Raw genomic sequence first — 140,392 nt, 5'->3', positions numbered from 1 at the left:
TTTTTCTTATTTCGTCTTCTCTGTACCTTATCGTACCTTCACGTCCAACTACCTAAGAGGGGCTCCAGAGTCGAGAGCTCCGGATTGTTTCCTGGAAATGTCTAAAACTGAAGCACAAACAAGCACAGAAAAACAAAAAGCATGGTTGCATTTCTATCATATCATCATCCTCGCTCAAGGCAGTCCTTTATTAGCTCTGTATAGAACAATAATTTCGACACTCAGTCTTGTGCTTCTCTGTGGAAATTGTGCATGGCCACTGTTTTGTTTTGGTCACATTTAAATATGGTATTTGGAATGGCTTTTTTTCGTCTAATGATGTTTCCAGCACAATTAGAAGTGTACTTTTTATCTGTTCTGCATTACAAAGATGATTTTTCTTCTTCAGGAAGGGGAAATCTTTAAAAAATAATATTGTATACCTTATAGATTCTCAGGTTTATGGAGATAATATATTGCAAAAGTTTTAAAGCTTCCTTGCCATCATCTAGCTCACTGCCTGTACTGATGAATACACATGTATCATCACATTCTTCTATGAAAATAGCACCTGAAGCACTAAACATTTACTGCATAGGCTGCACATTTTCACTTAACACAATAACTCAACGTGAGTTTGTATTTATGTCAGCGACATTTCAAGTTCACATGTATTTTTTTGTATCTTGTGCCAAATTTGAGTGCCATTTTCTATTTTTATTTCATCGTGGTCATATTTTTCATTCAAATCACCACTGAAGGTTTGCAATACAAAAATGTTATTTTCTACCTGAAAATTGTACAATCAATGAAAAATAGCTGTTTCTCGTATCTGGTACAGTATTTTACCAGAAGTGTTTAGCATTATATGGGTGTTACTACAGTATATATGTGTTTTTGTTACACACATTTCCATATCTGTATAGTCTAGATAAATACTCAATACTGAATTTGTTCAGGGGTATGTGCAATTACAGATCCATAGAGGCATTATTCAATAGAATGACAATATCAGAGATGCTTATTAAACAATGTTGAACAGTTGTGGTTGTTTGTGTAGTGATTGTTTATTAGCTGAGGGGTCGTGCTGGTTCATGCACAGAGCCGTGCCTACACACATCAAGAGTGAAGGTCAAACTGACCACACACTCACATCACATCATACGTTTCCTCGGGCCAATGTTCTAACAGTTTGGGTACAGCTGCTGTGGACGGGGACGTGGTGAGCTTGTCCCCCTCTGTGATTGGCTGCTGGTGTAATGATGTAAAACTGGCCCATATTCATCCTTCCAAAGTCATCAGGGAGATAGTTGGAGGTTTTGTTCCAAGTTTTTGTGTTATTTATTTGAGGAGAAAATCAGGCTTATTTTTCAGATGGAATCACAGATTTTTCGTTATCAACTAATTGTTTGGTGTATAAAATGTCATAAAATAGAGAAGTGTTCACCCCAGATTGTCAAAATCTAAGGTCATAACTTTAAATATCTTGTTTTTTAGTCCAGAACCCAAAATTCAGTTTCATATGAGATAAAACAGAGAAAATCATCAAATATCCATATTTGACAGGCTGAAAACACTACTTTCTGACATTTCTACACACACAAAATATTATTTATAGATTAATGGCTTATCAAAAAAGATATATATATATATATATATATATATATTTCAAAATGCCTGCAATTCTTACCATTGGAAAAATGGTGGCTCCACATCCTACACATATTGGAATATTTACATTTTTACAACCTCTACTTAGAACATCTCTTGTCCTCTCCTCTCTGCTCTGTGTAAACAGTCTGCAGTTTTCATGTGACTGTTTTATTTATTTCTTTTATACATTTTTTCACCAAAAAAACTTTAATGATTAATGGCATATCAAAATAGTTGGCGAATATTTTTTCTGACTATCGACTAGCCAAATAATTGTTGGCAGCCAGTAAAGCAGGAGATGCAGCTGAGAAAGTGACTCCAGGCAAACACATGACTCATTAGTTGCATATTTAGTCTCCAATACACATAAATACATGGTTGTGTGGTCTTTGGGTGTTGGCAGAAACATATGTAGTCAGCAAATATATTTATCACATTCACAAGAACAGCCTGAAAGCATGTACATTTTTTTATGATGAGTCTTCTTTTAATACCATCAGTGCAGTACAATAATACTTGTTTTGCCTAAATGTTGTGCTGCATTTTCAGTCCCAGCGCTGCTTTGCCATGGAACTCCCCCGTCCAAACCTGTCCCTGTGTGTTAGTGAACGTCCCGTCTCCCTCCAACCTACAGCACACCAGTGAGCACATAAAAATCTTCCATTTGATATAATTATATGGCCAAAAAGAAAAACAAAATAATAAAACAAGTCTTGGGTCTGAACATTTCCCTCCAAAAGAACTGATTCATATTAAATAATGTGTTTTATCCAATTTTGAAACTGCTCAGTGTAGAACTGGAGCCTTGCTCTTCCAACTTTATTGCCCTTTACCTGTTCTTGTGAAAGTGACCTGTGTAAGTAGAGCCATCGGGGAAGGTATATGTTCCCGTGCCGTGGTACATGTTGTCTTTGAATTCTCCTTCATAGAGCGATCCAGAGGGATGCTGCAGAGTCCCTCTGCCCTGCATCTGAGAGAGAATTAGCAAGCATGAATGACTAACAACAGACAGTGGTGGAGGGAGGAAATATTCAGATCCTTTACTTAATTAAAATGACTAACATCACACTGTAAAATACAGAGATAAATGTCCTGCATTAAAACTGTTACTGAAGTAAAAGTTTGTATGTTTAATAGAGAAAATGTAATTTAAACATTAAAAGCAAAATTACTCAATGCAGAATGCCCGAAAAATTAGATATTTCGCTCTGAAATGTATACTCAAGGAAAGTACAAGTACCTCAAATCGTACAGTGCTTGACTAAATGTACATATATACTTTTTTTTAGTATTTTAGTACACACACAGTGAATACATACTTTGTCTTCTAGCCACTGTCCAGTGTATATGATGCCCCCTGCTGAGGTGTGTTTACCAGTCCCGCTTCTCATTATCACCCCTGATTCAGACTTGCTGCACTCCCCCTCTGTGGGGAAGGGAAAAGACACTGGCATTAAAAGGAAATTACATTTAAAAATTACTTAAACAATTTATTTATTCACAATTTATTTTCTGTACTGCACTCAGATTGTTATAAATATTCCAAATATATTATTAGATTATTCATATTGATGCATTTACTTAAGCAGTGTTTTAATGTAGTCAAGAGAGGGCTAATTTTAACTACTTAATATAGATTTAGATTTAGATTTGACTTTATTAATCCCACAGCGGGGAAATTTCTTTGTTACAGCCGCAAAAATTCACACAATGTTTAAGATAAGATAAAAAAACAATCTAAGAAAAGACATTTAACAAAATACAAAATATACAATTATAATATATACAACTTAGTGCAAATTAAGTGGAGAATGTGCAGAGTGCACATTATATGCAAAAATGTTCAGATTGTACTGTTATGAGGTTTAATAAAATAAAATAAAAAAGTATATTCACTTTAAATTGATCATGTTTTGTGTTAAATCTCGACCTGTAAAGTAACTAAAGCTGGCAGCTAAATGTAGTGGAGTAAAAAGTTCAATATGTGCCTCAAAATGGAGTAGAAGTATAAAGTACACATTACTGAAAATTGTACAGTACTTGAGTAAATGTACTTAGTTACATTCCACCACTGACAACATAGCTGCTTTTTTTTTTTTTTTTAAAGCTATTCCTATGTTTTGTATGTAAAACTCTTAATTTCTAAGCTGTCAGATAAATGTTATGAAGTAAAAAGTCCAAAACTTTCCTCTGTCCATCTTTCCTCTCATGTGGTGGAGTAGAAGTAGAAAGCGGCATAAGATCGAATTACTCAAGTGAAGTAAAAAGTACTTCAAAACTGTACTTAGGTAGGCCCACTTGAGTAAATGTACTTGATTCATTCCTCTGCTAATCACTCACCATATCTGTCCCCATTGGGGAAGATGTAGGACACACTGACAGTTCCTTCCCCTGTAAACAAATAAAACACACATGTATTTCTCAAACACCTTATCTATCTGAAAATGTTAAGGGCGTAAAACTCGAATATTTACCTTGAGTTTTTAAATCCTCACTTTCCTTGTTGTCTGAAAGTGGACATGATTGCACAATTAGATGGCAGATAGGAAATACAGAAGCGTTTGTGTGCGTGTGGTGTGTGTGTGTGTGTGTGTGTATGTGTGTGTGTGTGTGTGTGTGTGTGTGTGTGTGTGTGTGTGTGTGTGTGTGTGCTGGGTGTTAGAAACACAATCACACTCCACCAGACATCCTGACAGCTTCACCAGCCGGCAGATGGTTGTCAGAACCGACAGGAAACGCTGATACCGGCCAATTATGGGATGTGAAAAGTCAAGCGACTCTATTAAAAACGTTGTTAAAACGACACAAACAAACTTGTTGCTATAGTTGTTCAGTAAATCGCGCTAAAAATAAACACTCCTCCTGGCTACTCTAAAGAAAAAAGGCAGTCAGCTCTCTCGACGCAAACTGCAGTTGCCATGGTTACAAGATTTGGTCGAGCTCTAACGTTATCTTAAAAAAAAGTGTTTTTGAAAGTGTAAATGTATTTTAGCTCAACATATGTCGCTTTTACTTTAGTACTAACCACCTACATATATTATATAACATAATACATTTATTTAATATTATCTATTTCCTTCCCCGGACACCGGAAAAGAAACTTTGAACTCTTGAGTTTCTACCAATGAAAGAGATGCAGGCTGCCGGTGGTCGGAACAGCTGTGTCAGGTTGGTCCATAGTTGTTATGAAAGTTAAGTTTTTTTTAAAGTACTTTCCCACTTTTGGCTCGGTTTCATATATTCATGGCACTCTTACGCATTTAAACCTTAACTTGTGAGGAGGTTTCTCTCTGCTAACGTCACGCTAACGCTTGTTGAATCAGAAGTAAGTGAGCTTGCTAGCCGTTAGCTTGTTAGCTAGCTGGAGCTTAATACACTTTACTGACTGACTTACACTCGAATACCAGTTTAGAGCTGTTCTTTGTAACTTGCTAACAAAACACGATGTCAGCCAGCCAGGCGTGGAGTTAAGTGGTCATCGCTCTGGCTGGGTTGTTAGTCTGCATGCTCCGTTTGATTGCATAATTGTAGCCAGCAGCGCTGTGTGTCAGCCACCATCTCATTGCTCACACTTGAACTGAAGTGCCACAATGAGCCACCCCACAGCTATGTGCGACTCTGTGCACTGCAGTGGATGTACAGTAGCTGCCTGCTCAACCAGCAGCTCACTCTCTGGTGTATCCAGGATCATCGTGTTTACTCCCAGAGCTGAGCAGATTTATTCAAACTAAGCGTTTTGTGTTTCTCTTCACAGATTGGTTGCGGCTATGAGAGGATACTAACTGAAGGTGAGTATACTGCGAGATAACAGCTGTGTATTTTAAGGAATCCACGATGTGCTGGAGGTGATACTTTGAAGCTAGAATATGTTTTATGTGATTAAACGGGTCATGTATGTATCAACACAGAAATGAGTGCAAGGAGAAGAGGTGGGAAGCCCAACAGAGGAGGGGGGAAGTTTAACAAGCCAAGAGGAAGAGGAGGTGGAGGTGGTGGCGGAGGTGGAGGTGGAGGTAGGAAAGGCGGAGCTGGTCTCTGGGATGATGGAGATGATTTCAGCCTTGACTTTGAACCCTCTCGTCCCAGCAGGTATGTATTTAGTAAAAAAAATATTGTGCTGATGATTTCCCTTTTTTCATCTCATCTCTCCTCTTCACCTCTCTCTCTCTTTGTGTTTACCTGGCTCCCTGCAGACCTGGCAAAGGACGAGGAGGTGGCAGTAGCCGTGGCGGTGGCAGTAGCCGTGGCAGTAGCCGTGGCGGTGGCAGTAGCCGTGGTGGCGGCAGTAGTCGTGGTAGTGGCAGGGATGGAGGTAGAGGAAGGGGAGCCAGAGATTATGACAGGGATGGCAGAGGCGGGGGGAGAAGCAGCGTCAAGGATCTCCCAAGGTCCCTGGCGAGGACACGGCCGAGCCCAAAGACAGGTGACAGCATCAGGCCGGAAATGAGCACCATGCCCTTGCAGAAGATCTTCATGACTAATGAAAACCAAGAACAACTCAAGGAGCTGCTGCGGAATTTGCAGGCCCAGGACTTTGATGAGGCATATGAGTAAGTACATTTTATATATGTCAAATATTCTGCATCTGTGAAAAGAAACTAATTGGAAAATGTATGTTTTGATTAAGTGGTGTTGTTCCTCTGCATGACTATATGAACTCATATAACCCTTTCTGCCTCAGTGAATCTGGTTCAGATTATTCAGAGGGAGAAGAAAATGAGGAGGAGTTTGATGAGCTGGACCACCGTGAAGAAGGCCAGTTTTGGGCCACTAATGACGAACCCGTTGAGAGAGCAGAGAGTCCAGCATATGAGACAGAGTCTGATGATGAACGACCCACCCCTGAACCTGTCATCTCCTTATTTGCCATAGGGAAACTCTGCAGGTGATGCTCAAATTAGTTTTTTTGGAGTTAAGTTACCCTGCTTGTGTTTTTGTTGCTGAGCTGGCAGGAACCTAAAAAATGAAGATCTGGGAATATTTATCTTCTTACCCTGTGTTTTCTCATCTTTCCTTTGTGTAGGTATGGGTTTGACAGGGAGCGCAGCAAGCAGGCTTTGGAGGCTGGTGGAGGGGAATTCGGGGCCACTTTGGAACAGCTACTCAGTCAGGTCTTCAATGAGCGTTACGGACAGAAAGCTCTTTCCTCTGATGGCCTTGAAGGGGTACCTATGGATGAGTGTTTGAGCCAGAGGCAGGAAGAAGCTCTGGCTCTAACTGCCATTTATGGGGATCGCTTCAGTGAGCGTATTGCAAATACAGTCTGGACAGTAACCCTAGACCTCTTGTTCCTCGCAGACACAGCTGCCAACAATGGAAGGCAAGCTGGGAGTCGAGGTGGTAGAGGAACTGTTAACGCCCGTGATGTCTGCCGATTCTTCCTGAAAGGGCAGGGCTGCCGGTTTGGGGACAAATGCAAGTTTAAGCACCAACTCCCCACTGATAAAGGGAAATCTGGGGCTGGTTCCCCAGATCCATATGGTCCTAGCCAGCCTGGCTTCAGCAGTTTTTCTCCTCCTGAATATGAACTAGTGATCCGTTTCCCAAAAGGAAATCGTTACCCATTTCAGGCACCAATAGTCGCCTTCAGCACCACCGACGAGTCTTTCGGGGCTGCAGGGAGGCTCAGCATCACTGAAAGATTGTTTGGAGAAGCGTTGGCTGCAGCAAAGAGCAACGAGCCTGTTGTTTACACTCTAATCAGCTTATGTGAGGATGAAACTACTGTGAAGGAATTGCTGGCTGTCAGTCATCACAAATACAGCACGCCACCGCCTGTTGTGGTTCCTCCACCCTCTCTTTCTGTGGCAAAGAGTAAAAGTGTAAAGAGCAATGCTTCTGAGGAAAGCAGGAGTAGTAGTAATTATACCAACAGCAGAAGGCCTCCTCCACCTACCAACCAGAGACCCATAGATCGTAAGTCAGCAAGATTATTTATATTTATTTGTGTTTATATTTTTCACCAAGTAAAACGTGAATATGAGTTGAAATTCCTCCTCTGTCTTTTAAGTCAAAGAAACGGGAGAAGAGGAGCTGGATGACAGGGATGAAGACGATGAGGATGAAACTGTTCCAGTTGAGAGTGAAAGTTATGTCAATCTGAGGAAGAAGATGGTGAACAAGCACAACCTGAAGATCGACAACTTACTGAAAGAAAATGGCAAGCTTTGCAGGGACTTTAAAAAGAAACAGGTAAAAGAAGACATCTTTACATTTTATCTTACTTCACATCCTCTCCAACATGATGTATGTATTTTAATGCACTGTTCTTCTTCTTTTATCCTTCTGTTCACCCAGTCATCTGGGCGTTTCAGGTCCATGTTGGAGCAGAGGAGGAAACTGCCGGCTTGGCATGAAAAAGAAAACATCCTGGACCTGTTAGACCAGTGTCAGGTGCTGGTTGTCAGTGGGATGACCGGGTGAGTCACACAGAGATGCTTAAAGTGTTTGCAGTCACAAAGAAAATTAATGTGTTTTGGTTATAGATGGATGACAAGGATGTGTGAAAAATCTGAAGTGGCTTTGTATCTTCACTAAGACCGATATAATACTGATTTTATGGTGGCCCATATGTTGAATATTTGAGCTGGAATAAAACTGGGCCTTTTCTATGTGTCTTGTGCATTGACATGGCGATGCAAAGGTAATTAAAAGGCTGAAATAACTAGGGAGGTGGGAATTTAACATTTTTCTGCTTTGTTATGTATTACATTTCCCACCAATTCTACAAATGAACACTGAGAAAATATAAAATAAAGTGTATCTTCGATATGAGTCAATTCCCGACCATTTAAATTAAGATTTATTATGTTCTAACAAACATATCATATTGGTGCACATTGGAAAAGATGTGCCAATTTGCTGATGGAATTGGCTGAATGATAAATCAGTTCAGCTCTATTAAAATCCCAATTAAGCAGCTGGAAGGTTGTAAATAAAGCAAGTCAGTAGTAGACGGAAACGTATGCATACCTCACTGTAAAAAAAATATGATTCTGATTAATATTAATTTTCTCTTACTTCTGCACAGGTGTGGTAAGACGACTCAGATCCCTCAGTTCATTCTTGACGCCTCGTTAGGTGGTCCTGCAGAGCAGGTGGCCAACATCATCTGTACTCAGCCACGCCGCATCTCTGCCATCTCGGTGGCCCAGAGAGTAGCGCAGGAGCGTGCAGAGTCACTCGGCAACTCAGTGGGCTACCAGATCCGCCTGGAGAGTGTTCGGGTGCGGCCACATTTCACATCTACATGCCTAAAGGACTTAGTATAGGAGTATGTTGCATATGATTCAAAGTATGTGCAGCCAGATACTATATTACAAAATATGTTCTACTTCTTTCTTCTTTCAGACATCTGCCACCAGACTGCTGTACTGCACCACAGGTGTGTTACTGAGGAGACTGGAGGGCGAGGCAGACCTCAAAGGCATCACACACGTCATTGTGGATGAGGTGCACGAGCGAACGGAGGAGAGGTGAGATGATGCAGATCACGCGCAGCGAATAGGGCTGTACCCAATAGTTTGAAACTTTAGAGCTTAATTCATTACACTGATCAACTTTCAAATGCTGTGCTGTTTAGATGTCTGTTCATTTTATTTAAACCTAGTAGTCCTGTACAGTTGCTGATTAGATTAGGCTCCACTAATATTATTAGTATTATATTACTTTTTTAGATTGTTTGTTTGTTTGAGGATTTTCTTTTAAGAGTGTTGACCTCATAAAGTATGAAGATAGACATTCAAAGCTTGACATGATATACAAATGGCATTCAGTACAGTCCTAATACAGAACATGGTTCACTCATCGAGTTGTCAATTAATGGAGTCAATTAGTCAATTTTCAGTGTATTCATTAATCTCAGGGGTTATCTTCTCCAACAGGCAACATGTATTTACAGTCTTATTCTACGTAGTTTGTTCTCTGTAACTGTTCATCTCTATTTCCTCTTCTCTTCGTCAGTGACTTCCTGCTGTTGGTGTTAAAAGACCTGATTATGCAGAGGCCAGACCTGAAGATCATTCTAATGAGTGCCACACTGAATGCCAACCTCTTCTCTGACTATTTTTACAACTGTCCTACTGTCCACATACCAGGTAACTAGCCACTTGTGATAGCTGTTAAGATATGATATGCATTTATATAATATCCATATCTCCTACCTCACCCAATGAATTTCTCTAATTTCAGGTCGTACTTTTCCTGTCGACCAGTTTTTTCTTGAAGATGCCATCACTAAAACACGGTAAGTAAATCGTCCTTCACCACAAAGAAAATGTAATCAAACTAGTGATAAATATTTCAATAGTTGTCTTAAAAATGATGTGAGGATGTAGTTAACTTTTTTTAATTTATATTCTAAGTTTTGTCATGGAGGATGGCAGCCCTTACATGCGCTCAGGGAAACAGAATTCATCTTCCTCAAGTGGACGTGGAAGCAAAGGAGAGCAAAGGGACATGGTGGACGACCTGGGTGATGACATGTGGAACTTCATGTCTCTCTGTAAGAAGGACTTTGTCAAAGACTCCATTCCAGACCAGCAGCTCAGCCTGCAGGATCTCACAGTCAGATACAAAGGTGAGTTAAGAACAAGTATCAGAAACCGGACTGAACCATCTTATACGAATAAACTGTTAATGCAGGAATGCTACATTTTGTTACGGTGCTGATGCAGATGTTAAGAAACCTGTGCTGAAGACTATTGCTGCAATGGACCTGGACAAGATTAACATGGACCTGGTGGAGAGCCTGCTGGAGTGGATTGTAGATGGAAAACATAACTACCCTCCAGGTAAAAATTCACCTGTGTATACTGTAGTTGTAGACTCTGTGGAGGTTTCAGTGTGGACCTTCATTATGTTGTGTTTCTGTATCCAGGTGCAGTGCTTGTGTTTTTGCCAGGCCTGGCTGAGATCAAGATGCTCTACGAACAGCTCAAGTCCAACAGAATGTTCAATAACAGGGGTGCAAGCAGGTCAGTGTATAAACTTGTGTGTGTGCTTGTACCAAGCATATATTTTCTTTTCTTTCTTTATTCTTTGTGGAGCAAACATGAAATTCATGTCCTTAGCTGACAACAGGATTTTCACAAATGCACTCTCGTGTGCATGCTGTGCAGTGCTGTGTTTTCTCCAAATACTTGTCTACTGGGGCTTGAAATCAAGTAAAATCCTCATTATTTTTGTTTAATGTGCAGACCCCTTAAAAGCAGCAGTTCACAGTCATCTATAGATAGATACTTGAACAGAATTATCCAAATGTTGAGTTTTTTTAGAGTGTAATTATGGAACACAAAAATTAAACAAGTTAGTTGATAAACACTAGTTAAAGGCTACTTATTAATGTGGATGAATTTACCAACTACAATTATGTTCTTCACCATGGGTCATGGTCGGGTCAGGACTGTTGCTGCGCCTGCTATGGTCCTGCTACAGACTCTACCAGCAGCACATCTACCTTTATTAGCCACAGACTTGACTGTAGGGTTAGTGCTGTTACTGTCATGTTCTTCTCTGTCTCTCTCAGCCTCTCAACCCTCCCCTCCATCCTCCCACCCTCTCCCCTCTCACACCATCTACTCCCTGAGGTTTTTTTTTTTGGAGTTTTTCCTTGGAGGCTGTGATGGTGAAAGGATAGGGTGTCGTACCCTGTACAGAGTGTAAAGCACTCTGAAATTTGTGATTCTGGGCTGAATAAATAAAATTTTATTGAATCTAATTCTCTTGTAAGGTGTGAAGTGTACCCTCTCCACTCAACCCTGTCCAATGAAGAGCAACAGGCAGTTTTCAGCCGCCCCCCAGAGGGGGTCACAAAGATCATCATCTCCACCAACATCGCAGAGACCTCGGTTACCATTGATGACGTTGTTTATGTCATCGACTCTGGCAAGATGAAGGAGAAAAGGTGAGCTCATGTTGGATTACAGTGAACAGATGTTACGTTGATCCTTTGGATGAACTGTATGTAAATGTGTGTTTTAGAGAACAAGGGTAATGGATTTTAACACATTTTTGTTGCTCAACACAATCAAACATACAGTAGTTTTATAATCATATATATTTGATTTGACTTGGAAAGCAGAACTTATTTAAAATCTCCATTTCTAATTTATTCTTGGTTCTATTTGCAGGTACGATGCAACTAAAAGCATGGAGAGCCTGGAGGACTCGTGGGTTTCTCGGGCCAACGCTCTGCAGAGGAGGGGTCGAGCAGGTCGCGTGGCCTCGGGGGTCTGCTTCCACCTCTTCACCAGCCACTGCTTCCAACACCAGCTGGCTGAGCAACAGCTGCCTGAGATCCAGAGAGTTCCTCTAGAGCAGCTCTGCCTCCGGTAGATCCATCTGTTTGTTCTTTGCACATTGCCAACATGCCACTGCCTCTGTAAATGCAAATTATCGAGGTTTATGTATGACATGGCTATTGGGATTTATGAGGGAGGGACTGGTTTACTTGTAGCTCCATGTCAGATTTAAGTATATGCAAAACAATATTTCCCCATAATCCGCGTATCTTCCGTTCAATCCATATCCATTTGGAAATCAAAACATGAAAAATGAAAAATGTTCATGTTTTTATTTATTTCTTTTTTTTTTTCAAGTAAAAAAATTGATTGTTTTATTCAAAATATGCCTGTAAAATATGAAATCATTGTGATTTCTCATTTTTATTTCCCATGTCTCCTAACATAAGAAGATGGGAAATGAGAAAAATAAAAAATGAAAAAAAATGTGCATTTTGTCACATGTCTTCCAACCTTAAGTTTACCCTCCTTTAGCTTTTAAAAAAGCGTGTATGTGTCCATTTTTGAAATGTAATCAAATGTGTCTGTGCTGCTGCATGTAGCATGGATCTAATGAAAGAGGTTGAGGTCGCGGGAACCTCGGGGTCATAGAAACCTGACCACATGACCACTAAATTGCAAAATGTAAATTTTCAAAATTAACATTCTGGCCCTTATTCTCATACTTCATATCCCGGTCGTGCACTGTGTTTAAAAAAAGAGAAAAGTGGGACTTTTGTATAATGTAAATGAAAGGTAGATTATTGATAAAACAGGTCACTGTTGATTTCCAAACGGATTTTGATTGAACGGAAGATACACGGATTGCCTTTGCTCATATTTACCATTTCCCCCTCTTGCCAACAGAATCAAAATCCTGGATGTGTTTGCTGAGCGGACGCTGGAGTCTGTGTTCTCTCGGCTCATCGAGCCCCCGGCTATGGGAAGCTTAGACGCAGCCAAGCAGCGCCTGCAGGACCTTGGAGCTCTAACTGCAGATGAGAAGCTGACCCCGCTGGGCTACCACCTGGCCTGCCTGCCCGTCGACGTGCGCATCGGGAAACTCATGCTGTTCGGTGCCATCTTTCGCTGCCTCGACCCAGCACTCACCATCGCTGCCAGTCTGGCCTTCAAATCACCATTTGTAAGACACCGCTAGCCACTGTTGAGAGACCATATGTGTCACTCCTAGGCTTGACAATGCTGATTTAGTATCTGTTACCAGCTATGTGATCTTTGTGTTTATTTTTTAGCAGAGAAAAACCCACATATTCATTATAATTCATCAAAAAATGTATTGTGTATTATTATTATTATGTATAAAATGTATTATTATAGAAATACTCTGCCTGTTTTCCAGGTGTCTCCATGGGATCACCGGGAAGAAGCGAATGAGAAGAAACTGGCCTTTGCCGTGGCCAGTAGTGATCATCTAGCGCTGCTGCAGGCATACAAGGTACTGACTTATCTTTATGGAAAATTATACAAAAATGGTATTTATATGTAGAAATATTGACATTTGGAAAAGATCCAGGGAAAGATGTGATGGATTTTCCTCCTTTTGCAGGGATGGTGCTCTGCTGCAAGGAATGGCAACCAGGCTGGCTACCTTTACTGCCGGGAGAACTTTCTGTCTGGACGGGGCTTACAGGTGAGCTGTCTGCAGCAGGATTATTACTGTAAACTGAAATTAAAACAAAAATATGCAGTGAAAAATATTGTTATGAACTGAAACTTAATAAAAATGAAGTCCTAAATTGAATGATATTGCCCGGTTAAAAAAAACTGTGCCAAAATTGCTTCACAATGAATCCCTGTTGTGTTTCATATATAGTCTTCTTGAATTAAATAACGAGCATGGTTTTGTTAACCAGCTATGGTCAGGATGAGGATGACAAGTCTTCTCCTGAGTGGTAGTGAAAGAATGCTCAAGTTGTTTCACACAATATTTAATTGTGGATTTAAACATTAAAGCAACTCCTATACAGTTCTCAAATATGTTTGACTTTGTTTGTAGATGTAGCTTCATATTTCTGAGACATAAAACCTAGTCCTAATAGATAGAAACAAACTGAAAAACTACTGTAAAACTACATCAAAATATGGAAACTGACAAACTGACACTCAACTTAACTCGCTAACGCTAACTAAAAATAATCTAAAATGAAAGTCAAAACTGAAATAAAATAAAACGGTTAATATTCAAAACTATTTCAACTTTGTTCTTCAGTGCCTCATTCATTCTCTTCTATAATGATGTAACAAAAAAGCCATAAAAAAATGTTTTCCCTGTGCAGGAAATCGCCAGTTTGAAGAGGCAGTTTGCTGAGCTGCTGTCTGACATTGGCTTCATCAAGGAGGGGCTGAGGGCCAGGATGATAGAGCGCATGTGCTCTAAAGGCACCGATGGTGTTCTGGAGGCAACTGGCCCAGAGGTAAAACACACACACACACACACACACACACACAGGCACACAGACATACACAGAGACGCACACACACACACTCACAGAGTCATGCTGGAAGTGTTTTTATTTGTTGTTCCAATTCACATTAATGTCTCCGTTGTACAATATATCTGTCTTGTACTTCTATCTGGCTAATTTTATAAAGAGTTTATTTCAATTTCAAAAAGCTGCACATGTCACTTGGAATCTTGAAACAGAATGAGGCCACAGACCTATTTCAGATGTTTTTTTTAACTTCACAATCTATCCCTAGTCTTTAAGACAATCTTCTAATAATGATAAATTTCATACCTTTCCAGGCTAACTTGAACTCAGAAAACATCCGGCTGATGTCCGCCATGCTTTGTGCTGCTCTCTATCCCAATGTGGTCCAGGTGTGTATTCATTCTCTGTCATCAGATAGTAAAGTAGTCAGTATTTAATGTATAAAACTGTCTCATGCCTGCTATCTCTATTTGGCTTCACGCTCCTGTGTCTGATCCTTTGTTCCAGGTACGAGCTCCTCAGGGGAATTACAAGATGACCAGCAAAGGAGCGATGAAGATGCAGCCCAAAGCCAACGAGCTGCGCTTCATGACCAAGAATGATGGCTGTGTCCATGTGCACCCGTCTTCAGTTAACTACACGGTACGTTAAAATATGCTCTTGTATTTAACGGCCAGTTAGAGTGACAGGCCTCATGAGTTTCTTCTTTGTGCTCCAGGTCCGCCACTACAACAGCCCTTACCTGGTTTACCACGAGAAGGTGAAGACGAGCCGCGTCTTCATCAGGGACTGCAGCATGGTGTCTGTTTACCCGCTGGTGCTGTTTGGAGGCGGACAGGTCAACGTGGAGCTGCACAAGGGAGAGTTTATCATCTCCCTCGACGACGGATGGATCCGATTTGCTGCCGCTTCTCACCAGGTCAGGGAGAAGAGACAACCTAATCACATGAACAAAGATATTCCAAAGTGTCTTTGCAAATGTTTTTTCCAGTTTTAAGTTTAGTAACCGTGTTTTTTTCACGAGAATAAGTCTGGCTCAGACCTCAGCAAGGGATGATGCTGTGAAAAGTTTACAAGCCGTTTGAAATGCTGCAAAGATTTAACAGGCTTTTACAAGGGCTCCAGAGAAAACAGTGCACTATAATCACATATATTGCCACATAAAATCATTGCAATAAGCATAAGCATTTTTTTGCAAACCTGTCTGTATTGATAGTAATGAACAAGCAGTAAAGGAGACACAAAATCCCATTCGCAAGTTGAATCATGATATGTGATTATTAATGAAAAAAATGAAAAATCACTCCCATGAGCCATAAAATAACTCTTATAACAACGACAAATGCACAAAATAACAGCAAATTAGGTGCTTTGGTTTAGCTGGGATGGTGTGTTTTGGCTGAACAGTAGGGACGACAGGCTACTGAAGAAAGAAAAAAAAAAAAGTGACATGCATTGAAAAGTCGAAACTTTGGGAGAAAAGCAACCCCCACCACATCATCTGATTCAGTGTAGATGCAGCCTTGGGTGAACAAAAGTACACTAATGAAACTTGGCTCTATAAATATGTGTATGTCTGTGTGTGTTTGTGTGTTACCCAGGTGGCTGAGCTGGTGAAGGAGCTGCGCTGGGAGCTGGACCAGCTGCTGGAGGACAAAATCAGAAATCCGAGCATGGACCTGTGCAGCTGCCCCCGCGGCTCCCGCATCATCCACATGATAGTCCACCTCATCACTACGCAGTAGCTCTGCTACTTAAAACCCACTTCCAACCCTTTCTGTCACCCTCAGGGGCTTACATGCATGGAGCTCTGCAGTGAAGGTGTCTGTCTGCTCCTGCACCACTGCCACAAAGTGATTTTGACAACATGCTACTCCATTAGTTAGTGAAGGCGAGGTCAGCAACCCTGAGACTGGTTAAAATGTATATTGTATCTATCACAGAGCAGCAGGGCAGATACTGACACTTAATCACAAGTTTACATGAAAAAAAAGCTATTTATTGTGCTACTGCACTGGAGGCTTTTTATAGCAAAAACCAACCATGGCTCTATGCAGGTAATTAACAAACCTCCATCATTGTTATTGCTGGAATGAAGTGCTTCTCGCTATTTTCACAAGTCTTATTTTGACAATTCAACAATAGAGAAGGTCTTGTTTTTAGAGGCCATACTTCTACTGTATGCACAGTAAATTGGCACACGGTTGTTGAATTTGATATCGGATATAATTTGCAAACAGTGCATTTTTATTTTGGGTTGTGTGTCTCACTCACAACTGAGAAGTTTCTTGGGTCCATATTGGATTTCTTATATATTCACAGTGACTGCTTCTTTGTAATGGTTGTGAATAATTATTTGTATTGCATGATTGAGAGATCCAAGAGCTTCTGCATGATATTGGGCTGTTTTACATTCACTGAATGTATTTCAATGTTATTGATGTCAAAACTACACTTTCACAATGTGAATGCAAGGGCTCTTTAAATCAGGAGAATTTGGTCAGAATTGCCAAAGAATTTAAAAGCTTATTGTCTTAACAAGTGATGAATTCCACTGCACTAAAAATAAAAAATGAAACAAATATAGCAGGCTGTTGGCTTTATTTAAAAGTATAGATTAGATCCTTGACATTTAGCTCTTTCCTTTCCTCGCCTCTTGTTAAGCTTTGTGTTGTACTTGAAGGTGTGCCCCTTGTTGGATGCAACAAAAGAATTTACAGGCTTTTGTGAGAGGCCAACCCCTTCATTCATGAGCCCAATGTGTCTCTAAGACAACAGGACATAAACAAATAGGGTATCACTGTCCTGGTTGAAGCCATTCAGTTGCCACCTACAACAGTGCCAAGTCCAGAACTGGTAAGATATCTGTATATAGTTTTAATTTTTGTGAATATCAAGTGCTAAGACTGTTTTGAGAAAGCACTTTATGTACTATATAGCCATTAAATCATCTTGTTTAACTGAGAAAACAGATCTACTGTTAATTGTCGCATTCTCCGGTGTACGGATCTCATTTTACAGATGGGTAAATAATCTATAATCATACTGGAAATAACCTTGATATCTTTCATCATGGTAAGAATATATAACATTATAAACTATCAACACCATCCAAATTACTCAGTATTATCAAAGTAGAGGAACCATGCCTAAAGACTAAACCACTTGTATTTTTTTCAAAGCCCACTAAATCCAGGAAATCAAGATCCCGCAGTTCGAGGCCTGCCAAGAAGACTGGGAGTCCAAAAACACCCAAAAAGAGGTCCTCCAGTGCCAAATCCACTAAGGCAGAGGTGGACATCCTCAGCCCAGCAGCCATGGAGAATGTCTACTACATTGCCCATAATGCAATGGACTGTCTGGAATTCAGAGGCTTTGGCTGGCCAAATTCAAATAAGAAGAAGAAAAAGAAGAAGGGGACAAAACGGAAGAAGAAAAAGTAAATTATAATTTTGCCAAACTTAATAGATTCCTTCCACCTTTTAGTTAAAATGATAGTTACATTTAAATGCCTTGCTAATGGCGCCATCTGGTGGACTTATGTAGTGACAGCCCAAGAAAACCAAGTTTTAACTGTGATAAGTGCAATGCAGTGATCAAAGTTTTTTTTCCTACAAATTCAAGGAGTACATATTGTGCCAGTGTAACTTAAATTCATTAATGAGGCAAAGATATGTTTTAATTTTTAAACAGCAATTTTATTATAAGCTGACTGGACTGTCATAAAAACTTTGGCAGTTGTTATTGATATGCTGAAAGCTTGTGAAGGAATTCTTTAAACATTGTGGAATACAACAGAGGAAAGCAATTGCTCTATTAATATTAACTGCAGAGAACATCCTATACACCTTATGTAAAGCTGAAGAACATTGTGTAGGTTAAAACACCACAGTGCATCCTAGAAAAGGCCAGCCCACAGTGCCATAATACTGGACTTAAAGTGATCCCATTAGTCAGCTGTAATATTCTTTAAATCCAGTCTTTGCACAATTTATCTTATAAAAATAGGCTACAATGAGAACATGCCTATAAAACTAAAGGGGTAAACAAATGTGGTTCCAGGCACTGTTAATATTCTCGTATATATTTTACATAATCAATCCTTTTCTCAAAATGTACACATTGTAGCACAACCCTGCAAAATAAATAGTTTCTCTCCAGAGCACATCCGTTCTTGATTGTGACATGGTCCCGTTTTTTTTTTCACTCTGGGGGCTTCTTCTTGGCCTCCACGTCTTTCTTAAAGCCTTCAATTTTCTTGGCTATGTTGGGAACCTAGGAAGGAAAAAGCAGTACCATTAATACAACCTGATGCACGTGTAAAGTTGCCAGATTATTAGGTACAGGTTGCTTAAACTAATGCGGTCTAATACAGCAGTTCTGCAAAACCCCTATACCTACATGACTGTTATGGTAGCTTTTTGTTGCTATCATTTAAGAGAAGTGTTGATTTAACTTTAAAATGTAGTTCATTATACTAAGGTGTTTCACCACACTGAGGGTGGCCTTAATTGGCCTTAAGGTGGAATCAAAACCACTCTAAGAAACGTAAGCAAGTAAAACAACAATTACCCCCTTTATGAAGGTAGCATTTATTGCAGAACTGTTGTACTAGACTGAAATAGTTTGTACAAGGCGTACCAAATAAAATGGCAACACGTGCATCATTGGGGGCTTCCAAGCTCCTGACAAGCTGTTTATGATTAAGTTATAGTGAGGATATTATAACACTACCTTTACTGATGTTGGATGGAATTGCAAAATGCATACCCTTATAGTTATCTTATTGCAAAGTTAATGCTTGTTTGTGCTGATATTTTCTGTACTTTTTTGAAACATAATATGAAAAAAAATTCACACATTGATTGTGAAATGTCACAAAAAAATTTGGGCTGATTTTGTGTGTCACTTTTGTGATTATTCTCAATGAATTGTTACTATGATAATCCAGTTGACGGTGCTCTTGAATACCTGATTATTTATTTTTATTAATTTATTTTTTTTATTTTATTTTTTTTTTGGGGGGGGGGGGGAGGGTTATTTATTTAATACAAAGTATAATGACAGTACATATAAAGCATTACATGGTGGAGATGCTTATAATGATAACACATTTAATTATACTTATGTTCCTTTCATAATCCTATTTAACATGAGACTAATAAGTATGTAGAACATGTAAAACCAAAAGCCAAAAAACATTTTAAAAATACTTATTCTAGTTCTCTATATACAAAAATAAATGCATTCATATTTTCCTTAAGTTTTTACCTTCTCTACTAGAACCAAGTTATCTTCAAAACACTCAGTTTATTAGACAACAAAAATGCAATAAGCTTTTAAAAGTTATAAAAACTTGGCATGTTCCTTAATACTGCCATTTAGTGTTTTCCATTCTTTGTGTGTGCTGTTATTGTTTAACTAATTTCTTTACATTTTGCTTTTTAAAATTGTTATTATTTTATACATTATCCTTATTTTATTGATTTTCAAGTGCATGTCCGGACACCTTCGCTTTATCCGGCGGAGGGCGTGGTAGACATGGGTCAGTGGGACAAGCAGATAACTTCACTGACTCATTAAACTGTAAACATTTCTTAAAACAATCAGACTTACATCATAGTTTTGAGCCAAGTACATCCCAACAACATTCCCCAAGGTGAAGCCAGCCTGCAAGACACACAACAAAAGTCATTTAGGGTGTTATGGTTGAACTGATGACTTTCAGCCAAATGCATCTGTTTAAAACACACTCACACTTAAACCTTTTTATGTAGACTTTTATGAAGACTCCAGAGAAAACATTTTACTTCGTAATAAAATAACTAGATAAAGAGAGCAGCCACGTATTTTCTTTTTTGCATTTAACTGCTTTCCTACCTGTCATCAGTTAAACCAGTCACCAGTTAAACTTGTCACCAGTTAAACCAGTTACCAGTTAAACCAGTCACCAGTTAAACCAGTTACCAGTTAAACCAGTCACCAGTTAAACTTGTCACCAGTTAAACCAGTCACCAGTTAAACTTGTCACTAGTTAAACCGTAAGAACGGCCATATATTTCTGACTTAACTTACTGATTAAGTAACATCTGATGAGTCATATTAACGCAACTTTCAATGACCTTTAGGAGGGCGTATGATTAAATGCCAGCTGCATGGTGTCTAATTACGATTTTCAGCTTTATTTACAAACGTGAGAGATTTTCGAGAGTTTTGACAGCAAGTTATGCTAACACATTAGCTCAGCTAGTTTCACATCTCTCAACATCCAGATAAACGTAGACGTCATGCATAAAAACGTAAGTGTAACTCACCAGGAACTGCAGCATGGTGGTATAACAAAGGGTTAGCACCAGTAGACTGATTTACTGACTTTAATCGGGCAGTAAATTAAAGGTTACGGGGAGAAAATCTACCAATTTACGGCTAACGAAACTAGTGTCATCAACAATACGTATACGCATGCGTGAGATCGCGGTATACTATCGCGGTATTCTAGAGTACAGGGATTGTAGTCCTGTCGTGATCCTGGGCCTTTGCTGTTTCCCATTTGGGAACTACAAGTCCCACTTCCGCACAAACGCTATCGTCCATCCAGTGGGTGTTGGTGTTGTTGCAATGGTGGCGTCGGTGGGACATTGAATGACTTTGGCTCCATCACGAAATTAGCTCGGTTTATTAATTTTATTCGCAAACGGCGAGTATGGAGGCTCTGATCCCCGTCATAAACAAGCTCCAAGATGTTTTCAACACAGTGGGAGCGGATATCATACAGCTGCCGCAGATAGCAGTAGTGGGGACTCAGGTAAAATGCTCTGACTGTGTGTGCTTTTTGTGATACAGCGGCTGGCATGCTAGCTAGATAACCTTGCTGTACCTTGGTGCATGCACATTTAAAGATACAACTATTACAAGAAGCATGCAATATATAGAGCAATAGTATATACTGAAATGCCAAATGAATTGAGGCCTTTTGCACTGCATATTGAGCTGGACTGCTGCAGGTCGCATCTGCAAAGCATGCACTGACAGTGAAATCTATTTTGACCATCTTCATTCAGTGCTATTTTAAGACACTTATCCACACACTGTGAGCCAAAACCAGGTCATTGCTTGAGGAAAAGACAGGTGCAATTAGCTGTGTTGGCTGTAAGCACTTTCATGGATCTACTGTCGGATTCAACACACCAGGTCCAGGATAGTCCTGATATGGAACCATGCTGCACCAGGCGTATTGAATGAAACAGTAGATCCACGAAAAGGCCGGTGTGGCTGCATGATTTCCTTTTAAACAAGCAGTAGCACATCTGACTCTACTTATTCAATCACCTGAACTGTCTTCTCTCAGTTGATATGTTATATCAGGTGTGATCTTGCTTGGTTTCGAACAAAAACCTGCAGCCACATGGTCCTTTGTATGATAATAACCCGTGTCCCTACCTGTGTTTTGTGTTTCCAGAGCAGTGGTAAGAGCTCCGTGCTGGAGAGCTTGGTGGGCAGGGACCTGCTGCCCCGTGGGACTGGTATCGTAACCAGGCGACCTCTCATCCTGCAACTGGTCCATGTAGATCCTGGAGATGCAAGGAAGAATGATGACACTGGTAAGCACCAAAACCCCTCAAACCTCAGAAGTGTTTCACACCAAGGATCCCACAGATTACTCCACTGTTGTCTTTGGATTTATCTTCAATCATTTGTATGCTGTGTGTAAATTCTTCCATATGAATTAGGACTGAACAATTTGGGAAAAAAATAATTTAATTGTGATTATTTTTTCATTATGTTACGATTCGCAATATTGGAGGATATGATAATTTTTGCATCATAATTTTTTTTATTTCTTAGTGAGACATATAGTGTGTTTTTGATTTATTTATTTATTTATTTATTTATTTATTGCAAGGATCCGTATCAAATATTTTGTTGTCTTCAATCTGTATAATACGATTTTGCAGACCCAGAAATATCTGCAGCTTTTATCAAATATTGCACCTCCTACAAATTTTAACAACATCTAAGAAGAATCACCCTAATTTTCTATCCTTTAGATTAATAAACACACAAGTAGGGAACAGGCCCATTGTTTAATTGCATCCAGTGAAGAAAAAACCTTATATAATTAGCTAGATTTCAGTACATAAGCACCAGTTTTAAAGTTATGTCTGTGTCAATGTGTTTCTAATCATTTGCAGATGCCAGGGAGTGAAAAAGCACCAACAAAGGTGCATTGTACAGGTGTATTCACATTAAAAACCTGAATTAGTCTCTTAGTTCTGTTCCCTACTCCTCAAACCTCACCTATGTTTTATTCACCAGTAAACCAGCAGCTGTCATCAGGTGTCAATCCTTATGTTAGTTGTGCTTACTTAGCATTAGTAGTTGTCTTTGAGGTGGTGAAAGCTAACATCTGTGCTTCTTTTGAGAATGCTGAACTACAACTGTAAACTGTTTCATTACATGTTGCAGGCAGACAAGGTGAAGAGTGGGGCAAGTTTCTGCACACAAAAAATCAGGTATGCAATCTGTATTTTATGATACAAAATATTTAATTGATACTCTTGGCCCTTGTTTGTCTTAATGTTCTTTTTTTTTTTTTCTTTTGCAGATCTTCTCAGATTTCGAAGAAATCAGACAAGAAATTGAAAATGAAACGGAGAGAATATCTGGGAACAATAAGGTGAGGCATGCCTGGAGGAGGGAAAGGTTTACATCTATATCATAGACTGTTTATATAGAAATGGACGATGTGACAGCTCCCAAAAAGTGAAGCCAAAACATCTTGGCATAGTCCCTTGACTATGGTCAGTCATGGAAATAATTATTAGATGATTGCTTCTTAGTTTTCTTGTTCATTTTAATGCCTGGTACAATGGAATGTACATATGTTTAGACAAATATAATGATAACCTCAATAGCTTGATAATAACCAAAATCATTATCAAGAAAACCATGGAAAATGGCTACATATCAGCTCTTAAATTAAACTCTTATCAGCTATTTTTGTCGTCATCATTATATTTGTCATGTCAATTTTATTTATATAGCCCAAAATCACAAATCACAGATTTACCTCAAAGGGCTTTACAGACTGTACATAGTGCGACACCCTCTGTCCTTTGACCCTCACATCGGCCAGGGAAAAACAACTCAAAACACCCTTTTAATAGGGAATATAGAAGAAGAAACCTTAGGGAGAGACAGAGGAGGGATCCCCATTTGTCCAAACAAATGTACCTTCAGTTATACCAGGCATTAAAATGAACAAGAAATTGAAGAAAACAAGAGTGGTCTTAACATTTTTTCCATGGCTGTAGGTCATTAACCGAACCCTTTCATGTTCACTGATGGGACAGTTGCCAAACTAAGTACACAGCAATTACATTTTTCCCAAAAAGGATTTCCGTCATTGTAGATAGTTCTTGTCATGCTGATGTTCGTGCAAGTGTTAATTTTTCTCATAAGTTTGCTCTTAATTAGTTATTTGATCTTAGAAATAGAGGGTGTAGCAACATGATTGACCGCTTGTGACTAAGTCTGCTGGGCGTACGGGTGGGAACTCGATACTGCAGCTCCACTACCAGATGTGTAGACTCTGGCTACAAATGATGTCACCAGTGCAAGATGGCCGTGCCTGGGTCTGGGATATTTTGGCTTCAATTTCGTACAGTGGCAGGAAGTGAAAATGTGTCTTTTGTCTCTCTCTCTCTCTCTCTCTCCCTCCCCCTCCCTCTCTCTCTCTCTCTCTCTCTCTCTCTCTCTCTCTCTCTCTCTCTCTCTCTCTCTCTCTCTCTCTCTCTATCTCTATCTATGTATATGTACATATGTATATATATGTGTGTGTGTGTGTACCTGTTTTGTAATCCTTATAAAATGTATCTAGTATCAAAATGCAGTTGTGCTCTTGGATCGTTTCCCAGAAATACAAACAGCGACGCCTTATGTTGATTTTTCTCAGGAATGTCACTACAGAAACCTAGTCTGTAAATACATAAGCCATAGGCTCAATCAACTCTGTGCTACCTCATCTGCGATAGATTTAACCTGCATTTATATAAGGAAAATCTTTGAGATTACTGCTTTAAGTCAAAACTTGAAAAATAAATAAATGCATATAATTGTCAAGGACTTTATGCACAGCAAAACAATATTCAGTCTCAGTAGGAATAGTAAGATGTGTGCATTGGATAGACAGACAGATTTGGTTTGAATGATGGGGCTGTAGGTGAATCTAATTAGAAGATCTCAAATGACAAGAACTTATTCAGAGCTACATAATTAACCAACAGAACTTTAGGGGCAAGTCATTACTTACTCCTGTAAATGAGGCAAGGTGGGAACACGAGAAATGTATTCCTTCTCTCCACTTAGGAAACTGGGTACACATTCTGGGCTAGCTGCAGGCAAACCGAGGATTAGTGACTAACACATATTATGTACAGAGAATTAAAATAATCCAGACGCAGTGAGATGAAAGCATACATAACTCTTTCTTTTGCTAAATCTGGGAATGACTCTGGCTTGACTCTGGATATAGCCCTGAGCTCAGGAAACAGGGTTTCTCAGCACAGCTTCTACAGTATGTTTATCAAATTTGAGACCACAGTGGAAAATCACACCAACATTTTTTGGCATGTAGCTTCAGGCTACTGGGGCCCAAAGGGTTTGGGGATGTTTCTAGTAAGCTGAAAGGAGGGCAAATGTAAGAAAGACTTGCTGTAGCTTTGTAGAACTTTAGGTTATTTGCATTTCCACGGTTCTGTGAGTAGCACAAGTGTCTCAACTCCCTCTGCATGAACTAATCAGAATTGAGAATGACTCTCACCTTTTAAATGAAGCTTACAGTATACCAACAGTAATTCAGAAACCTCTTATTGCTTATAAGGCAGGGGCCGGTTGTAAAAAGCAAGTCTTATCCTTATGAATGACACTTAAGGTTTAGTTTCTCCTTAGCTGAGGAACTTGCTTGTGCACAGAATCTGTTAACAAGTTTCCAACAAAAACAGCATCAACAACAAGTACCAAGAAACATACTGTACATACAGCAAAGACACTATAAACAACAAAGTTATAGCAAACATCAAGTTTCTAGAGTGCAAAGAGGTAAAAAGTTTTCCTCAAATATAATGCCAATTCATATGAAGAACAAACGGGCTATAGAAGTGTCAATAACAGCACGATTAAAGTTGGATTATCATTATAATATTATAATCAGAACTGACAGCCAGTAGAAAGATTGTACTCTGCCAAACAGTGTTTGTTTTTTTTTTAACAATATTTTTAAAATGTTCTGTGAAGCAGTGCTGAGCTGTTAAATACACAGAACACGTCTATTCTTTTCTTGTCCCTCTGCAGGGGATCAGCGATGATCCCATTCATCTGAAGATATTTTCTCCTCACGTTGTCAACCTCACGCTGGTGGACCTGCCTGGAATCACTAAGGTAGCACATGCTCTACTTCCTGCTCCCTAAGACAAAGCTTTGATCATCAACATACCCCTGGGGAAGTTTATTATACAACACCTTAAAAAAAACATTTAAAACACATTAAAACCAAGATGTAGCAGATATGCCTGGTCACTGGTGTTAACTTCCCTGTGTGGTCGATGCTTTTGTTCATTTGTAGACTGCAGGGAGTTTGTAACTGGTTCTTCTGAACCACGTGCTGCCGAAGCCCAAGTGTATTCAGGCTTTGATTCCAGCCTCATTACTTCCTCCCCTCTGGTTGAACATGTGTTAATGTGAAAAATCCCCTCACTCTAGTTTCTAATGAATCAAATTGAGATGTACTGTGTCTGTTCTTTTAATTTGTGTTGTCCCCTCCAGGTGCCTGTGGGTGATCAGCCTAACGACATTGAGATTCAGATAAAGGATCTAATCCTGAAGCACATCTCCAACCCTAACTGCATCATCCTGGCTGTCACCGCGGCTAACACAGACATGGCCACCTCGGAGGCCCTCAAGTTGGCCCGGGAGGTCGACCCCGACGGTGAGAAAACCCTAAAAGAAGACATTACATTATCATAGTCTCATTTTTAAAAACTGTCTTGGTAACACTTTACAATGACCAACTAAATAATGTTTATAGATGGTTTATAAACCAATTATTAACCATTTACAAAGTGCTTTATGTATTTAATCGTTAAATGTTTTCAACCAATTTCTCAAAGGTATATGAATAATTTCAAAATTATTTACATACTTAATATGGTGTTAAAAATATTACAATGGGTGCAACTAAACCTATTTATAAACAATTAATTAGAATGTAATTGTTTGTTAATGGTAAAGTAACTATAAACTTACATTAATAGACATGTATATTATAAATGAATATACACCTATTTGCCATTTATACATGATTAAGTTAGTTAAACATTAATAAATTATGTATTTACCATTCTAAATGGTCTATAAACAGTTTATAAATGATGATTAAACATTAATAAACTGTTTACCATTTATAAATGATGGTTATTGTAAAGTATTACCACTGTCTTACCTAACGCAGCTTCAGGGCGGTCATTCAATGTGGCCTCGTTTTCACTGCAACATACAGTAGTGTTCAAAATAATAGCAGTCCAATGTGACTAACCAGATTAATCCAGGTTTTTAGTATATTTTTTATTGCTACATGGCAAAGGTACCAGTAGGTGCAGTAGATTCTCAGAAAACCAACAAGACCCAGCATTCGTGATATGCACTCTCTTAAGGCTGTGCAATTCGGCAATTAGTTGAAAGGGGTGTGTTAAAAAAAATAGCAGTGTGGCATTCAATCAGGTCATCAATTTTTTGAAAAAACAAACACATTTAAGAGCTGATATCTAGCCATTTTCCATGGTTTTCTTGTTAATGATTTTGGTTATTATCAAGAAAACCATGAAAAACGTCTAGATATCAGCTCTAAAATTAAACTCTTATCAGCTATTTTTGTTGTTATCATTAATTGTACCAGGCATTAAAATTAACACGAAAATGAAGAAAAAATGTGGTCTAATATTTTTTTCCATGATTGTATAAGACCTGTACCTCTGTGGAAACAGCACCATCAAAGCTAGAAGAAGGGAGAATAAAGTGCCTTTTATGCAGTAAAACACCGTTATAATGCCATAAATCATAAAAAAAAAGAAAAGAAAAAATACACAAGAAAAAAATTACACATTTCTTTCATGATTTATTTTACACATAATGGAAAAGGAGCGTAAAAAAATGGAAAAAAAAATGTTTGTTTATGTCAGTATTTCAATTCAAAAAGTGGAAATAACACATTATATAGATCATTACACACAGAATGAAACATTTCATGTCTTAATTTTTTCTTCTTCTAATCATAATGGTTATAGCTTACATTTAAGGAAGACCTAAAATTCAGTGTCTCAAAAAAAATGAATATTACAAAAGACCAATTTTAAAAAGTATGTTTAATATGGAAATGTTGGCCTCTGAAAAGTATGTCCATCTATATGACTCAATACTTGACTTGAACTACTGGAAATGGACTTTTCCATCATATTCTAATGTATTGAGATGCACCTGTACAATATTTTTCCAGATGCCCACAATTGTTCAGTGTTGGGGAAAAAACTGGCGCTCCACAATCTCAAAGCTCATGCATATGGATATTACTTTTTTACAAGCTCTACTTACAACCTCTCTTGTCCTGTCCTCTCCTCTCTGCTCTGTGTAAACCTGCAGTTCGGTTGAAGTTTTCCTGTATTTTTTTTGTTTGTCTCAGCTGAGTCATTCATGATTTCTCAGTTGTGCTGAGGAGTGCGGAATATAATGTTGTTGTGTTGCTGACCTGTAGAATAAAGGGATTTTGATGAAATATCACTATTTTAATCTTGTTAATTTTTTTCTGATGGAGGCATATGATTAGCATATGATTTGTTCAAGGACCGTTGAAAACATGAAAATAGACAATGATAACTTCTGTTTTTTCAGGTTCTTGCTATTATAAATGGTGTATATATTTTTTTTTTTAATGAAATATGCCTTTCAAACCTTCCTGTGGGTTAATGTAAATTAGTCTTTATTGGCTGACTTTTTAACATTGTGACTTAAACAGTACAATATTGATACGGTGTGTAGTGGTAGCTACTGTTGTGATAATGACACTTGCATGGATGTGACTGACCAGGCAGGAGGACTCTGGCCGTGGTGACCAAGCTGGACCTGATGGACGCCGGCACTGACGCTATGGACGTTCTGATGGGCCGAGTCATTCCTGTCAAACTGGGTCTCATCGGAGTCGTCAACAGGTCTGGAAAACTATATTTACTGTTCTGAATATAGTCATAAATAATCCATCAGTCATAATAGAGATGAGAGACTCAATAGAGATGAGTGTACTATAATGCATATTTAATGGTGTTATATCAATATTTATTGCTTGTGATTACAGTGACAAAGGAATACATTCTGGGATGTTTCAACATTATGAATTACTATTTAAAAACTGCCAGATTTAAATCCATCACCATTCAGTTCAGTTTAGTGAAAGTTAATAACTATTTTATGTACAAACACTGATATACAGTATAATAGGCAGCTCAAGATATGATATATTAATAGACTGTCTTCCATATATGCAGACATTTGTTTAATAGCCTTTATTGCCCAGGATTAATTGTTGGTGTTTTCTTGTATTTAAATATTTAGGAGCCAGCTGGACATCAACAATAAGAAGTCTGTGGCCGACGCCATCCGAGACGAACACGGTTTCCTGCAGAAGAAATATCCATCTCTCGCCACCAGAAACGGAACTAAATACCTGGCCAGAACCCTGAACAGGTAAACGCGTTTATAAATATCACCTTGACAAACTGTAAGAATAAGATGTGACTTGGATATATAGGTATGGATGTTTTACCAGGATCCATTAGAGGGATAGTTGAGATTTTTTTAAATTTAGATTATCCATAGTCAGTGTATTACCTACAGTAGATGGCGGTCTGCTGACAGTTTGAAGAAGCAGGCAGGACTACTGGCCCACAAGCTAATCGATGTACTGCTGAGCACCCTAAAAAAAAATCAATATCAGTTTAAGTTTAGTTATATTTACAATATTTTTACTGCTTTAACTTGCCGTCAGAAAGCCCTTGTGTTGTGATGTTCCATGCACTCTTCAGAGCCACCTAACTCCAGTAAAAAACATTAGTTTTACCTTGAAGAACACAGGAGTTGCTGGTCTATTGGTGCCTCAAATGGGTAGTCTGTTTGTGTTATTGTATGAATCAGAACAAAACCCTGAAAACAATATCACCACCAACAACACAAAAGACAGAGGCAACAGTAGACCAGAATCTCCTATGTTCTATGAGGAACAATTACTGTTTTAGTCAAAGGACTCTGGTGGCTTTGAAGAGAGTGTAATTGCATATAGCAGCTGTACATCCCCAGCAGGACAAAGCAGTGAAAATACTCTAAATATAGTATTTAAGTTTGTCTGGTGTTGACTGACCACTTTCTAATTTATGTGTTTATACATTTATATGCAGTGTAGGCAGTGTGGTTGGTTTTGTATTTATTCTCCCCCATCTGTACTCTTATTTCTATTATTTATTTTTATTTACTTATGTAGTATTTGTACTGTTTTTTTAATTTTTTTTTTTATTAAGTATTTATTTTCCTTCTTTCGTTTGTGATTTATATTTACTATTTGTGTTTTACATGGTTTGGGGCATATGTTCGGAGTCCCAGTAGTTATATGTATGTGTTATTATGTCTGAAAATAAATAAAGATAGTGTTGGAAAAAAATATAGTATTTAAGCTGGTCTTGGTTTTTATAAATGTACATTTTTATGTGGTATTGGTACTGATATTTATAACAGCCGTCAGAGAAATTGTCTTTTATTTAGACAATGGATGTTTAGCTTGACATTCATAGCTCAGAATATAATTAGACGTATCTGCATAAAAAGTGAACCCTCTGCCCTTTACTTCCTTTGTGGCAGGTTACTGATGCATCACATCCGAGACTGCCTCCCCGAGCTGAAGACACGGATCAACGTCCTGGCAGCCCAGTACCAGTCCCTGCTCAGCAGCTACGGCGAACCCGTGGAAGACCAAAGTGCCACCTTGCTCCAGCTGATCACCAAGTTTGCCACAGAATACTGCAACACCATCGAGGGCACGGCCAAATACATCGAGACGGCAGAGCTGTGAGTACAGGCGCCTCTCCTCCGCTCCGCCACAGGGTGACGCTGTTGATCCAGCGCAGTGAAAATGAGCAAAACAACTGCATTGGTTTCATCATTTAATATGATACAGCTTGTAAGTTGAGGCACGCACAGGCTCTGTGAAGGAAGAGCTGACAGGAGAGTAGGCCACGGGGTTCACATCACAGCTAATATCCCCCCACTGCTATTTTTCAGGTGCGGAGGAGCCAGAATTTGTTACATATTCCACGAGACTTTTGGCAGAACGTTGGAGTCTGTGGATCCTCTGGGAGGACTCAGCACCATAGACATCCTAACAGCCATAAGGAACGCAACAGTGAGTGTGTCTGCTGCATTGTCCCATAAATGTGACATCATTAGGAGGACTAAAGTTTCACCGTTAGTTCAGTGAGCTATCATAAAGCAACTGAAACACAACTTTTTTTTGGTCTATTCTGTCGCTTTTTGCCGCTCTGGGTAAAAAGTGCTAACCTGCAGCTTCCTCCTCCCGCTATGTCAGGGCCCGCGTCCGTCCCTGTTTGTGCCCGAGGTTTCCTTCGAGCTGTTGGTGAAGAAGCAGGTGAAACGCCTGGAGGAGCCCAGTTTGCGTTGCGTGGAACTGGTCCACGAGGAGATGCAGAGGATCATCCAGCACTGCAGCAACTACAGCACACAGGTAATCAGCTCCGCTCACATCTTCACAGCTATTGATCATTTCCCTCACACATGCACATTCATATTCATAATGTTTTCTCCCGTAGGAGCTGCAGAGATTTCCTAAGCTGCATGAGGCAATTGTGGAAGTCGTCACCTCCCTCCTGAGGAAGAGGCTGCCCATCACCAACGAGATGGTACCTTCACATTCACCTCTTTTTGCATGTTCGCTTTCATCACCTGCAGTCATTATCTTTAAGGTTACGCTGTTCTACGAGAAGCTGAATCAGAACATTTGCTCCATAACTGAAGTTGTCCTCTCTTCTTGTCACAGGTGCATAACTTGGTTGCAATAGAGCTGGCCTACATCAACACCAAACACCCAGACTTTGCAGATGCCTGTGGGGTCATGAATAACAATATAGAGGTCTGTATTCATAACAACACATCCATGCATAAATGTTTTCTGGCAGAATGAAGAGAGAAGAGGTGCAAAGCTGGCATTGCTCATTAGGCCTGAGATTACATGTCATTGTTTTAAGGTACACAAAAAGTATAAAATGCAATTTAATCAGGAAGTATGGAAGCAAACAGAAGCTGCAATATACTGAATCTAAAACACAATTGAATCTAGGAGATAAATTTGCTTCTAGCTGCTGTCATTTTGGCTCCACAACCTCTATGTTTGCTTGTGATGTCAGAGGTGAGAGCTGTGTGCAGCTAATCCCGCCCCAGACTCCGAATGTCAATAAAATTCTGCACAGAATGAAATTTGTTCTGAAAGTCACATGCCGCACTTTAAGATACAGCAGGTATAAAATGAAATTCTAGCAATTAAATATTTAATTCAAACAACTGAGTTTTTCTTAGATAAAGTTGCTTACTTTTGCGTTTTCAAAAAAACCTAATTTTAGGTTGCTCACTCTGTTTCCCATACAGGGTCATTCCCTGCAACAGGAGCGTATAGAGATTTGATTCCCAACAGCTCCATCTCTCAAAGGCACAATACTCCTCGTTTATTTGAAGCTTTAATCTATGCTGATGGCCTGTCTTGATGCATTGAGAGAGGCGTGACCAGCTGATCTGAAAGTACAATATTCAGATGTTGCACGGTCAAATTTATTCTTAAGATCCTCATCATCATCAACATGAGTTCAAGGTGCCACACAGATGTCATCTGTCTAAAGTCAGAACGACATTATTGTAGATGTAACAACTAGCTATAATATTCCTCGCTCTCAGGCTACTGGACCTCCATTTTCAAGTCCCTATTCAAGATAAATTTCAATAGATCCAAATCCTCTCACAGCCATTTTTTGGTATTCAGTGTGAGGACGTTCGTCTTCCTGGGGTGCAGTCAAATTCCATCACTTATGACACTATTTTATGCAGAAGACTCATTTTACTCAGTTGAAGGCAGTCTACCCCTCCCCCCTTTAAACAGTGGATCAGATACACGACAATTTTACAAGCTATAAAAGAAAAAAAACTTGCTCTATGAAGACCTCAGAATAATTTTAGTAACCTTTCATTGCAGCATTATTATAATTCCTACTGCATTTTCTGACCAGACCTGCTACCCCCCACATAGCAAGTAAGCACTAGGATTTTCCACGTGTCCATGCTTGCACAAGTTATTGGTAGCTGATTTGGGCTATCCTAACCTCAACCAATCAGGTTGCTAAACAGGGCCTATTATGCCAAGAAATGCAGTGGGATTCATAATTGAGCTTCAATACATGTCTACTTGTGAGCTGTGAGATTAACCTTAACCTTTGTGTATTCCTCACGTCAACTATGCACTGGTGGTCCTCAGGGGTCAAACAGGACCCCATGATATTCGACTGGAATTATTTTGTATATTTGACTAAAATTGACCAATAATAAAGAAAAAAAATTATATATCTCAATGTGTTGGTCTTGAGTTGCCTTAAAAGGTGAAAAAAGTTGTTAATAATTTTTTTTTCGACATGTCCTAAAACCAGGTTTGGGTCATGGGGTCCTTTTTGACCACAGGTGTGATTCTTTTTTTATTTTTGCTGTCATCTAAAAATGAACAATGCTTTCAAAACATAAGTTTGACCAACACTTAACATAACCTACTCTGTGCATTCCCATCAAAAAATGATTAATTCACTATTGAAAAAAATATTCAGGCTTTATTACTTTTTTTCTCGTGAAATGAGGCCTAGTTTTGTATATTTGACTAAAATTGACCAATAATAATGAAAAAAATATGAAAATTATTATTATTATTATTATTATTATTATGCTAATTATGACAACTTTCTCTCAAAAATCTAAGGTCAACTTTACTGTGACATCATAGCGATCTGTAAAATCCCTTTTCTGGCCTTTATACAAAGCCATACCTGAGGAACAGAAGGAAAGATGTTTATACCTTTTACAAAATCCCCTCAAAGTCTGAACTTCAGATATTATTAGGAGTCTTTACAGGTGTAGATATAAACAGCAACTTGACTGGTTGCCCGAGGCAACCGCAAAGCATTAAGTCTAGTTTATTAGTTTTCACATTTAAAAAAAGTCAAATATGAGCATCCAGGTTATAAAGACATTTTTCCTCTTGTCTTCAAAGTAGATTACACACTTCTTTCTAGCTGATAGGACAGAGGTCTGATCAGAAAATTAAATTTAAGCAACTTAATTTTACATTTCAAATCTTAGACTCTTGAATTTAACTTAAAACTAACTACTTAAAACTAAATGATCTACATTCTAACAGTTATTATTTCAGTGCTACAAATCATTTAGTACTGATTAAAGTTCACAATTAGATATTTAGTTTCTTACTATATTTACATTATTGCAGCTTTTCTTTGCTACCATGGGAAAGTTAGAAATTTATTTTCAGTTATTGCATTTTTGTTATTTAGGAAATCATTAATCTGTTATCAGATTCAGTTTAAAAATTGCAGGTTGGATTTATATGTATGTATTACACCTGCCAGTCAAACTTAAAAAAATTCTTTAAGAAGTAGGAGCTTTCAGTGAATTATCCGGCTTACTTTTCTAGTTTTTGTCCTTTTGATGAAACTATCATTTGTCTGTTTGTAGGAGCAAAGGAGAAACCGGATGAGAGAGCTGCCTGCTGCGGTGCCCAGGGACAAGGTAAAAGAAAACACCTTATTTTAATATATAAAAGCAGAAGCTCATGTTTTCTAATATTTGGTTGCAATGTGCAGTATAAAGGGGACTTGTTCGGTGTTAATCACTCATAGCACTGCAGGATGAGGATCTGTGAACCAAATGCTTCGGATAGTTTCCATCGAGGAATTTTATCCCACATCTCCTCTCAGAAAGTCCCCTCTCCTCCCCTCGAATGACTTTCGACTGCCAGCCTCTTTCCCTCCGTCTTTCCACATTTCTTCTCAGTGCTATTTTCTCTCTCTCTGTCTCTCCATTCCTGCTCTCATATTCCTACTAGTCTGTTGGCAAAGGCCCGGCTGGCCCAACTGGGGTTTCTGGCGAGCCTTCTGCGTCTGGAGCAGACATGGACGGTGCCAAGGTGGGCACGTACGCAGCTCGCTGGCTCTGTGGGGGCTGCTTTGGATGGATGGTTGGATGGTTGGATGGATGGATAGATGAGCATGGGCTGCTGGCATGCACTCTGATCTTTGTCTGCTGATGCCATGCTCTTGTTTGGCTCTAGCTCAGCCTGAGTGGATTTGCACTAACAACCGTTGTGTTTCCTGCAGAGTCTGTGTCCCCAAAGTTGGTCCACCTGTCTCACAAAAAGTGCCTTCCCTTCCTTCTGTTTCCTTTTACACCCTCTTCACACGTTGGTGTCCTCAACTGGTTTGTAGGAATGAAGTGATGGTGGAAGTTACACTGTGCATCATCTACATAAGCCTGTTTGTGTTCTCCTTAAATATACTATTACAGACCAGTGTTTTAGGGATGGCAATGTTGGTCAGTTTGTCGGTCCACCACTTCGGTCCAGACTGAAATATCTAATATCATTTCTAATGTATATGAAATTTCATCCGTCTCCTTAAAATTATGATCCTGTACAACGAAGCTGCATTCTTGATTTAATTTTGAGGAAATGTAGTTTCTCCTGGATTACCATTGTGCTTGATTAGAAACGTATTTGTCCGCGAGGGATGATTCATTCGATACAGTAAGTGTCGGCAGTAGGCCTTCAGTCGGAAAATATATTTTTAAGATATGAGGAAGTCGTGTATGTGCTCACAACCTGTCAATTATAAGTTAGCCACGCACTAAATCATGCCCTGCTTTATCAGAGATTTTACTCTAAATAAGACCATAATTTACTAAATGAGCAACATGCTGTATTGACGAAAACTTAAAACTAGCCACTGAGACTCGCGAGAATGTTTACTGAAGTAATAAATCATGGGAAGTAGTAGGAACATTTCCCTATCAACTTGGATACAATCTGACTTCTTTTTGCAACCCATGATGTCGCTCCCTGCTGGCCATTAAAATCATCTTAAATATGTCGGCAACCAAACTCCTGCCCTTTTAGTCTCTTTGCTAGCTATTGATAATGCAGTTTCTTTTTTATTGTGAATATAATTTTTGGAGACAGGGTTGGAAATTTTATACAGACAATGATGGTCCTCAAGTAGAACAAATCCTACCGTGAGGTTGGCATCGTGGGTTTGTGAAATGTTTTAATAATACCTGGATGGTTTACCATCATATTTGGTAGAACCATTCATGTTCCCCTCAGAGTGAAGTGAATGACTTTCAAAACCCAGAATGTTTTCATCTACTGCCATTATTAGGTGAACATTTTTGATTTGTCCAATTCTTTGGTTTATGACCAAATATCTGTAGAACTAACATTCCCACCAGCCTCAGCTGTACTTCGGTTTTAATGCTAATTAGCAAATGTTAGCTAGGTAACATGCTAAACTAAGATGGCTAACAGGGTAAACATTGCAACCTCCTTTACATATTTTAGCATAGTTATTGTGATAATGTAAGCATGCAGATGTTAGCATTTAGCTCAAAGCACCGGTGTGAAGATTGATGTCAAAGAGCAGCTAGCATGGCCGTAGACTTTTTTTTTTTCTTACTGCATTGCCTATCATGTTTTGTTTTGAATTGTTGCATTAGTAGCTCAGTTGACTTCTTTTCTCTGAGAGCATAGTAGAGACAATACTTCTCCAAAACAAATACATTGGATTGTGTCAGTAGCTGTAATATGCTTGCTTGAGAATAGTTAGCTTCAAGTCCCTATAATCTCTTTTTGTGTACATGCCTGTTTGACGTGTGTTTGAACAGTTTGAGGTTATTCTGCTTCATACCTTAACCATCCTTTCCCTGTCCAATGACTAGAAAGGGTTTCTGTTCTAATCATTTTGTGGCCTGGGTGGTGCGATGATTGTTTGTCTTCATACTTCTTGTGTTCCTGGCTCCTCAGGCCCCCGCTGCAGGGCCCCAGGGTGAGCAGGACGGCACGGGGAACTGGAGGGGGATGCTGAAGAAAGGAGAGGAAGCCCCCGGCTCTGGACCTGGAAGCCCCCTTAAAGGAGTGGTCAATCTGCTCGATGTGGTAACTAAACATAAGCCCATCAGCCCCATTATTAAGCTCACAGTATTTTGCAGTGAATGATATTTTGCAGTGAACACCGTCTCTTTTAACACCGTCTTCATCCAGCCTGTACCGGTGGCCAGGAAGCTGTCGTCACGTGAGCAGAGGGACTGTGAGGTCATCGAGCGCCTCATCAAGTCCTACTTCCTCATCGTTCGCAAGAATATCCAGGACAGGTAGGACAGCTCGCTCTTCTCTACTGGAAATAATTGAGTTTTTGTCAGTGTAGCCAAAGCCTGATGTACAGTCATGGAAAACAATTATTAGACCACCCTTGTTTTCTCCTTGATTGCTTGTTCATTTTAATGCCCGGTACAACTAAAGGTGCATTTGTTTGGACAAATATAACACATTTTCCATGGTTTTCTTGATAATGATTTTGGTTATTATCAAGAAAACCATGGAACATGTCTAGATATCAGCTCTTAATTTAAACTCTTACGAGCTATTTTTGTTGTTATCATTATATTAGTCCAAACAAATGTACCTTAAGTTGTACCAGTTGTACCATTAAAATGAACAAGTTGGAAAAGCAGTGTCTGATACCCAAAGCCAAAAACCTGGGTCCGTGCATCCCTACTTTAAACTAAATTAGTTGTTACAACCTTTATTTATTTTCTGAAGCAAAATTGTCAAAATATTCCCTAGTTCCATCTTCTCAAATGTGACTTTTTGAGTTCTGGCGCTTGTCGAGGGAACATTCGACTATTTTCTTTGACATTGACATTTTTCACAGAATAAAAGATTATTTCGTTCACAGGAATAAACAGTGAAAAAATTTATCAACAATGCAAAAAAAAGTAATTTCAGTTAGCAGCCCCTCTGTGTGATGGCAGTGGCTGGTTGTTTAGCTGGTGGACTGTTCTGTTTGTTTTCCAGTAGCGTTGCAACAGTGTAAGATTTTCACAGTATTTGGAATGACACACTTATCAGTTACAATGACCTTTTAAAGAAATGAAAACAAAAAGTTATATTTTTGGTTGAACAAATGCTTTATTGTAATTGAAACTTGAAACCATTTTTATATGGAAGTTTGAACTGATTGTAAAGATTAATGTCAGTAGGAAACATGAGGTTTGGGACTCGGAGCCACAGGCGGCAAAGGGAAGTCAAAGTATTCAAAGACAAACTGTTTGAATTTCATGAGATTTATTTTCAATAAGAAAAAATGTAAAGCAGCCTTTAAAGTGTCTTCACTCTCACTTGTAAACCACCAACAGTTACCAACCATGTCTGTGTCCTACCTGCTGTAATAAGATCAGCCATATTGTTGGAGTAAAGGGCCCCCTAGAGCTAAATAGGGATAAATTTAATGTATTTAACTCATGAATGATACATTGACAGGCATGTGGGCCACACTCGAGACCCTCTATCTGGGGGACATCACAACCACCAAGCCGCCTTGTTCTCACCCATCTGTTCGGTCTGTTTCCTCTCAGTGTGCCGAAGGCAGTGATGCACTTCCTGGTCAACCATGTGAAGGACAGCCTCCAGAGCGAGCTTGTTGGCCAGCTGTATAAATCTGGCCTCCTCAACGATCTGCTGACTGAGTCAGAGGATATGGCCCAGCGGCGCAAGGAGGCCGCCGACATGCTACAGGTAACAGACTCCCACCGTGTGGTGTCTGCTTCTCCCTGATGAATTGAGGCTCCTTTATCAGTCATTTCATTGTTTTTCCCATTTTGTTTTTTTCCACAGGCGTTGCAGAAAGCCAGCCAGGTGATCGCTGAGATCAGGGAAACGCATCTGTGGTGAAAAAAATCAATGAAAGGAGCCGAAGCTGATCTGTTATCTCCTCATCATGCCTGAAGGACCGACGCTCCATGCACTCATCATGTCTAAACATGACGTTTGGATTTGCAACCATGAAAATGCACTGTTCTGATCCCTGCTCTGTAGAAGTAGGTAAGAGAAATGTAAGTTAATTGTTTTGTGTTGTTTAGAGTTTATGAAAACGCACTGCTAATGTTCAAGATAAGATTTTAGAAGCGGCAGTTGCCTCCCACGGCTCCTGGAGGAATGGAGAGTGCAGCCAAAGGCAAAGTACTTTTCATGTTTGACAGACTGTGGTTAACCAGTATGGAAATGGACTTTTGTGTGAAGTGGAAATGAAAATTTTGATGCCATTTTGGCAGCTCCATAAAGCATTGTTCTAATGTTTGGGCTCTCGGTTATAAATGCTGAAAACTTTATTCATCTCATCTGTAACCGGGTCATTTAGGAGTAGCTGTCATGTGTCAGAAAACATGGAACCTCAGAAGTCATTGTGTAACAATACAGCAGGGATTGGTTCACTAAATTTAAATCCGAGGTGCTCCTGAATTGATCATGTTGGTCCTCTTACCTGTGTACATACTGTCACTTTTTTGCACTGTTGTCACAGCACTGTACTGTATAGAAAGTCCATTATCCTGACACTATAATGCCACCAGAATCTTTATTTATTAATGTGTAATTTAAATGTGTGAATTGTTTAATTTTGTTTACATATCGCTGCCTACATGTGAAATATATGGTGCACTGTGTTTCTTTGTGTATGGTTCCCTGAAGAAGAATAAATAGAGGTATTTTATTGCCAGTTGAATTATTTGGATTATTTTGTCTTTTTTTTTAAACTGACGAGTGTGGGGATTGGTTAAAACAGGAACACATCAGGTAGTTTCAGGCCACAAAAAGAGACACAAAAGTTTTATTGTTTAAGTGCACGTCGATGTAATCAATGCTGCTGCACATTTTCAGATGATTCCTTGGAGAACTCCTGCTGGTGTTTACGTCTATCTCACCCTGCCCTTGGCCTTGCCTCTTCCTTTGGCGCTATGAAAATTAAAAAAATAAATAAAATCAGTATTTATATTGTCTTGCTTAACAGCAGGTTTAAGGACTTTAGCTTCTTTGTAAAATAGATACATACATTACTAAAAGTATTCAGGAATATAGATATATTTTCCTATAAAATAGTTTATTTAGTAAACAAAAGAAGTCTTTGGTATTTACAAACTTGGGAGAGACTTTGATTTATGCCTCGTTTCCACATAGCTTCAGCACATACGTCGTTTTTTGGGGGGGTCTGGCATTTGCAGAGTACGTGGATAATTTTGAGCTTTAGCATTTTCATTCAATTCAGTTGCTTGCTATGTTGATAGTCAAATTCTGTAATTAAGTACACTCAATTTGAGAAATGCCATTTTGCTAAAATACATGGTTAGCATAGGCTACACCACCTAAATTGTTGAGTTCTTTCTTAAAATTAATTTTAACACATTTGTTTCGGGATGCTCCATGTGCAACTCGCATTACACTGGATGGCAAAGAGTTAATGAAGAGATGCATTTCCTTGTTCACTAGGGGGTGAACTTCGTATGCTATATGGAATTACAAAAAAAAAGTGGAAACGAGGCGTTAAATTGGGAACTTACTGGTCAGAGAAGTTAAGAAACTAGAAAATAGAAGAGATTAAACTGTAGAGGACAAACACCACAGCATCAAACTTGTAACAGAGCAGAGCAAACAATTTCACACAGCTGACAGATGATTGTGTCCACTCAGCAGTAGCCTTACCTTTGAACTTTGGATGTTTTGTGTGAAGGTAAAAAAAAAGTTTAACCTAGACATTGTTCTTGAATTCAACAGACATTTTACTTTCTGTATACATTTACATTTCCAAGTTTGCAACTGGTAAGTGAAAAATACACTAGTGAAAAATGAATTACTGCATGCATGCCATGCTACAGCTGACATTTATCTAAACATGTTTTTTTCCCTGTAATTTCTGTAATAGCCACCCTACTACATGTATAAACCTAATAAGACCATTTTGAGTGTATTGGGGCCTTTAAAATTTTTATGACTTTTTCGTCAAAAATTTCGACATGCTATAGTATGACTTTTTTTGCCAAAAAAACTGTTCATCTAAAAATATGGTGGGTTTTTTTGTTATTTCTCGAAAAGCAACCCTACCATATGTATCAACAGACTATAATGAGACCATTTTGAGAGTATCGGGGCATTTAAAAATTTTAAGACTTTTCCACCAAAAATTTCCATAGCATGACTTTTTTTGTCAAAATTTTGGTCATCTCAAAATATGGTGTTTTCCTGTTATTTCTGGAAAAGCTAGCCTACTACATGTATCAACTATAATAGACCATTTCAAGAGTATCGGGGGCATTTAATTTTTGTTTTACTTTTTCGCCCAAAATTTCGACATGCTATAGTATCATTTACATACTGTACTTACTATACAATGGCATTTCAGTCAGAGAACTCGCGTATATTTTTTTTGCAACAGCAGAACATATTAGATTTGGGGTCTAGGCTCCGACCTCATCACTCCTAAGGCAGTTACATGAGGTATTGAGGAGTGATGTAGTAAAATCCCCGGTCGGAGCCTACAGGTGGATGCTGGGTGGTGATGGGGCTGAGAAAGCAAGCGGCAATACAGATGCAGCAGCAGCAGCATTTGCAAGCAGAGGAGAGCTGAGGATTACTCTCATCTTAAATAGACCGCCAGATTGGATAGAGGGTGTGTTTTTGTGGAGGATGTATGAGGAGTGGGGCATGTCTTAATAAGATCAATGTTCTGTGAGTTTATTGCAAACGATGCATTGTGTCTCGGGGGATGAGGACCAGGAGGACTGTTATAATGTTCAGACTGATCCAGAGCCATTTGCAAGCCGAGCCAAGTTCTTCTGTCGAGTTGCCTGCCTAAACTAGTTCGCAGGCGTTGCTTTATTTGTCTCAAAAACATTTTTAATCAAAATTTTATGGGATACGATCTTATTACATTTTTTTCCGCAAACTATTACATTTTTTATGATCCATTTATGGTGTTTTATACGATGAAATGTTTGGTGACATTTTTATGGCATACCATTGATTGACATTTTTCTTGGAAACTAAGAATATCTTAATGACATTTTATTGCATACATACAAGGACTTCTTTGTGATATTTTAGATAGCTCTCTTATGGCAAAGATGTTAAGAAAGAGCCATCAATCTTGTTCCCAGCCACAGGAAGTTGAGAGACTGCATCACACTTTATATCAACTAGGATAATGTGAGACCAATACTGCCCTACAAAGCAAAAAGGCAGTAAAATGAGTTATCATTTTCATGCGCTTCTTCTTCATGTGCAGAAAATAAATAAATAAATGTAAAAAAAGTAAAAAAAAAAAAAAAAAAGTAAAGAAGTAAAAAAGACAGTGGTGGGAGAAGTGTTCAGATCCTTTACTTCAGTAAAAGTACTAATACCGCACTGTGAAATGACTCCACTCCGCTCATTTTAACCGCCTAATAAACTTTTAAGTGGTTTAATTTATAAAAATGGGTAATCATTTTAAATGTATCATGTTTTTCATTTTAAATCTTGACCTGAAAAGTAACTAAAGCTGTCAGCTAAATGTAGAGGAATAAAATGTACAATATATGTCTCAAAATGTAGTGGAGTAGAAGTATAAAGTTACATAAAATGTACATAAAAGTACCTCAAAATTTTACTTTAAGTCCAGTACTTGAGTAAATGTACAGAGTTACTTTCCACCATTGCTCCCTGCCTCTTCTAACTTATACATATCAGTTAAGAGTCCTCCTTCAGACACTGTATGAGGATTAAAGGGATAGTTTGTGCATTATTATACAAAACTCGGTACTATTATTGTCAATGCCCTCCTGAGGATAACCCTTTAAGGTTTTATTGATCGGCCCCTAGGTGGCACTGTGGTGGCAGTCTAATTTCATATTTGGTACCGTGGCCACACTATAACACTTAAGGCAATGAAATTCATAGGGGTGGTATAGACTGGCCCCTGTAACGCACAAACCCCGACGGCAACCTCTCATTGAAAAATAAAAACTCAGTCAACCAAATAGTAAAGTGGTCTAGCAGACTGATTGGTGAGCCACAGCTCAACGTGGAGACCTTGTACACAAAACAATTACAGCGCATTACTGGTTCAATTTTAAATGACAGTTCCCATCCATTGCACACAGAGTTTCAGCTCCTCCCCTCTGGGCGTAGGTTTACAATCCCTAGGTGTAGAACAAAAAGACACAAAAACAGTTTTGTCCCTGCTATGCTTTGCACAGGTGTTTATTTATTGTTGCTTTTATGTATGTTTTTACTATTTCTATATATGCATTTTAACCTTTATCTACGTTTTTACAGCCTAGACTTTCTTCTTTTTTGCTATTCGTATTTTAGTTCACATCAATATCTAAGTATAGTCTGGACCTCTAAGAACTTTTAATAATTTTTAATTTAATTTTTTAATTTTTTATTTAACTTGCCATTTCTTAACTCTCACTGTCTTAAGTTGAATGGTGTGTGATATGTGCCTCTTTTGTGTGTGTGTATGAGGACTCTATTTGTACCCAAAGGTAAATTTTGTTTGCAGTATGAAGTAAATAACATAGATAAAAAGATAAAAAAAACATGATAATGATAATGAATTTCATTGCCTTAAGTCTTATGGTCTGGGCACAGTGCCAAATATTAAATTAGACTGCCACCAGAGCGCCACCTAGGGGCCGATCAATAAAGCCTTCAAGGCTTATCCTCAGGAGGGCATTGACAATAAGTATACCAAGTTTGGTGTTAATCCGACCAACTGATTTGGAGATATAAAATACTTAAATTTAAAGAGCGCCACCTAGTGGTCATCGGCCAAAATTTTGCACAGAGCCTCAAGGGCTCATGGGGAAGTAGGATCTTGAGTTTCATGTCATTCGGACACACCAATGTGGAGATATGCAACACTTCGTGTTTTGTGTTTAAAATAGCGCCACCTGCAGGAAGTTGTTATTTAATAACTTGAGTATTCTTTGGGTTATCAAAATGATTTAATAACTTTTTGTTATGAGGGTCCATAGATGCTGTGTGCAAAGTTTGGTGCAAAAAGATGAAATTACCTCGGAGGAGTTCGAAAAAGTATGTTTACGACATTTTGCAAATTTGCAGGGAAAAAAACTCTAGGCGAAAACGGGCGTGGCCTATATCACGAGATTCAGCACAACTCAGTGAACGCGTGGATATAAGTTTTTTGAATGTGCGATAAAGTATGTGGGAGTTAATAGCCAAAATGCACTTTCCTTTATTATAGCGCCACCTAGTGGTGGAAATTCAGGATGACAATAGATTATAAAAATTTTCGCCAGGTGTGACTTATATTTAAAGTTTCATGAGTTTTGGGGTATGTTCAGGCATTGAAAAATGCGATCATTTGGGAAGAAGAAGAAAAAAAAAATCATTCGAAATACAATAGGGTTGTTGCCTGCTCGGGCCCTAAATATGAGGATTGATATGTACAAAGAATAAGCTAATATAAAGTAACAAAACAGCCACATGTCCAATAATCTACCTACAACTACTTAGGCTGGATTACAGGATAACTTTAAAGTCATTTTTCTCAGTTCTGCACTCTGCGTAGTTACTGCCTTTTTGCTTTGTAGGGCAGTATACCACCCCAAAACTCAGTAGCATTTATGAAAACAAAAGATACTTTCAGCAGCAATAACAGCTGAGAATATGCTTCAAGACTACTACTTACCTCTGCTGGTTCTGAACGCGGGTCTGAAGGAGATTGATCTGTGGGAGGACAAACATGGAGGACTGGCTAAACACAACAGATAGCAGACATAGACAGACACCAGCTGAGTCCAAGAGCGGACCATGTGGTCCTAAAGAAGAGCTCAGCAGGTCAGGATGTGTTTACCTGGCTCCCAACGGATTTCATCTTTAGATGGGGACTCACCTTGAGTCTTCCTGAATGTAAAACAGACTATAATACCTGCCTTTTGGGATTTCCCCTGCTGGATTAAACAACCACCTGGAAACTTCAGCACACTACTGGTTTCACCTTCTAGTTGTGACTCAGTCACTTGTTGTTGCTCCGCTGTCCGAGGCTCGGTTTGTGGCCCTTCAACACACGGACAGCAAAACTACACAACAACCAAGAGGCTCACACTCCTCATTAAAAGTTACTCACAACTTCTGCTGCTCATTGATTCGGGCCTGGAGTATATTGATCTGGAAGTCAAGCCACATTCATTTTAGATCGGCACCATCAGAACAGTCTTGCACTTAAAACACAGTACAAACCGGTTCTGCTATTGAGTTCCGAGGCTTTTTTCAGGCCTGTATACTGAAAAACATTTGCAATGTTTAACTTTTTTTTTTGAACAATTAGAAAATAAGATTCATACCACTTTCACATATCTGTGTGGAAAATAAATTACCGGTGTCCTTTAGTTGAGCTTTGTAAAGGCAACAGGGCGAAACAGCTAGATTAGCTTTGTACCAAAAGGTAACAAATCTGCCAACCAGCACCTCTAAAAGCTCACAAGTTAAGATGTTATAATTTATTGGACAGAGACAACCAGCTGTTTAACCCTTTATCAGGCAAAGAACTATATTTGGTAACTTGAGGTAATATTTCGAGAAAAAAGTTGCACATTTACTAGATTAAAGTGGCAAATCTACAAGAAAAAAAGATTTACGAGAATAAAGTGGGAAAAAAGCAACTTTTTTCTCCCAGATTGACCACTTTAACCCTTAATAGGGCACTCATTGAAATACTTGCAAATTCCAAATTTTAACCCTAGAGAATATTGGATGTATGTGTAAAAAAAAAAAAAACATACGAAAATAATATTTTGAGAAAAAAAGTTTATGAGATTAAAGTGGCAAATCCACAAGAAAAAAATGCGTAGATTTAATGAGATTTAAAGCGGTGAATCTGTGAGAAAAAAGTTGCTTTTTTCTCATAAATCTGCAACTTTTTTTCGGGCAGATTTGCCACTTTAAATCTCTTAAATCTGCAACTTTTTTTCTTGCAGATTTGCCACTTTAATGTAGTAAATTTGCAACTTTTTTCTCAAAATATTACCTGAAGTTACCAAATATATTTCTTTGCCTGATAAAGGGTTAACTGTTCCCATGCTTTGCATATCTCTAAAAGCTAATACTTTTACATTTCCCAAAATGTCAAAGTAATCCTTTAAAACATTTCTTCACTTTCCCAACCAGATTGATTTCACTTTTACAGACACTGTCATAATAGCAGACAAGTTCTTCCAACTGCAACTGGCACATGAACACCCCGAGGCAAAGTACTTACATCATATTTCTGTCTCTTCAGTTTCTCGCTGAGGTCAAACTTCTCAGCCTCCAGCGTCATCAGCCACTGCCACAGCTCATTGGCCTTCTCCCTTTTGAGCAAAAACCAGCAGTATATCAGAAAAAGAAAACTAAAAGGCCGTATCAAAACTGTACAACTCTGTGATAGAAAGAATGAGAAGTAGATGGGAGTTTATTCACAAACAAATCACCTGCATCAGACCGTGAATGTGGATATTAGCCTGTCTACACAACTGTGAACAATGTCTACTGGTAAAAAAAGCATAGTGTCCTCACTTCACTTTGTCCTCAGTGAGATGCTCGATGTTAAGAGGTTTCTTCCTGTCGGCCAAGATCTTCTTTTTCTTCTCTCTTTCCGTCTGCTTCTTCGCTCCCTTCCTTCCGTCCTGTTGGATGGGGAGAATTATATCCAAGTGAATACAAGAAAGAAATAATAAAAGAGGACAAAAGTCTGAATCCCTGATATTTTTTATTGATTCTCGCGCAAACAACAACAATCTGTGTCTTCTGTCATCTGTGTCTCGGTGATTGTTTCTCAGAATAGTTTTCCTGTGTGTCATGACTGACCCTCTGTTGGACGCCACCATACTGCTGAGTCATGTTTGTCAGAGCCTTCTTTTTCTTGGCATCTTCATCGTGCTTCTTACGTGCTTCCTCCTGCTCCTTCCTCTCCTTTTCTTCCTGTGGTACAAGACAGAACATGATGGTTACAGCAAAAAAAGAAACAACACCTGTCCACCTTTTACGTCCAGCTGCTGAACTGATATACTGATGCCAATGAAAATGAGAGTGATGTTAATGTGATGTTAAGTTGTGTGGTGGGAAACCAAAAGAATGAGCTAAAATATGCTATACAGAGCTGGAGGAAGCTGCTGAGCCGGGGGGTAATTACCTCGACCGAGGAGGCCATGTTTACTGCTCAGTTTGTTTGTTGATTTGTTTGTTTTTGTTAACATTGTGAGATAGGAAATTTGGTTTATATTAAGGTCCTTGTGATAACCATTAATTAACAAGTAAAAAGGCCCTTGTAAGTCCTTACAAGATGTTTATTAACATTATCGTGTGTTTATAAGCTTATATAAGTGTTAATAATGGCATTACAAACACCCATGACCCACCCATTATGTCTTTGCCATGCCTTTATTAATCTTATTTTGTTTGCTTATTGATATTAAAATATACTTTATTGCTCATCTATTATAAGTTAACTATAACTTAACTATGCTTTTTGCAACTACCGGATCTAAAGCGAGAACAATGCCTTATACTTGTTAATTAATGGTTATTAAGGACCTTATTATAAAGCGTTACCGAAATTTGTGCTGCGTTCAAGTGTGTCGGATTAATCGGAAAACAATAGTTGCTGACTGGAAGTTATTCCCCTTAACCTCTTGTAGACAATTGTCGCAAATTCGCCTCAAACCTCTTCTAAAGATAGAACAGCAATGATTGAACTGAAATTATTCAGTTTCAAAGCCCTGTTTTCAGCGATAGCAGCATCAATAAAATACAGTCATGGAAAAAATAATTAGACCATTGTTTTCTTCAATTTCTTGTTCATTTTAATGCCTGGTGTAACTAAAGGTTAATTTGTTTGGACAAATGTAATTATAACAAAAATAGCTGATAAGAGCTTAATTTAAGAGCTGGTATCCAGACGTTTTCCATGTTTTTTCTTGATAATAACCAAAAAAAATTCTTGATAATAACCAAAATCATATACACTATACTTCTACTCTATTCTACTCTGTTGATCTGCCCTGTACAACGACATCTATTGCACGTCTGTCCATCCTGGGAGATGGATCCCTCCTCTGTCGCTCTCCCTGAGGTTTCTTCTTCTTTTTCCCCTGCTAAAAGGGTTTTTTGAGGAGTTTTTCCCTAGCCGATGTGAGGGTCTAAGGACAGAGGGTGTCAAAGCTGTGATTTGTGATTTTGGGCTATATAAATAAAATTGACTTGACTTGACTTGACTTAAACTACACTCACTGTAAAGCGCCACGGGCCAGTATTTATATATATGTCAAAGCAGAAATGGATGGAGAAAGATAAAAGTAAAGAGTATTGGCTCTCTGTTGTGTGGAGTTTATATTTGTCAGAGAAGTTTCCCCAGTAGGATACACACACGCCGACAACCTAATTGTATTTAGGAAGCAAGGTGGAACTGCAGAGTGTCAGACACTCTTTATTTATTACATGTGAGGTCGTGTCCTGGAAAGGATGTAATGACAATTAGAGGGGACTCACAGCAACACGAGTCTGCCTCTCCTTCTCCTGCTCAGCACGGATCCTCTGCTGCTCAGCCCTCTCAGTACGCCGCTTCTCCTGCTCACACACAAACACAAACACACACGTACACACTGTAATTGTTTGCTGGGCGGTGCATCACTCCAGTGATCTGGCAAGCTTTCCTGGAAGACTTACGATCCTGTTAACGAGAGCGATGAGCTCCTCCTCGTCCTTCTTCCTCTGAATGAAGTGGGCCTCGATCAGAGACTGCATCTCGGACAGATCCTTCTCCTGACGCTTCCTGTGGATGTCCTGCAATTACACACACACATTGTTTGTGTTAAAATACTAATAATAATAATTGAGGACTTTCAGTGAGTCCTGACCCAGACATTTGGTCGTTATAATATCTCGATTCCAGACAAATTCAAACATTTTTAAGACATATTTCCAAATACACATACTGTTTTCAGACAAAAACACAAACACACCCACGGGTAAATTATTGCAACTAATTGTCTCTATATTTATGTTTTACTAAAGATGGAATCACTCACTTACATCAAAGTCGACTTTTTCTCCCTCTGCTATCTTTGGCACGGCTAGAGGTGGAGCAAATGCCCTGACACAACAAAACATATCTGGGTTAGAAGAAGAAGAAGAACTTTAAATCAACAGATTAATATTCACATGAAAAAATACTTACTTTGGTTTGGGTTTGGAGTCATCTATTATAATTTAAAAAAAAAAATAAAAAAAAGGAAAATCACAGTTACTATAACACTCATTTTTATTTTTTTGCGGCATTGTCTTTATTCTGTCTGGATTCTGTTCATACCACTGAGTCAATAATCCCTTACAAAGACTATTATGAACTGTCTCTATCAATTATATGCATGACGTCCAATTTAATAAAATGAGCAGCATGTGCATCAGAACGTGAAGCAGCATTCTGAAACTGGCTATACTCAATATGAAGTCTTCAAAGTCTCCCAGAAGCTTATTTAAAATATGACGTATCCTTTATTTTGCCAGCCGGCTGTGTGCTGATCTCCAGTGGACAAATACAGACACTGGACATTCACGTTAAACTAACAGTAAAGATATAAACAAAAGTCTCAGTACCTTCATCCACAGCTGGAACTTCTACAGCAAAGGACACAAGGTCATGTTAGTACATCATCAAATACATTTACTTTCTCTATTTTGATATGAAAAACTTTTTCTGCTTGTCAGAAGGAGAAATAGAAAGTCCAAACAGTGTCTGTATGCCTGTTTTGGTGGAAGTACTCTGGGGGTTTCAAGCCATAAAAGCTTACTTTACTTTCAGACAATGGAGGCATTTCTTTTTCTTTTTTGTATAAAAAAGTGTGTTATCAGAATAAATATTAAAGCCTGAGGAAAAATATTAAACTACATATGAATTCATTCGTAAAAGGGAATTGAAAAGATTACTATTTCACACAAATATCTATGTGCTGTAAAATATGATGGGATGCACAAATCAGAGTGATATATATGTATATTTAGTCACACCATGCGTGCAAGTTTCAACAGAGAGACGATGCTTTACCTTCCTCTGCTGCAGGCTCTTTGTGGAGGTAATGTGAAGCGGCGGTTGATCAGCGGCAGTGATCGAAATAAAAGCAAGAAATGGAAAATAGCTCATCAGTAAACGTTCCTGACATGACTTCAATAAGTTCATGTTACGCTGGAGAATGATTCAGCCAAAATAAACTTTCAGACGTTCAGGAATATAAGCATGAGACATATCAGAGATGTCATATTCCATCCATCCATCTATTATCCTTTACCGCTAATTCAAACTCGAGTCACTGTGGGCTGGAGCTGATTTTGGGCGAGAGGCAGGGTAGACCCTGGACAGGCCAGACTATCACAAAGCATAGAGACAGACAACCATTCACGCTCTCATTCACTCCTATGGGCAATTTAGAGTCACCAATTAAACCTAAGCTGCATGCTGCCACAGGCCAGTTCACAAACAAAATGGGGCTTTATTTACTCATGCTGGACCATCGAACAGTTAAAATTCTGGTCTTTTTAAGCTGGGTTGTATTAGGTACTTATCCCTAGTCAATGTAGTAGCTGCTGTAAATGGCAGATGTATGGCACAAAATGTATTGCTGTGGACGAGTCAGCAGCAAAATGTTTTAACCACTTAAAAAAAATCAACATCAGTTTAACCCTTAATAGGGCACTCATTGAAATACTTGCAAATTCCAAATTTCAACCCTAGAGAATATTGGAGGATATTACATACAGCCAGAATGTGTAAGAAAAGATACGAAAATAATATTTTGAGAAAAAAGTTCACGAGATTAAAGTGGCAAATCTATGAGAAACAAATGTGCAGATTTATGAGATTTCAAGTGGTGAATCTGGGGGAAAAAAGCAGCTTTTTTCCACTTTTTTCTTGTAAATCCGCGACTTTTTTCGCACAGATTTGCCACTTTAAATCTCTTAAATCTGCAACTTTTTTTCTTGTGGATTTGCCACTTTAATCTAGCAAATTTGCTACTTTTTTCTCGAAATATTACCTGAAGTTACCAAACATAGTTATTTGCCTGAAGTGTATTTATATTTTAAATAATGAACAAAAAACAAAGTAACCAATAGAGGCAGTGGTGGACCAGCAACTCCTGTTTTCTGCAAGGTTAAATTACTGTTTTTCTCAAAGGAGTCTGGTGGCTTTGAAGACAGCATCTCAATACATTAGAATATGATATAAGGTTAATTTCCAGTAGTTCAAGTCAAATAGCCCTATACCAAGTATTGAGTCATATAGATGGACATACATTTCCGTATTAAACGTACTTACATACTTAAATTGGTCTTTTGTAATATTACATTTTTTTGAGACTGAATTTTAGTTCTTCATTTAATGAAAGCCATAATCATTATAATTAGAAGAAATGAAATAAATTAAGACATGAAATGTTTCATTCTGTGTGTAGTGGATCTATATAATGTGTTATTTTCCACTTTTTGAACTGAATTACTGACATAAATAAACATTTCTATGATATTCTTTATCTTTATTGATTTATTGAGATGCACCTGTATATAATAGCTTCAGTTCCCCTGAAGCTATTATATACCTCCATCTACTACAGATCTATAATACACTGACTATTGATAAGTACTTCATGCAACCCCACTTAAAAAAACATATACTATCACTTTCATTTTAACCAGGAGAAAGATTCAGCCAAAATACACTAAAGTTAAAAAAATAAGCATATACTATAACAAAATAAAACTATGTTTTATTTACTTACAAAATATGTGTTGGAGCTGGAAAATGTAACACTTCATTAAAAGATTGATATTATATATGCCTATATTATATTAAAATACAACACAACAGTAGGAAAGAGTCATTACCTTCTGATGCAGGAGGTTCTGTGGTGTGAAATAATAAAAATAGGATTAGATGTGTCACATTGTCATGCAACATGTTTACACTTGCCTGGGGAAATGTTTTCCTTAGTAATAATAAAATATGCAAGCCATACAGTATATATGGCGTGATAAAAAATGAATGATGTTCTCACGGTTGAGAAAACTGTCACATTAAAAACCTCTAAAACGTTTATATTCTGTCATTAAATACATGAAAAGGGCTATAATCTCTCCACACAATCTATAGCCTGCTGTTTTACTTGCATGCAAACAGCAATTTTGTCTGAGTAAATGTCACAATTTTCAGAAAATTAAATTTGGAATAAAGTAATTAAATACTAAGTCAGCAGGCGGCTTCTTGTATGAATACTGAACATTACAAAAAGCTAATATTGATGAAGGTAAATGAATAGTTCAGAAGTAAATCAGGTTTAATTTCTACTGCAGGTGGAAAGAATAAGAGTTTTCACTCAGTCGCTGTGTTATTAATATAAAATGGGTACATATGTAATATTTATGATGGCAGAAGCAATGCTAAGAACAGTTCTACACATACAGCTATTATAATATCAAGTGAAACTATGAAAATATTATTATATTTTATAAAAACACAGATGGAATTATAATGGTGTACAATAATATTTAAAGAGGAGAATTACCTTCTACATCAGGTGCAGCTACTTCAACTTCAACTTCAACTTCTTTATAAAAAGAACATAACAAGAATTAATGAGCCATATTCTGTTATTGTTGGCAAAAAAATGAGAAAGAAGGAGATAGATAGACACACTGCACTACAATAACATGCCAGAAGTTTATAAGTAAAGAAAATATATTTGACACAAAGAAGTGATACAAACCTTCTTCTTTCAGCGTCTCCATGACTGAAAGAACAAAATATGGATTAGTGGATCAATGGGACTGTGGTAAATAGCTTGGGGCAGGGATTTAGTCAAACTGAGCACTGTGATATTGTCTCTTGGGACGCACTGAATCCAATGTGTGTGTCAGATATTCTGACCAAAGCTAAAATGATCTGGGATCAAAAACTGAGCCTGTGAGCTGATTGTTACATGTCAGAAATCAAAGCAAAAACTCAGCACATCACAGAACAACAGGAACAAACAGAGTGCCTGTTTGTCATTTAATTTTTTTTTTTATCAAATGCTGATCAGTGGTGGAAGTAAAGAACTACTCCTTGGCTTAAGTAAAAGTACCAATACATCAGAAAAGGAAAAGTCAAAATACTATTTAGTAAAAGTCCAGAAGTAGAAGAAGAATCCAACAGTCGATGGTTTTTCAAAAAGGTTTTTGGTGTTAATGTTAAATAGGGTTAACGCAATTAGTGGAGCGGCTAAGTGCTCATTTTTGGCAGAATTGTTCAGTTTATGATACAAGTGTGAAAATTGGCAAGTGACCCATGGAGAGTTCCGGCCATCTCGGCCATCTTGAAAAATGGACGCCATCTTACATTTCATATGTCTCATGGAGAGTGTTCATGCCAATTTTTTATATCACTTAGCCGCTCCACTAAATCCTAAGAGAGTTTCACATTTTGTACCATAAAATACATCAGTAAATACCCCACTTGTTAATTTTGAAGCTTTCACGTGTCGGTGGGGGCATTAATAAACTTCATTGTCAGCTTGGTGGGGGAGACACTGTTTCTTATTCCTGGCCACTTTATTTCTCCCATAAAAAGTCATAAAATTGTTATGTTATTTGTGAAGAATATTTACAGCAATTTAAAATTCAATGGAAAAATCCCATTGGGTTTTCAGCGTTTGAACCAGGATTGGCCCTGCAGCACTTATCAAAAAACAAAACTCAAAAATGTATAAAGTAAGTAAAATATAAATATCAAACAAACTAAAAGATCATCAAATTTACTTATGTACAGAATTTTAATAAGTTACTTCCCACCACTGATTTCTTAAAAAAATGTTTTAATCACAATGCTTTTTTGACAAATGACATACGATGGCGTATTAGGCTCAAGTATGAAAAAAATAAATGATAATGCGGACCGGGGGAGTTCTATTTTGAGAAAAAGTTGCAAATCTGCGGGAAAAAAAGTAGATTTATGAGAAAAAAAGTTGGAAAAATCGTGTTTTATATGAAAAAGCCGTAGACATCCCGCTGGTAGAAACTAATGAAATGTGGTGATGCTTTTTATATATTTATGCTACTTTTTTCTCATAGACTTGCCACTTTTAATCTTGTAAATCTTTGACTTTTTTTTGTAGATTTGCAACTTTAATCTCATAAATTTTTTTCCTCAAAATATTACCTCCCTGTATTTTATTTTATTTTTTAAATAATTGGCCCTAATACACCGTCGTAAATACTTGCATGCATTAAAATATAGAAAAAAAATTAAACACAATATGTACTGTATATATGTATATAAAATCATATATACATACATCAGAATGATTCCAATCTTGAATTGCCTACTAATACCACACACACACACACACACACACACACACACACACACACACACACACACACACACACACACACACACACACACACACACACACACACACGTCATAAACTCCTGTCTTGACTTAATGTATTATGTTCTGACACATCCACCATTGTTAAACTGCCTTTGCTTTGTGACACTTCAACAATAAATAGAAAAAGAGAGAACACACTCAGCCATCTTGTTATGGCTTTTATCAGTGACAGCAGCAGACACACCGGAAACATGACGATGCACACATGAAGCCATGCAGAAGCCTTTACCTTCCTCTGGCTGGGTTTCTTCCTCTGAGCAGACATAATAAGGTCAGCTACGTCTTGCAACAGAAGCTTGAAAGTGACATTTTTGCTTCCAAAAACACAGCAGATGCTCTCAAAGCTTTCCTTACCTTCCTCCCTGGAAAGAAAAGAAGTGAAAACGTGAACTTTTGGAGCAATCGGTCGAGATCAGCTCAGACTGTTGATTTTATTTGAGAAATGCTGCTAAAATACAATGAGGGTGCTCACAGCATCTCGTTGACTACTTCTTCTTCTTCTCCGGACATCTTGGATTCTAATTACCTGCATCAAAGAGGAAAGCAGACAATGCATCAAAACATCAACACACTTAAAAAAAATGAATTTCCTGTTTTAAGATAATGAAAGAGTTTTAACGCAGCTGTCAATCTGACACACCAAGCCACACAACTAACTCAACTCTCTTGGGCTCGATATAATTAGAGCTGGTTATATTTGTTCTTGTGTTTTAATGTTTTTCTTGCTGTGAGTTGTGTTGTTGTGTGTCTTCTTGATATTTCCCTCTTTGTCTTATCGACTGTAATGCTTTTACAAGCCCTTGAGATTGCTTTCCCTCGGACAGATGGTTTGTATCTCTTTTCTTTCTTCTCCTTTCAATGCTTTTATCATTTGTGCAAACAACTAAACCGAAACCTACTACAAAAGACAAAAAAAAATCTTGGCTACACGCTGAGAGATTGGAGCAATTGTAGAATTTGAAATGATTCCACCATGGGCACTGAAAGCAGAGGCGCAGGGCTTTAAACAGCTCCAGGCCTAATCCTCAGCCATTTCCTCTTGGCAATGATCAAGGCTGCAGGCAGCCCACTGGAGTCTGAACAGCACTGCAACTACCAGGACTGCACGAGTCCTTCAGAGACCGACTCACACATCTGAAGCAACGTATATCATATTGGCTCAGATATGTACACTTGTAAACAATTTTCCAGGTGCTCAAAAGACTTTGAAGTGGTACGCTGCAAGAAATGTCCATCGAAACAAGTGTGCTTTGTGCTTATTCTTTTAAAAGTGAAACAATTCTATCAGATTGCAGCTTCAAAAGCCCTCTAGGCACACATCGACTTAAAGGGCATTTTACACATGAGGATCAGTTTACTTGTGATGAGGACCCTGACTTAGCCAGTGAAAACTGTTGTATGATGTCCTCTCTGGCTCTGGGGGAGCTTTCTAAAGGGAGAAAAAACCCTGATGATGTCTAATGAAAGATTTTCACAGCAGACATTTTGTCTTGTCAAAGCAGGAAAAGAACAGGTGCATTAACAAAATGTCCCAGTCAGCGATTGAGAATGCACAAAGCCAGATCGCTGGAACTGGCTCACCTAGTGGAATGCAGCCATTGTTATTGCACCTGTGCTTTCCCTGTTCTGACCGTAGCCATGTTTCCGAAATAGCCGTGTTTCCATTAACCCTTTATCAGGCAAAGATTATATATATATTATATTTGGTAGCTTCAGGTAATATTTCGAGAAAAAAAGTTGCAAATTTACTAGATTAAAGTGGCAAATCTACAAGAAAAAAGTTGCAGATTTATGAGAAAATAGTAGGAAAAAAGCAACTTTTTTCTCCCAGACTTCATTCAATACTTGCAAATTCCAAATTTCAACCCTAGAGAATATTGGAGAATATTACATACAGCCAGAATGTGTAAAAAAAAAACATACGAAAATAATATTTTGAGAAAAAAGTTTTCGAGGTTAAAGTGGCAAATCTCCGAGAAAAAAATGCGTAGATTTATGAGATTTAAAGTGGTGAATCTGGGAGAAAAAAGTAGTTTTTTTTCCACTTTTTTCTCGTAAATCTGCTACTTTTTTTGCAAAGATTTGCCACTTTAAATCTCTTAAATCTGCGACTTTTTTCTTGTCAAAAGTGAATTTTGAAGCACAGGGATGAGGGTTTAGAACGAATAAACAAAGCTGCATAGACGTACTTTGGTCAGAAGATGGCAGTGAAGCAGTCAAGCCAACATCTTTGGAAGAAAAAGGGGAAAAAAAGTTTGAAAGGACTTGTGATATGGGCCTGTGGTTCTTGGCTACATCATTTTCCATCCAGAATTTGCTGTTTGTTCCATTTGGGCCACATTACTTCCAGCGGGAACCTTGCATTTCTTTGTTATGACTTACTTTTTCATATCTCATTATTCTGTAATGAATTGGTAATCTAAATGTATAAACTGATTTTCTTGATGTATTGCTGTAGGCTGATCCATCAGAAAACAGTAGAAGTAAAGACTGTGCGAGAGAGAAAAAACATCAACAAAAAATAGGTTGGTAATCGGACAACTTTGGTCACCCACGAGAGAAAATGGAGTCTGCGGGAATTTGATTCAGTTGGGCAACTTATAATTGTTCTTTCATGTCAGCTTGTCTTGACCAGCAAAGCGGAAACAGCTGATCAGTCATGTGAGTTAAATGTTCGATGTGTCATAACTCATTGAAAAAAAAAGCTTTTCCATCTCTCGCTTAGTGCATTAACTATTTTTCAAAAGACACCTCAAGTGAGCGTAAAAACTTTTATGTGCATTTTCTGAAGTTTTATCGTATTTTGGTGTTTCCATCAATCTTCAAAATGCACAAAATTTATAAAATTCATGTCTATGTTTTCATTAGTGTATAATCACCTGAAACTATTACTTTTTTGTTAGTTTAGAATGAGCCCTAATGCACCATGTTTTAGCCCAATTACTTATAAACACGTAAAACAATCATCAAAACACAACTCTTATTATTGTGAAACATTAAAATTATTACAAGAAGACTAAAGATGGAGCCATTCATAGCCATTGCCCAAGCAGTACCATGTTATGTGTTATGCATAAATGCAAAAAACTATTGGTTGTTATTGCAGGGACTTTTGCTTTCTAAGTTACCTTGAAGGCCACCGTAGGTTCTCTACGTGCTTGGAAAGGGAGGGGTGAGTGGTGGGGTTACAATCTGTAACTTCACCACTAAATGCCACTAAATCCCCACACACTGCTCCTTAAAAAGTAACACAACTTAAGTGCTTGGGGTCAAGGTCAAAGTTATGATTCAATTTTAAGTCCATTATATATAAATATATGTATATCAATTGCATGTCCTGGATCATGCTTTTTTCCATGGGCTATAAATCACCAGATCATAAAAAAAACTGTGTAGGTGGGCTGAGCAGTGGGGGGGAGAGTGAGGGTCTATTTTTAAGAATAATAAAGTGTGCTTTTGAACAGGTGTGGAGCTTCTCCTGCAGACAATGGGTTTGGCTCACTGTACTCACATTAAATCAACGAGCTGGGAGCATTCAGATGGCTATTTCTGTCGTGGTGGAGTCAGCTGCTGGTTGGGAACATTTTCATAACAATGGCTCTCACGAGTCTTAACATATTCCTCGTCATAAAAACTATTTTATTCCAGATTGCTGGTAATTATTTGATATACTTGTTGAATGAGTGATGTTGGGACAAAGAAAATTAGCTCCACATCCCAGTTCCACCCTCCTCCTCCTCCTCCTGGCTACGGTCCCGTTCTTTCTTTCCAATGCGTTTCAAAGGCCCAGCTGCACTTTCAATCTCTGCATGCCATATTTACACCTTCACTGTATATGGTTACTGTCCAGAGTCATGCTTCTGTTTAAATTCTGTTACATATGTGCTCAAATTCAAACATTGTGGTGCCTGGAGTCCCTGTGTGGTTGTTACATGTGTCATCGGATCGAGCGGCTGACGTCAAAAAGAGCAAGGAAACCGAAATGTGAAGAGGAGAAAGTGAAGAGAAACGAAAATAGAAGAATGCCATCTGGTTGAGAGAAGAAAAAAAACACTGACTGGAAACGGAGAAAGAATTCACAGTGTATGAGGGTTGTCATGGCTGGGGTATTAAACGTGTATTTGCTTTAATGCATGCGGTCAGTCCCCGTCTGGCTGGAACTGTGAAATAACACGCAGTCTGACAGCAGCAGGAATGTTGCGGGTACTGGTTTCAGCATTAGGGAGCATTAAGTCGAAGCCCAAAGCATGCTACCAACACAGCAGTCTCAGGGGCAAGCTTAGCACCTTCTCCAGCAGCATATGCACTGCTCAGATCAGAACACATCAAAGAAAAACCATCATAAAATCTTTAAGAGTCTACTTACACTACGTCTGAGCCAATTTAATTCAGCATTCGTGACTTTGTCGTAGCAACAGCTAGTTATTAGATCACACTGAGGAGGTATTTCAGTCAGCAGGGTTCACTTCAATTTTGGTCAAATTTATCAAATTTTCAGTTTCATTAAAACTGCAAAATGTGAATTGTACTTAACCGCCAATTCAAATGCAATGAAACACTTTTATTGACCTTTTTGTGCTCATGCATCCAGAGGTCATGCTCAGCTCTTACCTGCTGTATTTCCCAGAGGAAAAGATGGATAAGCAGCAAATTCAGGTTCTTTCACATCCAGACAGAGACAAGTCCAATCACATCCCACCCTCAACTAAAGAGCCCACTTAATACAGCCCTGTCCATCATGTGATCACATATCTGCTCTATGACTGGTGAGGGCTGTCAGTTCTATTGTTGGAGGCAGAAGATGAGTTACACCTGGTGGGGAATGCTGCCTTCAAGTGCTCCTCGTATCTGCTTCATTCATGGCCAGAAATTTGAAATACAACTTGTTCCACCAAAAATAATATTTGCCTGGAGATAAAACAGTTCGTTGTTTTTTATTGTTCTTGTTTCTTGTGAGAACTGGCACAGCACAGAGCAGCTTTTGGTTGAACTTAGAGTATGTACAGTAGAAAAGGTGTCTAACCCTCTCGCGTCCCTCTCTACCTTTAAAAAAACTCCTGAAGACCCAGCTCTTCAGAGAGCAGCTTCTTTCCTAGCACCACACGATAATTCTACTCCTTAAAGAATTGTCACTAGCACTTATTGATGCACTAATAGCTCTTTTTGCACTATACCTTGATTGTTTGCTTTTATTCTTCCTGTAAGTCGCTTTGGATAAAAGCGTCTGCTAAATGACTAAATGAACCCTAACCCAATGACTTCCTGACTATTAAAATCATACTTCAACCACATCTTGATTATGATTAAATCCTTCATTTAAGCTCATTATTACAATATTTTTGACAGCATTTGAAGGCAGCAGACTTGATCATTTCAAAGTCCTGAGTCTGTGCCTTTTTTAATCCATGCTCTGTTATGTGTTATTACCACTGCAATTGACTTATAGATGAATCCATAATAAGTACAGTTACTTATTATGGATTCATCAGTTGTTTTTTTCCCTAATAATTCAAAGATACGTGAAAAAGCAGTCTTACAATTAAAAGTCCTGTATTTAGATGTTTTCCTAAAGTACAAATACAAAAGAATCGGCAGAAAATGTACTTAAAGTACCAAAGTAAAAGTATCCATTATGCAAAATCGCTAATTTCTGATATCCATATTTATTATACTATTAAATATTCATGTGTACATCACTTTGATGTGAAAGCTGGTAAAGATCGAGCGAATTATAATTATTTTTACATCAGATGACGTAACCTGTTTTATTACACAGAACCCATATCTAATATATAACATAATCTATTTGCAAGTTTAGATCTTATTACTGAATATGACTAAAGTGACATGTACCTAAAGCTTTAAAATAAATGTAGTGGAGTAAAAAGTATAGTATTTGCCACTGAGATGTAGTGGAGTAGAAGTATAACATAAAATGGAAATACTCGAGTAAAGTACAAGTAGATCAAAACTGGACTTAAGTAAAGTTGAGTAGAGGGCGACTTACTTCTGTACCTCCATTCTCCAACCATAGCGAGACTGAAACTACTTACTTACTGTTTTGTTCCGTCATTTTGGGCACATATGAAATCAGTGACACAATTCTACAATTTGACATAAAAACCACTCCACGTTAAATCTACACCAACGGCTTGGTTAATGGCAACTTTTTTTCTTCAAAAGTCAGACTTACATTTGTGCAGAAGAAGATAATTCACTTCATCCATGGCGAGTGCAGTTAGAAAATGACCATAGCACGGCAAACAGCCAATCAGATTGCAGCACAGCAATAGTCAATTGCACATGGCGTCAAATTTGCGCTGTTAACTTTCATTAGCAAAGACTTTGCTAATGAAGTGTTCCACACTTGTAGCATTGGGTTCTCGAAACAACTACACTGCAAAAAAAGAAAAGTTGGGTGAACTCAAAATTTCAAGGCAACAAACTTCGCTAAAATTTTAAGTTGGACAATTAAACTAAATATGATAAGTTTTGTTTATGAGTTTGCTCAACTCTGAATTTCTCTGGCACAATTGTAACACATGAAATGTCAGCTAATGTGACCACAATTTTGAGTTAGCATTGATACGCTAATGGCTACTCTTGTAGCCGTAACAAGCAGCGCCGCTAGCATCAGTTAGCCGCTAGCTTTCGCTAATGACCGAATTTCACAACAAAGAAATAAGAGTTAGCAGAACTATTGTCCCTTGTTTTGAACCCCAACTTAAAGATATAAGTAACAACAACAACTCACAAACTTGTTTTTGAGCATACAACTGGCTTCCTTTGTTCTGCTAACTTACATTATTGCCGTAAATGTCAGTAATTTATATTTCCAAGTTTTACCAAATGAAATCACTGTTTTAGGCCAAAAAATACAAGTTGTCTTTTTTGCAGTGTAAGCACAATCAAACACACTTTTAAAACAATTCTACCAGCCACTGGCCATACATTATAGAATAATGGTCCACAACAGCAGCCCTAATCCATAAATTTATTTCTACATACTAAATACCACAAACATCACTCTTACTCCTGTTGCCAGCAGGTGGTGCTCTACCAGTCTGTTCAACTGACTAAGTACATTTACTCAACTAATGCCCTTGAGATACTGGAGTGTGACAATGATTTTGGTTATTATCAAGAAAACCATGGAAATTCTCTAGATATCAGCTCTTAAATTCTTCTTATCAGTTTTTTTTGTTATCATTATATTTGTCCAAACAAATGTACCTTTAGTTGTACCAGACATTAAAATGAACAAGAAATAAAAAAAGACAAGGGTGGTCTAATAACTTTTTCCATGACTGTATATAATAGTAAAACACTGACAGAAAACATTTTATATTTACTTGTTACATTTAATTCTAGTGGATTACTGTATTTTCACTGTAGTATTAGTACTTGTACTCAAATAAAGGCTCTGAAAACTTCTTCCACCACTGGTATTTTTAAGTTAAGCTAGCATGAGGAAATTTGGAAATGTGCACAGGGAAATTAAATGTTAAAATTACAACTAAACTACTGATGGATAAAAAGAAAAGAAAAATGATTTTTTTTCAAAACAAATGATCGGTGGTCAGGAAAAGAAAAGAGTATAAAAAGCCCCTTGTTTTAACACACTGTGCAACAATAAGTATATGATGTGGTCGACTAGAATGATGGAGTTATGGACAGAAACTTGACAATGTGGAATACCTCAATGTCTTTATTGTTGTTGTTGAGTGAAGCGTACAATGTTTAAAACATTCATCCAGTTGGAAACTGCCCACTATGACATTGGGAGTGTTTAAAGAGGCTACAGATAGTGTGTTTTGCATAGGCTTCGCGCTACACAAACAAGTGTCTGGTTAAACATGAAAGAACTTAAAAAACATAAAATGGACACAAGGTTGTAAAAAAAAAAAAAACAATACGGCATTATGAAACCACTGAATTTTAAAAAAACAACAACGTAAATGTCACATTAAATCACACTTAAAATGTTTTGGTCCAGCTCCCCTGCTCTTTTCAGGAGCCATGGAATGTGATTGTCAGATTTCTGAGCAGTAAGATGGATCAATTTAATGCCCTGGCAAACAGTTCATATTATCAAAGCTTGTGCCGTGCCAAAACTATGAAAGGGAATGTGCTACTTAAGACCATGTCATAAAGAAATAAACATGAAAATCACAATATCATACTGAGTTGCTTTGAGGCTATCATGTACTGTACCTCAGCTGTCATAAATGGTTTCATTGCAATCATAAGGCCAGAAGACTTACATAGTGGTAAATATCCTTGTATTGTACTATTATCTGCTATATGCGTAGGCACCCTGATTTTAATTTGTATGCCCTCAATTAGAAAATGATCGCTGAGCATAAGAGTGTGCATAGAGGCAATGAAGAAGTTAGTTGAAGTTAAGGTAGAATAAAAAAACAGGTTGGTTTCCAGATTTCCTACATTGTAAAACATACAGCGAAGGCACCATGTGCAGCTGCTTTTTTTTTTTTTTTTAAGAGGAATGTCTGAAGATTTTAAAGTGATCAAACAGGTACAAAAAGCTACAAAACAGCTAGAAATGGAAAAGGACAAAACACATTAAAACATAAATAAAATGACATAAAGGATAATAAAAGTCATAATGGCCTTCTGAATATTCAACACTCCTATCACCACCGTGATCACCTGTGGGTGAATAGTTTCTGGATACAAAACAAAACAAAAAAAGCAAAAATACCTTTTGTTATGAGTATAAAGATGTTATATAAGATACAGTATGATATTCAAAACATCACATGTGCTAACATATATTACTCAGACCATTGCTGCACTATTGGTAAGACATAATAAAAGTGAAATCAGCTAAATTCTAGAAGTGCTTATATTTCTATCCTGAACTGGTGAACGTTGAATAAAATAGCAATGTGTGAAGCTTTTGCTTTAAATATAAATAAAAAAAGAGATGGAAAATGTACTGTAAGAGGGAGAGAACTGATTTCACCCATCTCTCAGAATTTTTTCTACTCTGTCGGCATGGAGTACAACAGATAAATCTAAATTCAATTTGTTTTTGTTTTTTTCTTCCTGGCAGGATTGTAAAAAAAGTCATTATTAGTAATTACAGATGTCCAAATTTCACAGCATTTTGTTTCTTTTAGAAAGCAAAAATCAATGTGCAAAGGCACTATACGTGGCAACCGTACAAAAATATGATGCTGTTTGGGTACAGTGCTTGGACAGCGTCTCTCCTGTCCCTCCGTTTTCGTGGGGTCCCTCTCGTGAGTGTGATCATTATTTGGTTCTTAAGACAAAGTCAAAGGAAGAGTCTTGGATTGTCGTGGTCCCCAGCTTTAGTGGCTCCTTCAAGACATTAGTGGCCCATACCTGGTGAGAAACACAAAACGAGTCCATCAGAGGCTTTAACAGTCTGCAGACAGGTGAGGGTTAATAAGTCTGACCTTCTGACACACAGGGATCAACCAAGTAACAAACACCTCATGCAGTTAACTGCAGTCAATGTGCAGTTTACCCTTAGGACTCACAAGGGACATTTCTGGCTTTTTAATAAACTTTGTACACAAAATGGAGACAATAGGGCTGGGTGATATGGACCGAGAGTCATATCCTGATATAGTTAGGCTGAATATTGATATACAATTTATATCCTGATATTTTTATCGCAAAGTGAGAACAAATGTTCAGTCAAAGCCAAATATGACATGTCACAAGTAGTTTTATTGAAATAATTTATTGAAGTGAACATAAATACTGTATAACAGTAAATAAATAAAAATAAAAAGCTCCATAAAGTGCACATTTAAATAAAAAAAACGTCTTAAATAAAAATAGCCTATGAAAAAAAACAGGCCAATCTTTTTACTGGTTACTGATAGTTTTGTTTTCTAAACCCTATGCACCCATTTATGAAAAAATAAAATAAAAGAACATTCAATATTTTAAAATAAATCCAGTCGTTCCGCAAATAAAAAAGACAATTATTCCTGGCCTGGAGAAAAGAATAACAAACATTACAAAATAACCAAATATGGCAAACCCTAGTAAGGGCAGCATTTATATATAAAGACAGAAAAACATTTTGAACTATATGGATATATGCGATATGGTCTAATTTCATATCACATTTAAAAATATATCGATATCTTTTTTATATCGTCATATCACCCAGCCCTAGGAGACACCCAGACCCTTAAGGACAAAAATGTCCCCATTGAAAACCAACAGCCAGCACAGCATAAATTCATGCATTCTGTTACATCAGGCTTTCAGTCAAAGCCCTCAAAATTGTAGTTTTTACTATTTTAAACCAGACTGAGCCATTTTCTTACCACTCGGGGCATAGCTGCTGTATAATGGAGCGCTGCAGTGTTTGATGCTGTTCATCAAAATCAATGTATTACTTATCATGTTGTTAATCACTGACATATGCCAGACTGTGAAAACAAATTCCCCCTAGAGGTAATTATACAGGAAATAATTCAATTTATGTTGTTTTTCAGAAAAAGCATAATGTAAATAAACAGAGATTTAAAGCGTTAAAATGTATAAAAATAATAAATATTTGTTCGTTATGATCAAAATTGAAGTTGCTAAAAATTAACACAATGAAAGTGGAATGTAATATGAATATATAGTATTTTACAGCAGTTTTAGGAAGATTTTTATGGACATCAGAACAACTTTCCTTCAGCACTTCTCAAGTACTTTTACGTTTTAAACAAGGAATCAAAAATAGTTTTACTTATTTTGTTTTTGGGTCAAAATTCATAAAGTTGTTATTCCATTAACAAGACAACAACTTTGAGAGGGACATTTTAAGTGTATTTGCTTGATTGACAGATCTAATAGACGGTGTTGCTTGCCCCACTTTAGCTTCACCCAGACAGAACCCAAAATCATACTCGCAAATATCCATTTTGACACTTTACTTTAATTCATGCTAGCAGCCTGCAGACGTCCCTTTGTCTGTTGGTCATTCTCAAACTCCTTTTTAAAGGCACACTATGCAGAAACTGTTAACACAAGATTCAAACCTGGCCCCTCCTCCCTTGCTCAGCAAGACTGAAGACAAACCCTAGATTTACTCTTATGTTGGAAACAAGTTTTGTCTGCTTGCTATTTTGATTCATTAAATTTGTGGGTTTTTTTGGCACTGTGGCCACTATTTTCATAGTCTGGTGTCCTTAACACAGCAAAATGAAAAGAAAAAGTGTAAAAAACAGGCAGAGGGCAGAGTCTCTGCAGATACAGACACCGCCACACGCTCCTACTGGATCATAAGTGAAGATTAAGAGGGATTCTTTTGTATGAATTTAATTTTGAATCAAGAGGCCAAAAATCAAGGTCTTACTTAAAAGTTCTAATTTCAACAAAGCCAGGCACTCAACTCTCTAAAAGGGTGACCATTATTTTGGAAGTTCTCTATTAGAGCCAAGCATGTGGAGAGTGTGAGGCTGCTAACTCACATGTGGTCCAGTCTGGTGTCAAATGTCCGTACGGTCCTGCAGCCAGCTACAAAATCTATACAAAGCCTCTGTCATCCACTGAGTCACACTGTGATGGTGTGCTAATCTCCAACATGCCAGCTATTAATGTGACAAACCAGCCTGGCAGGAACACCGACTCTAACACTTCTAGCACGAGAGGCAGGCTTGTGGTCTGAGTAGCACAAGTGGACGTGCACATGAGTGGAAACGCTGAAAGGTTTGAGTGGTGTCAAGATGGCTGTTGAGTGGGTTTACAGGGGTGAAACTGGTGTGTGTGTCTGTGCGCGTGATGCTGTGCCCTGAACAACCAACACAGACACGTACAGAATCCCTCAAGGCCAGACCCCCTCTAACGCCTGCTGAGAGAACAAAAGGATGAGTTGGCTGCACTCAGATCTGATTTTAAAATAGCAAGCAATGTTTAAGTGGCATCCTGAGACGCTGTGGTGCAAAAGGCCAAACATCAAACTGGAAAAGGCTGCAGGGTGGGCTACGACAGGGTCGTTATTTTGTGACACATGGTGTCGTATAAATCAAAGAGCCAGTGACAAGATGACATAATTAACACCACACCTTTCAGTCTCTGAAAAAATAACCATCTTGTAAAGGTTCTGGGACATTTGTTCTGACAGACACAATTGGAAATGTTTGCTGGCGGGAAGCCGGTGAGGGATCATGTGCTTTTCACTGCATTAGATACTGGTGGGTTGAGACCAGGGGTGCATTAATAACCTGGGCTAAAGCCTGGGCCTCTAAAAATTGAGAATAATTATGTAGGCTAATGAACACTCGACCATAACGCACATGACGCTGCAATACAGTGACATCTGGTGGTAAAAGTGATGGGGATGGTGCGACACTGAGTTGATACAAGGTAACAAAATCACACCATATACTATATCCAACATGCAGCTTAGACAGCACACAAAGCGTCAGGCAAGACAACGACATATAGTTGAAAATGAAATGTGCATAGTTAATGTTAGGCCTACATGCATTAGATAAATAAATGGCACAGAGAAGAATCAGTTATTTGATTACAATATGTTTGATTTATTGCATAGCCTATGAAATAGTTCTTCCTAAGTGTGTGTGTGTGTGTGTGTGTGGGGGGGGGGATGACTATATGTATATGAGTATATGTTGGCTCATTCACAAAAGTGAAATGCACAAAGTTAATGGTATACATTGGTACATACAATATAGTGTGTCAACCACTTAGGGATGGGGGCCCTCATAAAGTTCTGTAGCCCAGAGGCCTCCAGTGATGTTAATGCACCCCTGGTTCAGACAACTGAAAGGATATTGACAGTGTTGGGCAAACTAGTTGTAAAGCGCAGTGAGAAAAGCTCTGTTACTCTACTTTAAATGGAACTTTACTACACTGAAGCTAACGTTACCCCAGAGAAATGTAGCAACCAAAGCTACAGAAACATGGCAAAAGTAATTTAATAAAGCAAAGTTTGTTTTAGTTTTTTAAAACATTGAACCAACTTCATCCCACGGCAATTACATTTTAACAATGAACAAAACTGTCAGTCAAACAGCAAAAAAATTTAAGTTTTGCTTAATCTAAACTTTTACTGTTCCCTCATTTCCTATCCTATATGTACTGTCTTTGTTTACTTCTTGGAGTTTGTCTTTTGCACCCCCTCCTCTCCATACTTTAATTATTTATTTAATTTTTTGGCCATCAGACAATGAAAAATTGAAATAAAACTGTGGCCAGCTAGCTATGAAATAAAACTGTGGCTACCTAGCTAGCTATCTAGTTAGCTGTGACAAGATGCTAGCTGGTGTTTGCAGCCTGCCCTGAATTGGGATGATCAGCTTGTTTGGTGATGTTGTTTCAGCTTATTTGAGAATCATCTGAATGTGTGTGTGTGTTTAATTTGCTTAGCAGTTTAGATAAGCAGAAAGCTCTGTCTTCAGAAATACTTGGGAAATATCGCCTGTGTGGATGCTACCACACGACCTTATCAATAAAACCGTGGATATCAGTGGAATCTTTGGGGGAATATCTAGTGTAGCTCCTGGCTCAGAAAAGACTTGACAGAGGGCAATAAAAGTTTCAAAGTCAAATGTCTGTCTACAATCTCTGTCCTTCCCTTTAAACTGATTCTGTCAGCAAGTAGGCTCCCCACATGCTTATAAAAGCTTATTTCTGGTTTTAGTTTTGGTCATTGCCATGTTTTTACTTCAACTAAAGGATTAAACTCCTCTATGGCTTGAGAAAACCCCCTTGTCTTTTGGTTTGTAAACCAATTTGATAAATTAAAAAAAGGCACCGTGGCCTTTTTTCAGAACAATGTGGTATTTCATCATTTAACATTTTGGAGCCACAAGTTCACCCTACAACTGCAGCATACATGCCTGCCTGACCATTTGTATGTTTTCTCACACACATTCACAAGCTCTGCAGTTACAGGCTGACAGGTCTGGTGTCTTGTAAAAACTCACCATTGGCGACTGATTTGGTCTCCCCTCTGCCTGCCACCTGCAAGACATGAAAACAGGAAGGTAACAAGGGAGCAAAGGTGACAGAAAGTTATCAAAACACACCTGCAAAGCCTCCAAGCGAAGCAGCGAGTGCTTAGAACCACTTCTGATCTTAAACTTCCACCTATACAGACTCTTGAACTTATCCAGATCTCCTTCACTGATCATTATCCTGATCATCTAGCCTTCCCTGACATCACAACATAGCATGGTTAGCTAATGACATGTCGCTAACCGCTACCTTTCCTGTCCAGGGCCCTTTTTACGTCAGTGCAGACCACCGCCTGGTGCCCTCCAACCCAAACGCTCACTGTGGCGGACCACAGCCTCCGGTCTGCACTGCAGCTGCTGGCTGCAGGAACACACTATTGCCAGGGTAGGAAGGAAGGAAGGAAGCAAGGAAGGAAGGTTTATACTAAAGTAAATGGGTAGGACGGACATCTTTTTAATGCAGGGTTTCACTTCTACTAAGCAGCTCTACAAACACAGCATTATCTATGTATAGAAATTAAGATAAGACAATTTATTCATGTCAGGTTTAGGCAGACGTGTTTGAAAATGTGAGGCGATAACAGTGATTCAATAATGTCAAACTGCCATTGTGCAACTCAGCGAGGCGCCTCACTTGTAAAAAAAAACGCTGTAAACAGTTTCTCCATTAGGGCATTATAAAGTCAAGTGAAGTTGGACGGAGAGTAGTGATTTGTGGTTGTCAGAAGAAGGAGCGGTGATGTGATACAGCCATGTGTGAAAAGCATTCAGCCCACGGTTGGACAACAGCCGCGCTGCTAAAAGGGTTTTTTTACGACACAGAATTTACACTGAACTGTAATCTTCTGGATTTTGTTGAGTCGGCTTTAACAAGTTATGGGTGTTAATGGAGTTAATGGTGCAATGCTATAAAATTGTCTTAAAAGCTGATATGTTCTCTTTGTTCCTTTTATTTAACGGCACTTTGAACATTTGGCATACATGCTTTACAAGTTTCAGACCTAAATGTGCATTTTGGAAAAATGTTTATTGCTCAAAATGTAGATAATTACATCCTATAAAAGGTGTCACAATATATCAGTGCTGACAATAACATATTAGATCATGATATTTAACTTTTTAAAACTCACCCGCCTGTTAGGGTTAAGTTAGAGGTAGGGTTAGAGCAGAAAATATTGGCGTTTATTTAAGCTTGTAACAGAGGACGGCTGTTTGAATGATTTCCTACAAAAAGTAATTCAAACAATGGAATCCCAAATAATATCAATATCCCACAATCAAATATCAATAATATAAATAGTCCACTGGTCTTACCTTAACCCTTAAACCCTTTTAGAGGTTAAAAATGAAAGAGAGATATCATGCTGATAATACAGTCATGGAAACAATTATTAGACCACCCTTTTTCTTCAATTTCTTGTTCATTTTAATGCCTGGTACAACTAAAGGTACATTTGTTTGGACAAATATAATGATAACAGCAAAAATAGCTGATGAGAGTTTAATTCAAGAGCTGATATCTAGACATTTTCCATGGTTTTCTTGATAATAACCAAAATCATTATAAAAAAAACACGGAAAATGTCTAGATATCAGCTCTTAAAATCTCCTTGAGCTATTGTTGTTTTTATCTTTAACTTTGTCCAAACAAATGTACCTTTAGTTGTACCAGGCATAAAAAAAACAAGAAATTGAAGACAACAAGGGTGGTCTAATAATGTTTTCCACGACTGTATGATAATATCTTGTAAATAATCCAGTGCACCTTAAATCATTTCCATTCTTCTTTTTTTGTACTTTTGTGCAGTTATGATTACAGATTCTCCCCCTCCCTTCTGAGTGTAACTCATTCGCCTAAAAAGTGACATAAAGCTCAATAAACAAAGATAGAGATGAATTTGACTGATAGCACATTTTCTATAGATATCAGCATAATATCAAAAGATCTTTTGGCCCCAGTAATCGCGTGGTGAAAATCTGATATTGTGACAGCCCTACTGAGGAATGAAACTCTCAGATATTATCGTAATAATTAAAATAAGCACTAGTGTCCAACTACAGCAGAACAGAGCGCAGTTTTGCCAACAACACAGAGCAAAGAGTGGACAGTGTGACAGCAGAGTGAGGTCATTCTGTGAAGAAACTGAACGATGACTCGTTTACCTCTCCAGGCTTATTCCAGATTAAACGGTGAGGTCAACTAGCTATGAGAGTTCTTTAAAACAAAAACAAACACAAGTGATTGTTACTCCCATTGCTGCGACACCAGGGTCAAAATGGTGAGATTATTTCAATATTCCGACACCATCTCTTTAACAGAACGTTCTCTTGATTGACATCTGGAAAACTATGAAAAACCAACAGGAAATCCTTTCAAGACCACAAACCAATTTGGCATCGTTAAAACTTCATCTGGATGCTCACTTGGATTTTCCCAGATGGTTGAGACTCTCATCACACATTCCTCATCATAATACCAGTGAACGAGATGAATAATAGCTACCTTGGTTGGAGAGGCACCCTTGTTTTCCCATAAACTCCTCTTGTTGGTGACGTCAACAGGCTTCAGGTCCTGTCAGAGAGACAGACAGAAGAAAAAGCATCATATCAGCAGTGCTCAGAGTGCCCGGCATTTGTAGGTCAATTTGAAAATAGTTGTCATTTTGCAGCGATGGCAGAGTATCTGAGATGTAGAGGAGAAGGAATGACAGAGGAGGACAGAGAGCCTGAGGAACGAGAGCAAAGGTTGACAGACACTGTCAGGCAGAGAGGTGCTTGTCGGGAGGAAGTGGAAAATAGCTCTCTCACCATGAGTCTCAGGCTATTCTTTCAAAACACTCCATCACAATGCAAAGTTAAATCCAGGGGCGGAAATGTTTGGGAAGCTTGGCAAAGGCTTTTGAACTCTGAAGGAAATATTCAGTCTCGTTTTGGACATACTTGTATTCAAAGTTTCCTTTCATATCCTCAGCCTCTCCTGCTGTGTGTTACCTATTTGAGCAGCAGCCATAATCCGTGACATTGAAAGCTCCAACATAAATATTTGGGTGAAATATGGGTTTGAGTGAAGAGAGGCATGATACACTGGCACGGTGCCACACACACAAGCAGGACTGAAAAAAACCCCACTCTGCTAGCAAAGCTTATGATAAGCTTAAGATAAAATGCTTAAGTGACACTGTATACCAAACTCACGCCAAGGGAACAATATCCACATGCACTCTATATGTATATTATGACAGATGTAGCAGTGGACTCTAACAAGCTCAGACACTTTATGAAGTTCTTTCTCTTGCTGCCACCAGGGGGAGCCAGACAGATGCTATCTCAACCTGAATGACTGCATCATTTGAAAATGATTATAAAACATCTACTGTACACAACATGAGCAGCAGTAATTGAAACATTATAATAATACTGCGGGGCAGAGTTTATGAGTGTTTGCTGGAATGAATGCAGCTCAGATGTTACAGGATCATTGTTTCCATGCACAACTGACTACTGAATCCCTATAACAACTACTCTACATTAATGACATGACATGAGTTTTAAACAAAGTAAATGTTGTAATAATGTCAAGTTGTGTCTGTAATCCAAACACAGGATCAATTAACACGTCAATTAACATTCCTGATAACTGTATGAACATTGTGTAAATAACATTTAATATTCAAAACTTAATTAGCTAATAATAAATAGACTCTTCAAAAATAATACCTAAAGATGTTGTTAACACTAAAAAATCCATTAATGTGCTTATTTAAAGCTGTTTTGTGTCACTAAATGGGAACCCATTTGTCCAAAAGCCCATTATTCCAAAACCTCAATAGTTTAAATGTTCTTTTGGACCGAAAGCCCATATTATGACAGCCAGTTATCTTGAAACAGCCTACTGCTCCAAAAAACACACACTCTGGCCTTATTAGTGTCCAGACTCCATTCACATAATCCTCAATTTAACAGATAACGAACAAATTATCAATGTATGACGTTTTATGACTCCTAAAGAAATATATTTTCTATTTCAGATGATATTTACTTCAACAGCTTTTCTCTGAAATATGCTGAATACATAAAAGTGGGATTTTGTTTTCTGGATAACAGGACCAGTAGGAAGTTTTTCAAACTACTGGAGTTTCAGAATAATGGCCCATCAGAACAATAGCCTGGTCATCAGAAACTGTCATCAGATTCTGATTCAAATTTAGCTGAATCCTGATTGGTGCATAAAAGTATATGACATCATAGTGTTCCGACTGAGTCCCACCCACTTCAAACCACCAGAAAATTGTTTTCTTCAATTTCTTGTTCATTTTAATGCCTGGTACAACTAAAGGTAGATTTGTTTGGGCAAATATAATGATAACAACCAAATTAGCTGATAAGAGTATAATTTAAGAGCTGATATCTAGACATTTTCATGGTTTTCTTTTTGAACATGTGTTAAGTGTTTTTTCACAAAAAGTAAACATACATTCATACATTCACAGCAGGGTAAACATTTGTACAGTCAGCTCTTAATTTGAAGTTATTTAACCGACCATATTCACACTTAACTGACAATGATACACAGATGTTGGCTTAATTAAACAGAATACCCCCTTCCCATCCAAATACAATCACTGTCTAACCAAAAATCTCAGTATGTCAACTGAGTACAAGTGGATTATTTCCATGGTTTTCTTGATAATGGTTTCAGTTATTATCAAGAAAACCATGGAAAATGTCTTGATATCAGCTCTTAAATTAAAGTTATTTTTGTTGTTATCATCATATTTGTCCAAACAAATGTACATTTAGCTGTATCAGGTATTAAAAAGAACAAGAAATTGAAAAAAACAAGGGTGGTCTAATGTTTTTTTATGTTTTTCCATGACTGTATATATAAATCTCTCCTATAAAATAACCCAATCTGTTCTTAGTTTGGTAGAAAATTGTGTGCTCCTCATCGTCCATAGCAAGAAGCTTAACAATAACTTTTCTGGGCCTTAAACACACATTCGATGCAGATCTACACATACATAATGCAGGCCGATAAGCACAGCTTACTGTGTAGCTGTTTTAAAATCATTTCTCTGAAGAGCTGTACAGTACATGTACTGTAGTTGATAGTAGCAGCAACCTACCGTTGGCCTTCCTCCTGGTGTTTTGCCGCTCTCCGGGGTTTTATTCAGCCAGTCGTTAATGCGACCCGCCACGCCTGTCTTCATCACAGCTGCTTCCTGTTTGGATAGGGTCAAAGGTCAGCTAAGTCTGGTCGTCATCAGTAACAAGGCCGAGCAGGAAGTGCCAGTGAATCGGTCTCCTTCCCCTCTCTCTCTCTGCTCCAGTCACACACATTAACTTTTTCACATCCTCCACCACCTCGTCTGTTACCTTGAACTGGCTGCCCCCGCCGGGTGAGCCGAACACGTTGCCTTTCTCCCACATGCTCTTGATGTTTCGGATGCTGTCGGTAACCATGGGGAGATCCACGGCTCCAGAGCGAGGTGATCGAGACTCCTTGTTCTCTCTCTGCTGAGACGAAACGGTGGACTTAAACTAGCAGACTAACAGGGACGGCTGTTCTGGTCCAAGCTCAGGTACCTGTCTTCTAAAAAGGCACTCACATGAGCTTGGTATTAATAATAACAATGACAAACTAGGGGTGTGCCATATCGTATTGTTCACGATAATATTGGTATTTTAGTTTGTTTTTTTTTATGGTTAAAAAAAATGCATATCATGATATTGGCAACGTTCCTACTTCTTGATGTAGTGGCGTCTGTTACCAGTCAGCCAGAATTTACAAGAAGACTGTCAAAATAAGATGCCTTAAATAAAACATACAAGAACCTTTATTCTCCTTTACAAAATGTCATTAAAATATGCCCCTGGAACGCCTAAATGGCTATTTTTATTATTTGTTCATACTCAAGAGTCAGGAGTCATTTTTTTTGTATTTCGCAACTGTTGAGATTTGCACTTTAAACTACATTTTAGATTTATATTTATTTATACAGACTAAAAAAAATGTATATATAATATTTTCTATATCTTAAGTATTTCCTAATATCGTCAAGAATATCGTTATGGCAAAAATAGCCTGCAATATCGTGATATTCTTTTAGGGCCATATCGCCCACCCCTATGACAAACTTCTGCAGTGAACAAGGCGGACTGGAATCAGATTGGGAAATTAATATTTGTTTTTTCTGTGTGACTGAACTCACGATTCAGAGTCCTGTTACTCAAACCTGATTTCAAAAGTTCCTTTACATTTTGACACATGATGTTGACGCCACATCCAGGAAGACCATTCCTGGCTGTTTCTATTGTCTCTTTAACTGGGAACCGCATAATACCTTAAGCTCTGAATCGATTTTAAGATTATTTTACTGGTTTATAAAGCTCTTAATGGTCTTAGTCCAGCCTATTTATCTGATTTGCTTTCTATCCTATGAACCCTCGAGGACCCTCAGGTCTTTTGGGAGTGGCCTTTTAATAAAACCAAAAGTTAGATGCTCCACGTTGGTGGAACAGCCTCCCTGAAGACTTGAACCACCAAATACTTTTCTGCTCATGCATCTTAGTGTTACAACATCTTCTCTTTTATTTATTTTCTAGTATTTATTAGTCTATATATATATATTTTTTTTTTTTTCAAACATGGAAGATATAGAAACACTTCTTACTTGGGTTATAGTCTTTTTAAAAATGTTTTATTTGGTTTACAATTTTTTTTTTTAAATGTGCACATAAATATATGTAATTGTATAATGTTATGTATAATGTTAACTACAGTTCTTCTTTTGATTTTGTATATGTATCCCTACAAAAAGTCTTGTTTATTTATCTATATTTTACCACCATATTTTAACTTGATCTACTTTATGTCTCATATTCAGATTTTGCTTTTACTTTCTTTCATATCTATTTAATGAGCATTGTTGGAAGGTGCCTGAGGCTTAAAATTTTCATTGCCAACAACAGCTTCTATGTAATTGTTCTGCACATTACAAGAATAAAGAAAGTTGAACATTTTGATGTTTGATATGCAGCTGTGTCTTTAGGGACAGGGAGAAAGCTTTTGCATGGCGCAGAAACTAAACTAAGTAGGTTACGGGCGTGTCATGTGCCACACACACTGATGCTACCCTGCTGCCTGTCTGCTACATCATTAAAACAGCCAAATAAAATACTTACCTGAGCAGCGGAGGTGTACTGCTCCAGCCTGTTGTCTATCTTGGACACCACAGGAGAATGAGACGTCTTCACTGTGCTGCTGGGACGAAGCAAATAGTTAGCGCACACAGCATGGGACCACTTTGGATATTATACACAGTGTGGTCAACCATTTCATCTTTAGTGCCTTGAGAAGAAGACATTTGCAACCCCAAGTGGGTATTAAAACTGTGGGTTACATTTTTCCTATTCATCACAACAGGACTGCAAGTCTTGCATGCTCCACTAAAAGCTTTGTTAGTGGGAGAAAAAACATGTTTTTACCTCTTCTGTGCCGACTTGTTCAGGAACTCTGCTCTCTCTCCAATCTGCGGAGAAAGGTTATTAAAGCTTGAGGTTAATAATTACTGCAGTGATGTTCCACACATGCATACATCACTGCAACACATTTTTCTTCCCTCTTCAGTAGCCTTTAAACAGATGTTAAACCTAACCTTCCTTTTGATTTCAATGCTTCTTTTGTGTCTTTAGTTTCAATGTAAAATCCAGTCATGAGTTTAGAAGTCAATATGTAGACACACACCTAATTACTGATCCATAGATGGCTCATAGCTTTAATAATTTTCAATAATCTCTTTCTCCATATGCTCCATGAGCTGGATTCTCCTGACCAGCAACACACAATGTTACTGATTGTTCCCTCTGTGTGCTCTAAAAGACATGCACACACACACACACACACACACACACACACACACACACACACACACACACACAGACAGACAGAAAAAAAGGCAGAGCAACTTTTTCCTCTCTGCTGTTGGACTGTGGGAATCTCAGAGGATTGTTTATGATATACGGGCTGAGAGAGGGGGCAACGCATGCGTTCCTTAGACGCTCACTATAAAAAACCTTTAAATGGACAAAAGGAGAAACTGCAGAAAAAGCTCTCTCCCCCTCTCCCTGTGAAAAAAGGACCTTGCGCTCGGTTTCGGCTGCTACCGAATGTGGGAGTTCCCAAAATACTCCCCGACAGGAAATTCCCCATTCTCATATGCGTTTTAAAGAGCCGTAGCCATCCGAACGCAGTTACAGTAATCCTGTTAACCCTAATCGCTTTCCTGCATCCCAGCAGCCTGTCCTTCATTCTGTCCCTCTGTCCTTCTCTCACAGAGAACACTGTGCTTTATCTACAGTACGGAGCAGAGTTATGCTGGTTGACTGCTGATAACATGCAGGCAGCTTTCAGGACTGCGTGTTCCACTGGGAGCTGATTGCTGATAGCCAGGCATATTTTCTCCAGTGTAACAGGAGACATGAAATGGCAGTTTCGGGCAAGAAACGCATAACGGCAAAAGACAATGAAGAAAATAAAGTAGTATGTTCTGAATCATATACAGGCAGTTTTTAAAAGGCTGTGGACTGGTTTTAGAGAACTGCAGGTGCCGGAAATAAGCAGATAAATGGACCAGGAAATACATGAGCAATAGACCAAATTGGTCTCCATGCTGTTGTTCTTCTTTTTTTTTTTTTGGAACATGAGCCCGTTTTTTTAAATGTGGTTTCCACTTATGTGACTGTTAGTGTGTCGTGAAAAAACTGTTTTTAAAGGTGCATTAATCAAAAATGTTCAATCAGCAATGATGATGTGAAAGGGATCATAGCATCTTGGCAACTCACTGTAACTTTATTGTTTATTTTCAATGCTTTCATGAAAGGGAAACTTCTGTATTTTTCAAACTGGAACCTTTTTCCATGTTTTAGGGTCTGGATGACTAATAGGAACAACAATTTTTTAAAACTAATCCAGTACTGAGTCAGCTAGTCACTCGGGGCAATTGTCAATCATAAATGTACATCCGGCAAAAGTGCCTGTTTTTACCACTTACAGACTCTGGTTGTAAAGAAAACCCTTCTCTGTAGGCTTCTTTCCATAATGTTAGACACTTATAATAACAATCTGAGCCTGTCAGAGAAAAAATAAGTACTTTTACAGCCTTTACCTTAATGGCAGGCAATTGCCCTTGTAGCTGGTAAAAGTAGTTGTCCCCATTAGTCATTGAGACATAAAAACGCAGGAACATAGGGTCCAGGCTGGAAAATCTTTTTAAGTTTGCTGTTTTACATGAAAAAGCTCTGACTGACACTACCTGCCCGGCACCAAACAACAGACAAAGTTAGCATGTAGCTAGCTTGTGAGCATTTACAAGCTAAAGAGGCAGATATTTATACAGACGTTGTTTTAGACCAAAACAGAGCTAAAAGGAGAGTAAATATTGGAATTATATTCACCTAGGGATTAAGTAAGTAACCAACCCTTTGCATATCAACTTTATCATGTGAATATATTAATGTTGTGTTTATATACGGTTGCCCATAAAGGTGGAATATTCATGTTTCCAGACGCAATCCTCTGTTAATTATGGTTATATTTTCATTGTGATATGTTTGGAAGAGATTGATTACCAAATTTTGAGACGATATGTATCAATCTTTATCTGTCAAGAATAAATCACATTATGTAGTTTGTTCTGCTCCCACCAAATCACCCAAAAAAACTTGTTTTTGTTGTTGTCCATACATGACATTCATCTTATAACTCAGATGGGAAAAAAGTTCCTTCTCTCTATATACAGTATGATGAAAAAAACAAATCCAACACTGTATTATGATGTGGTAAACAAAACAATAAGGAACACACTGCAAAGCAACAATTCATACAGAACTACAGAGTGTACTGTATGAAAAGTGACAGCCAGATGTGCGCACACACACACACACACACACACACACACACACACAGGAACAGCTGTACCTACAGTGAACATCACCACAAAGTAGAGCTGCGTCTGTGAGCGGCGTGCAGCAGGGTGGAGAATTACAGTTAAGCATTATTTACAAAACTGACCACAAACAAACAAACAAACAAACAAACAATGCGATTCCAGTGCGATCAGAGCTCACACACCATTAGAGCCGAGCCTCTAGTCTGGAGTCTCACCGGGACGGGCCAGATGGATATTACTGCTAACTGTCACTAATTAGATTTTCTCCACTGGCTGAAAATCCCCCTCGATTTTCAGCATGTGGGAGTTGGCTTTTGGCAACACTGGAAACATTTATTCACATTTGAGTTGATTAAACGTTCCTTCGCCGTGACAAACATTTATCTTTGGATGAGGCGGGGAGGGGCTCACACGGGGTTGATTCAGGCTGCAGTGCTCCTTGTGACAAACAGGTTAACGTGTCAGCACAATTTTAAAGTGAGCTGCGAAATTAAATACAGAAAAGTTGCAGCTGACTTTTTTCACATTTCTCCTCTAGTTCATCAAGGCTCTTTCTATTTCTGAACACCTTCATCTCAGTCAGATAACACTTCATGCAGAGAGCTGAACGAGGTGGGAAGGGCAGATACGGGTCATCTGGCACTTAATCTCTCCAAATATTTTGAATGTTTAGCTGGAGCTTTGCTACACTGCCGGATGAGTGGGATTTGCAGGTTTTATAGAACCGTTATGCTGACAACTGTACTGGAATACAGACAGAAACATACAACACAGGCAAAGTGATTTATAGTTACAGTTGTTTAAAGTATTGCAATGAAATATCCGTGTTTATGAAGAACTGGCTGATTACTGACCACTTGTAAAGCTCTCACTCAAGCTAATCATAGCTTAGCAACAGTAATTAGGCATGGCAAGCCTGTCAAGCTGTACATTTCATATTAGAGCTGTGCGTGAGGCTGTAGCAAGATCAATATTCAAATGGCACTGTGGTAGCCACTTCTCAATCAAACCCCAATTATATCCAACAATTTACTCTAAAGGGGACCATAATTTACCAAATCATGTTGTTTTGAAGTAAACTTGAAACCAGTGATTATGACCATAAACTCATTAGGAAAATATTGACTGAGATAATAAATCAAATTAAAATTACTTTTTAACAATGAAACTTTTTACAACGGTGCATTAGGGTCAAGTATGAAAAAAATAAAATAATACGGACCGGGGGAGGGGAGTAAAAAAATTGCAAATTACGAGATTAAAACTGGCAAATTTGCGAGAACAAAGTAGCAGTTTTATGAGAAAAAGTGTGAGGAAAATAGTGCTTTGTATGGAAAAGCGGGAGACATCCCACGGGTAGAAATGAATGAAATGTGGTGATGTTTTTCCGACTTATTTCTCATAAGTCTGCTACTTTTTTCTCGTAGATTTGCCACTTTTAATCTCATAAATTTGTGAGTTTTTTCTTGAAATATTACCCCCCTTCCCTGGGTATTTTTTTTTTTTTTTTCCCATTTTGGCCCTGGTACGCCGGCTATCTTTTACCAGTGGAGTCGCCCCCTGCAGGCCATTTGAAAGAATGCAGTTTGATGGCACTAGCGCATTTATTTCACTTTGCAGTCCTGGAGGATACCACTTGGCCAAGAAGCATTTCATCAGCTAGCTACATTAGCTTGTGGGGCTACAGATTATGTAAAATACCAGATTATTGTTTCTTACAAATATTTTATTTTTAGCAATTATTTCCCAACTGTATGGAAGCTGGTCTTCAACATGATTACATTCAGTACATGAGGTAACGCTAGCAGCTCTGTCCTGATCTTTATTTGATTTGAGAATTTTTTTGGTGCCAAACAGGGATACATTAAATGAATAACATCTGATCTTTTTCCTTAGCAAACTTGTAATACCAGGACTACTTAGCTCTGAAATGCATTACAAAAACAATGTTGTTTATTGCCATCTGCATGCAACATCAGGGGGTAAGGATGTAAATGTATGCCTATTGCCTGGAACATGTATTTTTAGCCTCATGTCTTAGAGCATGATTTCAATCAAGAACCAATTGTCTGAAATCAAGGACCTGCTGTTTTTAAGTTGTAAATGTACCACTGCTATCATTATAAACTGCATATGTGCCCTGTGAGGACATACATATAATCAGTATATATAACTGTACAACTATGAGACACAAGGATTGGCGGTCACTTGGCAAGTAAAAACTGCTCTGACAGTGTCCTGTTGGACGCTTGGCAGAGCTGGGAGGTTAAATATGGCGGACTGACCTTCAGAGAGGAGCCTCGAGGGCTGACACACTTGAAGGGTCTGTCCTCCCCGTCCATAGTATCCTCCACCTTCTGTCTCTTCTCAGCTGCCTCTGCTCTCCTCCTTTCAATCTCCTCCTTCATCTTCCTCTTCTCCTCCTGAGAATAGACAGACATGTTCAGAGTACAGTTCAGCAGATGCACATTTGAGTGCAGCATTAGAAAGTCATTAAGCTGCCAGGGAATTTTCTGTTAATTCAATCGGAGCATATGTAGGTGGCGATCTGTTCTTTGACAGCCCGGCCATGCAGGATATTGCTGCTCATGCTAACATTTCTCTTGTATTTACTCTAAACAAACCACTGTTGCTGCTGGAAACCAAACGTACGCTTCCTGTGCATAAGTGGATTTTCCCTGGGAACGAACTAACAGCCCCGGAGTGTGTGGAGCTGCAGATGCAAAATCTTTAAAGAGCTGACTACAGGTGGTTTATTATATTGAGAAGCGTATGCCATTAACATGATAGACAACCAACCATCAGGAATGCAGCCGACCCAGACAATAGATATGTGCCACGTTCCAATTGATTTACTTACTTTATCTAATGAAGCAGGTCAGGAACAAATTCAATTACTCAGAGCAAATTCTTATTTACAGTGATCGTCTGCCTCGGGGGAAAAAAAGGCCGTTTTGGAAAGCTTGAAACATGCAGACTATCAACAGTTAAAAAAACAAAAAACAATTAATGTGTGAACCATTTGTACTGTATTCGGAAGAGGGCTGGGGCTTGGCAGTATATCAGCCCTCTCCAGCAGCCTTGTCTTGGTTAATTAGTCTCTCTGTATCTCTGGGCCATCTTTTAATTACAAACCAAAAGGCCTCATTAACATCACACAAGAGGAGAAGAACGGGGGCAGATAGCGAGAGACGGGCCGCCACATTTGGAGCCAAGATCAACAAAGAAGACCAGTCAGTGAAATAGTGAGAATGCAAGGCCTCGGAGCGGGCAGATGAAAGGGAAAATGGACGACATGGCGTGTTTGAATACAGATGTGGACACATAGGAAGAAGGGGGTTATCACATCTGAGATACAAAAGCATGAGGTCCTCATAAGAGGAGGAAGAACAAATGACTTGCATGAGTTATGAGCTGGGGACCCAAATAGCTGGAGTGGTGATAACAGTGAAGTATGGCGAGATAACGTCAGCGCGGTGCTGGTATGAATGTGATGCATGGGTTTCAGCTCGCACAGGTGGAAAGGCTAAGTCAACATGAAAGCAGTGGTGTGAAAAACAAGGAAACAGGACGTTGGTTGTTAATAATTAAAGACAGAACTGAAAGAAATTAGAGGTATAAATGAGACGAATAAGCTTGAAATCAAACTGAAATTAAAATACAATTTTAAGAATAGAGATGCACCAGTTGATAGGCTGCTGAGTGGCTGATTTTCAGCTTGATTGTCTGTACCTGCTGACCTGCTGATCAGTCTCTGGTAGAGCAGATGCTGTGCTGGTTTAACTTTACATGGTCACAACTTTTCAGACCTTCTTAGCGACTTTATTTCTAAAAGAGCAACAAATTTAGCAACTTATTCAGACCATGAGGGAAAAAGCAACAAATACTTTATATTCAAATAGGGGTGTGCCATATGGTATCGTTCACGATTATACCGGTATATTTTACCGTAAAAAAAAAATTATATTGGCAACATTCCTATATGCCCCCGGACCCCCTAGATGGTATTTTTTATTATTTGAGTCAAGAGTAATTTTTTTTTGTATTTGGCAAAAATTGAGATTTTGCAGATTTAATTACCTTTATTAAAAAAAAAGGGAAATTCAACCTCTGCATTTAACCCATCCTTTTTTACACACAAGTGAACACACCATGCAAGGAGCAGTGGGCTGCATATTGCTGTGCCCGGGGAGCTGTGTGGGGGTTAGGTGCCTTGCTCAAGGGCGCTTCAGTCCTTGACCTGTCACTCCTGGGATTTGACCCGGCGATCCTCAAGCCTGATTTCTAACCTCTAGGCCACGGACTGCCCACACTACATTACAATTTAGATTTATGATTGATTTTTTCTATATATTTTTCAGTATTTCGCAATATGATATTGTAATTCATGCAGTGTGTAATCACAGTGACTGGCCCTTCTGTCAACAGGCCTCAGGTCTCTTCCTCTGATCTCCTGTTGAGCCAGTCACTAGGTGAAGGTCAGGCAGGAGGACGCTGCTGCAGCAGGAGTGGGAGTTAATATATTACACAGACCTTTACATTCTTGGAAATGGATACTGATACATAATACGTTTTGTATAAATAAATAGATAAATGTGGTTTTAGATCCATAATAAATTGTTGACTTTATAATACACCTACATACACAGTACAGAATAATATTTTCTGTTAAATTACATCAGGTGTATTTTTATATAGATCTGTTTCACCTGATTTTTTGGTTAGTGTAAAACAAGTTTGATGATGTGGGACATTGCAACTTGTTTTTTAAGGTGGATTTTATTTGCACAAAAAAGCTCTGTTCGCTTTTTTTGAATTTGAGATTTCTTTGAGCGAGAGAAGGTCCTGTAACATGGAAAATCTAACGGTTATGTTTTATTTTAAATATACTATTAAATTTACCGTTAAATCAAAGTTACAAAAATGTTTGTGTACGCTGTCAGTTATAGCTATCGTAGAAAATCTGAATCAGACAAAATCAGAACTGGTAGGTCGGACTTTTAACAAATCTTAAATTGCAATCAGCCAAGAAAATTAAATTGATGCATCTCTACTAACTAGTGGAAGCTACTTAGCTTAGCTTGTTAGCTTCCACATTTCCGAGTGAAATACAAACTTGACAGTCAATGAAGTGTTAAACAGATGTCTTAGAGCACTAATGGGAAACAACCAGCGCTGTATGTGCTTGTTAAAAAAGGTTTAAATTTACAGCACATCTCAAAGCAATGTCAGCTTTCAGATGCCAGTCAACAGCCGTCATGCAAAACTGAAGACACTGTTTCTACAAATATGTCAGGCAACATTTATATTCTCTTTTGAAAAAAATGAAACTATTAGCAGTATCAGAATGACAGAAAGTAATTAAAATTTCAGTTCAACTTTAACAAATCATCAAGAAGAAATTGGACAAAAAGGGAGAATAGAAACATGGTCAGAGCTGAAGTGATCAAACAGCAGCCATAAAGTGACTGAAAGAAAAGAAAAGACATTCCCTCTCTCTTTCCCTACCTCCTCTCTGGCTTTTCTCTCCGCCTCCTCCTGCTTCTTCTGCCTCTCCTCCTCCTCCAGCACCTTCCTCCTCTCCTCCCTCTTCCTCTTCAGCTCCTCCAGCTCCACTTCGGCCTCCTGCTGCTTCTGCCTCATCCTCTCGAACTCCTCGCTCTCCGCGTCGTCGCGGCGACGCTTCAGCTCCTCCAGCTTGAGCTCTGCCTCCAGGCGGGCAGCGTCGTCCTGGTCGTCACCCGCGGACACCTCGGGGGAACGCACACTCCCGCGACTGGGATAGACACACAAACATGCATCAGAGCAGCACAAACACACACACACACACACACACACACACACACACACACACACAGGTCACAACAGAAACAAAAACTGAGGAAGTAGGTCAAGCTGGTTGACATTCAGGTTAACACTTGACATTTGATACAAAATGAATATTTAAACATACATTTGAAGGATTTCACGACCAAGCAAACACAGTCGGACAAAAACAAATGTGCACACATACAAACTCCAACAATCACCTCTGCAAAGATAATGTTACAGCACGTGTTAAGTTTCAGCCAGTGTTTCCCGCTGCAGGTGACCCATGTCTACAACACACTCCTGCTCCGCTACGGCTGACTGCTGAACACAATCAGCTTGTTTGCTTGAAAATCTGATTCAGACATGCTTTTCAGTTATGTTGCATGCTGATGCCTTAGGCAATATGTTCATGCTTTTATAGCAGCATGAGCAGCAAACAATAAATGTCAGACTGCAACATCAATAAGCTCCTGTCTGATTAAACTGACCCTGTTCAGCATATGCAATATCAGACCGCAGTAGTATATAAATGCATGCTACATTTAGTTTTGATTCCATGCTGTGAATTTTTTTTTTTTTTCATAGGAATATGTATTTTCCCACACTCTTCTAGGTGTCTTATTTTGGAGGGCAACAGTGAGCTTTGGTTGTTGTGCAGTGTGATCTTATCAGCTGACCTTTGTGTAAAGAATATTAAGTTACAGCAGCAATTTTCCACAAGTGTCGACAGGCGCTGACATATCAGCATATTGTTATTATTGCACAATATCATCTTCAAAAATCTTTAATACTATTTCTTCATTATACTGTTTTACTGCCAGTATTGGCACATTGGGGGAATTGGAATTTCTGTATGTCAGATAAGCTTCAAAATAAAAGTATCATGCTACTTTTTGGAACAATCTACCCAAACTGGACATATTATGTTAAAGTTCATCATTATAATTAGAGTTTCTTCTAGTACATGTTAACATGCTGTAATTTTCAAAACCTTAATTCTGCAATGGCCGCTGTGCCTCTATTCACCCTCTGTTGTGATGTCTGTCTCATATATCTTTCCCGCATTATTTTACCACCTTGGTAACGTTTAATATTAATATTCAATATTCAATATTAAAACAATATTTTTACTGCAGAAATTAAGGAAAAGTATAATAGGACTCATTTTATTATTATTTAAAGCATAATGCAAAATGTAACTTTTCAGCCAGGTGGAAAAATAATAAGACCACCCGTGTTTTCTTCAATTTCTTGTTCATTTTAATGCCTGGTAAAACACATATAATGATAACAACAAAAATCGCTCATATAAGTTTAATTTAAGAGCTGATATCTAGACATTTTTCATGGTTTTATTGATCATGATTTTGGTTATTATAGAGAAATCCATGGGAAATGTCTAGATATCAGCTCTTAAATTAAACTCTTATCAGCTGTTGTTGTTGTTATCATTATATTTGTCCAAACAAATGTACCTTTAGTTGTACCAGACATTAAAATGAACAAGAAATTGAAGAAAACAAGGGTGAAAAATTATTTTCTCCATGAATGTATCTGAGCTTAAAACATCCCAATTGGTGCATCCTCAGTAAATAGGAGAACATATGTGGAATTAGTTTATTAATAATATTATATTTTTTATATTATATATTTTTAGACTTAATGAACACATTTAGGTAATTATTTTTTATTTCTCAGGCACGCATCCTTAAATCAGCAACAAATTGGGACATGAACTTTGCTGAAAGTCTTGAATAATTCATCAGACCTGGCAATCCCCAATCTGGCCTCAGTGGAAACCAGGAGGTCACCTGATGTGTGTGTTGTTGTGTCTGTGTACCTGAGGGTCCTCTCAGGTTTCCTGTGCTGTTGGGGAGCCGCCTCCTCGTCCTCGTGCAGCCCTCCGTTCTGCTTCCTCTGCTCCTCTCTCTCCTCCTTGGCCCGGCCTCTCTCATTCACCTGCACAGAAACAACCACAAGGGGGGCGGTGAGACGATGATGCGATTCGTGGGTAGGCTGAAGGGGAGGAGTCTGTCATGTGACATCACAGGATGTCGAATGAGAAAGAGAACGAGAGCACACCCACGACAAAATGACACAGAACATCACATAACACAGCATCCACTCCAGAATTACTGCTGAGACAGGATTATGTACCATGTGATCACCAGGGGAGTGACTATCTGACCATCATCAAAAACATCATTCAGGTTTTATAAATTATAATCATTATGTGTCCAAGTCCAATATGTACACTGCCAGTCAAGCTTTTAAAGCGCAATATATAATTAACCTGTTGCACAGAAGGTACATTTGTTTTACTGTTGATCCAATCTAGCACAGTCTTTGACATATGTACTACTTAAAGGGGACTGATTATGCTCGTTTTCAGCTCCTTGTATTTTGGGTTTCAACTAGAACATATTTACATGCTTTAATGTTAAAAAAAACAGATTATTTTTCTCATGCTATCAGTCAGAATATATCTGTATCCACACGCTGTCTGAAATGCTCCGTTTTAGTGCCTGTCTCTTTAAACCCTTTTGACAAATCCCAGTCTGCTTTGATTGATCAGTTTTTGACATATATTTAGCATATTATCTCTGTGTTTCTACTAGGGATGGGTTTTTGGAAGAAACATGCCAACTCAAGCATCAATAACGTTAACGGTCAATTATCGATTAATCACTATGTTTTTATGTTTTTACACATAATCCAATATGTATCAAAACATGCATACAAAAAGAGATATATACAGTACTATGCAAAAGCCCGTTTTGATAATGGACGCTTTTATTTTGAAAGGAAGATCGTAAAACTAACTCAAGTGAGATTAAACTGTCAAGATAACTTCAATGAATTTAATGTTTTATATTTATATTTAGCCCCCCAAAGAGACATAAGGTTAGTTTTCACAGTTATCTTCACATTTAAATGTGATTTGTGTTTTGGATAAAGTTATTCATGCTAGCAAGGTTTTATACAGTAAGCTAGTTTTGCTCTTGTATTTCTTTGTGTTTTATAATTGTTAGTACAACTGTCAGTTTGCAAACTGTAACTTTATCCAACTTAATTCTCAGCTCATTGGCTGATTGACGTACAGCTGGCGTGTTTTAGTTCAGTGAGTACTGATACCAGTTGGAGATAAAATTAAAATTAAAAAATACACAGATCGATTAAAAATTCCACGTGATCGACCAAACTTTGAATGACCATTAATTGATCATCGATTAATTATTCCCATCCCTCACTTCTTTTTACAAACCTTTAACATATTACAGGCTGGGGGCCTTTTCAGCACACCTGTCTTTAATAAAGCACTCGACATGCCAGCCTGCGCATTAATATGTACTAACTGTAATCTGTATATATTATATACTAAGAAAACAGACACACTGTTCCCCCAACTTGGGGGAATAAAAAATGTCACAAGAAATGTATCGCAACAGGAATGCCAAGAAGCATGAATGTCTCTGAGCACCGGTGTTTACACTATCAAAGGCGTCTTGAGAGGAGTTTTCATCAAAAGAGGTCAGACACACCTGGACTGACTGCAAAATAAAATGCTACCTTCAAGAGGGTGTTTGGATCGTCCTCCAGAGAACAGTTTGGGAGGCATGGCATGATAAACTGAAGGCCTTTATCAATGCTTTAAAGCAGCTCATTGGCTTACTTAGACTTTAAATACCTACTTAAATGCTGCAAACGAAAAACCCAGAATTTATTGCTCAATTCTCATTTCACTTGGACGTTTTCATAACATATGGTTTTTAATTTTAGGGAATCTAAAATGAAAAAAGTCTAGGTATGGGCCTCGGTCTGAAACATTTGACTAGAAGTTACATTTGATGGCTTAATGATCTCCTTATAATGTCCCCTTGCAATAATCACACTTATTATTTGAAATTACATTATGTTCCTCTGCTGCAGTGAGCTTTTGGAGTGGAGTCAGTGTTATTAGTGTTGCTGCTCTCACAGCTGAGGTGGAAGACATGCAAAAAAAAAAACACACTGTGACCACGAAAACGTAGGCTCAGTTACCGCCAATTTGCAAACGGTGCAAGCCACACTGTGACGACACGGTGTCTGGGTAATTTCAGCGTCTGGCTCCGACATAAATCACAAAGTCAACAAGATAGCCTTATTAAGAGCATTTTTTTGTGGTTTTATCTGGAAAGTTCACCCGAAAGATGCATCGAGACGCTGAAGTTACCCAGAGAGATTTTGTGTGCTGTGCATCACACCTCTACTGAAAATCTTACCACAGGAGTGATACCTCATTATCCTTTGAGTGAAGTATCTCAGATACCTCTCTGTCCTCTTCAGTGTCATTTATGAGAATCATAGACTCATTCTCTGTTGAATAATCTACACAATCATCCTCAGGTACCTCCTCAGCCTCCTCTGATGCTACTGCACCCTCATCAGCCTCTGAATTTGTTGACTTGGCCTGGTTTGAAACCTCACTGACTTCCTATGAAAAAGGTTTATAGCAGTTCTTTGAAGGAAAGGTCAGTGATCGACTCAAGGATGTGCATTAAGAAGTCAATAAATCCATCACCATACCTTGTTTTGCATATTAGGTTCTTCAGTTGATTCCTACAGAAACAAGCATCACATTTGCAGGGACTGTCAGCTACCAAAAACAAATAATAGCTCAAATAAATGGACAGAATAAAGAATAACTCACCTGTTCTCTCAAGTAAGACCTCCTCGGTTTGTCCTCCACCACCTCCACTTTCTCCTCCTCCTCCTCTTCTTCTACTCCCTCATCTGCCTCCTCTTCCTCCTCAGGAGCAGCCTCTTCTTCCTCCCTCGGCTCCTCTCGTGCCTTCTCCTCTCTCCTTGAGCTGTACGTCTCCGTCTTCTCCTCTTCGTACTCGTTGTCACGGGAGCGACCCCTACGCCAGGAGGAGGGCCTCTCCTCTTCTGCGTTGTTTTTCTCCGTGGTGACGCTGTCGTTGACCTCCGTTGCGGTGCCGTCCACCTCCTTCTGTCTTTCTAGCGCCTCCTTCATGCGTCTCTGCCGTCTCTCCTCGCGTTTGGCCATGCGATCCAGCAGGGCCTGCTCCTCCTCGTCCCCGCCGCCGCCTCCTCCGTAAGAGCTGCTCACAGACACTGTCTCTGTCACACTGGGAGGAGAGAGAGGAGACAAAACATCTCACTGTGTGGTCTTTGGTTAATGAGGAAGAAGCCCTGAGGTCAGAGCACTAAATGTTAGCTGTTTAGCTGAATGCATAGTATTATCTTCAACTACCACTGAGATGCCCTTGAGCAAGGATGATAACCTCTAATGGATGTTTAGTGGCAAGATACTTGTTGTGATGGTATTTTAAGCAGTATTCAGGTTTGGATGTGAGTAACTAATGTTCATGTGATACTGAATAAGATTGGCGCTTTGACAAGAACAAAACAGAACAGCAAAACAACAGTGTAATAGTAATAGAGTAGCACTTAGGGCTACAGACTGTAAAAAAGATACAGCCAGCGTGATGTCACCCACTGGTTTGGGGACCAAACATCATTTCGAAGCTTGGAGTCTGACATTTTGACCTGTCGCTGTCTTGTTTTTTGGAGCTAGACATGACCATCCAGATGAGAGGACATTAAGTTAGCAAATAATGCGAGTTAGCTAGCTTTGTTAGCAAGGCGCATCATTAATTAGACCCTGATTCGAAAAAAATTGTCTAAAACAGAATGCGAAAAATCCTTCGTGACATATATTCAATTAAGGGTGATCAAAGCTTTGATGAAATGAAAACACTGTGAAAGGGTCCAAGTTCTAAGACGAAAACATAAACCACACCCAAACCGGACTGCACCATAGTAGTGAGTGTCAGTCATTAGGTAGCTTTATCTAAATCATACCCTGCTTTATCTTCCTTTTTACTCTAAATTGTACTATCATTTACAAAATGAACATAATACTGTATTGAAAAAAACTTGAAAATATTATTTGAGACCATAAACTCATTAGGGAAATGTTTACTGAGATAATAAATAATCATTTTCATTTTCTAATAGACTTCTGTAGACTCTGATTCTTTTTTTGCAACCAATGAAGTTGCCCCCTGCTGGCCACTAGAAAGAATGCAGGTTTAAGGCATTTCCGCATTGGCTTCACTTTTCAGACGCGTTTGTTGCAGCTTTATGGAGCAAGATCTGGTACACAATGTAAATCACACGAAAGATACTTTTTGGGACATGATTAACAGCATGACTCCGACCTATAATGGCCTCTGAGACAAAAAAGATGCTAAAAAAGCATGAATGCTCAAGCAATTCTTCTCTTGGTCGCAAAACATAAAACAAAATAAACAAATGAAACTCTGTGAAAGGAAAATCAAAGTTTAAAGAAAGTAACTGCCACTTCAGTCAGCTCTTTAGCCAATATATGGAGAATGCTGACAATTGGCTGCACTGACGGGTCTTCACCACAGATATTCTTATAAATAAACTATTGGTCAGGCTTAAAATAAACAGAAAATCAGTGAATTTTTCTTGGATTCCAAGTCTGGACTTAGATTTTTATCCTTGACTTTTGTATATACTAGAGGGAAAGTCAGGGAATTACTCAGTCCAAATGATTCATCCTCTGGGGAACATGGAAATGTTCATCAATCCAATCTAAAAGTTGTTGTTATATTGAAGTCTGGACAAAAGTGGTGGACAGACTGAATGACTACACTGTAAAAAAGCCAACTTGTATTTTTTTCCCTAAAACAGTGATTTAAGTTGATAAAACTTGGAAGTATAAATTATTGACATTTAGGGCAATAATGTAAGTTAGCACAACAAAGGAAGCCAGTTGTCTGCTCAAAAATAAGTTTGTGAGTTGTTACTTCTATCTTTAAGTTGGGGTTCACAACAAGGGACAATAGTTCTGCTAACTCTTATGTCTTTGTTGTGAAATGCGGGAAAGCGGTGAAATTCGGTCATTAGCGAAAGCTAGCGGCTAACTGATGCTAGCGGCTAACTGATGCTAGCGGCTAACTGATGCTAGCGGCGCTGCTTGTTACAGCTACAAGAGTAGCCGTTAGCGTATCAATGCTAACTCAAAATTGTGGTTGCAACATTAGCTGACATCTCATAGCAGCGTTACAATTGTGCCAATTCAGCACATTGCAGATGTTAGCAGAAGTAAGGATTAAAAGTTATTACAATGATAAATAAAATTATAAGTTAGTACGACTTACAGTTGAGTTGACAAAAATCTGAATTCAGAGTTGAGCAAACTCAAAAACAAAACTTAAATACTTAAAATATTTAGTTTAATTGTCCAACTTAAAATTTTCGAAGTTTGTTGCCTTGAAATATTGAGTCTGACCAACTTTCCTTTTTTTGCAGTGTAAACATTTATAATGTCTTTCAATCCACCAACTGTACATCCATCCACCTCCCTCCAAATAGCATGACTCACAATATTCTGACCTAAAAGTCTGGCAAACATTATCCTTGCATCCACACAATCGACAATGGCTCGTCAACACTGGGTCCTGCCTCAGCATCCTCCTGCACAATCCCCTTGTTGTTTGACTGGCCCAGGATGTATCTCTGAGCTCATAGAGGAGAAACATTCATGGCCACAAAGCAGCATCTGTGCTGCGAGATGTCAGAGCAACCCACCACTTCTACTGTAGCCAAGACGATTGATCTCATCGCCTCAAAAACGGCATGGAAACGAATATTTAGCCCTTTTGTTCCGATGGCAATCTTTCTGATGGATAGGTATGAGATCATGAGTTGGTCGTCATGTTGACAGCTGAGACTGAGTGCAAAGCGTACTTGCACTGGTTGACTTAAATGTATTAAAGGATGCAAAAAAGGAATAATGGTTTGAAAAAGCCACTTCACAGAATTCCATCATACAACACCTGACAATGCTACAATATATCAGCTATTCACTGCCATAACTAGTCACAGCAGGCCTGTCAGCCTGTGGATTTTCTCCACATATTTGAAGTGGTGTACATGGAGCTTTAGAGAGAGTGACATCGAAAGATTTTGGAGGTGGTGTCTTTTTTTTTTCTTCTAAAACCCAAAACACAACAGGAAAAGTGTAAGGAATGGAATAATTCTGTTTTGTCTGCAACTGTTTTTTTTTGTCTGTTGATGAGCCACAAATTAGTAAAACCATTTTTCAGAATATTCAGTTTTTCTTATAATACTATATCTAGTATTTTGGCACACAGGATTACTGCTTTTCCAATAGAAAAAATCGTAGTCCCATGTGTGCAAAAGACTAAATATAGAATGGTAGGAAATTGGCTGTATCTCAGACACTATATGGAGCAAAATCAAGTATTTGGTATCTATGAACTCAAAACGAGTTGAAAATCAAATATATTCATACACATGCAGTGTAATATTGTAATATATGTGTATAAATATTTAGCATTTTTCCTAATTTTTCTAAAATCCTAACCTGTTTACTAGTGATTAACCCTCTGAACTTTAAGCCTTTTCAGTGCATTTAAAAAAAAAAAAAGAGACAGAAATGTCACAATTTTAGGCTTAAATTTGGTTACTTTTTCGAATGGAAACTTTCTTAATCTATGATCCATTCAAGGACTGCCATAAAGGTCAGATTTTGATGATAATGTCTGTTGTACGGTCTATTTCTTTGAAAATTATATAAAAACTGTATTTTTGGCAATTATTCAAAGAAAACACATTCAGACGTTTAAGTGTGATTTTTTTATGTGATCCAAAATGTAAACGTTGTCCAGTGACACATTTCCCCTAAATATACCTGTAGAAAATTTCAGGATTGCAAATGTGTCATTTTTCCTAATAATACTAAGTAGTATGTCTTTAATCAATGCCTCTGTTAACAATGATTTTGAGTGGGAAATCGAGCACCATAACCATTGTAAACCATTACTGTAAAAGAAAAAACTAAAAGGTTGACATATATAGCAACAGCTTGGTAGCAGACTGGTCAATTGTTTTACAAAAGAAGAGTTCCACTTCCCAGAAGTCTTCATATAATCTCCAACCCTACAATATACTGAATTCCTTTTACAGCAGAGGTTGTGAAAGAATTTTTGGTGACATTCTTGTGAGCTGCCTTGACATTTTTCACACAGAAAAGGAGCCAGTGACTCTCCTCTCCCTCTTTCTTGTTGCTCTTTCAGCTCTCCAGCTTTGGAGCTAAGCAGTCGGCTGCTGACTTTATATTTTATCACAGACAGACCTGTATATGTGGTATCAAACTGTGTGTGTCACCTGTGGCTGTTGGTCGTGACAACGCTCTCCGGTTGCCCGCTGCTCTCCTCGCCATCCCTGCTCTTCATCCTCTCCTGGCGTGCCCTGCGCCTCCTCTCGCGGGCCGCCTCCTCCTCATCATCATCGTTCCTCGCCAACCTGAAGGAGACAAAGAGAGAGAGAGAGAGAAAAAAAGCATGAGGACACAATTTCAGCCTCAACTTTCGACCCTTCACCTCTTTCTACCTCTTCCTCAATTTAGCTTCAGTTAAAGGCTTCAAAGAAAACGATTCTTTAAAATTGGACTGTAATCATCACGGTGACCAAAGCTGGCGGATTTGTCCAGAGCTTTTTTTTCCTCTTTCTCTCCTATCAAGCTGACCTGTCAGCTGTGCAACAACTAATACTTCTTATCGTGGCTGCAGTTTTCACGAGCTGATAAAAACTCAGTCTGGAGACTTGGCTTGGCTGAGGATAAGAGAGAGAGCCGGAGAAACAGTGCTTCTGGGCGCACGGCTCGTACGAGTCTGGTCAGTGTTGGAACGAGGAGGTGATTGTGGGTATGAGTGTTTTTATGCACTGCAAAACAACAACTAGCCTTAAAAGTTTATACTTCTACAAGGAATTTAAGACCATATTAAATCTAAAAATCACATTTTTCTTTGCTTAACAAACTGAGGTTAAAAATCTGCCTCTTGTTTTCATGAAATACTAAACAAAACCCCTGGGTTTTGCAGAGTGCATACACAGTGTGCATGTACATAATTAGAACAATAGTTAACCCCTTAGGAGTGTGAAAACACAGTTCCCCTTTTACTATGCATAACTGGTCGAGCATACAGTAAATGAAGCAAGGTTCATGTCTAAAATATCAAAGGTAAAAATCATTTTTTGGCTCCTTTCTAGTCCTAGCCTGCCATTAAGAGGATAAATCCACTGTAAAAACAAACCACCCATCCTTAATGGAGCAAAATCCGAAGCAGACATGCAGTGGATTATGCATGTCTTCATTAAATGCAGTGGTTTAGGTAAAGGGTGCGGCCGCGTACAATCATCAACACAACTCCATTGTTCACAGTCTTCTTGGCTGGTGAGCTACTGTATATTTATGTGCTTCAATTTGATTGAAAGCAACAAGCTGAGGCCTTTCTCTGGAGCTGCTCCAAAGTCACTGTGGGAATTCAGAATATCTGGCTGAAGTAGAAGTCGACAGGTTTAGGGAAAGAGGCTACACCCAAAAAGTCAAACATATTTGATATTTTATTGCACATTAAAGCATCATTAGCTGAGTATATCTACTGTAACAGTGCAATACTACGAAGGAACGCTCCTTTTATTCCAAAGTACTGAAAAGTTCATTAACTGCTGTGTTTCTGGCCACGTGACATCTATGAACTCAGCTCCATGCTTGATGTGTGTTGCCCCGACTGACCTTTACACTCCCACTGCTAACGACATGCCTAGCTACCTGACATCACAGCGCTGCCTTTGAGGTCAGCCACTGAAGCGTACTATTGCATGTTAATTGCAACATGTGTGGTGAGCCGAGCTAAAGCTGCTTGGGTTTATGTGAGGTTTTACAGCTTGTGAACAACAGTTTCCTTCTTTCCTTTCCTTCCCCTCCGCTGTTCCTCACGCCTCCCGTTTCTTTCTCTCGGATGAGGAATGTTGTCATAACAGAGCAGATGAATCTGTTAACGCCCAAACTGGACCTACGGGACGGTGACATCAGTGACGTCAGGCAATGATTTACACATGTGCATGTGTGTGTGCTTAGTTCTGATAATTCAGCATCTTTAAGGGAAGAAAACTGGTCGAATCCAGATTCGTTAGGATCTTTTCATCTTCAAAGCTAGCCACACAAGCCACTGCAGTTACAATATAATAGCAAATGCTAAACTATAGCATGGCAAAGCACAGGCAGAGTCAGAAAGTCAGCAAACTGACTCTGTAATAATATCTACCTCAAATTTATATTTCAGATTTTTTTTAATTGGTGTTGTATGAGGTACGTATCCATAGTCAGTTTATTATCTACATTGGAGATTGGCACGCCCCAGTTTGGAAAGGCAGGCAGGAGTACTGACACAGGAGCTGCTGCTGAGGACAGCCACCTAAAAAATCATTATCAATTGAGGTGAGCAACATTTTAGAATATTTTCAATGACACACATTGACACACAATATTAATTTACACATTAATATTACACTGGAAGAACTGAATCCATTTCATGCTTTCCTCAGTCCTTGGCCTAGAGGTTAGGAATCGGGCTTGTAACTGGAGAGTCGCCGGTTCGAATCCCGGTACTGACAGGTTTAGGACTGAAGTGCCCTTGAGCACCTAACCCCCCTGCATAGCTCCCCGGGCGCAGTAATGTGCTGCCCACTGCTCCTTGCATGGTGTCTTCACTTGTGTGTAAAAAAGGATGGGTTAAATGCAGAGGTTGAATTTCCCCATTGTGGGATTAATAAAGTAATCTTCTTCTTCTTCTTTCATCAAAGCCACCAGACTCCATTGACAAAAACAGTGATTTTACCTCACAGAACATGGGAGTTGCTGCCTCAATCGGTTAGTTTGCTTGTGTTATTATGTGACTTTGATGAATCTGAACAAACCCTTTAAAAAACCAAAGTCACACAGACAATTAACCGACTGAGGCAGCAGTAGACCAGCAACTCCTGTGACTGCGAGGTACAGTTACTGTTTTTGTCAATGGAGCCTGGTGGTTTTTACTAAGCATATATAACACTTTCAACTTAAACAGGGCTATCTGATGGCAATGTAAAGCACTGAAAATATTGTAAATATACACTTACCATGATATATATTTTTGAATGGGTACAATATATGTTGCTGCTGCCCCTGTTAACAGCCATACATTGCTTAGCTTCCACTACTCCTGCCTGCTTCTCCCAAACTGGGATGTGTGTTTAGGTTTGCTAACATTAGCCATAATGAGCTAGCGGTCATACAGTCTGTGTATCTTTTGGTCATTGGATTTTCGGTTTTTACAAAAGAAAATAAAAACAAACAAACGAGTAGTTATTTGATTTTTGTTTTAAAATACAAACATTAAAATTTAAATACAATGCTTTTTCTTCATTACTGTCAGAAGGGGATGGACTTTATTGAAAACATAATTTTATTTTTGTTTTCTAGTTATAGTAACAAAAATTTAAAACAAAACATCGCCAAGCAGCCAGTACAACTCTACGACTCTTTCTTTGAAGGGGAGCGGTCCCTGTGAATCCGTGTATCATTTGTTCTTTCCATTTTCAATTGGCAACCAAAAATCAAACAAACAATCAAAAATTGACGGCTCACTTGACCGCAGTCAAACTTCCAGGTCACGTAAACCCGACCAATTAAATATTAAAATCGAATTAATTCTTGGTGCCCGTTTTTCCATTTTGTATTTTTGATCTGAGCATAAGATTGAAATATGAAAAGCAAGCATTTTTTTTGTTATTTTGTTTTATAATAGACAACAAATAACAAAATAACCAGTCAATTTTTCATGATTTGATTTTGATTGCCAATTGAAAATTGAAAGAACGAATGATACACAGATTCCTGTTTCGATTCTGGACTACCTTTTTCAGTTTTCATTATACGACGTAGATAATCAAGCAAACTTTTGAGTGACATGCTTTTTCACTCAGACAATGAGAAAACAAATATGCATATTTTACGGTCCAGTTTACCAAAAGAATATGAAATAACAGGCATTTTTTCGAATAAAATTTTTGTTATTATAACTAGAAAACAAAAATCAAATACATCTTAATCTATCCGTCTATCTCTTTCTGAGGCGGATGAAGAAAAAAGCCTTGTATCTTAATTTCAGTGAAAATCAAATAACCACTCATTTTTTGTTTTTTAAATATCCTATTGTGAACGGAAATTCCAATGAACAAAAGATACACAGACTGTCATACCAGACCAAAAAATAGCTGCAGCACCCTGTGAGTACCGAGTGTTTTATTGCTTAAGAATTCAAAAGTTAAATAGTCCCACTATAAATACTTTTTTAAATCCAACAAATCTTTCTTTTAAAATTGAATTCATATTCCTTCAACTTCAACTGGGTTCCCTGCAGCAGAAGGTACATTAACTCTTATTAAAAAAGCCAGAGTGATATGATGTTTCTGTGAAAAGAAGAAAAAAAGTTGTGAAACAACTGCCTTAACTCCCAAGAGACTGCTGCATCCCAAAAACAGCACCAAATGTCATGAGAAAGAGAAAAAGACAACAGCTAAAAATGGAACAAAAGAGTCCTTGGTAGCAGTGACGATGACAATCTCAGGGTTAAAGATTCCTCAGTAGGAGAGAAGAACAAACTCCTAAAAGCTGAATTAGCATTCCTGTCAATCACAGCCTTGGCTAGAGACGCGTACACATCCAAAGCCCTGATTTAATATCCCTTTCCTTACCTAGGCCCCAAACTCCATCAGCATATTGACACAGAAATATGGGGAGAGGTGGAAGCGGAAAGGAAAAAAAACATTGAAAAAGAAAGAGTAAGTGAAATAGAGAGCGAGGATAAAGAGGAGAAGTGGGAAATGAAAGACGGGAAAGGAAAGGGCGTGCACGATAATGGAAAAAGGAGTAATCTGCAGATTTTATCATAGACGACATGTTCTCCTGCACAGAATGATGTGCAGCCACAGTTATGAACTTCAGGTATGTGTGTCTGTCAGAATGTAGTGTGCAACAGATGCCCTTTTCTTGGGTGGCCAGGTGCAATATGTAAGGAACTGCACACAACTGACTGACAACCAATATGCACCTCATGTGGCAGCTATGTTACAGCTGAAAAGGAAATTAAAAGTCTTGTTAAACATGTGTGTACATTCCTAATTCTCTAGAGTTTTTTCTTTTACTGCATAGTACAGTAAAGCTGATTTAAGCAGGATTTTACACTCACAAAGTAACTGTCTGCGTGGACAGCACAGGCACACAAAACATCGCCATCAGCGAGCCTATTAGGGAGAAATATGTCCAAATATTTTCTTTACAGCGAAATATCTCAGAAATGTCAGAGAAAACAATTTGGGAGAAGCCCATGAGAAAAGACTTCTTCACCCCTCCTCGAGAGGAGCGGGACAGAGCGAAGGGAGGGAGAAAAGTACAGAGGAAGATCGAAAAAGAAAAGCTGCAGAGGGGAGGGGAGAGAAGGAAGGGATGGAGAGGGAGAGGGAAAGAAAGAGGGTGGGGGCTCTGCTTATGCTGTCAGAAATGCTGACCCATTCCCACGCTGGCCTCTCTGGACTATTTCCCTTCCTACTGCCGGCCCAAAGAACCACAGCGTACCCCGTCTGTCTCTCTTCCCCACCCTGTGCTCTGCTGGGCCGGCTCCAAGAATACACAATGTTAGAATTCCCCTAGACTGCATTTATTCTTACTCACAGATAAATGAGGCAGTATAGCATGCATGTAAGACATAAATCTAACACTTTTTGTGGGGAGTAAAAGAGTGAGATTAGGTTTGAAAGAAATCGGCAACAATAGCTGAGCTCTTTTCCAAACAGAGGTGGTGAGTTAGACGTTGACATGCTATCTCTATGATTTTATCTGTATCTGTCTCTCTTCCTGACAGAACCAACAGGTTTACGATGCACGACCAGGTCATGTTTGGAACGGTCCATTCACCCAGGGCGGGGATTCTTTGGCATGGCTCATTCACGGAGGATGGGTGTTATTTCCTCGGTCCTTCCTGGTCTCTCAGGGAGAGGGGGACAGCACAGATGTAAAGAATGAAGAGGAGAAAGAGGAGCATGGTGGAAAGAGAGAAAGAGGAGGAGATGGAGGATAAAAAATGGCGTGAGGACGGGAAGAGGAGAAGGACGTGGATTTGAAAATTTAAATGGATGATCAAAAGAGAAAAGGAAGGGGAAGATGAGAAGAAGGGAGATGTGAAAGTAAGAAGAGAAGGAGCAGGTTTAAATGAGAAGGGGAAGAGAGAGAGTGAGAGGAAAGAGGAGGGCGAAGGGTTGAAAATGAAAGTGGAAGAAGATGGGGAAAGAGATGAGGGATGAGGTGGAGGGAGGATGAGAGGAAGGAAGCAGGAGAAGGAGAAGAAAGACAGTGACACCCAGGGGAGAAGAAGAGGATAGAGGGGACGCATAGGGAATGAGAGGAGGAGATGGAGTATGACAAGAAAGAGGGAGGAAGACGAGGAGGAGACAGAGGAAAATTGCAAAAATAGACACTTCTCAAAAAGGACATCAAAGACAGAATGCAACGTCTGGCAAAAACAACATTGTATATTTAGCAAAGTTACATCAATCATTAAAGGAAAGATGCTTATTCGCCTTCTTGTAGAGAGTTACATGAGAAGAATGATACCACTCTGTCTGTGCATTAAACATGAAGCTACAGCCAATCAAAATCACCATATATAAATACCCTGGGTATTTAGAAGTCCTGACGATATGATTTTCAATACTGTCAATGTCTTTCTATTGAAGTCCAGATGCAGAGCTCCATGCTCAGGCCCACCTCCTTCATTGATCCACAAGCTTGGAGAAATTGTGGACACGGCAGGGCAGCGACGATCATTAGGATAAAAAAAGCACGCCATGTGTTCTTTAGTCTGAATAAGTCAAATGACCTCTGGTCAACAACACAACCTTGATATTTCAACGTAAATGGTAGGGAGAAAATAACTTGAACTAACCTTATAAATTTGCAAACTATATATTTTTTTTACTGTCGTTGTTTGTGTAACATTCTTGTATTTGTTCGTATTGTTAACAAGAAACACCATATTTGCTCGATTTGTTGTCGATTTTTGTCAAAATGTGTCAAATTTTCAAACGACCCGAAACGCCAAAATTTGAAAAAAAAAGTCATACGATAGTATGTTGTTTTTTGTCAAAAATGGTCAAATTTTCAAATGCTCCAAAATGCTTAAAATGGTCTTATTATACTCTGTTGATACATGTAAAAGTATATTCTGTCCAAAATAACTGAAAATCACCATATTATGATTTAGTAATGTTAGCAAACATTAGTATAGCAGCACCCTTTCCCCAGGAAATATGTTGAGCTTGTTAGCTAGCTGCTAAAAGCTAATTTTACCGTTAGTTTGCTAACGACATTAGCATAACATCATTAGGTTAGCACAACTTATTTGCTTCTTAACGTTAACTCTTTATAGATAAGTTAACAATTCAAAAAAGCTTGGTTTAGAAATTTCAAATTCAGAAAGTGTACGGTTGTTTTTCTGGTTAAAAAAAAATAGGTGCAAGAATAAATAACGCCCAAGCTATATTTAAACCACAAAAAAAGTATAAAAATGTTGTTTTACTGGGGGTTATGTTCAGGACTATTTTTCTTGGCCTAGTGTAGTGACTAGAGTTGCTTCAATCTATTTAGCAAACTGTTAAACTGTTCCTTTAACTGTCCAACATACAGCGGCGATGACTCAGCACTACAGTCATGCAGGATATCTATCTATGTCCAATGTGTAAATACTCTGTTAAGGACAATGAACTTCTCCAGCTGCATTTAGCAGGAAGTTAAAACTAGTTGTTTTTTGTAAGATATGCATACTATTACTGTTACAAAAGGAGATTATTTGTAGCTGAAGCAGATGCCCTTTGGTCACTGATTAACTGGGAAAATTCCACATGCATGTGCTCTCTTTGGGAAAAAAAGAAGCAGTTGAGACATTCCTGTGTGTTTCATTGAACAGAAACGTACTATAGCGCTGATGAGCAGGGGAGCTGAAGAGCACGAGAGAGTGTGAGAAACCTCGGCAGAGCAGAAAACCGTGTGTGTGTGTGTGTGTGTGTGTGTGTGTGACTGTATGTGTGTGTGTGGCTTTACTGAATTGAACTAGAAGTGAATTGAAGCCCATTGCGCACCTCTATGTCAACAATCATTTTCTTACAACTATAACTGAGGCTGATGTAAGACAGAACAGGGAAGGCTTGGCTGTTTTCCCTCCACACACACACACACACACACACACACACACACACACACACACACACACACACACACACACACACACACAAAGCTGTAGTTGAGAGAAGTGAATGGAGCTTGTCAAACCTTCATCACCTGATTCTGATCCAAACACACCAACACACACGCAAAAGCATGGGTAACTGACTGCATGCACTCAACCTTTGCACATGCATACACTTACCCAGACTATGGGCCACATGCACACACACACACACTCACACACAGACAATCTCACTGTCCCAGCATGTAGGAAACGGCTCATGGAGACCTGGCCAGTAAACACTTATAATAGCCAGGAATTTGGCATTCCTACAGCCGTTATTATATGGCCCCACACTCTCCCCGCGTCTCTCCGTCTTCTCCCAGCATGCTCAGTGATGGTTGAATGGAAGCCGGCCAATGAGACAACATGTGGTTTTGACTAGTTCAACCAAGAGGGGCATGTAAATATTGATTGTTTCAATATATTGGCAGAAATGGAAACAGTGTAGAGATGTAATCTTTTATCAATAACAGGACCGGCGTGTCGCCTGCCAGCTGAAATTATTGCTGCTCGGACCAAATAAACAGTCATGAACAAACTCCCGCAGAGCTGAAAATGTAAATGTCGAAGGCGCTTACAACTCTGACTCCTTTTCACTCTCGGTCCATTTCTCTTCCAGTCAGTCAGTCCTCATCTCTTCTCTCTGTAGGCTCTTCTTAGTCTACATTTTCTGCCAAATTCCATCTTCTGCATATAACATAAACACTCCAAAACTGCGTAAATAATTCTAGCAGTGGGGGGTTTATGGAGGTTTTAAGCCATGAAATATAACAACAGCATTAACCTTCACTTCAATCAGCTATTTAGAGTGCATCTGGGGAAATGAGGCATAAAAGTCTAAAAGAAGTAAAAACTAAAGGAGGCCAAGAGGGAGAACGTTGCATTACTGTTACACAGAACCAAAAAGTACAGGATCTGTCTAAAACAATAGCAATAATGATTCTGAAGTTACAAAGACTGTAGATAAAGTCCTAATGGCATTTTTATTTGTGCATTTGTGTTTCTATAGCTCCTTAATTTTGGCATTTTAAAGTCATTAAAGCTTCCCTTAGCAGTATTTTCGCATCAAAATAATATATGTAAAGTGACAATGTGATGCAAACGGACCTTTCCTTCAGTTCAATGCAGTGTTTAGCATCTTTTAGCAGATTGTTTTGTTTTGCTGGACCCCTAACACCACTCATAAACCTTATTCCTGTTCTACACGATCTACCCAGCACTAAATGACAAACAAAGTTAGCAAGTAGCTGGAGATCATAGAGTAGCATCAGAAGACAGATATTTGCTTGGGCAGTTGGTGGAGACTATATTTTCCTTTAAATAGCCCAAAAACCATTAATTGATACCTAAGTGTGTAGCTTAGTTCAGCTCAGGCTCGAAGGGTAGAATCCTAAAATTGACATTTGACTTTGTTCCCTTTTTGGACAAGATCCGTGTTTCCATTAAAGTCGAAGACAATTTTGAAGCAAAATTTTGAAATGTCACATTAAAGAAAATGCGAATTAGGAACGTTTCCATCAACTGGTTTAGAGCGAATTAACAAAGCTGCACAAATGTACTTTTGTCAGAAGATGGCAGTGTATTGCTGTAGGCTAATCCGTCAGGAAACTGTAGAAGTAAGAAGTAGCATCTTTCCATCTCCTGTTTAGCCCATTAACCATTTTTAAAAAAAGACAAAAACCACCTCAAGGGAGGGTAAAAACTTTTATGCACAGTTTTACAGAAATTTGGTGTTCCCATCACGCTTCAATTAGTTGATGGAAACACAACTAATGTGTCACCTCAGCACGGGCAGATTAACAGCACCCAGTCAGTCCAATGGTGCAGTAACAGTGTTGGTTGGAAATCTGCAAAGTTTTCCTTTTCGCAGAGTTTTTATTTTTTTACCTGAGGCTGTGTTAGCAAAGCCATTAGCAGAGCAACCAGTCAAAAATGTTCTCCGTGTAAACGATTAACCAGTGCCATGTCGACCTTATACAGTGATAATATTTTATCCATGTTGTGTTTTAGAAGCTTGTTTCACTGCCCCCCAAGTGACCAATTTGAATGCATCTTTAAATTATTCACAGAGATATGTAATATACACTGGTGACACTGTTTTTACATTTCTTGCTACTTATCATCTGATATATCTATTGAATGATGATATCAGCCATGTAGATTTATCACTCAGGGATTTATTCACTACGAAAATAAATAAGAAGAAGAATAAAAAAAGACCCCTGTTGGTCCCCTTGGAATACTGCTATGGAAATACATTTGGCACCGTCTCTACACAACACACAAGCCGGCAGACACTTTATTTTCAATGTCTGGATGAATGACTTAACCCTGAATTTTATTACATAGTATATCTCCTTCACCATTGTGGATGCTGTGTTCTGTTTTGCAGACTTTTCCTTCTATAAAAAATGATATTTTACCTTGAGCAGAGGCCTTGTTCATCACTTATTCATAGAAAAATCATCAGAAAGAAAACATCAACGCATTCAGCAGTGGTCAGCTTGTTTTTCATCAGTGATGGAGTATCTGGTTCTAACAGAACTCACAGATACATCAAACGGCCGAGTGACCTTGGCCAGTATCTGCATTCACATCAACCTCATCCTTAATTGGAAGGACTGCAGCACACATGGCGAGACTTTTGTCTCTCTATAAAATGCCTCCTTGGCACACAATGTATCAAGTACTCACAATAAAACCCTTTTTCCTTTTTACTAGTTTTGATTACAGCGGTTGGCGTGTTACCGCTCAATCAATTCGTTGAAATGAACTTTAGCTTAATCAATTTCTTCCATTGAATCAAAAGCAGTTCAAAAGGCCGAGGTATCTGGCAGAGAAAATTGGAAAGAGGGAGGGAGGGTGTGATTGAACATTCCCACTTAAAGGTCATCTCATTGCTTATCAGATTTCTTATCAACCTTTTTTTTTTCTTCTCGCCTCCTGTCGGGGGTAGCCGATATTTGCTGAGCAATGTTTTTAAGACGTAGACGAGGGTCTAAGCCATTAAAGCTGGCTCCCTCCTGTTTCAACTTGGCAGGAACATCAGAGGAGGTGTGCTGCGCCTTCACAACCAGAGCCTCATTACACAACACAGGCTGCCCCCTCAGCTTCACACCACCTGAGTAGTAAGATCTTCAATGACAAGTTCTGTGGCTGCAGATACAAAGGAATCCATTCTAAAGACTGACTTTTTAAACAGAGAATTAGTTAGAAAATCCTGGAGTACTAATCTACAGAGGTAAATGACAGACAACCAAATGGGTCTTACCGTTCGGCCTCCAGGCGCATCTCCTCCCTCTTCTGCCTCCTCAGCTCCCGGCGCCGCTCAAAGTCCATTTCCTCCATGATTGTGCCCTGAGGGATGACATCATCCAACATGGACGTTAATTTACTCAATTTCAGGAGAGAAGAGAGAAAAAAAGACAAAAACACATTCATTTAGGCAGGGAAAACATACAGGTTCACCAGTCAAACATAGGGTTAGGTACTTCTGATATAATTTTATTGGTACTGCAGAGTACTGAGCCCTGGCAGCTTGTTCAGGTCAAGAAAAGTCAGAGCATTGGGGAGGCGAAAGTGGTCAGAAGTGTGGTTACACTTAGCACAGATGCAGTCGGATATTAAGTCGTGCTTCCTCCGAGGCGGGATCAACAGTGTTGTCATGCTATGTCCTGGTGACAGACTGGTGCTGTTGTCTCGGAGCTTAAGCCCCGAATGTTTTGAGTGAAGCCACAAATATAACTTCAAATGTAAGCCTGTGAAGCTCGACAAGAAAATGTAATATGCGTGAACACGTGATAGTCTGTATAACCGACTGACCAACTAACCAACTGTTAGTTTGTGTATGCAGAGGGAGGTTGTAGGGACAGGTTTTGGAAGGAAGGGAAAGGCATTTTTTTGTTCTCTTTGTTTTGAGATGTTTGGAATTATTTTTTACAACTGAAATTAACTGTTTGTTATACAGAGAAAATACAGAAAAAAGGCACAGTTGGGTACCTGTACAGAATTCCAGGTATTGAATCAAATGTGAATGGTACCCGACTCTAGTAAACAAAGCCTGAGTTTTGTAATATCTGGTTTTTAAAGTATTGTATTTAAAGTTATAATCAATAAGATTTTCACCGAATTAAGCTTCTAAATCAAGTGTTACAGTTTAAATCATATCACAGCTGTATTATGTTACTGCTGCTGCTTCAAATTAAAAGCAGTTAAGTGGAAAAACACTGGGTGGCTTTTATTGTGAAGCTTCCAAAGGAAACACAATGCAGCTTGTCACTGAGGTTGGAGCTGGTGCTAATAGAAATTGTTCTTGAGCATTTTGCCCTTTTTCATTTTTGCAAGAACAATCATAGTTGAGTAGCTGCTCAGGAATGAAATCTTAAGGAGTTCAACTTTAAGTGCAATCCATATTGCTGCACACAGCACTGACCAGAAGTGTGTAGTTATACCTTAGTGTATCACAGCCTTAGTCTTAAGTGACAACTGGCCGACTGAAACCTGAGCCCACAAACTTTGGTATAAAACTGAGGAACGAGGCAGACAACGAAAGAAAGAAGAGCAGAGATACAAAGAGAGCGGAGGGAGACGCCAACACAGGATGTTAACTCAATCAGTTAACAGCAACTCTCACTAAAAATACCCTGCCAGGGTACATGACTGGCTGTGCAGTGAGGACCGAGACCACCCAGGAGCTGCTGAGCCTCACATCATACATCTATGATCCCGGCTAAACCACCAGCTACATCTTCTATACACTGAAGCGGAGCGAAAAGACTCTAGCTGAGCACTTGAGGGAAAAGACAAAAGGTGTTCAGTGAATAAAAAGACTGAATAAAGTCGTATTTATACACTTTATCCTTTGCGGCAAGTAGGAAATCGACTGTGGCAGAAAATAAGATGCTTTAAAGTGCAGTAAGACAGTCTGGAGAAACAAAGTCGTACCTTGAATTAGCCTTCAATCAACGTGTTTTCCTTCACACCATACCAGCTTTTCACAATGCCCTGTCCAAACAGAGATTCAATGCTACAACGTCTAGCAATAGTCTCCCACAGTCCGGCCTCAGCTGACAGAAAAGGCAAATGCCTGCTTCTTCCCTTCCCTGCTAGTTGTCCCTCCCTTCATCCCTCAGTGACCTCCTTCCTTCTTTCCCCCTCCCTCCTCCGTCCTGTCTCTCCTTCTCTCCCTATCTCTATGGCTAACTTTTCCTGTGTTGTTTACCTACATGTCAGAGCTTGGCTAAACTCTGTTCTGGGACATGACTCGGCTCTTGAGCGCAGCTTCCTGTGTGTTATGGCCTTTTCCTTTCATCTGCAGTTGCATATAAAAGGGGTCAAAGAGGACGTTTTTCTACATGGACATGTGTATTTGTATGCATGTGGATGTAACGTTACAGCACTTGTGTGCATTCATTTGCACTGAGCATACTAATGAACATGCACAGATGGACAGGAAACACACAGACAAGAGAGAAATGCTAAAAGAAAGCATGACTCCGAGGGATCCTCCTAACCCTCGCCCTCCCCTCTGCATCCTCTCACCCAGTCTCCTCCTCCTGTGAGCCTGTACAGTAAACACAGCTTTGTCTCCCCGCTATTACACTGCGATTCGTTGGAGGGAGAGATGTTTTAAATACCGCAAAAATTCACTCTCTATGTTTAGATACACTCTTAGTGTCATTTGTGAAATGAGAGAGGGGGGGCAATTGGCACTTGGATGTGGGGCTATTCATACAACCATAATTAAGACGAAATGAGAGCAATAACTAAAACCGACAAGGCCTCCAAACATCACCAGTCTAATCACATACTTCCTAGAACCAGTGACGCCAAGGGAGACAAAGTTATTAGTAACGCAAGCATGGCAGCATATAAATTTGGAGTTATTGTTGCAAATAATGCGTGATTTATGCAGCTGAGAAGACTGCGTTTTCATTTGGTGTTCCGTTTTATACAAAAATGAGTTATAGATCATTTAAAAACACGGCATTTTACGAGGTAAATTAGAATAAAAGTAGGTTTGTCAACAAAATGATCACAAAGTGGACCATACACGGTTTTAAATGAATAATAAACCTGATATAATTATATTTTTTTATGCTGATATATGATGTATGAATAGGCCTGTTGAATGAATGCTGGACTGAATGCAGCACAGTCACATTGTCTTGTCTCCACATGGGAGAACACCAGGGCAGGAGAGGAAGCCTGTGGCTTGCAGACAAGGCCCTCAGTGAGATGTAGAAATGTAACTGTTGTGTATATCACTGAAGGGACCACCCACACTTTGCAAAAGCTAACAGAGGCAGAACGAGAGAAAGACAGCATTCCATAAAGTTGAGCAACCTGGAGTCACAAGTTTGTGACATTTTCAGACTTTTTACAAGTTCAGCCTGTTTTAGCCTGTCCACTTTAAAAACTCTTCTTCCTTCGCTGCATCTGTCCATTTATTCCACCATTTATCTCTAAAACCTGCATCCATCCCGCCCTCCCTTCTTATTCTGTCTCTCTTTTTTTCCCCTCCTCCTCCCCCTCTTTCTCTTACCCTGTCTGCCCCAACCTTCTACAATGGCTATAATGACACATTTACCAGTCAAATTACTACCTGTCGAGACTGCCAGACCCTGGCACAGAACCCAGTGTCTAAGTGCCAGCCTCTTAAAAAGCCTTAAAAGCCAAGTTGATATTATCCTGACAGCCACTGGATTACACCACCTTATAATGCCTCTATCTTCTCACGAAGTCTCGAGTTAAAAAGCACCAAAACAATGGGCCCCTATCGGCCAAATGAGGCACAAAGTAGATCAAGCAACAGTCTGGAAGTACGGCTGAGGAATAAGTATGGGCCAGCAGCACATCTATTTCTGGCTTTGGTGAAATGTTCCTAACGCTGGCTTAGCATTCTGTGAGAAGAGAAGACTGCAGCTTTTTTTGTCAGATTTGTTAGTGTGATACTGAACAACCATCCCCTCACAACCATTAGACAAACACATTAATCTCCACATTATGGCTATGGAGCTATGTGAGGAATGTTCCTATTTAACCTCTCATTTTAGCAGAGGGGACTTGAAAGAGCCTCCAAATTAGTCATTCACATGCCAGTTACAGACAACTCCGCCTTTGAATCTCTTTTGTGTGCTGGGACTGTTTTGATTGTTGAATAAAGGGAATTAATGTGAAGATAAACAAGTAAAAACTAGCATAGCATACTTTATGTGCTTGCCAGCTGTGAGGCTGGCAAATAAAGGAACAATGGTGACTTGTTGCAGCTAGTGGTTACAAGGCTTAGTCACAAATCACAGACAGTCTTGGGTTTTAAGAAATGGACATTCATGACGGTTAAAAACCTGCTACATGCTAGACTCAAACATGTTGGAACATTATGTCTGGTATAATCGTAAAAACAAAGATTTTACATGAATCCTCTATTGACTAACAACATGAGTGAGCTAATTCTTGTCAACTGTTAACAGAACCAATCTAACGCTAAATGCAGTCCACTATGAGTATCCGGATATTTTACTCATGATTGTCAAAAAGTTAGTGTCTCATCCTCAAAACTCGCCATTTTGGCTACATAGCAGAAAGGGAGGGACCACCAAACAGAGGTGTGGACACATGACTTGGACTCGAGTCATGAATTTGATGACTTTTGACTCTACTTGACAAAATGTAAAGAGACTTGCACCTTGACTTGGACTTAATAACTTGTGACTTCACTTTTTGACTTGAAAAGCATTACTACTGTCCCCAAAACCTAAAGATTAAAAAGTCTGTTACTAAGGACCGCTCTATCTCTCTTGCGTCTCTCGATGTGTCTGTCTGTGTGTCTGACATGTGCTGTCGGCACAGGATCCAATCAAATTCGATCCATGTTATGTTGATCAGACAGCATCCATTCAATCCAATTGCAGAACAATGCATGCTTCATTTGCAGACTGGGCAAACGGGACGCTGAGGGGTTAACAGCTCCTGCTCTGCTGACTGCAGCTGGGAGAGACTGCTATGGGAGGACTGGGCCGCTGGTTAGTGCTTTGGGATAGCGCTACTCGTTAAGAAGATTAAGAACGAGTCTCCAAAAGTCTCCAATAACACCAGAAAGAGTCTCTAGATTTGTTGCTAGTTGCTTTTTTGAAAAAGAATCCCTAGAGGGGTCTGAATAGTCGCTAAATATACATAAATATAAGTTGTCAACACTGCTTGCCGCGTAGTACCTGTATGGGAACAGAGGCCGAGGGGATCTAACTAGTGGGCAGAGCCAAAACACTCAGCCGCTTTCCAAAAACTACTCAGAAAGTACTCAGTGGAAACACTCCTAATGATAACAACAAAAATAGCTCATAAGAGTTTAATATAAGAGCTGATATCTAGACATTTTCCATGGTTTTCTTGATAATAAACCAAAATAATTATCAAGAATGGAAAATGGCTAGATATCAGCTCTTAAATTAAACTCTCATCAGCTATTTTTGTTGTTATCATTATATCTATCCACACAAATGTACCTTTAGTCGTACCAGGCATTAAAATGAACAGGAAATTTAAGAAAACAATGGTCTAATAATTTTTTTCCCCATGACTGTAAAAGCAAACACTGTCATGCTACATATACTGCTGCTCTCCTCTTGACCTTCAGAGGAGAGGAGAGGAGAGGAGAGGAGAGGAGAAGAGAGGAGAGGAAAGGAGAGGAGAGGAGAGGAGTTAGAGAGTCACAGCTGTGCAGGTGTCCAGGTGAAGAGAGGTATTCCAGTCATCTGGAATGTGAAGGTAACACTGGCACAAAGCCGGGCCTTTCTAGTCTTTGCATCAATGGAAGGAAATATTTTGTCCACCTGCTGCGGTGTTTGGTATGTTTGAGAACTCATGAACCAGTCTTTTACCAGCCACGTGCCAACACTTTTTCAGAAATAATATGAACTACAGTAGAGCCTAGATGACACAATGAATTCAAACGCTGTAGTGAAATATGCTCTGACTATTGTAAAATGATACCCAGTTGTATAAAAATGAATAATGTCAAATATTATTGAGATAATGTTGAGTTGGCCATACATCATGGGATATTGTGGAGGATATGGGCCACTTAACTGTGAAAAGAGAGCAGCAGGATTTCAGTATTTTGACATCAGCTGTCTTCACCGATCAATATTTAGTCAGCCAGACTAAAAAATTTGGATTTCTAGTCAAAAGTTTAAGAAGACAAAAATACCATTGTCTCCTCAGTCTGACAAATTTGAGGCTTTTATTGTGACAGCTGCTCTTCAAATACTGTCATCGGTCTGCCAGACTTGCCTGGCACATCACTTCACTTTTCTTTCACAATAGAAATGACGGCCAGACAAAGCTCTCTGCCTGTCTCTGCTAATAGTCACCTTCGCTTAAAGGTGCTCTGAGGAGTTTTCTCGTAAACAAACAAAGTTATGTTTTAGTTCAGTGTTTCTAGCAATTCTTCCCTCATAAAACATTTGCAAAGCTGTTTTTTTGTATTGTTCGCATCATAGAAATAGAATAAGAACTGTGATTGCTGTGGCAGGCTAATTTACGTATAATAAAATGATTCATCCACACACTCTTGTCAAAGTGTAGAAAAGCACATAGCTATCATGATATGAGTGACATGTTTCAAGTTTTCTGTAACCAGTGTAGCAGGAAGCATGGCAGAATTAGCAGGCTAGCTAACTATTGGATGGCTGGCTAGTTAGTTAGCTCGACAGCTTGGTAAGTCCATCGTGCTTTTATGCTACAGTGGTTGCATAAAACAGGCTAAACTTGTTCTTAGCTCACTCCCAGTCCCAGCTGCTTGGACACTACTTCACTGGAAGGAGAGGATTGCAGCGCTACTTAGCTAACTAACCAACTTGTCTCAGGCAGGTTTCAGAAACTACTCACACAATTCATGGCCCCATTAATGTCTAATTATTATAACAACTGTCAAAATGTACCAGTTTGTTGTCAACCAAATGACCACAGCCAACTGTGCAATGCCTGTTCTAGTCTTGTTCTATTTCTATGGCTTGCATCTACATTGGCTCGCTGGTCGTGCCCTGTATTGCTCCGCATTGCTCCATAGCACAACTGGTGGTCAAAAACTTGCCTTGAATGTTGAGGACAGTTTGATTCAACAAAGAGCAGCCATGCTGCACATTTTCCCTCCCCTGAAAGGTATAATATTGCTCTTAACCACATCATTAAAGAACACATACTGGGAGAGACGTTTCAAGTGTGAGTATGTAGGAGTTAACTGACAGAATGGGAATTAAACCGCTAAATCTGACACGCTCCTCTATTTGCATGGAAGTATAGGACAACCTGCTGTAAATTGTCTGTTTATGGGAGTATTGGATGCTAACTTGACAGGAGATGAACACACTTATGCTTAAACGAGAGAAGCAGAGGTCTATTGGTTCAGGCTAAGCTAAGATATATTGGAAGTATTTTGGCAAAGTAAGAATGATCATTTTATGATTGTTTTATCACACAGATAAAGGTTCTGCAGTAAAACAGGAGGGAAGAGAGAAATAAAGAGAGAGAGATACTGCATGGCTGTAGGTAGTGCACACTAACAGCTGTTTTGGCTGGGGCTCTGGGGACAGTTTGAGTTGGGTAAACCTAACGTTTTCTGCAGGGGTAAGGAGTCTCCTGAGATTAGTCTGACAGGGTGGTTAAAATATGTTCAGCCTGTGTGTGAGCGTGTGTGCATCCTGATAAACAGTATTTAACAAACAGGATTTACATTTATAAATGTGTTTTGTGTATATTTATGTAAATGTGTGCGTGGAAAGTGTACAGATGTGTACAGAGGAAGTGCATAAGCGTGATTGCATGCTTTTTTGTGTCTACTTAAAATGAGAATGTAAGTGTGTGTTTATACAAGTGTAATCCTGAAAATACGTATGGCCACTGCAAGTACAGCATGTGTGTGTTTATGGCACAGTAAATGTGTGTACATGTGTGATATCCATCACCACCTACAGTGCTGTGTTTGGAAAGCTGGCCTTGTGGTTGTGGTTCTGTGCGCTATGTGTCTGCTCTCACACGTCCAGGCCTCGGCAGCATTAACACGTTTACAGTCCCAGGATGCAGAGCGGCTGTGGATGAGCATTCATAAATTCACTGGAGGTTTTTGGTGAACCAAGGCCAAGAATTTCTGTCTTTCTTTCCATTTCTGCTTGTCCTTGTCTCAGCTTCATCTGTCATCCAGAGTCTCTTTCTCTGGCTGCCTTTTAGAGCCCGACAGAGACATCGGTGGGCTGATACTGTGTATTGGTTTATAATAGAGCTTATAATAGGGGCTCACTTTTTTGCACAAGCACATGAGGCTGTTCTAATTCATTGTTTATAATGCTCTATAATTTGTAGCTACCCGGTTAATTGTGACCCAAACTATTAGTTGTTCGGTTGCATCTTCTAGTGGAGAAGTGGCAAAGGAAGAAGCCTGGAAATGTAGTATAAAGAGTGACAAAGTCCATATGGGGGGGATAATTTTTCAGTCAGGAGATTGGCATTTGTGTACTTAGTGAAGCCAAATGTCACTGTTGTAACATTGTTAGTCACATATGTGACTGCGTCAAGTGGTTACTTATGGAAGTAGTTATTTTAACTTAAACCTAACCAAGTTGTACCATCTCACATTAATTTCTTTTAAAACAAGTTGAGGCTGTTTTTCTATTTTTTTGCAACACGTAGTTGTTGATGATGCTATTTGATACTAATTTTATTTATAGTTTACTGTTTCAATGTTACTGTTATACTAGCTATATTAACAGCCGGCTAGCTATTTACTAACATTCTGTCAAAAATTAACAATAACTATCTAACTTCTTATCTTTCAAACTGTACATCGTTTAAATCGCGTACGTTAGCCTTGACTTTATCAGAGTCGGCAAAAGGTCGCTAATGCTGGTGAATAAGCTGTGCGATATCTTAGTCACAAATTGGTCACTTCCATCTCAAAACACTGGGCGCTGCTGTTTTTTCGGGATAAATTGGATGTTTCTGGGTAAGCCAAATAATATCATCGTTGTCAACCATAGTTATCAACACACCTGGACCGTTCTTCCATCCTTCGCAATAAAATACAGTACAATTAAACTTAAGACCCACTTTTTAAGGCTTTTTTTAAAGGTTCTTCCTGCTTTCTCTAATAAGAGATCCTGTCACATTGTAATTAGACATGTAAATTTCATGTACGCAAATTAAATTTCACACGCAGATTGTTAAATATGTATAAATCAATTTGAGTTATACTGGTGGTGGCAATCTCACTGAAATGTCCGCGAAACACCGGAAAATGAGACATTGCGGATGTGCCCAGATAGAGCCAAAAGTAAAGAATGGAGGCCAATTGGTGAAATAGTTACTGAAACCAAATGCTTTTTAAGAATAATAGGCACATATGTTTGTTGTTAATGCCGTTTTTTCCCTCTCAAATAATGATGTCTGGCTCAATAATCCATTATCAGTCGCCACTACTGTCTTTGCCCATGCAATTTTATTTTACTCTCACCCTTTTCTCACTGCTTCTATCTCCTCTTGGACCACAATGCAGCAGCTTAGCCAACAGCTGCAGACTAAGTGTTCAGCTACAATATGAGGAGACTCAGGGTTGGTTGGCTATGAATTAAGTTTAGTAATTGGTTTAATTTTATAGGATTTACCCATGTCCAAGGAGCCAAGCTTCTTTCTGTATTTGTCTGTCAGCTGCGACTATATAATTCGAGGCAACATATGAGCTGGCCAACTGCATCAGACCTCAGCTCAATCTCAATACCATCTGCTTTCCACTCACACTCCAAAACAAATTTTTTGAAAGTGTGGCTTCAGCTCGAATGAGGAAAAATTTCACTGAGCATGAGCAGACGGTATTCAAAGGCAAACCTGAGAAGCTAATGCCACTGTGGCAAGTGAAATGCAGTGGAATAACGTGCTGATGGTTTTGAGGGTTAGGGCAAGAAATGGGCGAGAGTCCCTGAATGCCTCAGATGCATTGTCATTAGTGACTTCAGATGTGGCGATCAGACACAATCTTCTCTCAAATGCCCTGCAATCTCCTCTCTGCTGACTTTAGCTTTTGAATAGAAGAATAAACCAGCAAGGGGAAATTTCACATCGGCGTAGGGAAAAGACCTGAAGGTTAAAGATGTTAAGTTTCCATTTGGTGAAGAAAAAGGAGACTCCTGCATTCCCAGACAATGGTTCACATTCCATAACACTTCTCTTTGCCCTGTGAATCATACACCCTGAGACAGACTGACTGAGCTTATCTGTTCACACAGCCAAGAAAATCTCAATGGAATACCTTGGATGCAATATAATTTACAGGGTGGTAGCATCTTATTCTAAACACTGCTGGAATAACCAACCACTTAATGTTTTAATCCATAATCTCTCTATAGGCAAGGGAACATATTTTGGTATTGGAAGCATACTGGTTTCCATTTGTTGTCTGTTTGTAGTCTGAGTAGTATTGATCAATAACATCTGCGCAGGCTTTGGTTGAATGCATTGGGGTATGCAATTGGCTCCCATCTAGATGCCTTAAAGAATAATCTGCTACATCGTCTATTTTACTCCCAGTAGGACCATCATTTACAAAATGAATATCATGCTGTACTAAAGAACACTTTAAACTAGCAATTGCTACCGTAAACATTTGGAAAATGGTCAACATTGGTTAATCAACCAAGTGACAAGTAGGATCATTTTCTTATAGACTTCCAAACAATCAGACTTCTTTTTCCAATCAGTGGTCGCCCCCTGTTGGCCATTAGAAAGAATGCAGGTTAAGGGCACTTTAGCTTTACTTTTAGGCCTGGAGGCTGCTGCTTGTGTGGGACCCAAAGTGAGAAACTAGGTTTTCAAGGTCTTTGAAGGATAACTTGGGTCTTATTTTTGGCCGCCATTGTTATTGGAATGAGACTGCATTCACAAAGTTGCAGAGATCTGAGAAGGTGTTTCTTCTTTCAAAAGGTCCATAGTCTCACTTTAAAGACAGACTTTTGGTTCAGCTTTGACCCTCTGTACTTGCCACACACAGTTTTCTTTGCAATAAGGGATTATTAGCAACATATTGGCCATGCTCTCAGTTTTGCCTCCAAATAAAGTGGTTTAGATAATCTGGCTTGACTCTTGGTATGTTTACAACCAGTCTGATCTTCAGACTGCTTGTGTTTCGTGCACTATTGTTGTAGTGATGACTCCATGTTCCCAGATTTCAGTGATTACTTATCACAGCCTATAAAAGTGATGACCGAAACTACAGAACGTAAGACATTAAAAACTGTAATTATCCTTCAAAGTACTGTGTAACTCAGCTGTAAACCTCATGACCCCGTGTTACTTTCTCAAACAGAATGTTGTGATATGCTCATGATAACAAATAGCATTTGTTTCAATTATCCTTCAAACTGACAAATCTCTTTTGGAAAGGAAGCTGTAGTTGGATACTTTCTAAACTCTTGTGTTGCTCTGATTAAAACAAATTACTGTCTATGCAGCATTCTTCAATAGTGCGTGTTTTTTTTCCACTGTCGGACGGATAACATCACTAAACTTTGAGCACACTGTCATCTGTCGTATATATTTAGACTATGACTCACTGTTCTTTTAATATTTTCTCCTCTCACAGTCCCACACATAGATGGGAGTTTCCGGCGCTCATCATTCTATAGGCTGCATTGGATCTAAAGGTATTATGAGCGTTCCCGTATGTGGAGCGACAGCTGAGAACACCTGCGCTTCCCCAGCCAGCGTTTCCCTCCAGGTTGAGGGTGTGTTTATGTCTTTAAACCTCACGCCTGAAGCTGAGTCACACTCAAATTGCAATAAAAACATTACCCCAACATGCCATATCCATCATCTAGATCTCCCAGCTTTTCAACAGCAGGTTTCAGCACACAGATGCAGCATTTTAACTAAATCATACCATCTTTATTGTCATTTTTAAGGAGATCAAACTAAATCAACTTCAGCAGGTTTCAAATTTTTTTACTTGAAGCTCTTTAAAGTTAACCACTGAAATGAGATGATAAATTCTTATTTGTCAGCTGCTGATCCAATTACCAAATTAAATCTCTGCCCAAGAGCAGTTGATTTAGCAGTTGGCAGAAAAAGAAAGGTTATAAAACATTGTCCTTACTTTTAAATGTTGGTTTTAAGAGGGGCATTTGCATTAGAAGTTGGATTCCTGCTGCCCAAATCATAAATAATACTGTAAAAAGGCAACTTCTTTGTGAAACTGCAGCAAGAGCCAGCACAATTCCTCTCCAGTCTTTGACTTTTAAAAGGCTTGTGTCCCTTTTAAAAGTGCACTTTCAGATGCTACACCCACAATCAGCCAGAATTGGAGAAAAAGCATTCAAAAAAAGTACAAATCCCACACAAAATAGGGATGTTTGTACGGCATCAAAAGGCTACTGCACCCTGGCTGTGCTCCATATGACCAAATATGGAAAGAAAAAATGCTGCCTTTTCCCGTAACCAAACTGGGAAAAAGAAAAAAAAGGGGGAAGGTTCTCTTGCATGCTGTGTGCACAGCGAGATAGAGCTCTCACACTCACTACACAGTGGCCACAGAGTTGGCTCCCTCTCAAAACAGCATGACTGATGGTGATGTTGGACCTGCCGTGACATCTCAGCGAACACTGTTGGGCACACACACACAAACACGCACACCTGCACGACTCAGGAGTCATGAAAGAGAGGCACACCGATCCTTTCACTACGCTGACATTTCATTTTTAAACACACACAAAAGCTTTCTTCACTCTCACATATGAGCTCTATGCCGGAGTCTCAGCAGTGCACTTTCGAATCGGAGCCCCCTGGAAGGGAACATTCCTCTTGGTGAAAAAGCAGCCGTCTCAAACGCCACAGTCCTCTGCTTTAGTTAGAAACGGTTTGTTTATCTGGCCCCCCCCTCGCTATACGGAGCGGCTCTGACATTCTCCTGCCACTGCCGCATTGCAAAAAAATGTCTATGTGGGGATGTCATTTCACAAGAAACTTATCAAATTATCTGGGACGCTTTTTGGAGCGTGTGTGAATTGCTGTAGTGGAGGAAAACTACTGGGAGATGAAAAAAAAAAACAGTTTAAACTCAGCACAGAACAAAGCTATAAATAAAAAGAACTGTGCTTCTGTTTTGTTGTTTGAAACAGCTTTTCATTCACATATTTTTATGCACATTTTCGCATTAGAAAAGCTAAATGGAAAATGCATAAACGAAAAAGTTTGTATGCTCGCATTGAGGTTTTTTCTGGCTTTGTTGGCTATATGGGATATAGAAACCCCTTTGCAAGATAAGTTCTGATGTAGTGAACATTTTACTCACATGACTGATCAGCTGCTTCCGCTGTCAGCATCTTCCCGAATATGATTAGACCACCAATTTCTTGTTCATTTTAATGCCTGGTACAACTAAAGGTATTTCGTTTTTTGGTATTTTGTTTGGACAAATACAATGATAACAACAAAAATAGCTCATATGGTTTAATTGAAGAGCTGATATGTAGACATTTTCCATGGTTTTCTTGATAATAACCAAAATCATTATCAAGAAAACCTGGAGCGGCATTAAATGAACAAGAAATTGAAGAAAACAAGGGAGGTCTAAGAATTTTATCCATGACTGTATATTAATTTGAGTTTGTTTCAATAGCATGAAACGTGATCATTACAAACTTCTTGAAAAAACACTAAAACCCAAATTCCTGAGAACATCGTTTAATTTTTTGTAGAAGGCGGCTTGTTTTATTAGAGGTTCACAACCATGACTACTTCTACGCTGTTTACTAGGGGATTATAGCCTTGCATAGCTTTTAGCGCTAAATTCTGATGAAACTCTGCTGTAGCTTATTTATTCACTCCAAACCAGTTGATTGAAATACATATTTTTCTTCCTTAGATTTTAACGGTTGTATTTCATTTTAAAACAAATGCTCGACATTTTGGGGAATGTTTATTAATGTCCTTGACTTAAATTAGATGAAAAGATTGATACCCCTTTCTTTCTTGCAAGCACAATATAAAGCAACATCTAGCTTAGCGATTAAAAAAAATGAAATGGAAGGAAACAGCTAGCATGGCTGAAGATAATCTACTAAGGCAAGAAATTGCCATATTTATAAATTCACAGCTGAGAGTAAAAGGAATAGATTGAAATCTGTCTCATAGCTGTGCACTCCATACGAAGTTAAAGCCAAGAGCTAGTTAGCTTAGTTTAGCATAAAGACTGGAAGCAAGGGGAAACAGGTAGCATGGCTAGCTAGCTCTGTCAGAAGCTTAAAAAAATCCTCAAATACCGTATTTCCTCAAATAGTAGCCGGGGCTTCTATTAATAAAAAATCAGTTTGGGACCCGGCTAATAATAGGGGCAGGCTATTATTTGAAGGAGGCTTTTATTAGAAAAAGAAAATCAGAGCAACTCCGACTGGCAGTTTTTAAGTTTTAAGCATTGTAGCCAATTACCGGATGTCAGCCATTTTGGAAGTTCTCGGATGTAAACAAACGATGAACAGCATGCTGAATGTTCATTTTAAGCAGGATTTAAAATTTCTAAACTACTAAAAAGCCCAGAAGAACGTGCGTAAACGGCTGGACTTTACAGAGAATGACTAGGCCAGTGGGAGAAACAACCATATTTACCTACAGTACTAACTTGTGTGGCGAAACTTCAAAATACAGGTGTTGTGACGAAATCTGTTACCCCGTCAAATGATGTTTCCTGAATGGTTTTCTCTGTAGCATCACCTCCGCGGTTGGAGTAAGGATTTCAGTTTAAGGTTAGGCCTTGTAGAGAGAACTGTTTGGGGTTAAGGTAAACTTGGGGTCATGTTAACAACTTAAAGAACGACTGGTTGGGGTCAGGTTGGTGCAGGTTAAGGTAAGGGGTACACATATCGACGGGGGAACAGACTTTGACATAACAACGGTAAGACACCCGGCTTATAAAAGAGGCCGGCTTTTATTTACTAAAAATTGTTTTTACACCTGGTTACTAAATGAGGCTGGTCATTAAAAGGGGCCCTGCTTTAAATTGAGGAAATACGGTAGATTAATTTGTTTCCTTAGTTTGTACAAAACTAAAACTTGTCTCCCTGCAACTAGTATTTATGCTAAGCTAAGCTAATAACCTGAAGCTGGATCTTCTTAGAGTTAAATAATCTGTTTTGGTAGAAGAGTTCCAGTGGTATTATAACAGTATTGACTGAGCTGAATTCACTGAAATATCACCTTTTAGCTAAAATGAACATCTAAAGTTTATGTTGCTGCTCAGCAATGAACTAAGTGAAAAACAAGCCATTCCCGCTCCTTCTTCTCCTATTTGCTCAGGATCCAGGAGGTTTTAGTTTCAGCGCCGCAGCTCTCTTATGTAACCACCTCCTTTAAAAAATACAATCAGATATTCTGGTGCAAATATTCAGAATGTCAAATAATCTCAATAAATATGCACCCCTGCAGTTGACATGTGATATTAACAGTCTGTTGTGTAATTCCACAAGGACATTACAGTCAAGACTTCATCTTTTATCTCAAATACCATGTCATGTATACATGCATGCTATAAAGGGCCAAAACCGTATAAAAAGCAAACTATAACGGCATCAAACAAAGCAGGACTAATGAATAAATACATGCAATTTTTCCACATCATTTTCCAGTCATAACAAACAAGTTTTATGATGAATACACAAGTGCAGCATCAACAAGTCTCTCAGTGCCTTACGGCGCACTGTGACTTTTAAGTCTATTAAATAGGATTGTAAATAAATAATGATGGACAGATGCTATATGAAGCCAATGACAAAGGAGATGATAGTAATCTCAAATGGACTGAAAAAAAACATCTTAACAGGTAATTTAATGGTCTTGAAAACCTCTTGCACCATTGGCAGAGTTTTCTCATTTCAGCGCCGCACACAAGAACATGTGACTTGTCCTGAATCCATTCCTCATCCTTCTCCCATGTCCATTTGCAAAGGAAAAGGAGCCTCCTCTTGTTCCTTTAGGACAGCCCGTCTTGACACCTGCCTTCTGTCAGAGTAAATGAGGCCCGGACAGGAGTCTGTGTCTCCTCAACAGGACATTAATCTGCTACTAGTGAGCTGACCAGGGAGACCAGTGGAACCAGAGTGCTGATATATAGTGGGCTTTAGTCTAAGCACAGCTACTGCCGACACTGCAGCTAGAGAACAGTTTATCCAGCTGATGGTAATAAAGGAGAGACAAACGGAAAAGGATGAAAACAGGATGGAACAGAGCAGAAATGACCTCTACTACGCTTAAAATATTTGCTTTCTTTCAGATCTGTGAATAAAAGTTCAGCTCTTACAACCAGAAACTGAAAGATCACAGTTTCAATAATTGCAGAAAGCCAGCGTGTCTGGCTAGAAGGCCCCCAGGCAAGACCCTGAACTTGTACTTTTTTAATAAGTGTAAGTCACTCGGGATATGCACCAAAGCTCAATGACTAAAATGTAAAAGTATACGTGATTAGCATGATCCACAGCAGTCCACAGCGTCTGGTGTACGGGCAATAACATGACATGCTGGAAACATTAAGTGGAACATAAAAATGTATTTCTCATAAAGCTTGAGAGGTTCCTGATGTGTTTCTCTAAGGCAAAAAATGGAAAGAAAATGGATCTGCTGAACATTTGTGACATGCTTCCTATAAAAGCCACGTTTCTGTCATGGTGGACGTGTGGCTCTCCGTGGCCGGAGAGAAATTACGCTTTGGTGAAAGCAGGAGAGAAAACCGGCGCAATAAAAAAAAGGGAATATAAACGGCAGAGTGATTTATGTGGCTGGCTCAAACCACACGAAGAGAGAATGTCTTCCCATCATACCTTACATGGAAACATACATGAGGTTAGAGTGAGGCTAAAAAGCATGATGCAATGCCCCCACATACTGAGAGCCTGTTGAAAACATGACAGCTGACACAAGTTTGCCTTTTTTGCACATGCATCACAGGAAAACACAAAGAAAATCACTTTTGCGGAGGACATATTTATTTAAATCTCTCCAAAATGTCATAAATCTTTATCTTTCTTGCCTTGTTTTAACACACAAGTCAGTAAATCATAGCAGCGGAATGCCAATTTTTTTTGAAGTGCTGCGAGGCTTTTCAAGGGTATTACATGACAAGGTATTTTTCAAAATAAGGGGCTGCATTCCTGGAGAGAGATAGGAGGAGATTAAGGAGCGGGTAGGGCTGTGGGTGAGGTGGCGGGCGAGCAAGACGCCCTGACCGAGAGGGTCTACTCACTGTGGATGTGGAGAAGTGGAGTGATCCCCTGACAGTGTTACTGGGAGAAACTTGAGGGCTACTTCAGAGAACGCACAGACAACACTTATAAAACAAAGACAAGTCAGAAAAAGGAATGATAATAGATATCCTTTCAGCGCAGTCAGCCAGGGATGTTTTGTTTATCCCTATGACTCTCTCTCTCTCTCTCTCTCTCTCTGTCTCTCTGAGTATTCATGCGGTCCTGACTTGCTCTCAGAGTTGATGCGGGGCCAAGACATTTAATGGTGGATGTGCAGGGACTCCTTAGCCAGGTGTGGAAACTACGAGATGCCTGTGACAGTGTAGTTACCTGACAGCTGATAAATGAGCTTCAGTGACCGTGACCGTGAGTTTTTTTTTACGGTAAGTAGGGATGGGTACCGAATTCGGTACTTTTATAGGTACCGACCGAATTCCGTCGGTACTACCGAGTACCGATTCATGTAAAATCAAACGGTACCATGTTTCGGTACCTAAACGGCGTTAACTTTAAACTGATCATTGATTTCAACCCGTTTTCATTTGACGTCTTTGATTAACAAGCGTGCTGACGATCGCACTATTTTTTAAAATGTATTTACCTCCTCGTCTGGTCCTGTCTGCTCACCGCGGCCGCTAGCTGCTGCCCTCTTCCACCGCGGAACAGAGACCAACAGCCGGCTCTAGGTCTTCTAGCCGCCAGCTACTATCTCTCCAATGTCTCTACCCGGGCTTGGCCTTCGTCTGCCTCCAGATTAGACCTTCCTTACTCCGTTTGCTCTCTCCAATCATCCGTAGACTTCTCATTAGCAGCTAGAAGCTAGCTGCTGCATCTCTGGTCCTCCGCTAATACTCCGCTCTTCAACTCAGGAATATTACTTGCCACTTAACTCCAAACTGCCTCGCTGAAATTAACTCCCTCGGACTCCTGCGTCATCCTCGATATGTGCACAGAGCAGCCCGACTCAACTTTGTTTATTCCATCATGCCACGCCCACAATACTGTCTGACCGGTGCTGCGCCGCACAGCTACGACGTCATCACAACAAATCACACGTGCACTTGCAACTTTTTTTTTTTCTCCTCCGTGCACCTGAGAGCTCCTCTGCATTCTTTGATAACACTGCAACCTTCATGTTACAAAATATACGTTCACTCAACAATAAAGCACTGCTCATCCTGGATTTTATATTGTTTTGATATATTTTTTAAAGTTTATATTTTGAGAAATAAATATGTTACGCAAAAGTACCGAAAATTGGTACCGTTGAGTACCGGTACCGATTCCCAGGTACCGGGTATCGGTACCGTATCGATTCAAATGTGAAAGGTACCCATCCCTAACGGTAAGAGACATTCAGCGGGTCCAGTTTACAATGCACACCTACAAGTCAAGTGGAACTTCATTTATCCCAAACATAGACTGCATATAAAGATGGACGACATGACAGTTCCCCCAAATATAGCAAAAACATCTCGATGGCCCCCTGGTGGTATGCTGCAGTATAGGTAATAAGCCCCGCCCCCTCCAGATTAGTGTCTTGCTCAAGCGGCAATCTCCAGTCTGGAGCTGTGAAGCCTATGCGGAAGTACCAAAAACTGCAGTTCCTCGACTCGCTGCTTGAGGCTGGCTGCAGAAGGGAGCAAGTTAGATTGACTCTCATGTTAAAATGTCCGATTTCACAGAAGAAATAAACATGTTTACAGCCTGGTTCAAACGATGCCTCTACTCTCAAAAGCTGATTTCCGCTTCCATGACAACTCTGAGGGGGGTGAATTATTTTATATCTCACTTGTTTAAGTTTAGAAAATTCTGCATAATGAAGTGGTCCCCGATCTGAGTGACAGGTGACGTAGCTGACGGCACTAGCCGCTAGCTGCTTGTAGCTGCTAGCACTGCAGCTAATTCACTGGAACCTTTCCATGTCGGAGAGTTTTACAGGCGAACATCGGACTAATAACACCACCTGCTGTGTGGTGAGCTGTACCACTGCTGCACATGAAGCCCAGGCTCCAGTTTGTTTGGTGAGTGAAATTCTTGTTTTATTTTATTTATAAATCATCAATTATTAGCATTCACAGTAGTTTGTTAGCGAGCTAACCTTTGATGCTAACGGGAGTGGATTAAAGATGATATTATTAAACCGGTATGGTTACTGAAGTCATAAGTATTACAGAAGTGATTTTTTAATACTTGGAATCAAAAGGCGTCTGTGTGGTAACATTGAGCAATGTTATGATGACTAAACTTACCATTACACCAAGTTAATGCTCCACTCGGCCCAATTTAAAGTGTTCAACTGTGTTATTACAATATTGTTTGTGTAATTAAAAAATATCACATTTAAGCATGGTTCAGAAATAACAGAGTTTGTTATTAATGTTCAGACTGTAAAATATTCGGTAACGTAAAATTTGATGACACACGACCCCAGACTTTATCTTTTAATTTAGTACTTTTAAATTATTATCAAAGCTGGCATTTGACTATTAAAACACTTCAGAAACCGACTGATTGTGATTGACTTTAGTTGACACATAACGTTAAGCTGCATTTCAGGAGGAACTGTGCAAAGCTTTACTAACCATTTACTAACAGGCTACATTGAGAGTAATTACTGTTGAATGTGTTACATTATCCTAAACAATAATCGGTATATGAAAACTGAAATGAAAATTAAGCTTGTCCGTTGTAACACATATTTTACTTACATTTCTATTTATCTGTAAAGTTTCCCTCTGCAGGTGATGCAGACAGGGTGGACCTCTGATGCTCAACATGAGAAGACAGAGCTGGACTCACAAAAACATCAACAACTTATTAATATCTGAGGTTACAAAACCAAAACAATAAGCTGAAAGGTGCTAAAAAGATCCATAGAGCTCAGGGGATCTGCAGAGTCAGGTGATTTTCTGTGGGTTTGTCACTCTGAGCAGCACCTCATTTAATCCAATGTTCATAAAAAATATAAAAAGTGCAGCTTTAAAATCTAAAACCTTTCTGAACTTTAAAAAAATATATTTTATGAAAGCTGCATTCATAACATTGGCTAAAAGACATCTTGTTCCCTGCTTTTTTTTTTTCTTCTTCTTGCCGTGTCACCATCACTAACTGTCAATCTGTTGTCTTAATGTTTTATCTCTTGCATGCACTACAAATCTGCATTAATCTACCACCCTCTACAGTCAACAGGAATTAGCTGTGTGTTGCATTAATAACACACATTTTAATACTACTTTTAGGTCTAACTAAGCAATTAGATTCAGTACTTGCATTTAATACTTGTCTCGATAGTAAGCTGGTACTGACGGAGTGTGCAACCAGCACAGGGAAGAAAACTCAGTAGTAATAGGAAGAAGAAGTACTGTAATAGAAAAAGGCAGACCATAGCTCTCAAGAAAGGACTGCAGAAGTCAGCACAAAATTCAGTGGAGTAAACCAGTCCTAATCCCAGTCCACCTACACTGGTTGACAAATATGATGCCAGGAGGCAGAATTGTGGAGATCTTTCACTGAGAGGAAGATGAAATCCCTACAGATATCATACCCCTGTGGAAAATGTGGCATTTTTTTCCCTTTCAGCAGTCTGCAGTATCAAATTCTACGGTATTAAAGCATTAGCATTGCTTTTGAATCAGCGGATGCACATTCTCTAAGTGACAGAGAGCTCACCTCTCTGTCCAAAAAATACATTCCTCTCTCCTCATACCTCAAATCCTTTCAGGGCTCTGCACGGCTAAAGTTCACTAGCTTTACCAGATCTCATTTTCGTGCATGGCTGTGCTGGCTGTTATTATTAGCGTGGCAACCGGCCAGCTTGGACGGTTCACTGTCCCCCCTGGAGGTGAAAGGCCCGAGCCGAGGTCTTTAATCTGTGGGTATACAGTAGGTAAAGTATGTCACCTTATACTCTGCACTCTCCACAGGTGTGTTTGTTCTGTGTTCATTGTTTCTGTCAGCAAAAGTGACCACCAGTGCAAACACTTGAGATCTTCATATCTGCAGTAGACAGTGGCAGAGCAGCTATTGTCAGCACAGCGTCATGAACTGTGTCCTTCAGGAGAGTTACCCCCCGTCTGTCTCTATTTCTTCTCTTTCTGTGGTTATGTGACTTTGGAAACCATTGCCAAAAATTCCAGGAAACCCTAGAGCTTCATGAGACATAACAAAGCTCTCTCTCTTCCTCTGTCTTTGTCTCTTTCATTGAAGATTACACTATGTTTCTCTGTCTGCCTTTTGCAGGCCGGGAGCTGTGCAGCTCATGCTCCCTGGGAGCTAAAAGTAATTTTATTCAGTGGCTTACTGACTCACATCATACTATTATAAACGGTGGAGATTCTTACTTTTAATGTCTGTGTTAATTCTAGACCACAGACTATTTAGACCATGGTAGACGCAATCATCATTGAATACCATTAGCATGATGTGGCATTTACCATTAAATTGAGGATAAAATTCAGCTTTAGAGGTTAATATATGTGCGGTATTTAAGCCTCCTAATTCCTAAATTTATTAGAATAACACATATCTCAGACAGCCATGAAATTGTAAATAATTGAGCGGTGCTCTTAGGAGGCGTCTCTGGTTGCTCCGTTGAAGTTGTTGCAAGCTTTTTTTAGCTGATGGCAAAACTGGAAATGAGATTTGGTTCACAAAGCAGAGCTAAATGGGAATAAATCCAAAACCACAGCCGTCCCCCACGGCTATAATCTGTCCATGGGGGGTTCATGCATCTCCTCGCGCTCGAAAATTGTCTCCTCCATCTGGGTCACCTCTGCTCTCAAACACATAGATGCACGTCTGAACCCCCTCATATACACAGACACGCACCTACAGACATACCTATTCACCCCCACCCACCACCCACCTTGTGTTTATGTTCAGAGCTTGAGTGACTGGTATTTCATTTCGGCCTGCCCGGAGCCCTTTTGCACAGTTTGGCTTGGCCGGTGTACCATTACTGGTCATTAAGTCTAACCTGAACTAATAGGGGCCCATTTTCCAAGGTGGTCTCCCAGGTGGCTGTCACATAAGTGAGTGGCACTGCGGGGCTTGGGGCTCAGCTCAGACGCACTGCGTCTCATGAAAATTCTGCCGGGACGCAAGCCAGACTCCATCATACACGGGACGCAGACTCTTTGATAACAAGAACCCATTGTTCTAGGGGGGCATCTGGGTGTTTTGTTTCTCATTAAGGCAGGTTTAATGAGGTCAGCCAGCATGGTTACCCCATCCCTCTTATGTACTAGACCAAATTTGTACCTTCTTCAACATGTGATCCAATGAACCATCAACAATGCATCTAAAACCAATTGCTCAAACAATATCTTTCCAACATCATCCCAAATACCTAGCTACGGTTTTAGCTTTAGCTTATGGTACCTTATAAATAATGCCAGAGTCAGGGCAAAAAACATGCTAATACACTAACAGACTGTATGCAACCAACCCAGCAGTAAGTAGACCCCTACCTATATATTAGCCAGGTCAATGTTAGTTTAGTGCAGATATTGCCATTGTTTTTGTGTATATTTAGAGTGTTTGTTACATAGTAGAAGTTTAATACTGCATCATCAAAATGTCCAGCTCAGTGCATGACAAAAAAAATAAAAAATAGGATATATTTACCAAAAAGTTTATGTTATGCATTTATTAAAAATGGTGGAACCCATTGGCTGTTGGTCTGATGTCTGATTCTCTGAGGGCAGGGGTTAATATTTCTGGGATTACTGTAGTTACCAGATACCTGGATGACTGATATGTAGGCCAAGACTTCCTCTTCCGTGTACTGTCAATGTTTACAGTCTGATTAGCAACTTAAGACGCAAGAATGGAGTTGATGTTGAGAGACGAGGGTTTTACAGATAGCTGTGATAGTCTGGTGACCTGTCCAGGGTGTACCCCGCCTCTCGCCCAATGTTAGCTGGGATCGGCTCCAACTCCCGCAATCCGAATGCGGATAAGCGGTTAAAGCTAATGAATGAATGAATGCTTTAGCTGAGTTAGCTAAATTACTAAAAAAAGGTAACTTGTAATCCAACGATAGCCAATGGGTTCCGAGGTTGGATTTTGTCCAATGTGTTGTCTCTTCTGCTTTACACACAACTTGTTGACCTGCTGTCAACCAAAGCCTGATCAAACGTAATTGACCAATATTACTTAAAACAGACCAGAAATGAAAACCAGGATGCCTCCGAAAACAAAGTCTGTCAGATTCTGCATTTATGTGCAATATCTTTTTAGAGACATAATGAAAGATAATGCATGTATGTATGTATAACTGCCTATATATCAACTTTCAAACTCTTGATTTTTAGTTTAGTTGAGGCACATCCGTCTCTCATACATTCAAACCATCACACACTACCAAATGATTTCTTCAAGCAATATAACTTTATATATTTATTGCTTTTTATCCGATTATACAGGAATGGTTACAGCTACATTTCTTAATGTAATGTTATATTTCCAGGAAAGAGTGCTGAACTACTTTAATAAAATATAAAATAAAGAGTGTTTTCTTACACCTCAGTCGTAATCTCCATAATATTCAAGTGGGAGAAATCTCATTTTAACACAAAACTGTTCATATGTTTTAGCTGTGCCCTCCACCGTGTGACATGTGTCATCATTAATCAGAAGAGAAGGAGCCATTAGTCTAAATACGGGGGTAATTAATCCACGCTCACACTCCATTAGACGTCATGCTCAATTTGCGCAGAGAGCTGTGTACTGGGTAAATAAGCAGAGACGACGGGACCCACAGCTATTATCCCTGTCGAGGAGGTGCTAACATGCATCTCCAAGAAAGCTTTCATCTGAAAACACACACAGTTCAAGTGGATGTTACAACAAGAAGTCTGATATTGAATAATTGTATTCACGTGTTTTTTTTTACTTAGGAAATTTGTGAACTGGCTGTCTGATCAGAGGATAATCGTACGCATATGTATCTCACTCACATAAAAAATGTGACTGGACTTCTGCATTAAAGCCGAGCCATAAGCCTCCAACAAGGTTAAACTGCAGTAGGGCATATAGTATGAATCAGCCCTTAGTTTAATAAGTACCATTTGGCTGTCACCTCGGCGGCCGTAGAGCTGCTCTATTACAGTAAAGCCCCTCCGGTACAGAGCTGAGGTTATTCAATAAAAACCTGACTGAGTGTTTCTCCCAATCACCACTGGCAGAGCTCTGATGAGGTAAAGAGCTCTCCTATGCCAGCCTCTGTCCCTGCGGACGACTGTCTGATTAAAATGGTTTTCTGAGGCCATATTTTTGTTCTCCTTGTCCCCTCGCCAGCCCGAGTTACAGTACTGAGAGAAAAATTGACAAATTACCTAATGCGTACTGAAATGAATCCACAAAAACAGATCTAATCTATAAAGGTCTCCGACAGACAGATGAGAGCATCTGATTTCTACTTTTTTGAGAAATAGTCAGTATCGTTGTCTCAAAGGCAAAAATATAGACGCATATTTATCACAGGTGTTAAGAGAGGAAAAGCTTGGCATCAGCTGTTCTGTGCTTTTGATCTTCAGCCTTAATCACTTTCACCCCCCCTCCCACTTATCTCGCCCCCTCCTACCAGGGCAGTGACATGTGAAGTGGAAAGAAATGGCAGCAGCAGAGTGGCCCACTAGAGCCGTCTTTCTTACCCTGCCGTCCTCTTGCCTTGCGTGTAATGCATTCCTGAGCAATCCTCGGAGGCTCATATGTAAATGCCTGAGTATGCTTCTGATTAAGAGGCACAAAGAGTACACTCTATAAATGCACTCTTAAACAATTACCGCTGCTCCCGACTGCAGCCCCGACACAGACCTCAGACTGTGCTGCTGCCTGACTGGCTTATTCAGGTGGGAAAGATGGATGCAGACCATTTCAAACAATGTGGCTTTGCTGTAAGACACATGTGCAGAGTGTGACTTTGGATACCAGACTGCGAAAGGTTTGGGAAACATTACGAATTAATGACATTTTATTAAGTGTTGAAACGAGCCAATTAAACAAGTAACCAAGCAAAAGAAAATTAGCCACCCACACTTTTGCTTGTCGATGAATGGTCTAAAGCTGCTATATTATATTTTCATGTGTTTTATGTGTTTTGTGAAAGGTGTTGCTCTTAGCGTCAAGCCCATGTTTCAGGATCTTTTAGCGCTTTATTTTGGTAATTCCACCCATTCCACTTGACTGTTTTAGTTCACTCACTGCTCTCATTGTTGTCATTTTCTGACACATCAGGTAGCTTTTACCAACAAAATAAATTATGAAGAAAACACTACCTACCACAATACCTGGCCAGCATCAAACATCAGACCAACAAAGCTGTATTTAGCTGCTTAAGGGTCAGATATTTACCTGAGGAGTTGGGGGAGACCAAAAACAGAGCAACAAGGATGGAGAATATTGGCCTAAATTTCATGAAGTGACCAGGAAAACAATTCCAAACTAGAAGGGCACGCCCTAACATCCGAATAGATAGCTATATTTCCATTTTCTTCAGTTTTCCATTCAAGTCTAATGTGTCTGTATGTTAAAAGCATCCTAAGTGGAAAATTAAGAATAAATATTGTAAAATTAAATGGAAACGTATGTTGTTGATTGTTGATTCTGATGTCCAGACTTATGCTGGGAGGACATTTCAGTAACTTGACCTCCATCCATTTCAATGTAATATCCCTGGTATAATTGAGTGATTAATCATGAAAATAATTGGCTGATTCTATGGTAAAAATAACCATTATCCCTAAATATATTATTAAGTTGTGAGACCATAGATTTGACACATAGACTTATAAAAGTTGAAATACTCAGAACCTGGATGGTATCAAACATACTTTGAAGCTTTTCCAAAGAATGAAACAGAATTACAGTAGAAGTCTGACTCATGTGAACACCATGTAAGGACACAGTGATTGTTTTATGTGTATGAGGTAAGTCCTGACTTTCACCATCATTACCACATACAAGCCCCATCTCTCTTTCGCCAGTTCTCACTCCCTTGATGGCAGCGGTCCAATGTGGACTCTCCAAGCTGTCCTTCACATTCGGCATACACACTTCAGCACACGCAGCGCCTCTATAGCCACAAGCATAAATCCAGCAGGCCTATAACTGACCTGCACACTGCCCTGTCTGTTTTCCCCCGTGCGATTCATAGAGCGGTTAACCTCGCTAACTGTGTAAACACATGACCTCACCGGTCATGTGTTTACACTCCATGGTATTTTTCACACGCCGCTGGGATTTACATCACCTTATTACCTCCACGTTCCCTTAATTCCCCACTACCCTAAAATATGGGACTTTTAAAAGGTGATTTGACAGGCTCTTGATTAGCCATGTTTGTTTAGTTTGGGCACGCTATGGGAGGAAGATGAGAGGCTGAGAGCAGAAGGGAGGAGGGGGAGGTGAAGAGAGGACAGGGAGGAAAGAATGGAAAGCTGGCAAAGAGAGGAGCGAAGTGAGAATGAACGTTATAGTAATCATTTCTTTTTGGGAGAAAAGGGCTGAGGTGGAATAGATTGGTGTTAAAGGAGCGGAGAGAGGCGAAGGGAAAGTTAATGTAGCTGTTAGCAGAGAGACAAGTAAGGTGGTTTGTCTGCCACAGGGACACACTGTGCACGTCTGAGGTCCCAGTGGGAAGACGCTGAAGGAAAACACAAGGCCAATCAGCTAACAGAGACATTTCCTGTGCTTGTTTTATCAGATGAGAAGAAGCCCAAAGGCTAAATGTCCCTCTTAACAACGTTGTACACTTCTCCGAATAGCCCGCTTTGGGGAACGAAGGGGAGAACATGCATCTTTGTAGGATGACATCAGAAGCGCTGCATAGGAGCACTGACCTCACTCTCGCACAATCAATCATCCACAAAAACCATATGAGATGTAGACCACGTGAGTAAGAGAGTTTTTTACCTTTTAAGATATGAAGCACGGCTGCCTCATGAATTAAATCATCACCCAGTAAAAAAACAAAGATTGAGTATGAGGGGAAAAATACAATAGTCTCTTTTTTTTTTTTTTTTTTTTACAGCTATGAAACTTCTGGCGGAGCTTGGCATCTGGCAACAAGCAGATGGCGGGCCAATATGCCAATTACCAACACCGACATGCCATGCTGCCTATTAGGCAATCTGGCCTTGAGTGATAGCACTTTAAAGTCAGAAAACGACACGAGTGAGAGGCTGATCTAACAAACCCTCTTCATCAGAGTGTGACTAAAGCCCAGAGGAATTCAAACACAGGTCTTTCATGCCCACATGACTGCTTCAGTCAGGAGAATCAAAGTTTGGGAAACAGTTTGGAAAGAAAGGAAGCAAAGATACAGATCCTGGGAGGAAGGATCATTATGAAATTCTTCGTGCATGTGTATGTATTGAATCTGCGGCTTGGATATAGCTTTGTAAATGTGGTTTGATTAAATAAGACTTCATTTGGTGGTGAATGTATTAAAGGCGGGGGTGTGCGTTGTCTACAACAAGGAGGGAAAATGAGAGTAAGCATTCTCCATCACCCAAGAGACTAATTGTGCAGTGAACAAACAGCAGAACATCCAAGAGCACTGTGTGTATCCCTACAGAACTGCTCCATGTCAGCTTGGCTGCATAATGAGGGTTTTCTTTTTAAAATAGCAAATAACAGGATATTTTAAATGTATATCACAAACATCTGCAAAACCCTTTTGGTTTTGTTGCGTACCACTTGTTGACCGTGGCTACCCGGTGAAAGAGTTAAGAATTCTTTCCCAACTCCGAGATCTGCCCGTCCGTCCAAGCTCACCATATTATACAACTTAGTGTGCGGTTCTGGATGCAGCACATTCAAATTACATGCTATCGAATTCAAAGGCAAGGGGGGAACAGAACGAGTGCGCTGTGGGGCTCCGGTCCAGGGCCAGAGTCCCATGAGCGCCGAGCTGCACGTCAATCACAATCACTTCAAATGAGCTGAACCCTGTCCTACTCCTGCTGTTGTCCAAAAGACACAAACCTAAACTAACTTTATGTGAGGCAACTGGTGGACACTGATAATCAGGACGCCATTCATGAAACAGAAAGCACTCATTTAGCTTGTGGTTCTGCAGACACGGTGGGGGCACAACCACTGTCTAAAACTATATTCTTAGAACAAACAAATCTGCATAAAATTAAGCCGTAGACTGGAACACAGAAAACATGCTTGACATAGTTTCACTGGTCTGTTATGAGAAGAAACCAGAAAATAGCTCTGGCACCTGCTGTGCAGAAACAATGTATGTTTGGACTGACATGTCGGCATGCCATCACTGGAAACTGAACCACATTTGGAAAAACTACACACTAGACACAGTATAGGTAAACAACTATTTAAAAAAGAACAGTACGGTCTGATCATTTGTGTTAAAAAATCGGCTCTGCCAGTTTTCCATTCTATTCAAATTCAGTTTGCCACTTGGTTGGCTGCCTTCACTCAGTGGTGGTAAGAAACTATTGCCTTGCAAGGAAACTCTGGATTTTTGCTTTGGAACTTGATACTGTGGTGGATTATGAGTATCGAGGATCAAACTATAACAACGCACCCACATATACAGCATGCAACTGCACAGGGATAGCTCCGTGCATGCCCCATGCTTTACCACATGTTGATTATGTTGAGGTACACTAATTACCTGATCCAAAATTTAACTTTAATCAAGTGTATGAGAGAAGGGAGGGAGAAGGAGAGGGAGCCAGCGTACAGTAACTAGAAGCCTTCACCGCACTGTGCAGTCCAGAGCCAGTTCCAGACTCCGGAAATGCATGGCAGTGTTCCCTACATCCTGCCCGCCCAGCCCTAACCCTGGCCCTGGCTCTCGCCCCACACTGCCAAACCCCTGTTATCACTCTGTGCAATTACCTCCAGATTCTTCTGCACCCATATCATATCGTGCCAATTATAAAATCCCCTTCTAAATACACTACAAAGCACTACATGCGTTTTAGTGTAGAGCCTGCAATGTGCTGTGTGTTTCTGCCCAAAAATAGCTGTGGGAGAGTATATGTGTGTGCACATGCATGTAAAAACTGAAAAAAAGAGAAAAAAAATTGTGCAGTGATTCCCATCAGGAGTGCTTGTATCACAAGAAATACTTATGCAGTTGCTATGTAGTACTTGAAAAGATTTAGTGGTTCAACTGGTTTGATGAAACAAAGGAATAAGGATTAGATTTTTTTTTTAAATCCACATATTGAATCAGCTGTAGCATCAGAGCACTGTGTTGTGATTGAGAGTGCATGAAAGGTAAGAAAATAGCTAAAAGTAATGGATAAACAGCCGAAAGTGTGGTCTTAAAGTAGCTGATATACAGTTTAAATAGTTAGCCGAAAGTAATGGATTAACAGTGGAAATTGTGAGCTCGACATGATGGATAAAAGGTTGCAATAGTTCACAAAAAAATTGATAAACTGTTGAAATCGTGAGCTGATTGGAGAAACAGTTGGACTTAATAGCTAAAATATTGGATAAACAGCTGAGACCACAGACTGTATCATAATGGACGACACGTCTTCACTTCCGACCACTGTACAAAAGTAGAGCCAAAATATTGCGGATATGGCTGCTGCCATCTTGTGCTGGTGACGTTATTTGTGATTTGTGTCGTGCCAAAGAGTGGAGCTTGGGCATTGAGTTCTTGCCCAAACACTCGCCTGACCCAATCAGAGCACAATGCAGCAATCATAATGCGTAACTGAAACCAACCGATCAGTTAATTAACACTTGAATGTACACCAGCATGATAGGAACTCAAAGAAAAGACCCTTTTTTTCTTTTCTTTTTTTTTTCCGTTTGGCTCATGTTCCCTCTGCTAGCATGGGGGGGGGGCTATACTGTCGTCAGACACCAGGGGGCGATCATGATGTTTTGGCTTCACAGAATTGAAATTTTATATTGAAACTTTTGACTTGATGTCAAATAAGAAATGTGAACACACTCTCATACACTTTAAAAACTTATTTTCAGAAACCCCAGAATAATATAAAGGGAAGCACCTTATACCCTATGTGCCTTATCATGTTATTATTATTTTATTTTTTGTATATATTTAATTCTACAGATACTGTAACTCACATTTTTCTTCGTATGTCTTGTTTATACACTGAATGCCTCGATTTCCTTCATTGTTAATGTCGCTTACATTAATAAAGATCTGGAAAAAAAATCTTGAAGAAATGGATGGACAGTTACAATAGTTTGTTATAAGTAAATAATAAACAGTTGAAACTGCTAGCTAAAAGTAGCTAAAAGTAGCATAATGAATACATGGTCAACCCAACTTCTTTTTGTATACAAATGTGAGCATGATCAAACGATCTACACTTTAAATCAAAGTTTATGTTTTTGGATCAATTGTATATGAAAGTTGTTATCCACTTGTTAAATAACATCCAGTTTGAAATCAATCCGAATAAACACATTTGGAACATGACCTGTGATGTCAATGAGGAGGTAGCAGCCTTGAGTTCATCTGACAGGGCTGTGGGGGAACTTCAGACCTTAAATGTTGGGAACGACTAACTGTACTAGAAGACTGTTATGCATTGCATTCCGGAGCCTATTCCAATCACCTGTCACCAGGTCGGGCCTGCGCCTTATAAGGAGAGGAGGGCACTCTACACGTGTTTTCCAAACACTGCACAACTTATCAGATACAGTTTCATGGACAATTACTATGCTGTCTCTAGCCCGAAAGCATTCAAAAAAAGAAAAAGACCTCTACCCTCTGCAGCTCCCTCCTCGCCCCCATCTCTCTCCCATTTTCCATGCTTCCATTTCACAGATACTACTATGTAATAAAGCCGAGATCAAAAGACTTGCTGGCCAACTCAAGTACAATGAGAGTTGAAGAGAGCCTTTTGCCTCAGGGTTGGTGGGATTGCAAAGAATGTGATACCTCGAAACGATGAGAAGTGGATTCATCTGCGAGCGAGCGGGCCTGTGCCTTTTGCAAGACTGCCCTATGGCTTTGTCTGCAGGAAATGCTGGATGTGTTTAAAGCTCATACAGCAGAGGACAATTGCCTGCTGTATCTCAGCATGATCTTATGGTCAAATCTGATCATCGAGGGGCATGTGGTGCGCTGGTAGCCATATGGGGCCCATCCTTGCCTATAGCCAACTGTGTACACCTTCCACATGTCAGATTTCAACAGGTCTATTCACATTGTGCAGTTGTAGTTCAAGAACACAGCTATACTTTGGAGTTTGGAGGGTATTATTAACCAGGAAAAAATGTGTGATGTCACCATATTTGGAGCATTTTTCTAAATTCCAATAAGTTTGTATGTGGTGCTTGTTGAAGCGATGAGAAACTTGGCCGGTTTGGAGACACCCCCCGCCCTGAAGGACTGAGCGCGCATTACAGGAGTGGACATATGCTTTTTCTTTGTGTTGTCCCGCGGTTAACAAAACATCTACATGACAGCGTCAATGCTCGGCCCATAGAAAAGTTTATTATAGCTCACAATCATGAGTTTACTTTACCTTTTAGTGAACTGTTGGCGCACAAAGAGGGAGCGGCTCACAGCCAAGATATCCTGAAAAGTATCAGCAGCAGCCCCGTGCCCATAATGTGATAATCTCCCATCGTTAAATAACGCTTTTCATTCGCTAAAGCGTCAGCGCGCCGTTAAGTTTTTTCCACAATCACGTCGATGAAAGTGCAAAGTTTGAAGGGAAAGTTTTTGCCTCTTACCTGTGGATCTGAACGGGACAAAGTAGAGCTCTTGATTCGAGTGTGAGGAGAGGAGAGGGAGCCAGTCTGCAGTCGGTCCTCCACTACACTCAATGATAAAAACCCAACTGGATCCCCGTTCAAGCCCCTCCCTTTAAGACACAACCGCACATCTACTCTTGGCTCGGTTGTCCGCTCCGGTCTGCTCCTAAAACGCTAAACTACAGGCTCAGACTGCTCTCACAAAGCGTCCACAAAGCCTCACTGAGTCCAAAATGAAAAGTGTCAACTCTGCGAAGAAGTTGTGCAGAACTACTAATAGCGAAAGTGACTTTAGGCAGAAAGTGCCCCCTTTTTCTTCGTTATCCTTCAGGGGGCCTCTGAAAGAAAATCATCTGTCAAGAGCGATCATATGAAATGTTAATCTTGGGACAAAAAGGAGGGCTGTGTGCTCACAGGCAGGCCTCAAAGCTTCCATGTTAACAGTAATGCTATTAATGTGGTGGGGACTATAGATTACTGATATTTGCATCACATTAATTATAATGTCAGAGGTTTCTCCTATTACAAAGATGCTGATTTCAATTCCATTCATCTAGCCTACAAACCTATAAAAGTTGGACAAAAACACACCAAACTATTTAGATGGATACATGCAACTTGAGGTTATGAAGGAAATAGTGTCCCAACAGGGGCGGACTCAGACTATCTGAGGGGCTGGGGCAACACAAATGAAAAGGGCACCATCAGGTACAAGTGGTGGGCATCAATGTGCAGAACCTTTTCTAGCATGTATCAACCAGTATGTCACTAAATCACATCTTAATTTTAAGGCCACCTTAGATGGAACTTTTTTTCCTCTACTAAAAGGGCAGCCTAAGACCCTGAATTCACCAGTGTTTCCCAGTCTTCATCAAACTTAGTCAGAGTGTAGAGGTATACAAGAGCCTGAGAGCGGATGTCTTATGACTAGGACTCGGTGTTAGTTGGACATCATTATCTGTATCCGTTTCTGTATTTGTTCAGCCAATGAAATCTGTCTCTGTATCTGCAGTCGGATTTTAAATAAAACTGAGTGGGCATGGTTTATACCAGAAGTCAGGTAATCTTGGATTTATCAAGATATTGATATATCATTTATTATAAAGTATATTTCTACGTCATTAAACTGAATTTAAAACTTTTCAAGAAACATAATTGCTGATGCACAGACATGCCAATGATGAGGATCCCCACCCCCCGAATAATAATGTGCAACTTAGGATATTAAAAAAATAATTTGTTTCCTTCACATTATTTGTATTTTCCCAGATATTCCGATTCGGATACATCCCTAATAGTAATACATCTACAGGCATGCAGGCATTTGATCCTTTTTGCACCCGGATCTAGAAAAAAAAAAATATTTGTATGGTTTTGCTCACAGCCGATCACTGCAATGTATGACTGGCCCACTACCGCAGCAGCTGCAGCCCATGCTGTCTGTGGTGTGGTGAAGTGAAGCGCATTGGATTTGTCGGAGTATGCAGTTCAGCGTGCCAAGATCCCACAAAAAACTTTTGAAACTGTAGAATAAAGTAGAAAAAGAACATATCAAAATGATGTATTGGCATCAGTGTCACTTTAAGTACTTCTGGTATTGGTAATGGTATAATTCTTTTAAATGATACCCAGCCCTACTCATGACTGAGCTGGTCACCCTGGGATTTTAACAAGACTGACTGTGTGTTCTCATCCTCATACTACTATACATTTAGTATGTCCCAATCCATAGTATATCAAATGCTGTTTGCCCAAAGTACCAGGGTGTCCTACTACATCAAGTTGCAATTTGAAATGCCAGTGTGCTTATTTACCCACAATCATCTGCACAGTATATATATTTACATATACTATATGAGCCAGATAGTGAAAGTTCAAGGCACCATGTTATGAAGAAGTAGTATGTCTCAGTTGTATACATACTGCATGCAATAGTATGTAAGGGCAGCTTGAATACATACCCAAAGTATAAAAGAAAAAGTATGAGATTTGAACTTGAATCTGCAGTCTTGTGAATGGATCAATGATAGTGACAATGCTAACATGCTGATGTTTAGCATGTTCACCGTGTTTATATCTTTGTTTAGTGTGTTGGACAAAATTCAAATTTTGAACTCATGACAAGTCAGGGCATCACACAAGTGATGAACACAACACTGCCCTGAATGGAAAAGAATGTGTGCAAAATTTTAACCGTCCAACAAAAAGAGGAAGGATGTGTAATTTCCAACGACTAGGCTTAAAAATACAGCTGCAGCATGACAACAGGCAATAAATATTTTTCATTAGAGAAAATATTTATTTTTCATCCAAATAGTGAGTAATAATTTATTTCAAAGATTCTGAAAATCCCTTCAGGACAGCAGTAAATGTTGTTAAACAAGCATATGAAGCGGAAAATCTGGTGCTAGTGCTGTGACTCGAATGTAATGGTAATATTCAAAGTCAAATTAAAATCTAAAAGACCAGAATTGGCTTTCTAAAACCCCCCAAATTAAATCATGATCATGCATCAAGCAACAAGGATAATACTAAAAGTATGGTGTCATGTTTGGTTCTCTCCAGCGAATACAGCCCTGCAATTTGTGACCTTTTGTCTGTCAGCAATTTCAGTAAGGATGCAGGGAGTTTGGAGGTGACAGACACAATAGCCGCAGTGTTCTACTTTCTACTATGAAACAGCAGCACGGGGACACTGCCCCGCTTTGTCTTTCCCTTTAAAACAATGATGCTCACAACAAAGAATGAACTTAAGAGCATTAGGCCACTGGTGCAGAAATGAGCACCATATGCACTGCTGCTCTTTTGCATGTGTTTCTTTAAGATAAAGTGAAATAAATGCAGTCTGTTGATTGTGTGCAAATGCAACCGTGTGTAAGTGTGTGTGTGTGTGACAGAGACAATGTGAATGAAAAGAGAGTAGAGACAAAGACAGAGTGGAGGGGGGGCTAGAGGGCCACCCTTATCTCTGTTCCTTTGAAAAATGATGTATTTTAAGATAAACCTGTCATCCTTCGTCTTCTAGGCTTCTTTCAGACATGCTTTCCAGTTTGCACACAACATCTTGGCTCTAAAACCTGCATTACTCTGATGCAAAATCACTTCATGGCATAATTTGATTGCCAAAAATGATGCTCTTGCTGCGGTATGTTTATAGTTAGTGCAATGCCCTTAAACTCAGGGCCGATGCTGACTTGCTATATTTACATCATGAGCTCAGGTGTTTACCTCAGCCACACACTTCAGTTTACACTCGGCCTCCTCAGGGCTGTGGCCTTGCGTGACTTTTTTGATTGGAAAAAAAAGGAGCCCGACTCCAACAGAATGGACACATCCTAACATATGTCTTAACCTATTAGTGCCACTAGAGGTAGCACTGAACATAATGGATAATTCTGCATGTTTGTCTGCCCACAAACCAAAGAGAAAACACCATATTTTGGCTCTTTTGCTTTCTGTGAGCTGTTTGTAGCTGCTGTCAAAGACGCACAGATCTTTGGAGCCCCAGGCCAGAAAGATCCGTACTGCCAAATCTACCTGACATATATACCTTCACAATGTTACATCAGATGAAACACCTCAGAAGCAATTATAAAGGTTTTAACAAAACCTTTGACATTTTCCCATTTCATCATATTGTTTTAAATCAGATGAAAGACTGCGCTGCCGTCTTGCGCAAAAAACTGACGTTAGAGGTGACGATGGGATATGCCTTCAAAGTTGTATTCAGTTGTAGAAAAGTGTTAGAGTTAATGATGAAAGTCCAGATGTTATTCTGCAATAGCATTAGCATAGCACAAAGGGGTAGTTTGGATCTTTTGGGGTTGTATGAGGTACAGTGTCATAACTTAGAGTAGATGGCGGTTAGCAGGTCCTCGGTTTGGAGAAACAGAAGTATGGACACTTTTGTGGATGGGGGCAGCCAATGGGGCACTCAATATCAGTTCAAGTGTATGCTTTATTTTGAATATTTTCACCACTTTCCCTTGCTGTAAAACAGACCTTTCTGATGGAGAACTGAAGCTGTAACCAATACGTTGAAGCCACCAGATTGCTTTGACAAAATTAGCAATTTTACCTTGCAGAACACAGAGTTTTTGGTCTGCCGCTGCCTCAATAAGTTAGCTTGTTTGTGTGATAGGGTGAGTTTAGTGAATCCGAATTAACCCTTTAAAACACCAGAGTCACACAATAACACAAATAGCTTTCTGATTGACGCAGTGGTAGACCAAAAACTCCTGAGTTTTGAAAGGAAAAAATACTATTTTTGTCAATGGAGTCTGGTAACTTTGAATAGAGCATAGATGAATATAATAGCTTCAGTTACCCATCAGGAAGGGCTATCTGA

General features: G+C 39.2%; 7 protein-coding genes across 14 annotated transcripts; 3 read left to right on the top strand and 4 right to left on the bottom strand.

Annotated features, from left to right (window-relative positions):
- Positions 1–1,390: 1,390 nt before the first annotated feature.
- On the bottom strand, positions 1,391–4,546 carry morn2 (MORN repeat containing 2). Its single transcript, XM_059325526.1, has 6 exons — positions 4,314–4,546; positions 4,107–4,139; positions 3,973–4,023; positions 2,952–3,058; positions 2,466–2,602; positions 1,391–2,260 (listed from the first exon to the last, which is right to left on the bottom strand). Exons 1-6 carry the CDS (start codon positions 4,318–4,320, stop codon positions 2,158–2,160), a joined length of 438 nt encoding a protein of 145 aa, XP_059181509.1. The 5' UTR covers positions 4,321–4,546; the 3' UTR covers positions 1,391–2,157.
- Positions 4,547–4,658: 112 nt separating this feature from the next.
- dhx57 (DEAH (Asp-Glu-Ala-Asp/His) box polypeptide 57) lies at positions 4,659–16,641 on the top strand. The gene is made up of 25 exons (XM_059325523.1): positions 4,659–4,800; positions 5,387–5,420; positions 5,541–5,721; positions 5,826–6,182; positions 6,314–6,517; positions 6,656–7,548; positions 7,643–7,824; positions 7,930–8,051; positions 8,663–8,858; positions 8,983–9,107; positions 9,595–9,728; positions 9,823–9,877; positions 9,996–10,210; positions 10,308–10,424; positions 10,511–10,607; positions 11,363–11,536; positions 11,763–11,963; positions 12,780–13,056; positions 13,273–13,368; positions 13,480–13,563; positions 14,210–14,347; positions 14,680–14,754; positions 14,873–15,007; positions 15,084–15,284; positions 15,967–16,641. The coding sequence occupies exons 3-25, from the start codon at positions 5,543–5,545 to the stop codon at positions 16,108–16,110; spliced, it is 4,401 nt and encodes a 1,466-aa protein (XP_059181506.1). The 5' UTR covers positions 4,659–4,800; positions 5,387–5,420; positions 5,541–5,542; the 3' UTR covers positions 16,111–16,641.
- Positions 16,642–17,200: 559 nt separating this feature from the next.
- Positions 17,201–17,890, top strand: LOC131960353 (small lysine-rich protein 1). Its single transcript, XM_059325527.1, has 3 exons — positions 17,201–17,221; positions 17,387–17,440; positions 17,548–17,890. Exons 2-3 carry the CDS (start codon positions 17,438–17,440, stop codon positions 17,806–17,808), a joined length of 264 nt encoding a protein of 87 aa, XP_059181510.1. The 5' UTR covers positions 17,201–17,221; positions 17,387–17,437; the 3' UTR covers positions 17,809–17,890.
- Positions 17,891–18,041: 151 nt separating this feature from the next.
- On the bottom strand, positions 18,042–20,869 carry stmp1 (short transmembrane mitochondrial protein 1). Its single transcript, XM_059325528.1, has 3 exons — positions 20,680–20,869; positions 19,982–20,035; positions 18,042–18,640 (listed from the first exon to the last, which is right to left on the bottom strand). The coding sequence occupies exons 1-3, from the start codon at positions 20,692–20,694 to the stop codon at positions 18,569–18,571; spliced, it is 141 nt and encodes a 46-aa protein (XP_059181511.1). The 5' UTR covers positions 20,695–20,869; the 3' UTR covers positions 18,042–18,568.
- Positions 20,829–39,345, top strand: LOC131960351 (dynamin-1-like protein). Of its 2 annotated transcripts, XM_059325525.1 has the most exons (19): positions 20,829–21,170; positions 21,825–21,966; positions 22,832–22,878; positions 22,971–23,042; positions 25,718–25,804; positions 26,189–26,351; positions 28,503–28,623; positions 29,024–29,155; positions 30,320–30,526; positions 30,740–30,860; positions 31,044–31,199; positions 31,285–31,374; positions 31,512–31,604; positions 34,253–34,306; positions 34,623–34,703; positions 36,591–36,722; positions 36,828–36,937; positions 38,201–38,360; positions 38,460–39,345. In XM_059325525.1, the coding sequence occupies exons 1-19, from the start codon at positions 21,069–21,071 to the stop codon at positions 38,514–38,516; spliced, it is 2,127 nt and encodes a 708-aa protein (XP_059181508.1). In that variant the 5' UTR covers positions 20,829–21,068; the 3' UTR covers positions 38,517–39,345. The 2 variants fall into 2 exon arrangements, with proteins under 2 accessions (XP_059181508.1, XP_059181507.1); XM_059325524.1 differs by lacking the exon at positions 34,623–34,703 and having other exon boundaries at positions 20,831–21,170.
- A 92-nt stretch (positions 39,346–39,437) lies between these two features.
- On the bottom strand, positions 39,438–54,583 carry tnnt2e (troponin T2e, cardiac). The gene is made up of 12 exons (XM_059326365.1): positions 54,546–54,583; positions 54,303–54,435; positions 49,251–49,271; positions 48,832–48,857; positions 48,687–48,747; positions 48,321–48,437; positions 48,144–48,221; positions 46,464–46,577; positions 46,173–46,282; positions 45,877–45,967; positions 44,308–44,345; positions 39,438–39,575 (listed from the first exon to the last, which is right to left on the bottom strand). The coding sequence occupies exons 1-12, from the start codon at positions 54,581–54,583 to the stop codon at positions 39,536–39,538; spliced, it is 867 nt and encodes a 288-aa protein (XP_059182348.1). The 3' UTR covers positions 39,438–39,535.
- Positions 54,584–61,767: 7,184 nt separating this feature from the next.
- On the bottom strand, positions 61,768–136,141 carry cald1a (caldesmon 1a). Of its 7 annotated transcripts, XR_009389670.1 has the most exons (17): positions 136,024–136,141; positions 104,313–104,398; positions 93,042–93,179; positions 88,504–88,945; positions 88,380–88,412; positions 88,204–88,287; positions 85,654–85,772; positions 83,511–83,778; positions 80,288–80,425; positions 75,541–75,584; positions 75,238–75,313; positions 73,429–73,569; positions 73,179–73,274; positions 70,556–70,624; positions 70,216–70,267; positions 68,023–68,059; positions 61,768–63,442 (listed from the first exon to the last, which is right to left on the bottom strand). XR_009389670.1 is itself a non-coding variant. In XM_059325637.1 (16 exons), the coding sequence occupies exons 2-16, from the start codon at positions 104,387–104,389 to the stop codon at positions 63,429–63,431; spliced, it is 1,776 nt and encodes a 591-aa protein (XP_059181620.1). In that variant the 5' UTR covers positions 104,390–104,398; positions 136,024–136,141; the 3' UTR covers positions 61,768–63,428. The 7 variants fall into 7 exon arrangements, 6 of the variants coding, with proteins under 6 accessions (XP_059181620.1, XP_059181623.1, XP_059181622.1 ...); XM_059325637.1 differs by lacking the exon at positions 70,216–70,267; XM_059325640.1 differs by lacking the exon at positions 70,216–70,267 and having other exon boundaries at positions 73,429–73,566.
- Positions 136,142–140,392: the final 4,251 nt, after the last annotated feature.

The sequence above is a fragment of the Centropristis striata genome, chromosome 22 (genome assembly GCF_030273125.1).
Source record: "Centropristis striata isolate RG_2023a ecotype Rhode Island chromosome 22, C.striata_1.0, whole genome shotgun sequence".
Classification (NCBI taxonomy): Eukaryota; Metazoa; Chordata; class Actinopteri; order Perciformes; family Serranidae; genus Centropristis; species Centropristis striata.
This window is presented reverse-complemented; position numbering and strand designations above follow the sequence as displayed.

What these genes read in the sequence shown, in the direction of transcription:
- dhx57 (XM_059325523.1), top strand. Translation starts at nt 5,543, where the DNA reads ATGAGTGCAAGGAGAAGAGGTGGGAAGCCCAACAGAGGAGGGGGGAAG. An exon ending in CACGAGCGAACGGAGGAGAG is followed by an intron (nt 9,108 to 9,594) that starts GTGAGATGATGC and finishes TCTCTTCGTCAG; the next exon opens with TGACTTCCTGCTGTTGGTGT. An exon ending in CGTCTTCAGTTAACTACACG is followed by an intron (nt 15,008 to 15,083) that starts GTACGTTAAAAT and finishes TTTGTGCTCCAG; the next exon opens with GTCCGCCACTACAACAGCCC.
- cald1a (XM_059325637.1), bottom strand. Translation starts at nt 104,389, where the DNA reads ATGGAGGAAATGGACTTTGAGCGGCGCCGGGAGCTGAGGAGGCAGAAG. An exon ending in ATGCGCCTGGAGGCCGAACG is followed by an intron (nt 93,180 to 104,312) that starts GTAAGACCCATT and finishes TGTCTCCTTCAG; the next exon opens with GTTGGCGAGGAACGATGATG. An exon ending in AACAAGTCGGCACAGAAGAG is followed by an intron (nt 75,314 to 75,540) that starts GTAAAAACATGT and finishes TCGTCCCAGCAG; the next exon opens with CACAGTGAAGACGTCTCATT.
- morn2 (XM_059325526.1), bottom strand. An exon ending in TGAGGATTTAAAAACTCAAG is followed by an intron (nt 4,024 to 4,106) that starts GTAAATATTCGA and finishes ATTTGTTTACAG; the next exon opens with GGGAAGGAACTGTCAGTGTG. An exon ending in CCCCAATGGGGACAGATATG is followed by an intron (nt 3,059 to 3,972) that starts GTGAGTGATTAG and finishes CCTTCCCCACAG; the next exon opens with AGGGGGAGTGCAGCAAGTCT.
- LOC131960351 (XM_059325525.1), top strand. Translation starts at nt 21,069, where the DNA reads ATGGAGGCTCTGATCCCCGTCATAAACAAGCTCCAAGATGTTTTCAAC. An exon ending in CCGGGAGGTCGACCCCGACG is followed by an intron (nt 26,352 to 28,502) that starts GTGAGAAAACCC and finishes GTGACTGACCAG; the next exon opens with GCAGGAGGACTCTGGCCGTG. An exon ending in AGGCCGCCGACATGCTACAG is followed by an intron (nt 38,361 to 38,459) that starts GTAACAGACTCC and finishes TTTTTTCCACAG; the next exon opens with GCGTTGCAGAAAGCCAGCCA.
- tnnt2e (XM_059326365.1), bottom strand. Translation starts at nt 54,583, where the DNA reads ATGTCCGGAGAAGAAGAAGAAGTAGTCAACGAGATGCT. An exon ending in GAAGTAGTCAACGAGATGCT is followed by an intron (nt 54,436 to 54,545) that starts GTGAGCACCCTC and finishes TTTTCTTTCCAG; the next exon opens with GGAGGAAGGTAAGGAAAGCT. An exon ending in TGAAGAGACAGAAATATGAT is followed by an intron (nt 44,346 to 45,876) that starts GTAAGTACTTTG and finishes GTCCTCCCACAG; the next exon opens with ATCAATCTCCTTCAGACCCG.
- stmp1 (XM_059325528.1), bottom strand. An exon ending in ACTTGGCTCAAAACTATGAT is followed by an intron (nt 18,641 to 19,981) that starts GTAAGTCTGATT and finishes TTTCCTTCCTAG; the next exon opens with GTTCCCAACATAGCCAAGAA.